Below are 102,222 nucleotides of genomic sequence, written 5' to 3'. Positions count from 1 at the left end.
ATCTCCCAAACACATCCTGCCTGGAGCCACCAAGTTGAATCGAGCTGATGTTAAAAATTACACATTCTTAGACATCACTAGTTTGTTTAGGAGACCACCTGGGAACCCCATCCTATCCTCCAAGTCAAGGCTAGGAGGATTCCAGAAAGACAATTTCCCTCTGGACTTCTTGCCATTGCAGATACAAAAGATAGGGCAAAGAGTCACTTGCCTAAAATCTAAATCTCAGTAAGTGTACAAATGTGTCTCTAACTGCAGGAACTGCCACTGTGAATTTGCAAAATAAAGGGGAGAGGCAGTTTTGTGTGCCTGTGTGGTCTCACAGCAGTAGAAACTCTACCATTCCAGCAAAAACTAGTTCCTGAGCTCTGAGTCCTGGAAAGCTTGTTTTGCTTTCTTTACAAAGTCAAAGAAAGGGTCTGCATCGCTCAGGGCTCCAGAGGCAGCCTCACCCACAGAGGAAGTGTCAGCATGGTAGTTAGTTGTCGAGAGGAGGAATATTTTTTAAACACTTCTGCCCGTTGCAGTCAGAGCATGGGCGCAGATGGCTCTGCAGGAAGGTGCTTTCCAGCTGAAATAAGCTCTGGAGATCCAGCACCACTGATGTCTAACCCTCACCCAGCCTCACACACTAACCCCCTCAGCCCAGGCTGCTGCTACAGCTCCATCCTGCAATTAATCCTGTAGGTAGTTCCTGGTCCCACACACGACCTGCGGGATGAGTGGTGCTGCCTAGGCCTCGGCACATGCCACAGGGAAGCTGCATGGCCTATGGAAGCGGTCTGCAGGAGTGGTTCTCAACCTTTATTGATCTACAGATGCCTGTGTGTTTTCCCTTGGAAATGTAAACATCTGCATACCAAATTCAAGCCTCCAGATTTTAGTTACCTTAGAGACTCCTTAAATGTTGTCCAAGGACTGTGAGGTGAAGGCCAGTGTTTGGGAGGGATCCTCATGCAGAACCCAGCAGGAGAGCTGTAACTTCCGACCCTTGTTCTGTTACCTTTTTGCTGTTGAGGTACGTTCAGCTCTTCTCACTCTTTAACATTCTCAGTTCAGAGGTCCCTGAACTTTTAATTTCCTGTCTTCAGGAAACACGAGAGGTACCCACACTTTGTTCTCACAAACGGCAAATGATTCATCTGCAGCACTTGGCCCCGAGGGGGTTAATTAGCTTTACAAATGAAAGAGGATGGCAAAGGCCACAAATTATAACTGTGTTCATGTTTCAGAAACATGCCCTACTTCAGCAGCAAAACTAGGCGTAGACTCTAGTTCTTTGGTGTCACGATTTCTTTTCTTGCAGTTTTTTTCCATTCATTACACAGACACTACATGAAATCGAAATGTTTGTTGGACCAAGTTACTACATCTCTCTAGTACTTTGGTGTTCTACTATACAGAAACAAGAAACCATGCACACAAATTTAATCTGTTGTACCTGAAAGGACGATTGAACAGGTACCTATCTTGTAGTTAAGGAAGTGTACAGAGCAATTTCATTCTATGTTCTGAAACTGCACTAGTAAACTTGGGCAGCTTTCAGGCACATTACCTGCAAAATATCAGAAGAAAATCCTAAACATGATATATATCCTTTAGTTGATATAAAGATGATAAAATAATCAATAAAAATATAGAAGACAGACAGAATCTCATAATTATATTCTATATTAGGAAGAAAGTTGGATGATGTAGACACATCCATGAGGTAATGAAATATTACCTATTGCCAATGAGATTTAGGAAGATGTTTAGTTCTACCCATTAAATAAAACATCCTAGAAGTTGCATAGCTAGAAACTGACAATCAGTAATTTGAAAAGAATTATCTGGCAAGCAGATGGAAGCAATGGGCTTTCTTTTCCAAACAACTTTGAAGTTCTGAATGTGTTCCAGACCAGCCAATACTTTTACTTAAAAAGTATTTGCAAAGCAAGTGGGCTCATCCAGGTTGCTGTAAAGCAGTTGACTAACACTGATGTGGCGAAATCACAGTGGCATTGACAGGGCCTGCACTCAGCTAAGGAAAGGGACATATTGTTGTTTTAATTTGAAGGAAAAGACCTAATTAAAAGAACTGGCTATCTTTGTATGGCAGTCTAAGTTTGGTAGCTGAAGATAGCCATCTAGGCCTAATGCAGCAAGACTTTAACTGAACACTACGCAGCTGGGTCGCTGAAAGGGAAAAGAAAGGCAACAGATAAGAACTACATGATGGAGCCAAGCCTTACTGTGAGACACCTCAGCCAGCTCAATTTAATTCAGCTGTTTGGAAAGATGAATACAGTGACTTGATCGTGGTCTGTAATTTGTTACACAAGAAGAAAGACTTCTTATAGCAGAAGACTTTAATGTACTCAACAAAGGCATAGCAAGACCCTATGGATTAAAATAAAAAAAAAAAGTAGTAATATAGAGTGGCAGTTTCAATGGCAGTGATAACTAACAAAAAAACTGTAATAAGGGACATGGTTGATTAACCATAAGGCTTTCAATTATAAAAGTCTTAAATCTTTCTTGAAGATTTAACTGAATTATAGACCAGCAATACTATCATTAGTCACGGCTGAGATTCTGTTACTGTTTGTGGGTGACTTTTCTAAATGATTCCAGCCTACATGATGTTTCCTTTTAAAGCAATGATAATTTGTAAAATTCAACTAAGAACAGAAAATCAGCTTGGAAAAGGACAAGAAGAAAAAGTGCTATTGCCTTTCAGCAAAGATACAAGATGCAACCTAATACAGAACTCCAGAATCATTGTCAAGTCTTCTTGGGTACAAACATACAGAAACAAATGGATTGGCAGCACAATGAAAATGCAGGGTCAAAGAATTCATGGAGCTGAAGAAGGACCATGGGATCTTGTTAAGAGAATATTCCACTCTTGTGAGTGGGAGGTAAATAACTGAACCGTTGTTGGCTTGAGTGCACAAAGCTGCAGACTGCCGAACCTCAGGCTTCATCTCAAGAGGGAAGAATTTTGCACAAGTTGATACATTTTGTGTCTCGCAGGTAGCAACTGCACTTTTTAAACCATCTGGGGCACTTTCAATATATTAAACAACCATGGGAATCCAAAGAGGAAGACCTAATCCAAACTCAAGTAAGTGACAGAGATAATGAGGGTAAGGTATCTTCAATTATTTCCACATCAGCAACAGGACTGGGTAAACAGGGAAATTCTCATTGATAAGGAAAAAAAGGAGGCCCAGAATAAAGTGGCATTTCTGAAGCTCAATGGGAAAGTCCCTTAGTAAGAAATAATTCGTTTCTTCCTGGACAACAGTAAAAGCTACAGGCTCAGCAGCAAACTGCACAAACACGAACAGTAACACCTTTGAAATGACTGGTAACAGGAATTGTACAGCCTCAAATACAAATGGATGCCCATGCTAGGTATCAGCTTCCAAGAAGGGAAAGGGTAGCAGACATCAGAAAACACCACCTCAAACCAGGGACCAGGAAAGGCGTTTTCAAGCACCTTGAACATATAAAATGAAAAATCATTGCAAAGAATTTTAACTTGTGAACCATTCCCCGGGGAATTCAACCAGTCAGCAAGGTATTACTCTGACTTTTAAAGCCTTCCCAGTTTAATTCAAGACACTAAACCAAACCAAGTCATTTTTCAGACTTCAAGATGATGCATTCAAGAGAGAGAACACCTAGAGTGAAGCTGGCAGTTTTGTCCTGTCCATGTGGAACACAGACAGGCAGAGGAGAGCCACAAGTAGTAACAAACCTGTGCTGAGTCTGATAACTTCCAAGGGGAGCAAAACTATCAACAGAGCTGTCCATGGGAAAAAAAGAAAGAAGGCAGAGGAATATGAATTAAACTCTCCTGTAAGAAGAACATAACGGAAAAGGTGAAGGCCAGACAGCAACCAACACAAATTAGACACAACAAAAATAGAGAAAATTTTCAAGAAAAGCTTTACCACTAGAAAAACTAGTGGTAAGAGGAAAGGAATATTTTGCTCTTTCATTGCTTTCAATCACAAAATAAAGAAAGAAATCTTACTAATAGTACTGATCTATGCTAGATAAAAATGGTGAAAATGCTAGTGACATGGAACAGGAGAAACCACTCAAGAAATACTTCAAATTCCATCTGAAGAAAGGAACAGAATGTAGCAGTCATATGAAAATAAAAACTTCTATCTAGTACCATAGTATCAAAGTAGGTGAGACAACACCTGCAAGGGATGTGTATTTTGAAATCATTAAAGAAACAGGAGGCCTGAAAGAGTTTAATAACTAGCTCTCTAGCCCAGGGATTCTGATATTTAAATTAAACTTGGAATATTAGACAATTACCTTAATGCACTCATGACAATACTCCCAAAAGGCAAATTAAATTACTCAATGACAAATTAATGGAAAAACTATAGAGATGAAGAATTAGGGAATGAAAAAATAAAACCTATAACACAAAGCTTTTACAAAATACAGATTCTGTAGTTAAAAAAAAAAAAAAAAGAAAAAACCCAAACCCTAATTTCATTCTTAGATGACATCATTATACATTTGGTTTAACAAAGGGGACTGCATAGGTGCAACATACTTAAATTTTTATAAGGCATTGACCTAGCACCATAAGTTAGAAAGATAAACTGTACATAATCAAATACTAAGAGGATTAAGAAATGCTCAGCCTGCAAGTCTCAAAAAAAAAGCTAATGAGAAGATGCACTCAATGCTTTTCAAGTTAGCAAGATGCAATATTGCATTTCAACCTGGATCTGAAAGTAAAAATAACAACTGATACAGTCTGGGGGTGACAGAGCAATGAAAGCTGTGAGTAACCTGGTCCATCAGCCAGCCAGGCCCATTCACACAGGCTGGACTTGGACACAGCCCCATGTGAAGCCCCCAGGAAACAAGAACCCAGAGCATTCCCGTAGAGAAGGGAAAACACTATCATGGAAAGCCGAGACTTTGGATGATCAGCCTCGACCAGACAAGCAGCCACTGTGAGCTCCTCTATCATGCTGTGAGAAGAGGGAAAATGCAGTCCTCTGCAGACTTAAGGCAAAGAGCCAGGGGGACCTCACCCATGGCACTGGGGCTTCAACACTCAATTCCAAAATGAATTTGTTCATAAGATAATGAAAAATTTGACGAAATGTAGAAAGAAAAGAATAATTCATGGACCTGAAGAAATCCCTTATAGTGGAAGATTTACAGAGTTCTATCTGTTTACCTTGTCAAAAAGTGAATTGAGAAGAGACATTAGAGTGTTTAAATGCAAGTCTGGGGGGGAAAGTCCCATTTAGGCTCTCTGAATCAGAGAGATGAATGTTTCCAGAACTAGGAACCAGAAACCAAAGCAAAGAGAAATCTGGCTTAAATATTTAAACAGTGAAAACATGAAGCCCTTGCAGCAGGCTACCAATGGATTTTGTGTCCCAGTGCCTCAAAATCAAGCCAATGCATTTTGTCAACACAGTTTCAATACTCATCAGTTCTTGGCTACTCTCAGTACAGGCTAAATGGATTGAAATGTCACCTGTGAAATGCAGGAGTCAAACCAGACAGCTCCTTCTAGCCTAGCCTGTGCACCTACCAAGCACTCCACCTGTTTGCAGCCAACCCTGGTGACTAAACCAGAGAAAAGGTTTCTGCCACAGGCTCCCCAGGTGCAGAGCTCCTCGCTGTCCTTGTGCAAAGCGCAAAGTGCCAAAGGCAGGGACGTGCTGCCCTCGTCCCTGCCCACACGGCCCCTCCAGAGTCAGGGCAGCCAGAGGCTCCTGCAGGGCTCAGCTGCAGGGGGAAGGAACACACGTCACAGGGGCAGGCTGCTCGCAGCAGCACCTTCAAGGAGCCTTTTACACCAATTTATTTCTATACAGGGTAGTTAAAAAAAATAAAATAGAAGCCCCTATTGGTTGTTCATACAGAAGTCTGGGATTCTATAGGCTTTGGGTGAGTGACTGATTTAAAAACCCAACAACACATGCTTTTTCCCTTGCCTTCTCATTCTCTTCCAAGTCAGCCTCCATGATCCAAAGAAACTAATAAGTAACACACAAGACTAGCAGTCATGTGGACCAATTAAAAAAAAAAAAAAAGAGGAAGGAGAATTGAAGACGAAGAGAAAGGGAAAAACAAACGAAGATTGAAAATAAAAATTCGCCAGGATAATGCGTTTTATAAACACAGAGATAGAAACAGTTACAGCAAGGACAGAGCGGGCCAGGGGTGGGGAATAGATATTTATATATATATATATATATAAATTCAAGGGGCCTTCAGTTTATTCTTGTTGGCTCCCCCTTCTCATTAGATTGGTCTCTCTGTGGGGATCTTCATCCCCTTCTCTCCACTGTCCACCTTTTGGGGATTCTCTCCCATGACTAGGGTCCAGAAGAGGCCACCACTGCCATGTGAGTCCAGCCCGTCTTGGCAAGAGGGAGCCTGGGAGAGCACTCTGGCAAGAGATGAGCAGGAGAAGCTAGCCTTTCCCTGCTTCCTGCCAGCCCCTTGAAAAGATTGGTCTATTCCTCCTCCTCCTCCTCCTCTTTCCCTTTGGGAAACTGGGGGCAGGACAGGTATGTGAGTGTCAGAACTGCTGTCATTCCGCCTTTCAGGAAAGGAAGTAGAGAGAAGGGTGATGATTATTTTGGCAGTCTCTTACCCTCCCTCCAGGTGCTTTTTGGTTTGTTGTTGATGCCTGCAGGCTTTTCTGAGGAGGGGAAAAGCAGGAGGGAGAGGAGGAGGAGTACAAGCTGCTAGGATATCATCCACAACAGGCAGGAAGGGCAATGAGCAGGAACCCACATTCCTACGGGGCCATTGTGCTGCTCAGACAGCTGTGAGAGAGAGGCAGCAGCCAGTTCAGACAGACTCCTCTCTACTGCTCTCCACTAGGGGAGGAGAAAGAATGCAATACTCCACAGCCCTTAGGCAGTGTAGGCACCTGTCCATCCCAGAGAACATGCCTCACCTCTCCCCCCTCCACTGGTCTCACCTTCCACTGGGGAGAAGGTTTCTCCCATCCAGTCCTTGGGGCAGGACGAGCGACCCCTCCTCCCTTTCACAAGCAGGAGAGACAGGAATGGATATTTCTCTCTTAGACACTCAAGGCAATCCTCAAAGAACCCCATCCAGCTGTGAACCATGCCACATTCTTCTGTGGCCTGCTAAAAACACGTGTCCAAACCCCCGTATATACAAGGGCCATCTCTCCATCCCATCCACCACGCGTGTCACAACACGCAACCCCGCTTCGTACGCATCCTACAGTGAGAGAGAAGGCAAAACAGGGGCCTTTCTTTGGGTTTCAAAGGAGGGGCTCTTGCATGAGGAAGTGATCCCAGCACAGGAAAGGGGCTCTTGCACAAGGAAGCATCCTCCTACCAGGCAGGCTGTTGCACAGAAGGAGCACCCCCTTGAGACAGGCTGTTGTGCAAGGGGCTGCCATGAACAGGGTTACACAGCCAGAAGAGGCTGCTGCAGGAGGAGAGGCCGGAAACTGTTGCACGAGGAGGGCCGCTGCACAAGCGGTGCCCCTGGCACAGGCTATGCACAAGAGGCGTTCTGCTCCCTGGGTTGAGGTCTCTCTAGGAGCTGGAGAGGTGCTCCACTTGGATGGCGCTGGTGCTGACAGTGAGGCAGATGTCCTTGTGATGCTCTGAAGTCTTGTAAGGAGTCAGGTCAAAGGAGCACTGGGGGGGAGGGTTGGGTTGGTTAGTGTCTCCAGAAGGGCCCCCTGCTGCCCCCCCGCCCTGCGGCTGGAAGTGCTGCTGCTGCTGCGAGGCCTGGGCTTGTGCCTGAACCACCTGCTGCTGTGGGTCAGGGATGTTGTGTTTCCGCATGTGCTTCATCAGGTACGTCTCCTGCAACGGGAGGGAGCGCGTCAGAGGAGGGAACGATGCTCCAAGAGCCAAAGCCAATAAGGAGGGACACAGCAACTCAGGGGACTGCTCCCATTGGATCTACAGAAGCTGCTCCTGGGAAGCTGACCGCTTCTGTAGCCCCAGGGCAGCAAGCACTCACCGAGGTGTAGGCCCGGCTGCAGATGGAGCAGGTGTAGACCTTGGCGTGTTTCACCGTGTGCGTAGCCAGGTGCACCTCCAGCGAGGCAGCATCCGTGTACGCACGGTGGCAGTTGTGGCACTTGAAAGGTTTGTCTTTGTTGTGCTGCCGTCTGTGGGACTGGGGGGTGGCAGCAGCAGGTAGGAAAGAGAAAGCAAGCATGAGGAAGGAAGCAAGTATTAGTACTGGAGATGGCTTCACCTCAAACACCCCGTTACAGCCAGGCCCCAAGCTCCCGGCTGCTCAGGAAGGTAAACCTGGCTCCTAGCATAGGGACAGAACTTGTCCCTCCAGCCCACCACACCCTCCCCACACACGCCCTTCCCTCTCATGCATACTAGGCATTTGAAGAGCAGAGACTCTTAATGCTTCACAACCCCCATATTCCCAGTTTCCATGCAACTCTCAGTCTTTTCCTGGTCTCTCCTTTTCTGCCCCTCTATACATCTGCTCCCTGCATCTAATACCTTCAGGGCAGGATTGGCTTTAACTGCTTGCAGGTGTTTACGGCTCTTTGCTCTTTGGCACACTCTACAGTCCCCCTCCTCCAGGGTACTGCAACAGGACACACCACCTCTGCTTCCTATATCCCTACCCTTACACCCTCCATTTCATTGTAAAACAAACAAAAAACCCACCCAGATACCCAGACTTTATTGGGTGTAACATTTCACAAAAGTCTTGCCCCAGCTAAGTTAGAAAACTGCAAAACAGATGGGGGGAACTTCACTAAGGTCTCACCGCTTTCAAGTCAAGTTAATTTTTCAGGATGCAACCATTTATGTGACTTCTTTGGGCCACTAGTGCCACAAGTCAGGAATCTCTTCCCTGCCCAGGGCTTCAATAGCTTTCTGCATTCTTTTACTCTCCTCCCATCTGCCCCACTTCCTCCACCTCCTCTACAACTGGAACCCTTGCCAACCCCTGCCGGCAAGCAGGACACACCCAGCCCCTTACCTGCAAGTTGGAAAGCTGGGTGAAAGCCTTTTCACACCCAGGGTGAGCACATTTGTAGGGTCGGTCCCCGGTGTGGATACTGTTGAGGAGGAAGAGCACAAACAGGAGGCAGTGAGCAGGCAGACAGGGCAGACTGCCAGGGCCTGCTGCTGTGTGAAGGGGATGATGTTGCCTCCAGATGCTGTTCTAGCTGGACAAAGAGAGCTCTGCCCAGCTCCCATGTCCAGTTAGAAGTTGAAGACAGGCAATCAAGCAGATTTCAGAGTGACTAGGATTGAGGAGCAAGAGCTTAGGAACGCCTGGACAGCTCAGCATGTGAGCTACCTAAAAATGGGAAGGGGTCTGGAGGTCCAGGCTCCCTGCTCCAAACTCAGGAGTCCTAAATGACCAAAAGAAATCTGTTCTCTTCCTTCCACAGTACAAGAAAGCAGCTCTGTTCCTTCCAGGATAGACACACCAACACTTTTCCTTTTAAGTAACAGGCTGAGTTTACCTACAGTATTAACCTGTCCCTGTCCCCCTGCAATGCCAGGAGCAGCTTCCACACACTCAGTCCAACCCCCGTGGTGCCAGGCCGGGATCGCCTACAGCCAATGCCTCTCTCTCTATGGCTCTCTCTCTGTGCCGCCCGCGGTGCAAGACCAAGGATCCCCAGGGACAGCACGTGCCCACCTCAGCCCTGACGTGGTCAGTGTCTCCTGCGCAGCCTCCACTCCGTCCACTCAGGTGGCTCACCTCCTTCTGGGGGTGCAGCCGGCCGCATTCCCCGCCCGCCCCCCGCATGCTTGGCGCGCGTGCTCCAGAGGTGCATGCCGGCAGCGCGGGGGGACCAGGGCCAGGCCCCCAGCCTCCTCTGGCCCTTACCGTGTGTGCTGCTGCAGGTGGGAGAGCTGGCGGAAGGCCTTCTGGCAGTAGCGGCAGGTGTAGGGCTTGGCCCCCGAGTGGATGCGGAGGTGCTGGGCCAGGTAGGATGTGTTGGCGAAGCTCTTGGAGCAGTGAGGACACTTGTGCGGCTTGACAATCGCCGTGTGGAGCTTGGAGTGGATCCTGCCGAAGAGGAGGAGGAGCAGCAGCAGTTGGACATGACCGCCATCTGGCTAGTGCTGATGGAATGAGGGCACAAAGGGGGTGGGACAGCACCACGCTATCTGCTACGTGAAGGAACTCCGACCACAGCATGAGCTCTCTTGGTCTCAAACTGTGCTCCCCTTGGATTCAAGAGACCATGGTCTGTCTGCACCGGGGGAGGATCCAGAGAGAGCAACTATAGAGCTTCGACTGAGGGGCATTGGCAGAGCTGTGTGTGGGAAGCCTGTGGCTGAAACAGCAGGGGGGGCTGCAAGCCTGGACTTGAGATGTTTGGCAGAACTATGCTGGGGTGACAGGGAACAGTCCTCCTATGCCCGCTCTACTCTCACACTGGCACAACCAGCCCTGGCTCCTGTCAGAAAGCGTCACTCTGCTGCCGGCGCCTCTCCGGCGGAGCAGCGCTAACCTGAGCGCGCCCAGCCCCTCACAGCCGGGCACCAGGCTCACGCATCCGGTACCGCTACCGCCGCTCTGCCGCGCGCACGACCTGAGCAGCCTGCCACAACCAGCCAGGTCTGCCCAGGCAGCCGCCCACGGAGGTGCTCACAGCATGCTGGGATGACGGCAACATGCAGTGCAGAGGGCCCCAGCCTCCTCCGGCCCTTACCGTGTGTGCTGCTGCAGGTGGGAGAGCTGGCGGAAGGCCTTCTGGCAGTAGCTGCACGTGTAGGGCTTGGCCCCTGAGTGGATACGAATGTGCTGGGCCAGGTAGGAGCTGTTGGCGAAGCTCTTGGAGCAGTGAGGACACTTGTGTGGCTTTGTCTCCGTATGGGACTTGGAGTGGATCTGCATCTCCGACTTGGAGTAGAAGGTCAGCGAACACATCCGGCACCTGGGACCGGGACGAGGGGAAGAGACAGGGTCACACGGGGATAAGCCCCAATATGGATCAACTCTAACCGGATGGGATCTTCCACACTGAGTGAAGTAGGGGCATTTTCCCACTATGTGGTACTGGGGAGGTTTCACCTGGGACACTGCTTGGCTATGAGTGGTTCAGTCCCAGGGGAACAAATTTAAGCTGGGAACTGGTGTAACAGAACAAATACTTCACAGCCAGACAAGTGAAGGTGTTGGAAGAAACCAACTGGCTTGCAAGAGAGGTGGGGCAGCACTCTGAAAATTTTCCAACAGCAATCCTAAGGGGATAGGAATAATTCCCAGACAAAACCCCCACTTTGTTAATCTATGATTTATTTCAGTCAAAAAAAAACTTGGAAAACCTGGAAATCCCAGGTTATAGCTTGTATTAGAAGTTAATTCCATGTGCTGTGAAGTCTGTGAGAGCAGAAATGGCCAAATCCACTTAACTCTGCTCCCATTTCTGGAGAAGATGCTCAAATATTTAGGATACAAAATGCTGAGAATAACAGCAGTGCTGCTTTCCTAGTGGGTCTCGCAAAGATGCTCTGGATATCAAATGTGGTATTTCATTGGTCTAGTGGGCTTTCATCATTTCAGTCTTACTGATGTGATGCAAAATGTTTTGTCTGGGCGTTTGGATCCATCTGTTCCCATAACGATCAGAAATGTATTTGTTAACACACAGACTCTCTGAACAAGAAGAAGCAGTTGGCATCGCTCTGCTACGGATGCTGCTGTTAAAAACTGTTCCTCCACTACAACACCAGGCTGTTAAGAGAAGCTCGTACTGTTTTACAGTTCAAGATGGTAAAAGCTTTTGTGGTTGTTAATTTGACAGAGAGATAGAAGCTGCATCCAAGTTCTTTCTTCCATTTCTTCCCCACCCCTGCTGTGTGTCAAACAAGGGGCAGAGTAAAGGTTTATCTGAATTTAGGTTTTTCATTTACATTAAAGACAAAATAGAATCTCCACATGTAACTTCCAGGGTCACATATGAGAGAAGACATGCCAGCCAGAGGAAGGCTGGTTAACATGAATTCAACGTTCACAGTGGTTTTGTCTGGGAATTTCTTGAGTTTTATAGTATTTACAAAACTGCTCAGCAACAAAAGTCTCTGCAGGTATTACAAGCCACAGAGCTGATCCTGCTCTTCCCCATATCCATCTCCTCTCAGGAGGATACTTCATTACATCTACTGTTGTGACTCTGTTGGAGCCAGAAGCTTTATGATGTGTGCAGTCTGATTAGGGTATGTCATGTAAGCAGTATTTATCCAGCACCTACCTTCACTTCCACAGGCCCTTCTGAGCCACAGCTTGATTCCCAGCCATTTAGCTGGAAGCCATGCCTCCCTCGCAAGCACTCTAACACACACCTGTCATAACATTTCCCTCCTCTCCACCTTTGCTCTTTTACATTCATTATCATCTCTTAACAGTTGTTCCCACGTGTCCTACCTTCATCTTTCTCTTAATCCATTTTAATTGCAAGCCCTAACAGAACATGCAAACTAAGTACACATCCTTACACAAATCCCTCCTCAATACACACACACGCCCCAATCCCTGCTGGAATCAACAAAGAGAAGCAATTTGATTGTTTATCCCTACATCAACTAAAGATATAAGGAATAAAAAGGTACATCAGCATCATCTTTTTTTAAAAAAAGTAGCTCTTGGTTTATAAACCAAACAATCTCAAGTTGCACAGTTTGTTCCAGACTTCCTGGAATGCTAGACTTGAATAGAGCATATATATTCTGCATTAATCAAGTCATACTTACATGATGAGGACTGTGGGACTGTGTACCCTTGAAACGTTAGAAATAACTCTGAGGTGAACACTGAACTGAAAAATACATTTGAGTTGCGAAGTCCAGTTCCCTGCTACCGCAAGCAATTACAGCATAATCCCATGCTTGACTTTTAGCAAGCTCCTTCTCAGCAGATGCTGACTTCCATTACTCTCAATTGAATCCCGTTCCACAGCATTGGCCCTCTGATAAGGAACCATTCAATTGAGAACAAGCTCCCAGTGGGATGCTGTGCTAACATGGCTCACCAAAACAAAGGGGAATAGCAGGTATCCTTTTTGTATACAGGAGGGGAATGACTGTTCTTGCCAACAGCATGTCTAATTCTGTAGTCAATGTCCTCAACAATTATTGAAAAACCCACACAGGCTCAGCAAACTTAAAGAATGATGGCATGTGGAAAATTGGCTTTGCAGGAAAGATTCACTGACTCCAGTTGATCTAGGTTTGGAGTAAAGCTTAAAAGATAACTTGGTCAACAGCCAAATAAATCTACGAAGGGAGAAAAATATCAATTACTAGGGGCTTATTTTATGAACAAGTCAGATATAACGAGGAACAACAACTGACATGAGAAGTGGAAAAAAGAGGAAACAGGCCTTCTCCAGCCATGAGAATAATGCATCTTTGGAACAAGGCTTGGAGGCTACAATATGGTCTCAATCACTTGGCCCCTAAAATCAGAATCCAGATACCTTTCTGAGAGAAATACTCTTCTAAGGGTTCTGCTCTAGTTAAAAGAGAATGCTGGGCACTAATCTTTTCTGTGCTGTACACGGGACTCTATATTTTAAAGAGTCTATTCTGCTCTGAAAAATTAATGAACTTTACCGTGCCATCAAGTGCAAGTAGTCCCATGCATTAAATCTATAGTGCCATAAAGCCATCAACTTTATCTTCCATAAGTCCTGTGCACCCTTTCCTTTACTTATTTGCTTTGCCAGGTATCTGCCTTCAGGTCAGAAATTCTCTAAAATAAACTTTAATGAAGAGAAACAGACTGCATGTCCTTTTCTATTTTCAAACTAAAATTATAAAGAAGTTTTCAAAATATCAGTGGCACTTGCATGACAATGATAAACCTGATTATTAGCCAAAACAGGCCTCAACAACAATAACAGAACCCCCCCAAAACTTTACCCTCCCCAAAACCCCCAAAATCAAAACAAAACCCTCAAATGAACAAACCAACCAATGCCTGTTGTCTGAATTTAGCAGCTATAGACATTCTGATATTGTTTTTCAAACAACATTTAGAATTAAAATCTTGCAAGAACTCATTTTCTAATCATCTAATTAGCATCAACCCTGAGAGAGCAAGAATGTTATGCAGCATTAACAAATTCATGAGCCTTATGAGTTAAAAAAAGCCCTGGAATATAACAGAAAGCTGCATTTCAGAATTTTATATTGTGTGGTATCAGGCTTTTTCATGGGAACAAATGATCCATTTAATTAAGGGCTTTGCATTCTGCTTCAGACAACATCAAATATTAAAGGGGAAGATGCAATCAGCCCTCTAGTGGGCAAATATGGATTAAAAAAAATGTTAAATCTATATGGATAATGAGAATATCCCATCTGACACTAGCAGCATTTCAGTGTTCTACTTCAGTGAAATTCTGGCTGGGGAGAGGAAAAATAGGGAGTGCTCCTTGCTAAGCATGAATGAAACACTATATGGAATAATTGATTTCTACCCCCCCTCTGTTTAATATCCATTTTTAATAGTCTCCCCACTGTGCTTCTAAACTACCCCTCCTTTGGCTGCATTCTTTCTGACAGCAAGAAACAGAAATGACTGCAGCATTCCCATTGATGGTGTGACACAACATCCCCTGCAGCTCCTTGTTATGGCTCTGAAAATTCAGACAGCCTTGGAGAAAATATCCTTAATAAAACAGAGGTTCATATCAACAGTTAAATTAGCACTCAGCCATATGCCAGAGATCAAAAGTAACCCCTTCCAATGTTTACAATGCTTTCTTTTTTTATAGGAAATAAAGACATTCAAAAAATGTTCATGTTACACAAAGACACTCTCAAAAATCATGAAATGCCAGCAAAAGGTGGATGTACAATTCTAATTCTACTCCCATATGAAAGTCACCACACTGAGTCATAAAGAAAATGATGCCTATAGCAACCAGACTACAACTCTGTGGCACACAGTGCTGTATATTTTTCCACTTTTCATGGAATGTTCCGCCTCATTCATCAGATGCTGTTAGGAGATAAAATGCCATCTGAAATACCAGCTCATAGTAAAATTTGCCCAACGTGGATTAACAGCCTTTTTCAATCAAGTGCTTAATTAATCAGTATCACAGTTGTGAAAACTATGTAAGCTTTATATGGCTCTGAGAATTCGAATTCCTAGTATCTACTGAGAGTGGTCTTACAAGCTAATTGAGTCCTTGCTCCTTCTCTTAGGCTACATATACAAGTCAGACCATCAGTAAAACTAAAAATCAAACCAGGATAGTCTGAAGTTAGACTAGATGATAAGTTTAGGCTGTCAGAGTCAGCAGTTCATTTAAAAAGGAAGGAAATGTCCTGCCTTTGCAATGCAGAGTTAATGAAGTAACTAATGCAAGCATAGCACAATAATGGATGCACAGTTCATGATAAATGCTTGACCCTCACATTGCCCCATTTTTTAAGTGTTACTGTGAAACACAGTGAGAGAGACGTACCCACTAATTCCAAGTGGCCAAACTGATAGCTGTGACCTCTTATTAATATTTTGTAAGAGGAGGGGAAAGGAGACAAAACTAACATCCAAGATACACAGGTACACTTGGGCAACACCCAAATAAAGCCAGTGAGTACAAAGATGCCAAATGAAGGCATAGGAATTGTATCTCTGCTTCCACACTGGCACACCCAGCATCAGCTCCTATTCCCAAGCCAATGCTGTGCTTCCACGGCACAGTTTACACTACTGGAGTGTGTAACAAATCTATCAGCTATGCTCAGAGATCTTGGTCAACTTACTTCCACAGTCCTTCTGTCACCTGGTGGCTTGGTAAGGCTGCAGAAAAGCATACTCTCATATACTGGCAAGGCAAAGAACAGTTCAACATGCTCTCATAATATGGCACTTTCCCAGTTCCCAGATTTGAGGGCATTCCTGCATTTTGTCCATTTTTCCAAATGACCCTAAAAATACCTGACCCAGAATTTTGTGGTATTTCAGCATACTTCACAAATTCCCTGTGTTCTTTTAATGACTCAATCATTTATGCTTTCAACAGTTGCACCTTAAATGTTTTCTGTCGCAGTCTTGCATTGGGAGCTTTCATGATGTCACTTAATTCCTAAAAGTCTTTTCCACAGTCATTGCTTTCCAGGATACCATTCCTCCATATTCCTTATCTTTAGACCAGAGACATTCAATAGTCCAACAAAACACTTCTGTCTGATAATGTTTGCCATTGCGTCCAAACATCTGGACCTCAGTCCCTGGCTGCTGGAGACATCATGCTGTCCCAAAAGGCTAAGTCTTCCATGGGACTGTATTAAAATATATTTTGTCTGAACAATTAACAACCACATAAAGATCCCATTTCTTTACAGCTACCCACCAGCATTGTTTTTATCTTTAGATTATCAGCCGTGACTTTCTGTTAACCTCCAAATCATTGAACATAAGGCCTAAGACACTGTTCACCAATTTTTGAAATCAGTCACCATTAGCATAAAAGACCAACAAAACAATAAAACACAATAATGTGCTTCCCACTATAGTGATAACATGCAACAGCTAAAATTAAAAGAATACAAAAGGCCCATTAAAAAGCACTAGGAAATTTGGAAACATCAGGATTAAGGTCAGCCATGTCACCATAATTTGGCTCTGCAATGCAGGTGCGTTCTGATACAGCTTTATTGACTGTTTCCACAGAACTGCACTCTTATTATGTTGCACAGACAGATACTGAACAAGCAAGCATTCAGCTTTTTATATCACCACTCTGGACAGCCTTAAGCCTCATCCAATTCCAACATGCAATTCCAACCTCGTGAAGCAGATCACTCATCTCCTGTACCCACCACAGAAATATCAGTGCTCCATAAGTACTCATCTATCTCCACAATGTCCCTGGTTTATGTTTTGTAAGGGAAGGGAATCACAAAAGACCCAGTGAAACCCAGTAAGAGACATACCTACTAATTCCAAGTGGCCAAACTGATATCTGTGACCTGTTTTTTTCCTTTAAAGGAAAATTCCTATTACATACATTCATATCACTGCTCCTATAGATTTCTGTGCTACTCCAGTGAGCTGCAACACTTCTGCAAAGCAGAACAGGGTCTGACCTATAACAGAGGAGTGTTCAATGATACTTGAGACTATGGTTTTGGGAACACCCAATGTCAATTATTTCAGGGTAACTCTCTATGGTCATTTGTAGCCTGAGACAAATGCAAATCCACTGAAGATTCAACCTAACTCATACTTGCACACACTTCAAGGCAAGATTATCTGTAAGGCTGCAGGATACCACAGCAATCTGTGGCAGAGGAAAGTGTAATCAACAGTTCTTCATACTAGCAAATGCCTTCCCCAGATCATCCCCCTCAATTCCACAATCCCATGTCAATGCATTTTATTTTCTTTTCAGAGAATATTCCTTTCAGGTTGAGCAAACATGCAGGTCTCTGACAGGCTATCATGCACCAATAACTAATCAAGGATGGTATCAAAGCGCATTGACTCAATAGGGCCAAATTAAGGTGTAATCAGATAAGAGGGACAAAATACAGTTTTAAAGTTCCCTCTCTCCCAAGCTGAAACTGTGACTGTCCTCCTCATTCCCTTGCACACACTCATCCATTGACAAGTAAGATGCCAAAATTAGAATTTGTGACTGCAGAACTTCTCCTGTCAATTCCTTCTGTTCGGCACTATGAGGAACTGCCAAGGGAAACCACATGCATGCACACACTCACAGTTACATCTCAGCAGAAGGGAGAGAACTTACCATAACACAGAGTTTTACCTCATTATACTCTCAGGCATGTGGCCAGTCAAATTGTCATTTTCTAAGCTCCAAGCACTGCATTTATATACAAAGCAAGGATTATGTGTACAAACTGCATGTGCGTATGTAAATGTGCATGTGCAACAGTATTCCTTGGAGCTCTGAGATCATAAGACAATGCCAGCCAGTCTGGAAAAGGGGTAAGGATCTTAAAAATCAAGACGAGTCTCAAAAATATGCAGCTGAGGAAAGAAGAGAGACTCTCTTGGAGTCCTCTGCTGAGGGAAAGGCTAATAAGCTCACCCTTGATTAGACATCAGAGAATCCACACAGGAGAGAGCCGCTGGAAACCAGGCATCATTAGTTCCGCTGCTCACGGAACCACTTGTTAAAAAAAGCAAACAGAAATTCCAACGTGTGGCATCACACTGACACCCACGTTGGTCATCAGCAACCTTAAAATCCATTGCACAGACCTCTGCCACTGCAGCTAAGATGATAAATGACAGGAACAATACTTTCTCACCTTTTTCTAGCCTAAGAGGAAGATGAGGTTCTTTGCCAGAGGAGGTCACATTCTTATGCTGACATCAAAGCCATGGCAAAATTTAGAAACACTGGGTTTAATATTTCTAGGCTTTGGAGGGAATGTGGTCAACCTTTCTGCCTGACACTTCAAACTTAATTCCCCTTTTGCCCTTAGCCTTCCAGCCCAGAACAATCCCCTCTCCTGCACCAAGGCCCAGACCCAAGCTCTTTACCCACATGCCCCAGCCTCTTGATCCTCTACTGCAAGGGCACGTTGCTACTTCATTCCCACAGTTACCTAACACTTATCTCCTCTTGCTCGTGTTTCTGTTTGTCTGTCCACATCCCATACTCTTGTCCCTCTCTGTTCTGCAAGTTCTGGGTACCTCATTTACCAGCACCTAGCAGGTCTGGTTCCTTCCTCCACCCCTCAGTCTTGGCTGCTTATAGCTTATTCTTGTGCTAGCTCTCCCCTCTCTCCCTTGCAAAGAGGCTCCCCATCACATCCTCTGCTGCATTCCCTAGTTTTTAGGCTCTTGTCTTTTCTCTCCTCCTTTCTGATTCTCATCTCTACCCAGTTCCCAGATTTCCTCAGCAGAAACAGCTCCAGTCCCTGCCCATGCCTCATTCTCATCCCTACCACATTTGAACCAAGCAGTGTCTTCTCACACCTTGCTATTGTGTCCATCAGAGAGGGAGGTTACTGTCCACACTGGGCACTAGAGACCCCTTCTGAAGCAGAAGGAGGAGCAGCTGTGCCTGAAGGAAAAGCATGTTTGGCCCTTCAGTGCAACTCTAGAAGATGCTTAGAACTGCAGAAAGAGTAGATATATAGTCCAGCCTCACACAGAAACTGAGAGAAGTTAGGCTGTATTTGTCTCCTCTGTGGAGATGGACTGTCTGCTGAGTGCCTGGAGTGGTGCAAGCCTCAAGAAGCCTCAAAGAGAATATTTCCTTCACATATTTCCACCTGCAAACTATAAATCATCTCAGAGCATGCTTAACAGATTTTTTCCAAGCTTAAAACTGGCCAAATTCAACAATAAAAAAAGACATGTGTGACTTACTAAACTCATAGCCACCACATTACAAATTGATTCAAAACTATGGGAAGTTCACTAAACAGTAATGCTAAATCCAAACAGGCTTAAAACAAGACATGTCTGAGAAGATACCCACATGCTGTATTCAAACCACCATTGTGCTCTTCATTGTGTCATAATTTGCTCTCTAATGAGGGTCTCCATCCAGCTTCCTCACCTTCTGCAGCTCCGTTCACTAAGGATTCTGTACACTTTTGCACCTTGGACTCATCTCTGAATTTTCCTATGTCCCTCAGCTGCTTATTGTCTCCCAGCTTCCCTGCTGTGAAAGTAAGGAAAACCCAAAACCAGAAGTGGAGAAGACAGAGCTTGTTGATTACACTATGACATGAGGCCCTTCTCAAGCCAACAACCTTTCTGCTGGTATCTGAGGCTCCAGAGCACAGTCTGCAAAATATTCCAGATTATAAACTGGTATTCATCCTGGATTTTACTTAGTACCAGAGCCTAGCAGTGTCTATCCAGAGCTCTCTTCCTCTTACAAAGAAACTGCTTAGAGAACTGTCAAGACAAAGAGAATTGATGATCTGGCCCAGAGCAGCTGAATCACCTTATCAGTCTTGTCCACTGATCACATCACACCACAGACTTCTAAAAGTGCACAGGTACAGGCACCACACCAGGACTAAAAAACAATCCTACTGTATCCAGGACTTGTTTGCTACCTTTTCCTCAGCACTATTTAAAGCACTGGGAAGAAGCCATGTGCTCCACATTGCCATCATCTTTCTAGAAAGACTCTTGATGCTGATAGCATTTTCCAAAGAAAAAGCAAATTATACAAAGATGTCAGGGAAGGTTAACAAAGAGCTGACGATGAATCCAGACAAGACTGAAGTGACATTACTCATGAAAGAAAATGCTTCACAGGACTGAGTTAGATGCTGTCCCCTGCAGGAGCAAGCATTCTTCCAGCAGCACAATGCAAAGCACCAAGGACTCTACCAGAGGAATCCTAAGGACAGACGATTGCCATCATTAGCAAAAGCTTCACACCTTTTCTTACAAAAAAAACCCCCTAGTCATAGAGATTCTTCCACCACTTTCACAGCAGCCTACTAATTCACTTCTAGAGATGATACAGCAGGAAACAGTTGCTATTTGCTGGAGCAGGCATCTCTACGTTTAGTAGAGAATGGGATGAGCTGCAGTACATGTATCAAGGTTTATGCTCCAACACCTCCCACATCTGCCTGGCTGTGCTCCTCACTCAAGGCCTTACTCTGTCTTTATCACCACACTAGGAGTCAGAAATTACAAATATTAGCCACCTGCCCAGACACTCATGACAAGAGAGCTCACAGAGCTCAAAAACAAAGCTTAAAAAGAATAATTAAATTTGACAAAATAATCCCAAGATTTAGGAATTGGATATTAAAAAAAAACCAACAAAACACACTGATCGATGTAGTACAACTCCTTCCAGGAATCTGAGTACATTATTCTCAGTGTCTCATCATGGGAATCAGTGAAATCATACAAACGTAGTCATATGAATGCCAAAACCAAATCCTCCTCCAGCCTGAGAAAGAAGCAGGAGTAGAGGAACCTCACCCACAGTCTTAATTTAGCTAGCATATGTCTGCACACTGTAGTGACGGGAACTACTGAAATCATCCTCTAGAATACAGAAGGATCCCAGCATTCCTCAAAGTTTTAACTTGTGAGTCTATTCATATGCATATTATAGAGAAACGATTTTACTATGTTGCACAAAGGTCTTCTCTCCCACAGCTCCAAGAGAAGATAGTGCTTTCCTTGATTTTTCCAACAATCATTTTTAGTCCCAAACTTGCACATGGGATGCATCATCCAAGAGCAGATCTCAAGGAGGGCAGAAGTACTCCCTCCTGAAGCACCACTATTGGGGGTCTTCAATAAATCTCAATTTAGCTCTCTCACACCTAAGCACTGCTCAGAGGAAGGCCTACTTAGGGTGGGAGCTGGTGAAAGACATATCACACTCAGATTAAACATAAAGAAATCTTAAACATTAAGAAATTACATGTGCCCACATACATACTCATCTGTTTTTTCCCTGCAAAGGCTTTTTCATGAGCTGTTATGCAGACTATGTGTGTTCATAAAGTTTCTGCTGAGTCACTCCACCTGGTCTTGGGCATTTTTTTCCAAACTTACAAGTAAACAAGGAGCTATAATTAAAGCCCTGGTTCAGCTTTAATTCTAGTGTTCACTGCCAATTGTGTCCCCTGTAAATACATATTTAACAACCTAATTAGCAACCCAGACTGTAAGCAGCTTGAGTAGTGTGGATCTGTGGCTATGGCCCAAAATAAATGGTGGGATTACAAATAGCAAGCTACCTAACACTCCCACCCTTCCTCACCATACGCTGATTATATTTTCAAAGCGGAAGAACTGGGACATTGGCTAAGATAAAAAGGCTGATCCAAGCTCTGCTTTTGTACCCATTTAACTGTGTTAATTAAAAAAAAAAATGTAAACATTAAAAAAACGCTATAGTTAAAAGTGAAAAAATGCCTGGGGTGTGCACACAGATTTTATATAGATGCCTTCCCATTCCAAAAGCATAATTCCAGAAGGGTAACTAAATCTGAACCAAAACAAAGAACATCTAGGATGATAAAAGGAAAACTGTTTGATATGGGATCCTAGGCACATTATAGGCAAGTGAGAAGACCTAGGGACCATCTCCTATTTCTGTTTCAATTTGGCTACTACTTTGCCTCTTATTTATCTTAATCATTAACCAGAAACACCTATCACTGAATCACCCCAAAGTGCTCCTGCTTCCTGCCTAAGACAGACCATCACATTTACTGCCTACCACTTTCTCCTCTGTCTGGTTCCCACCTTTTCTAAAACACCCACACTGCTTATCCTCTGGTTCAAGTATTCCCTCCTACCTTATATCTCCCCTCCCCATCACTCATAAACTCAAGCCACATCCCTCCAAACTCAGAAACCCAACCTCAGGGCTCAGAACTCTCCTCCTTCTTATCTGACACACTTAGGGCTCAGAAACACCCTTAATATTTAATTCAGAATTACATTTTTTTCCTTGTTTTGTTTGGAGTGCTGCAATAGAAGGAGATCACATGGGGCAATACACACAGGAGCAGACACTACCACCACAGTTCACTTTCTGCTCTGTGTGTCTCCAGTTTGCAGTCTTTACACTGGAGAGACTGGAGCTCTAAGTGAGGAGCACCCAGCTATAGCAGGGCTCTCAGCTACACCAGAAGTGCTCCAGCTGCACCAGCCAGCACTGCACTCTGCAGTACACCAGCCATACTACCTGGCTGGGCCAGCAAGGATGTAGTTAAGTCTCCATAACATCCTGGTCATTAACTAACCTAGTAACATTAACAACTCTATATTCAGGAAATCAAAATTGTCCACTGAAAGGAAATCCTCAGTTTTGGGTCAACCCATCAGCTTGTAAATATTCCTGACCAGAAAGAAAAATCAACTCTTTCTGCAGCTCAAAGATTCTCTACTCAGGGACTCTCTAGGTAAGAGGCATAGATCTCTTCCTCCCCATGTAACCCTCTGAAGGGTTACACTCCCACCCCATGCAATGTTACAGTCAAGGTTTAACTCCACTCCCCACCTGTATGTCTTGCCATCCTTGTGCTGGTCCTCATCATCCTCGTTTGTCAGCACAAAGGGGTCGCTCATCTCTGGCAGCCCCGACTCCTGCAATCGTTTCTTCTTGCGGCCCCGGGGCGGTTTGGGGGCGACTCCCCCAGCCCCCGCACCTTCAGCGAGGGTGGTTGTCCCTTTCTTGGACAGGTCTGGCACCACCTGCAGGGCTGCCTGGGAGCCAGGGGGTAGCGCAGAGACAATCATGGGAGCTGAGATGGGAAAGGTCTGGGCAGAGGCGGCTGTGGTCACCAGAGAACCTGACGGGGAAGTTATCACCAGACCAGGACCTGCAAACAAAGGAAGGTGGAGGAAGTCAGTTATTACATCTCCAATTATGCCCAACCTCCTTATCCCACAGAAGCACCTACTTTTGACTACAACACAAACAGAAGGGTAGCTTCCCTTCCCACAGCATTCCCAGTCTCCCCTGCTGGAAGTCAAACTTCCAAAAAGAGGGTGGATGTATGGAGTGCCTAGAGATTCACAGTGAAACCACACCAAGGCAGTCCACACCATCAGTAAGACTAGGAATAATCTACAGGCCAGTAAGGATTCTCCAGGACCTCGTATTTCCCCATCCCACGGTCCCCTCTGTACACTGCTGAAGCCTTTGGAGTGCCCCACCTGCTGTCATGAGCCCAGCAGACTGCACTGGTACCACGGTGATGTTCTGAGTCACGGGGGCTTGGCTGTGTGGTGTCAGCTGCTCCGGCTTGGTGTCCGAGTCCATGGAGATCCCAGTGGGCAGCGCCACAGAGGTGGGCACTGTCAGCAGGGCAGGGTAGTGGGGGGGAGCCAGGCTGCAGCCCTTCTCTGTGGGCAATAGCTGCTCCTTCATCTTGTTAATGAACATGGTGTTCTCAATCTAAACGGGGGGAGGACAGGTCTTAGCATACCCTGGCACAGCTTTGCCCAGCATTTGGCTGAGCAAGAAATGCAACAGAAACACTCATTGTGCAACATGCATTGTAAACTCCTGAACATAACAGGCTGGGAGATCGTACCTGTCCCGAGACGGTGGGCACTGCTGGCCAGAAGTACGGAGAGGAGTTGAAATGAGATTCTTCCATCCTAGCTGGGCACAGGGGGAAGAAGAAGGGGGAAGGGAAGAGGAATGGAGGATAAGGAAGACAGACACACAAACACACACAAAAAAACCATTAAACTCAAAGAGACTCCAATATGGAACTGACTCAGTATAACGCTGTGACAGTTCCTTAATCTCCCCTGTCTTTCTTGAGCAATTTCTCCCCCCTTTTGAGCTATCTGCCCAAATTAAAAAATTATTTTCAGGGGAAAAAGGTGCTTGTTATTCCCATGGGCTTGGGTCCATCTGAAATGCCCCTTGCCCAGTAGTCCGCCATGCAAAACACAGGACTGACTAGAAACCCACATCCAAATTTTCCCAATTATCATCCACCCAAGTACATGGCATAAATGAAGTCTGTGCATGTGCAAGTAGGCAAATACAGATGAAAACTGTTTTTCACCATCACAGACGGTCTGACCCCACAGGCAGTGAAAATGCTGGACCTTGCCTGTCCCTCCACCCCAGCTCAACACTAAGCACCCAGATGCAGCAAAGGGACATTAGCATTATGTTACACAGGAAGAAAGACAGGCAGAGAGAGGGAAACAGACTTGCCCAAGATAACAGACAGCCACAGCAGACCAAGAAGTCAAACTCAGGGCTCCTAACTTCCTGCTGCTACCCCAGCCCCACTCTTGAAAGAAACACAGAAATATCATTCAATAATCCTGCTCTCCTCCAATGAGACTAAGCAGTAGGAAAAGAACCTGATTCCCCTGCTCCCGAGATACCCGATTTCCAAGCAAGATCATGTCATGGCTCTCCATTGCCCATTCTCTTCCCATCTTTGGGACAAAATTCTGTAGGAATCTGTCCCCAGCCAAGTGCCCACTGCTCCATCTCAACTCTCCCTGCATTCAGAGGACGAGTTAGACACCAAAAGAGAGTCTCCTGAGCACAGAGGTATAATCTCTTTGGGAACACCTGACTGAAGAAACACTTTCCTTTCTAATCCTTACATTCCTTTGTGTAATACCAGTAGCAGACAAAGTTTGTTACACTTCCAAAAACACTACTCAAAACCTAAAGAAATTAACAAAACAATATTTTCTGAAAACAGATACATCTATTCTGAAACAAATATGGCAAAAGTGGTAGGTAAAAACTATGCTCAGAATACATTTGGCAGAGAGCACAACCACTGTAGGTTTTTTATGCAGCTACCTGCAAACTGTCCTACTCATATTTCTGTTATGGTCTAATAATTGAAGAATATTGCTTCTGAAGGGTCTATCTCAGTCCTCAGGGGAGCTCAGAGGGATGCCCCCAGTAGCATGAAACACATTACAGAAGTATATCAAGACAGAATAAATACATGTGGAATTGCTGTGTGTGAGCCAAAATGCAAAGATAATTTTCCTCTATGTGGAGAAGCAGTATTTAAATGAACCAAATTACCCGATAATTTTGCTTTTATGAATTGCTCATGCAACAGCAAGGCCAAGTACTACTGCCTCACTCACTCACTGCAAATCAACCAATAAACACACTTAAGGATAAATTATTTACCTTACGTTGGTGGCATGCAGTCAGACTGCTCACTGCCTGACTGAATTACTCTGGATTTGCAACGCTGTGATTCAATCAGAGGCTGATGGGGCAAGACTCTTACCTTCCTTCCTCTGCTTTCTTTTCTGAGCCAAATTAATTATTAAGTACACTGCCCACAGCACAGCCCTTTGCATGTAACGCTTAATTACATGACTTTTTTCTTCCACAGGATGGGCACACAGGAGGAGATAACACATCCTTGGCAATTGAGCACCACCTGAATAAGAGTGGTATTTTGTTTGGAATTTCCAAGTTTGAGGTTTTTTGCTTGGTTTTTGTTTTGTTTTTAAAATAAATAAGCAGTTATTTGCTTAGCTTCCACATCAAAAACACCAAAGTGAACCTGACTGCCCAAAACCACAAAGTCTCATATAATAATAATAATAATCAGATGCATTTTCCGGAGAAACTTTGTAGTTGTCCAAGACTCCCTTGGATGCAACTGCAAACTTCAGGAGTTAAACAGAAAGATGCCAATTTAAGCAAAAAAAACTCACAACAGCTTTCTTATTTCAAGAGAACAAGTAATAAAAGGCAAGTCCATTTCCAGATTCCAAAATCCAGACTAGCAGAGGCCATGGCACGCAGTGGCTGCTTGTCTCCATCTTGTCTTGCACCAGAACTTCGGAGAGAATCTAACTTTTGTTTGCTCAGCTTACAGTGTGTGCAAGTCAAACACGGCTTTTACTGATCCTTCAAAGGATGGCTACAGTGATTTCATTAGACTCCCTCAGAATCCACCTCCCCATCCAAAAATCTCAATGCTTGGCCGTATTATCTACCAGGCCTCAAACTTCTGGCTTGAAAGGCTGAAGTGTGATGGAGTTATAAGAATGTGGAGGAAAAGGAGAAATGGTGTAAAAGTTGAAGCTTTCATGCAATTTCACTAGCAAGCCAGTCTTCCAAAGGCAGAAAACAAAGGTAAGATTCCTCCACCAACCTACTGGCCTAGTACCCAGAGCTGTCCCTCCCCTACCCCATTTTTAGGCTAAAAGGGTATTTTGAAAACATGCACCCCTATTGGCAGCCCCCACTGAGACGCTGCTCACACTTACTTTACCAGAACTCTGCTCGTAACCCTTCCAATTGCTCTATAACTACCAGACATGGGCTGGAGCTTCAACCCTGTACCACAGCACGTTCCCACTGCAGGGCCTTCATCATCCCAGCTTCCACAAACAGGCCAGAGATGGAACCTTCTTCCTATTCACCAGTCTAGTATCAGACAGATGTCAACGTACCCTCCTGATGTAAACCAAAAACACTTTCTGTGTACACACCACAAATGTACATACACCAAATAAACAACCGAGTGCACCAGAGAACTCACAAGGGACAAGGGATCTGGAGTTTAGATCTCACAGAATCACATACTTAACGTGCTGCATTTATACTTCTTGGCAGCTCAGCACTTTCATCATAAACAGACAGATAAAAGCACGTGCAAGTACACGGTGAGATACGGGCTGTGTTTCTGGAAGGCACAGTCAAGGTTGGATGTGCAGGCATTTATTCAGAGGTTGACTTTCAAAACAGGTTTCTTTATTCTCCAGATGCCTGGCTTTTATTTCCCATTCGGCACGGAGTTTGCAGTCAACAAAAGGCCCTGAGAGCAATGTTTGGGAACAATTTAGACTGTTGTTTTATGTCCGCCCAAGATCTTTGTTCAATGACAAGGAGCTTTTAGGCTTAATTGCTGCAAAATACTAAGGATGCGGAAAGCCACGCATGCTGTTACAAGAAAAGCAAAAATGCTTCCCTGGTAATCATAAACAAGAGAAAGTTCAAACGCTGTTACACCTTTAGAATAAGCGCATTTGAACACACATCAGGAATATTCCAAATGTACCGGACAAAGTCCTGGATCCCAAACCCGCAGACTACAGACACAACTTTGGTGCCGTTCCCCGACACTTGTGCAGCCTCCACCCCGACCGGGCGAGCCTCTGTTGGAACAGGTGCCTGGCAGCGGGCATACCCTGCGCCCCAGCTCCTTCCAGGCGCTCAATCCCTGCTCCCGCTCCCTGCAGCCCAAACGCCCTCCCGGCCCCAGCTCCGGGACCCGCGGCCCGTCCCATCTCCCATCTCCTCCCAGCCCGCGGCAGCCTCCGGCTGAGGGGCGGGGGTCACTCACGCAGCTCCGGGAGCTCCTTACCCCTCTCACTCTCCCTCCTCTTGCATTTCTCCTCCTTCCAGGGCCGGCTCTGCAAATAAACCGCCTGGGTTACCGGGGCGCCCGGGGCCCCGCATGGCAGCGGCCGGCGCTCCGCGGGGCCCGCGGGCCGGGGCACCCCGGCCATAGCGGGGCAGGCGCTCCCCGTGGGGTCCGGACGCGCCTCCCCCCGCGGCGGCCGAGGGCGGGGCCGGCCCGGAGCGCAGCTCCCCCGTGGCGGAGCCCCCGACGCCGGGACAGACGGGCGGGCGGACAGACAGACAGACAGCCCGCCCTCCTCCATTTCCGCTTCCAGATCGCCCCGGCCCCGGAAGTCCCGCTGCCCGGCCCCCCGCCTGCGGTCCCGCCGCCCCGCACATTACCGGGCTCCCCCCCAGCGGCGGCCCCGGCCCGGCTCCGGCGGCGGCGGCCTCCTCACCGGAAAGACAGCGGGGAGGAGCTTCCGGGTCAGGGGGCGGGCCGCGTCTCGGCGCTTCCGGGTCGCCGAGAGGAGCGGAACAGCGTCATCAGCGGTTTCGCTTGAAAACGGGGCGGCGGAGCGGCGGCGGCGGTCCGGGGGAGGCTGCCCGGGCTGGGGGCGCCGGTGTGGTGGCCGCGGCCGGAGCGGGGATCGGGCGCGCGCGCTTACCGGAAGCGCGGAGAGCGCCGGCGCGCGGGGCAGCCCAGGCTGGCGGAAGGGCGGAAGTGCCTGTGGCGGGCGGGGGGCGGGCGGGCGCGCGGCGTCCCCGAGCCCGGCCGGCAGGGCCGCTTCCGGCCTCGCGGCGTCACGTGATGCGGGCGAGCGAAGGGGGGGAGAGGCGGTCGCCCTCATGAATATTCATGAGCCACCGTGAATGGGTAATTCGGCCGCCGCCGCTGCCTCTGGCTCGGCGCGGGATGGGGCTGCTCCAGAGGAGTTTTCCCGAGCGCTGTGCCTGCCAGCGCCTGGGACGGTCCCGGCCCGCCACGATGATCCAGGGGAGTTGTCTCAAAGTTTGGCTGCCAGCGCCTGGGATGGTCCCAGCCCGCGCTGGCTCGAGCTTTTCCTGGCACGCTGCTAAACGTGTTTGTCTTGCTGAGCCAACAGAAAGGACTTCCCGCCAGCTGGCCTTGTGCCAGAATGGGCAAACCGGACCATCTCACTGCCTGCCGGGAGCAGGAGGGCAGGGCCGGGCGCGGAGGGCAGCAGGGTAACCCTGTCCCGCGGCTCCGTGTGACCTTCCCCAGACACCGATTGTCCTTGCGTGTGTAACCGTGCGCACCTGACCCCGGCGGGGGCTGCAGCTCACCCTCGTTCCAGTTCTGAGCACTCCCTCACAGCCTCAGCCCACCCAAGCTCCGTCTGGCAGCCTCCCGCTGCCTCCCGTGCGCTGGCGCTGCCGCGCTGCGGGAGGAGCAGTGGGCGCTCGGTGCCCCGAGCCTGGGGCACGGCCCGGCTGCTGCTGCGGGACACAGCTCGGAGCCGCTCCGGCACTCCGCTATCCCGGCCGGCTGGGCGGCCCCACAGCGCACTGCAGACACCCCAGCAAATCACCGAGCCGCGCTGGTGCTGCTCTGCTCCGCTCCGGACACTCGAGGATAAGACAGGCTTCGCTCCGCTACTCTGGCGCTGGGCCCACCTCCAGGTCAGGCTGGGTTACCTCCCTCACCTGTGGGGCTGCGCCTTTGGCTGAGCTGCTTCCAGTGCTCTGACTTGACAGAAACCTCCGGTTTTAATTGTTGCGTGAGTTTTCTGCCAGCTTGGCATGCTGGAACAGCTTTTCCGAGCCAGCATGAGTAAGAGGGTGGGACCAGGGAGAGCACAAGCACAGCAGCCAGCGGTTAGATCTGTTCGGGCGATCGTGGAACCGCAGCATCCGGCGCAGGGGCACAGGGAAACCTGCCCGCGGCTCCGGCCACAGCGCCTGCCCGTCCCCAGAACCTGCTGGGCTCTCGGTCATCGCAGGCGGCACCAAACTTCCCACCGGGAGGAGTCAGGGTTAGCTCTGCGTTCTTCAGCAGGAGTCACGCGAAGGCAATTGTTGATTTATTTAAATAAAAGGAGTTGGCAGCCTAATCAGTTTGGAAATTAATTTCCTTGTTAATTTGGGGGTTTTGACTTGCTCATGAATATTCACAAATGCTCGTCTTGTTGTGGTTTTTTTTTTCCTCTCCTCTATGTAATTTATTTTTGTGATTGTCAGATCACCTCTGAAGGTGACATTTCCCTCCTCGTTCTGCAACGCAGCAAATGTATTCAATCTTATGCCTTGGAAGAGGAGCTCCATCCTGGCACTGACATCTCTTTTACTTCTCTCTTCTTTGCCAGTGTCCTTCCTCCCTGCATGCTGCCTAGGAAGAAACAGGAGTGAATCTCCTCGAAGAGGGCTGGCCTGGACTTGATAACGGGGAGTGCTTGTCAGAATGCCCTACACCTGGCAAGGGAAAGTGTCACTTGAGGATTGGGACAAAGTGGTTAATTTTTCTTAAGGTGCCTGGAGTTTTCTTCTCCCCCTCCCACCCCGCACTGCCGAGCACCCTTCAGCAGCACGTGAGGCAGCGTGACTAACATCTGCCACAGACACTTGATTTGTCTTATCTCCTTCCCTTCGAAGGAGGCAAAGTCAGAGAAACACGGGTGTGTGTCTCTGGAGAGTACAGCTGATCTCCTTACCTTCTTTCCCAGCTCTCTGTTCTCTCCCTTTACTTATGCTGGCAGCTCTTGCTCCTTTCCACACCAGGGAAGAGCATCCTGGTTGCCACCACGAGTTTCTCCTGGTGAGACATGCCTGTGTCCTACATGTGTGTGTGTGTTTAGGGCTTCTAGGATTTCATAACTCTGGCAGGCTGGGCTCAGCTGAGGAGCGTGGTGAATAAAAAAGCCTGTGTAAAACCACTGGTGCTGGGGCAGGAGGAGGAGTGTGGCGTGAAGAGGTGCCCTCCTTATGCTGTGCTCATGCACAGAGACAGGCTTGGCTGAGAGCTGGCCCCACAGCAAGTAACGTGATGTGTGTAGTGGAGACGCCCAGGCCAGTCTCCAGACCAGCTCATTCCTTTAGAAAGGCCAGATTTGGTACAGCCTCCCTCTATCCAACTTGCTGGGATCTGTGCGAGGAGGGCTGGCCAGGCTGTGCCAGCCCAGGCTGGGAGCTGGGCGGGGGCTGACAGAGAGGTTCACAACTCTGCAGCAAGGAAATAAGGCAACAGCAATGCCAAGTGGCTGCAGGAGGTAGCAGAGCCCTGGAGCAGGTGGTAGGTGGAGGTTAGTGGGGCCTCCCTCCTGGGAGCAGAGTCATGTGAATAACACAGCCGGGTTCCCACCTCCTGCTGAGGGCACCAGCTCCTGACAAGCTCAGAAAAGAAAATGTGTGGAGAAAGCCAGCCGGTTACCACGACAATTGCGCGCTCACAACCTTTGTAACAACTTCTGCTGTGCAGCTTTGGCCCGGGAGGGTGGCAAACACACACCTCCACGCTGGCTGCCTGTTCCATCTCCCATCCTTGTTGCCTCCTCCACAATCACATCTGACTGTCACGTTCCCACCTCAGCACTTTCCTTCTTTATCTACTCTCCTGATTTCTCCAGTTCTCTCTTTTTTCACCACCCCAACACAACGCGCACACCCCTGGCCCTTCAGTTGTGATTACAGACCATCCTCCCGTGGTGCCACTGTACTCTCTTGTGCCTGAGCACCTTTTGTTTGCTGTCTGGGTGTAAACTGCACTGCTCACCATGGCTGGCCCGGTAACATAGGTGGTATTCTGTGTTATAGGATCCTGCTGGGCTGGCTCCTAGGGCTGGTAAACCTGGCCTAATGAGGCCTCATGGCATCATTAAGCTGGTTTAAGTGGTACCTGAATTTGTTGGGGGTACTGACCAGTAGGCAGAGATGGACAGATAGACTTGGAAGGTGTGATGATGTAGTGACACACATTTTAAGGATGGCGGCTGTTCATTCTCACCCAAATTTTTAGCTGATTGTAGGACAATATTTGGTTTATTCTGCAGCTGGTATTTTAATCTTGAGAGTACATTTCTCAGCAAGGCGTGTTGTCCTCACTCTTTTCAGGGAACTGACATCTCTTTGGCAATCGGCTGATTAAATCCCCTGGCAGCACACAGCAGAGAGCATTTCAGCACGTCATTCTTGCTCGGGTTTTTTTTTTTTTTTTTTTTTGTTGGTTCATTGTTTTTTATTTTTTCTCCTGCTGCATGGAAATAGATTCCATTTTCCCCTGCTTGGTAACTTTTCTGCTTAGTGTTGTTTAAGCTTTTAGAAATACACAGTAATGGAGAGTATGGAGAGTTACAGATGCGTGTTATCCTGCACATGCTTGGTTGCTTGAATCATTTCATTATAGTGGCATCTTGCTCTGTTAAGGGCAAAGGAGCAGAAACCACACACCTGGGATACACTCTGGAATTTGAAGCACATGCAGCAACAATGCAATCCTTTTTCAGTGAAAAAAGTAAGTTTCTCTGGAACCGGAAGAAACTGCCAGGACTGGGAACTTGGAGGTGGGTCTCTGTTGGGCAGAAATGTAACAACCTGTGATTGGATCAACCTTGGCTCCAGGCTGAGTTCATTTGGCCACTGTAGTGTAGTAAGGGCAGTTAGTTACTGAAACTTCTGGCCAATGTGCCACGAATACAAATCTCATAATTTCGAAGGAGGAAAAAGTATTACTCATTAGATGTGTCAGGACAGCAAGAATGGCTGAGCACCTTCAGCACAGGACAAAAATCACGGTTACATCAGAAGTGCCTGAGAGGGTCCCTCTTGAGTGGGCACAGCCAAAGCCTGCTCCAGTAGGGTGATAAGTTCTCTGTGGCAATAACCTCTGTATTTTATTAGATCCCCACAAAAGTTATCAAGAAGCATTTTAAACGTGATTCAGCAGCGAGCCCTTCAAGCAATGAAGGTCCCCTAGGCTGCATTAGCAAAGGTGTAGTCAGCAGATCAAGGGAAATTATTATTCCCACCCACCTGAGAGATGTGAGGCCCCACCTGAAGATCACACCCCAGCTGCAGCATGGCCAGAAAAAGGCCCCCACGGTGGAGGGTAGAGCACACAATGCACAAGGAGAAGGCTGGGGGAGCTGGGTTTGTTAAACAGGGAAGACCGAGGGGGTGTCTAGTTGCTGTCTGCTCCTACCTAAAGGAAAGCTGTAGACAAGGGGAAGCCAGACTCTTCAGCAAACACGGATCAAGAAACAAGGGACAGATGTTGAGACAAAGAAATTCTAAACATGTGTAAGAAAAAATGTCTTCCCCTTGACAGCAATTCAGTAGGGGAAGATGTGCCTTAAAAGACTGGGATATCTCCATCCTTGGCGATGTTTGGAAGTTGTGTGAGCAAGGCACTAAGCAAGCTGACCTAGCTTTGGAGTTATCCTGCTATAAGCAGGGAATTGGACGAGAGACTTCTAGAAATCCCTTCTCACCTGACTTTTTGTGTGGGTCAGTGTTTTTGTGCTGCTGATCTGCCAAGAGCCAATGTTCAGTGTCTTCACAATGCTGGGAGCCAGAAGGTCAGTATGCTTGTTTGGCCCCGTGGAAATGCATCTGTGCTGACAGCAGCATTAGCATCTGTAAAGCCTTTCTGCACGAATGTCTCTTCTCCAGCTGGCTCACCACCCTCTGTAGCACAACTTGTCCCATTTTATACTACAGATGAATCTCCTAACAGCAAGATCTGGTTGGTTTGGGGGTGACTCCGTAAGCTGTGACACCCATGTTTTTCTGAACAGCAGCAATCGCTGAAATGTCATTTAAAACTATATTGCAACATGTAAGAGTTCCCTCCCTACACAAAACCCTCGCCCCTTCAGAACCAGAGAGGCTTTAATAACTGGTTTAAATGCTTGGTTTAGGTGTCTGCATGTTGCTTTGCAGTCAGAGAATCTGTGATGAGTTTCAGGGGATTTCTGTTCCCTTTCAGAAGTTAAACAGCCACTTCTCAGCCCCCCTCTTTTTGAGAAACTTGCCTCTGTGATAGGCTAAACTGTGGCTTTCAGCTCACCAGGAGAGCAGAGGGGTGGGTGCTCGGCTGATGCACTCCTCACACCACCTTCAGTGCTCACCACAGTGCTGCTAAAACACCTCTGGGTCTTTACAGCTGCCTCCTGTCATTTCTCAATAAGAAGGATGATGCTGAAAAAGGTGGGAGAAGAAGATAGAAGAAAGGGTGGAGAACAGTAACTTGATGTATTAAGGCAAAAGCAAACCTTGAGAAGCTCTGTAAAAAGCAAGACTTGAGCTCACCATCTCACCTTGATATTTGTGTTTTTTTGGTTTGTTTTTTTTTTCAAAGCTGTCTGAGGAAGCAGCAGTTTTGGGAGCAAAGATTTGCAGCATATCCATCAACTTCAGAGTAAGCATGTCAGGCCTGGGAAAAAGGAGCTATATTTCAGGAAGAGAGAAAACAAAGTACTCTGGGCAGCTGCAAACCCATTAGTCTAGTCTCAACAGAGTATAAGGTTAAGAACAAATTACAGAAGGAAAACAGAATTAAAGCTACAGCAGTAAGTGGAAAATGGAATCAAATACAAAATGGGTTTATCAACAAAAGCACAGTGTGCCCTTAACTTGATCCTTTTCTTTACCTCCTTTCCCTTACCTGGGTGAAAAAAGAAATTGGTAAATCTAATCTAGTTGGATTTCAGTAGGTCATTTGTTGCAGTAAGGGCTGGAAGGCAGCTAGATAAGCTGAAGTGAAAGGAATTAGTAGCAGAATTTTAGGTGGGTAAAATGCCGGGGAGAGGCAGATGATGTGTGGAGTCAAAAGGGAACTGCCACCATGGAGGAATGTCACTGGCCTTGGGAATAATTCTCCTTGCAGTAATGGCTCTAGCTCAGCAAAAAGCAGCATGAAAAGGAAGTTTGCTGATTAAATGCATTTAGGAGAATTACTCACAGTCTGAAGCAGAGAAGTGCGAGGTCCTGTTCTTTGCTCCTGCTAACAGGAATGTCTTTTACACACAGAGATTCGCTGGTTAGAAATGACAGAGGAAGAGACAGATCTGGGTGCATTCATCATTCACGAGGTGATTATGAAGCCCCGATGTGACGTGATCACAAAGACAACAGCCTTAAAGAGATCATTACGTTAATCTTATTTAGGATGCTGTATACAATTTGTCAGTCGTATTCAGAAGTGGGCTCGGGGCTGGCAGCAGTGTGGGGGAGCTGGAATAACAGAGTCTGTCTCTGTGCCTACCCTTGCTCTCCATATGAGTGGACATGGAGCCTTCCTTAGCTTAGCAAAAGGCTGGAATGGATGAATTTAGCTCTAAAAACCCATTTTATACACAGGGATGTGGGCAGTGAAATAAGCCATTATAGAAGGGAAGGTGTTCAGCCATGATTTAGTTGGGCAGTCCTTTTCTCTTCTGAGTTTGGCTCTTTTTAAGGCTGTGCAGATTTACCTCTCCCTGCAATTTGCTGTGCTTCCTTGGCAGGCAGAGCAGGTTAGCACGACAAGCACAGCATTGTAAGAAAAGATGTGCTGAACACAGACCCACAAGCCCACATTTTTCTGCTCCATCCCCCCAAAGAGTTTTTCCTTGAAGGGTAAGAGATCAGTCCAAAGTCTTGTGCTCTTTATGCAGGTGACTTCTTGGTGCTTCTACCACACAATGCCTGCTCCCATAAGCTCTCTCAGAAAGGAAGTTTAAAACCCAGCATCTCAGAAAAGGCTCTGTTCTTTGGAGAAATACACAAAAGCCAGTCTGAAGTAAATGTGCTACATGCCCCTGCAGCAGAACTGAAAGGGTTTCATTGTGCTGGTTTTCACGTTGGAGAAAGAGTGGTAGGTCTTGAACCTGGTTTACACCTGGATGGGATTAGTGCTGATCTAACACTTGACTGAGGGTGGGGGGTTGCAGTAAGTATAGCTTGCTGCAGCTTGCTTCTGACAATGATTTCTGAGGTTTATTTAATTTAATTGGGGGAAATGAAATTGGGACGAGACCTCAGGCAATCATGTAATTCAGCCTCCTGACCCGACGACAAGATTAAGTAAGCACAACTCATTCCTGACAGATATTTGTTGAACCTGTTCTCAGCAGCCTACAATGACAAGGCTCCCTGGCCAATCTAGTCCAGCATTTTATTGCTCGATAGTTAAAAAGCTTTTTCTACCACACAGCTTAAGCTCTCAGTGATGAAAATGAATCTACCGATTTCCACAGCCCCGTTGAAAAATGCCTTTCCACCCTGACACTGCAATCTCCCCAAACCAGCTGTATATACTTTTTGGCAATTGTGTGCATCTTTTTTGGAAATTCCAACTGTGGTTTTTTTCCCCACTGTTTGTGCTTTTCACTCTATCAAAAGCTTTGGAGTCAAGACGTATCACATCTACTACACCCCCCAGCCCGCCACTGCAGTTACCCTGTCAGACAGCGAGATTAGATGGGCTTAATGTGATCTTCCTGATGAATTGAAGTTGGAGGGTTTTTTCAGGTTTGAAGTGCCCATCGGAGGGGAAGCTAATTCATACGTGCAGCTGCTGCCTGACAGGGATGAGAAAGAGGCTGGGGTGGAGGGGCTGGGGGCTGTGGCCAGCTGAAGGGGAAGGAGGCAATTCCAGCCAGGACAAGTAGTCTGCTGTTTGGTTTCTAGGGATAACAGAGTCTGCCAGGAGCCCCTTGGGTAAGCACCGCAAAGTGTGGAAGGACGGTCTGCTACAAGTGTTTTCACAGAGTGTAACATCAGTGATGCACCAAGTCTGTGCACCGTGAACCCCTCTGGAATTCATTATGGACTAAAACATGCTGAGAGGTTTTCAGAGTTAACAGGCTTGGGCTGCATCACTCTGGGTGGCTTTTTAGGTTTCAGCAGCGCTTGCGCCTTTATTGTATCCCAGAGTTTTCACAGCATCTGGAGCAGATCCCTCTGGGCAAGGCTCCCAAGCTTCAGGTAAACATCATGTTCAGGGAAGTACTTTTTTAGATGTGTTTACAACATCAGTGGGGAGAACTCACCAGCTGCCTTGCTTCCTCTCACTGTAGTGCAGACAGCTTATCTCCCAGGGTTACTTCATTGTCCTCCTTGTGCTGTAGTTCACAAAGAGCTAAGCTCAGCAGCAGCAGTGTTAGCTAGTCACAGCACATCTTGCAAACTTGCCACTGTTTCTCCCCCATATCACACACCTGGACACTCCTTTCTCCCCAGCAGGCAAGGCACACAGCCATATGGCAGGAGGGAACAGCTCCTGATGAGAAGCAGAGCCAGTTGCTGAGTTTCCCTGTCCATCGTGTCCCTTTCTCCCATACCAGCTTCATCCTTCCCTCATTCCACCTCTTTCTAGGATGGGGAAGTCATTCTGTCCTTGTTAGAGGCTAAGCCTGCCATCTGCTGAAGACATGACTGTATTTGTGCCAGAGTTCTCAGCCATGGGACACAGGGCAGGCTGGGGAGCTGCAGTTCTGTCACACAGCTGCTGCAGTTTTAGCCAGATTCAGCTACTGCTGCCTGAGGCAAAGCCAGGCACAGCTTGGGGTGGCACTTATCAGAGACCATTCCATTAAGTGGTTTCACAGAATCACTGAGTGGCTGAGGTTGAAAGGGAGCTCTGGAGGTCATCTGGTCCAGCCTGCCCCTGCTGAGGAATCACCCAGAGGGTCTCCATGAGCAGCAGTCAATGCTGGGTACAGGCCTCCTGCTAGACTTTGTGCCCCTGCTCACCCTCTGTGTCTGGTCATTCAGCCAGGTTTCAGCCACCTCACAGTTTGCTCATCCAGCCCATACATCAGCAACCTGTCTGTGAGCACTTTGTGGGAGACAGTGTCAAAGGCTCTGTTGAAGGTGAGGCATTTTATCATAGAAGGTTATCAAGTTGGTCAAACATGACTTCCCCTGCATGAATTCGTGCTGACTATTCCTGATGATTTTCTTGTCACTCACATGCCTGGAAATGATTTCCAGGATTACCCTGTTCCATCATCTTCTCAGGGACCAAGGTGAAGCTGACTGACCCTGGATCCTCCTTCTTGCCCTTCTTGAAGACAGGAGAGATGTTTCCTTTCCCCAGGTGTCAGGTACTTCTCGCAGGTGCTATGACCAATCCAGAGTTATCGAGAGTGGCCTTGCAATGACTTCTGCTGGCTCACTCAGCACTTGTGGGTGAACCCCATCAGGATTTGATGCATTTCTTCTGTTTCAGAGGCAAGCAGATCCAACTGCCTGTATCCATAAGCGTGTTCTGCCTGTTTGACAGAGCACTGTCCTTTTCTCATTTTGTACTCTCCATCCTTATGTTCCTCACACTCCACAGAGCTGTCTGCTTTCTGGGTACTTTTCCACTATTCAAGCTGAGTGCACAAGAGTTGCAAACTTGTTCCTAGGCCCTCTTACTAGACCCAAAAGCTCCTGGATTATTTATTGTTTCTCCACATGGAAACTTCTCTAGACAGGGCTTTAGGGAGTCCAGCTGTGGCCAGGTGTTCTGCCCGGAGGAATGTGGGACCCAAGGGCACATGTTTCCTGCCTGGTGTCTCACTGGAAGCAGCAAGTCCTTGGATCAGGGCAGGTGAGTCCAGAGATGCAGCAAGTAGCGTTCTGCAGGTTCAAGTGCTTCCTTCCCACTCAGCTGGCTGAGCTCCTCCTCCCAGACAGGCTGGCATAATGATCTCCACATCCTCAGGGCAGTTCTCAGTCTCACCTAGATACTCAAGAGTTCCTAGAAAATCTTTTGCATCATTGCTGGGCCTCATTTTAGCAAGGATGCTTGTGTTTTCTAGGAACTCTCTCAGCACCACGGTCACCTGGGGCTTCATTTCCTCCAGCCTTGCAGGCAGAGTGAGCATCTGTTGCAGAAGCCTTGGCTCTGTCTGAGGAGCAGCTGCCACCTGAAAAATCACTCTTTGCTCCTTCCCTGTCTCCTTTTTCTGGAGTGGAGCCCTCCAGGCCTGCCAGCTGACAGCCCTTTGCTCCCCCCAGATCAGCTTCCATTTCCTGCACATCCTTGCTATGGCAAGAGTGGGCAGCTGTCCTTTTGGGTCAGCAAGAAGGCAGGTACTGCACACACTACAGATACAAAAAACTTCAGAAAGTAGAGAATAAATTTGAGAAATGCTACTTGCTCCCCTAAAACTTCTGGAGATAGGAGCCCAGCACAATGCTTGGCTGCACAGAAGGATGCTGAGCAGCCTGTCTAGGGCAGGATTTGTGGCTGTCCTTCATGTTGAACTTCCTATAAGTCACTCTTTAGAAAATACGTACCCAGCAGCCAACACTGTAAGAAAATTTGTTTTAAACATTAGCAGTTTCTAAAGTACTAATGTTTTAATGCAGTGAGAAAGGTGAGCTGGAAATGGCAGCAGCATGGGTAACAGGGTAGTGGTGTACAGAGGGAGTTCCTCTGGCCATTCTTTGCTTCTGTGCTTGAAACTTATGCAATCACCATGTATTAAAAATTCCTAAATTTTCAGCCCTGGCTCTTGTACACTGTACAGCTCTATAGCTGTGCTGGCAATCCTGGTCTGAATTCCCTTAATGTGGAGCCTGGGATGGGGCTGAAGCTCGTGGCATCCTCCTAGCATCCTTCACCTTAGACACAGCAGCCTCTGTGGTAGAAACAGCATGACTGCAACTGCACAAAAGGGCAAACAGCCCAATGCTGCCAAACATCACGGGAGCCCTCCCCAGCTGTGGTTGTGCCAGACCTGCTGGGCTAGCTCAGCTTGCTGCTGGAGATGGCTTTCCCCCACCGCAGAGACTCTGCAGTGCAGTGGGTCAGGACCTCAGTGAGCACTGCTGTGCTCTTCCCAAAGCACTGGTGCCACACAGCTGCATTTTTATGAGCTGTCGCTTGCCAGAAAGTTGCTGTCTTCGGTGTTGATGCAGAGTGGAGTGCCTGGTGAAATCTTTACCCCAGGACGTCCTAATCACACGTAATCTCCTTCTGTCCTTGAAAGCGGTGCACTGAAAGAACCCGGTACCCCATGGGCAGAAACACTTTGCCTTTCATCTCAGAGCTGGCAGCCAAAATCCCCACCCTGCCTGCCCCCAAAGGACTGGCTCTCCCCTCCTTCCTCCCCCCCTCTGGTCCCAGGTAACGCTCCCACTGATCATCACAGAACACTTTCTACCTGACGCAGTAAATGCAGACAGAGAGCTCACAGTCCCTCTGGCAGCTGCCAGCTCAGAAGGTGCACAAGTAAGGTTGCCTGGGCATGTACTTTAGCTCTAAATGCCCTGTTTTTCCACAAGTTTGCGTTTTGATGAACATAATGTTCTGGGAATGAATGAGCTATCACCAAGCAACATTAACTCTGTGTTAACAAAGGGTTTTGACATTGAATTTAAGCCTGAGGACAATGCTGGCACAAGAATGAGTTATCACAGGCTGGGCCATGGGTACACTGAGGATGGAAATTAGAAGGAGCTTCCCACCTGCCAATGCAAGGATCTGGAACAGCCTTTCAACAGCAGCAGTGAGGCCAGGAGATGACTTGTTGTGGGACTGGAAGTCTCTGAGCAAGAGGATGCAGTGGGGCTGCCTGCCTCAGGGCAGGAGATCTGTGCCAGTCCTCTCTTCTTATGCAATTGCAGGACATTTTCATAACGACTTTGCCCTCAAAGCAGCTCAAGCCAAGCTGGGTGCCTGGGGCTTGCCTGGAAGTGGGGCTGTGGGATGGTGTCCTGGGGATACTGCAGAGTGCTGTAGGGCTGTAATTACCCAGGGAGTGAGGATGTGCATCCTCCTGCCTCCAGCGTGCAGAGAACTAAGCACAGAAATTGGAGGGGACAGTCTGTGACAGGCAGGCCCAAGACCAATTGCTTCAAGTGATGGCTGGGTGTCTCACAGATCTGAGGGGATTTCTGATGAGCAGAAGAGGGCTCCTCCACACTGCAGCCCAGGGGAGAGTGAGCTGGACACTCAGGGGCTTTGAGGCCAGCTCCCCCACTGGCTCAGTGCCCAGCCAGGGTACTGATTAATGGCCAGAGTCCATCCATCACCCTTTCAGAGTGTGCAGTCACTTGAATGAGACCACCTTGGCACAGGATGGGAAAAGGGGACGAGAGAAGGGGATGCCCCAGGAGCACCTGTCAAGGGGAAAGCTGACAGCAGCTCTCCCAGGGCAGCTGCAGGCTGGGTGCTGCAGTGAAGCAGCTGCACCTGCCTGGGAGCACCGCCTGCCTCACTCCTCTCTGCTGCCAGCCCTGGACACCAGCAGCCCTGGGATGTGGCCCACAGCTCCAGCCACCCCTGCCTCCCAGCACCCACCTGCACTCAACTGCCCAGCACAGAAATCCTTGCATGAAACACTTCACTCCAGATTCCAGTGGATTATCTGAGCCGGGGATAAAACGGGAGTTACGGGAAACTCAGTGGTTGACTGTCTCTGTTCTGTTCTTTAACAGATGATTAAGGCCTTGCCAGAGTGAGGTCTACATCATTCCTCAGTGATGAAGGTTAGGGGTTTCAAGCCTAGCTGCTGACTCATAACCAAGAAGAGGAGAAAAGGGAAAATTAGCATGAAGAATGTTGCTGAAATGGCTTGAATGTTGTTCAGAGATTAGCATAGAAAATATATTGCTGCCTGTGTTATGGCTGGTGTGTTTAGTAGATGTTCTTAATGGAATCTGATCTTTTCAAAAACATGGAACCCCTGTGTGTAGAGCATTTGCCTTATATCTGCAGACCCACTGCCAGAAGGGGCAGATTGTTAACAAGCTTCTCCAGAAAGCACCTTAATTCCTGATGTTGTAACACCAGTGCTTTGTTCTAAGCCTAGATGCCTTTGGATACCTTGGTGAGCTGTTGAACCACTGGATAGCATGTCCTTGTGCAGAGTCTAGCCTGGCTCTGCAGGGATTAAAATTTGCTCCCCATGAGTACATGTCTGCAGACCCTTCTGGGACATGAGTTTGGTGCTCCAGCTTCCCCACTAAATACTCCGTTTCTGGCTGCACTAACTGGCAAACTCAGCAGAGGCCTGGAGCATGACCTTCATCTAAGCTGTGTCACCTCCAGTGCACGTTGCTTCTGGATCAAGGCTGAGGCAGGCGGGGGAGGCTCAGGCTGCTGCTCCTGAGATAACTGGAAGGATCAGGGGAGCTGGGTGAGTGCTCAGTCTAAACAATGGCTTCAGAGTCAGGGCTGTGATCATACTCAAATTAATTTCAAATATGCACAGTAACACAAGAAGCAATTTGCATAAGACGTCACATGGAGTTGCATACAATTTCGCATATTTAAACGAAGTACAATAAAGCACAGCTCGGGCGGGTGTGTGAAATCATCTGTGCAGTGAACCGTGCACAGAAACGACGTACAATTATCACCAAAGAAGAAAACAAATGGCAGCAACCACCCAGGATGCAAAGTGAGCTCAGAAGTTGTGAAACACCACAGCTTCTTCCTTCATCCACCATCCTGATAGATGCTTGGAGTCAGGCTATCACGCACTTCTTTTCCAGCAGGCCCTTCTGGTGCAGAGGATGGTGCTCGCTGTTTCATACCACTACTCACTCCTTCCTTCACATTTGAGTCCTTGGCTTCAGCTTTGCTAAGCACTTTCTTCATGCATCATTCTTTCTGGGCTTTCCAGTGCATAGATTTCCAAGTGTGAAGGACTCCTCCCTCACCAGGCACTGCTCCAGGTGGTACTGTCCTTGCTCTTTAGTGGTAAAGGCCAGAGGCCAAAAGACTGGCTCTGGGAGCAGAAGGGCAGACTCTGACAGCCTTATTTTTGGTGGTTTCAGAGCTGTGGTTGTTCAGAGCACGATCTCTATGGCTTAGTTCTGGGTACCTCTGTAGGTCACATGAAGTGGACTCCATCTCAGCTCCTGGAAAATGATGGCCAGACAACTAACATAGATAAGGAAGCAAGAAGAGGGAACAGAATCCCTTAAGTGGGAATGTGTCATCCTGTGGAGCAAACATCAGAGGGCTTAGACCTTTAAACCTGCAAAAGACTTTTCAGGGACTTTCGGCCCCTGACCTACATTTTGTGACAGTGCTGCATCTCTCACACAGGGGTTGGGTCAGCACTGTAGCAGTGAGGCTGAGCTCTGAGGCTGACCCATGAGCATGTGCTTTCCCTTCCCTTCCCTCCCCAGGAGGCAGGCAGGCAGGGGAGGATTCAACTGCTGCTCCTGAAACAGCTGGAAGGATCAGGAGAGCTGGGTAAATGCTAAGGCTAAGTTGGGGCTTCAGTGTTGGCAGCACCCTGGTGTCCCTGTGAGCTCCCAGAGCCCTGCTTCATTCACCTTGTCTTCATTTACCCAGGGCTTTCAGTGCCCCCTAGCTCTACATTTCTATTCTGATCCCTGCTTTGACCCTACTTCTCCTTCCAGCCCCATCATTTAATCCTAGCCACAATTTCTGCTTCTGCCCACTCTCTCCTCCCCCTGCCTTTTCCTGTCCTCCTTCATATTCCTGCTCCTTCATACCTCTCTTTAGGCCTTTGCTTGACAGCCTCAGCTCCCTATATTTTAGTTAGGCAATTTGTTCCTCTCTGCAGGACTGCCTGAGTAGGAACAAAGAACTGTCACCAAAACCACCAAAAGAGGCAGTGTTATGCTTAGTCACCCTTTTGTCCCAGCTCTCCTCTAACTTGCAGGTACAAGGGGAAAAATCTGTCTCTTCCCCATATCCTGCACTCAGAATTACTGCACTGGATAGGGAGCTACAGGTAAGCTGGCCAATGTGAGTAGATACAAGAAACCCACACTTATCCAGGACAGTATTTCTGGTCTTCAGTTTTGTCATGGAGGCCCTGATGCTGGATATAAGAGAAATCTCATTATAAAGGAACCTCTTAGGGCTCCTGCTGTGTATCCAGCCAACGCAGGGTGCACAGAGCATTGGATCTCATTTGTGTGATGTTTGTGTGATTTGTATAATATGTCACGTAAGAATTGGCCAAGCAGAAAAAAAGGCATAGGAGAGAAACCACTTCAGGCTTAGATAACTCATCCTGGTATTGCCAAATGTGTCTGAATCCACATAATAAGACCAACACAAACATCCACTGTAGGTGTATTTAACCACTGCATTCATGTTTTGGTTAATGAACTCATTCAGGCAAAACTGTGTCCTAGCCTAGCTAGACTGACTCCCCTGACACTAGCAGAGGACACCCACCACTGACAGCCCCTTGGTTTGGGAAGAGCTCTGAAAGCTCCTGCAGTCTGTGTCACTTTACCAAGGCTTAGAGAGCACCCGAGAGAATCACGATGTCTGTGGTTCTGGTGCATCCTTTCATAGTTAAACTAACAAGGAAACCAACTGGCTCCCTAGCCAGGCTATGCTGTAACTCAGATTTGACCAGTGCATGCTGTAGGCATCACACCATGTTCCTCTGATAGAAAACAAGTCACCCCAGGCTTGTTTACTTGCTTGTTTGTTGAACCCTTGTGGTATGTCCAGCTGTCGACAAAGTCTGAGCTTCAAACTAGACTGGCTGCCCTGGAGCATCTGCTCTCCTGCCACTGGAGCGCTAACTAGGAGCCACAGAGAGGCAGGACAGGGCCCTGGAGCAGGAACCGGCATTTGCTTCCCTGCCAGATCCCTTGTGAGGATTGATCAGAGGCTGAAGATGGTTTTGCTTGCATTCTGGTCACTCCCAGAGAAAGCTGGGCTTTGGATCAATGTGGACTGCGTCACTGAATGGCCTATTATTCACTGAGCGCAATGTGCACTCAGAGACACAGCAGCCCTCAATAAAGATTCAATTCTGCCTCTGAGGATCAAAGCAGGAATGAACCAAGGGACCTACTCAACTCTTTTACATGATGCTGAAATGAGAGATTGCTTGTTTCAGGGCGACTCTTTATGGCAGTTTCAAGTTGTGCATTTCTCCTAATTAAATGGCCATCCACACAGGCAGGTCCCTTTAGTAGAGTGCTGAGCTACCTGTGACTGAAGCTCTCCATTCGCCCTGCACAAAGGCTCACACTTGAGTTAGCACAGCTTCTCCACGCTGCCTTGCCTGCTCCACACCCTTCTCGAGGAGCACAGGGATGCCCACAGCTCCACAGGTGTTTTCCCACCACTCCCCTCATGCCCACGCAGTGTTGGGATGGCTCTCTCACAAGGTGTGCTGCAAAGGAGCACTAAGGAATGACATCCAGCAGCACAGGCTTGGAGAGGGGGGCAGAGCCAGAGCACATGGGCTCCTAACTTCCAGCCACAACTCTGGAGAAGGTCCTTGAGCAGGGGAGGTAAGCAAGTGTTGTTGGTTGCTGCCACATCCCTGCAATACAGACTCTTCCAGCTGACAAATGCCTGATTTTTTTCCCCCCCATAATGGGATAATTTATAGCAGGTTATAGAAGGCATTCAGCTGGAGGGAATCCCAGATTTTGGAGATGATTTCAAAATGTTTTTCTGAACTACTCTCTTTCCCAGGAAATCACAGCAGTCAGCAACACCTCATGCTTTGTTTTTGGCCACTCATTAGGGTGATTTTTATGTGTCTTGAAGTCATTGTACAGGTTTTGTATGTTCTTCTTTGATTTAAATGATGGCATTCATTCCTCCCATCTCTGCTGTCCTCATTCAGAATGCAACTCCCAGTGCTAGCTCCCTGCTGGAGAACAGGATGTGGGGGAGATGCTAGGGAAGGAGGCAAGGCTGCAGACAGGAAAGGAATGGAGATGCTGGAAAAGGAGTTAGGGCTGGGACCAGACTGGAAGGGTGGGAAGTCAACATGGACAGGAGGATAGGAGTGATGTAGTGGGGAGTGGTGATGGGAGGGGAGGGGACCAGACCAGGGAGTCAGTGTTTCAGGAAGCCAGAAGAATAAGGGGCAGCTTGTGGAGCTTCTCCAGTGAGTCAGAGAGTGAGTCCTGGTGAAAAAGGGTGTGTTTGGCTGAGTGCCTGCAGCCCCAGCCTGTGCAGAGAGGGCACCAAAGGAGAAGCACCTGATGACAGAGAGAAGTCAGCAGGAAGGGCTGAAGCTCTGGCTGGAAGCAGATGAGGTTTGTGCAAAACATCTCAGTGCACTGATGAGTACATGAGTGCAATTTCAGCGCAATGAGAACCCATCACCACCTCTGTCAAGTCTCTCCAGCTTGCCCAGCCCCAAAGCTGTTGACTGGAGAGGATCTTCCACCTAAAGAACAGGGGTGAAAGTCTCTGCCCTCCCACACTCAGCACAGGGGCAGAAGAGGGGCTGTCCAGCCTCTTGTGTGCCTGTACACTGGGACAGCCACCACAGGAGTGTGTCTGCTCTCTTATGGGCCTGGGGCCACCACCAACCACAGAGATCCTATCCAGGGTGCAGGGTGCCACGTGGAGGGGCCTGGCCCTGCAGCAGGAAGGGTCCTTCCAGTGGGCAGAAACCCCAGAGTGCCAGGCCAGGTCTGGTCTGTGAAGCCTGCTCCTTCCTCCAACAGTAAAGCAGAGGATCAGGGTCCTCCAGTGCCCAAAGGATTCAGACAGGGCAGAGTGAGCAGGGGATGGGAACCATCCCCATCCCCAGCAGTCTTCCAGCCATTGCCAGGGAGCAGCCCTTTGGAGCAGCCATCAAGGCTGGAGCGCCCCAGCCCCGATTGCCGCTGGAAGTGGAGGAGTTGCAGGAGACAAGGATGCTTAATTACAGAGCAGCCCTGGAAACCAGCAGCGGCAGCAGCAGCAGCAGCACTGTGGCCAGGAGGGGAGGCAGCAGGGCTGTAAATAGAAATTGCGGAGGCAGCCGCGGGGAACAGAGTGAGGGAGGCTTGTGTGCCTGCAGGGCTGCATGTCCCTCCCTTCCCCTCGGCTGCTGTCACCTCGCCCGGACACCCGGGCCCCCAGCGGGACCAGCAGCCCCAGGCCGTGCCTGGGAGGCAGCAGCTCCGCAGGCAGGACAGCTGCTTGGGGTGGGAGTGAAGAAGGGCTCCTCCTCCACCAGGCACCACCTCCCATGGAAATGCCTGACATTGGCCAAAGGGCCCCCTCAGTCGGCAAAGAGACCGAGGGAAGATGGACGCGGGGCCAAGTTGCCCCCTCTACTCCCAAGAAGAGAATGTGGGATGCCAGCAGTGTGAGCCCCCATCCCGATGGGATCTGCCCAGGGTGCACCTCTCATCCCGCCCTGGCTTTTCCAGTGTGGCATGAAAGAGGTCTGCTTTCAATATTTTGCAAAGTTTTATTTAAAAATGTTGAAACTAACATCCCACAAGATTTGAATATTTCACCACAAGGAGAAGAGAAATCCTACAAAAATATATATCACAGCGCACAAGGGCAGGGGAGGGGAAGAGCGAGACTGAGCAGAGGAGCAGGAGGAGGCTGGAGGGGAGGATGGGAGCTGGGGCAGAACGAGACCGAGTGGCAAAGGGACAACAAGAGAGGAGCAGGGAAAGTGAAACAGTAGGAAGGGAGAGAGAACCAGGAGGGAGACCATGGTACAGGACAAGAGTGGGAAGAGGGAAAACAGTGGGAGAGGGAAAACAACAGGAAAAGAGGAGTAGAGAGCCAGCAGTTGGTGAAGGGAGGGGACCTCTCTCTATGGTCCTGCCAGGGTAGGGCCAGGACTACAGTGGGACATTAGCAGGGATGCAGCTGGGGAGCTGGAGTTTGACCCAGGACTTTTGTGCTGCAGGTCTCAGCTCTAAGGCTGTGCCACAGATGTGGTTTGTCAGAGTGAAAAACAAAACAGTTTAATTTAGAACAGTCTCAAGGTGGTCCTGTTTGAGAACTTGCAGGGAATGAACAAACCACTCCTTTCCAAGCATTTTTCTTCATCGGGAAGTGGAGTGGGAAATGAAGGGACCAGATTTGCAAGGGCACTTGGGTGCCATTGAGGAAGAGGTAGATAGCCCTCTCTGAATTTTGGGATGCTTGGCTGGATGTTAGCCCCTGGAAAGTGACTGGAGGAGAGGTGTGGAAACACACACTAGAGGTCTGCTCCCCTGCCTACCAATTGCAACCAACCAGATGGGAAAGCCCAAGCAGGATTTGACCTTGTGGTCATACCACTCTCTTGGGTAAAGAGAAGGCGACTCTAGTTCCTGCTTCAAAGCAGGAACTTCCCTCCCTTCCACTGTGCTCACAGAGAGACCACCCTTGTGTTCAAAAAAACCAAGGCTCTGCAGGAGCTCAGCAGAGACACAGTCACTTCATCTTACTTGGCCCACCTGAATGTCCCCTTTCAATAGCATAGAAATGTTGGGCAGAATTAGCCCAAGACTATGAACACTTCCAGTTGGTTTCCCTGCACACTTTTCTCTCTAATGGAAAGAAAAAACTTTCTGTTCCTAATGGAAAGGAAAAAAAATCTTTCTCCTCCATTAATGTAGAAGACAGGGAAACCTGATGGGCTGTGACTAAGAAGGTGCTGTCCTCTGCCCTGGCTTGGTACTGTCAACCCATCCATGTGCACATCCTACAAAATATTACCCTGGGCCAGGGTAAAGACCTCAGGCATGCTCTGGCTCCAGTCTGTGTAGAAGATGGTTTATAAGGCTCCAGTCATGGGGAAAACAGATCCAGTGAGATTATTTATTAACTGGAAGAAGCTTGTGTGTCCACATGTGTTCTGAGTGTTTTGTTCCAGGGACAAAGCATAGCAATGAATGCTTGGGCAGAACAATGAAGTAGTTTCCCTATATCTAACCTGTTTTGTGTGAGAATTGAATGACTATCATAAAAACATATTTGGCTAGGAAAATTGTTCTTACAAAAGGTGTTCATTATACCCAAGCCTCTGTTGTTGTAAGAGTTTTCTCTACACAGCTTCACCAGCTTTCCCCTTACCACAGTATCCACGAAAGGTTTCTCTCCCTGGAGATACTTTTACCAAAACCAGAGACATGTAAAAGGGGGAGGAAAAAAACCCAAACCACCAAAATCTGATTTGTTTACAGAATTTACAAAAGCCTTCCCAGGAGAGCACAGGACTTCCCCACATCAAGTGTTGGAAAATGTTCTCACTATGCCTCCTGTGGTCCCCTGACACTTTCTTACAAACCTTCTCTCCATGCAGCATGTGGAAAGTCCAAGGACAGCCATTGAAGTGGAAGAGTCTAAACTCTGGCCTTGTTTCAACAAATGCTGTTGATCAAAGAACAATCTAATTAATCTGGTCTGGAAAATTACTTAAACCAGTTCAAGGTATTGCAAATTGCCAGCAATCAGCAGTGCAGCCTCCTGCAGATGTCCTTCCCCAGCAGGGACGTGCCAGGGAGAGGGGGAACAGCAATGAATGGGGCAGCGAGCAGGAACTGCCACCTGGTCCTTCCAGATCCATCTGCAGCTTAAAGTCCAGTCCACCCAAGCCTTGCATGGATCCTGAATAAGAACAGGCTCAGTAACAGATCAATCTACGGTAAAGCACTAATATCCCCTGCTGTAAGCACAGAATCAACCTGTGCTTAGACTAGAGATCTCCAGAGTCCTTTTCCACCTACATCTTTCAGCCACTCTGTGCTTTTAATAAGCCAGTAATTTTATTTGACCTGTCATTTTCTCCAAATCTCTACTGTTTTTGGGAAGCTTATTGTAATTTACACTCTGATTTAAATGCCCTTCACAGTGAGTCAGATGGGACCCGAGAACACCTAATGGTTCAGCTGGGTAAACGGGCAGAACCAGGCCTCTTATGAAATTCCCTGTGCTTTGTCCTATAAAGAACAGGCTTTTTATGCAGAGATAAAGGATGAAAGGCTGCTTCCCTCTCTCCAAGATCACTTTTGTCAGAGACCTTGTATAGTGCATTAAGGCCTTCAAATTGTGGGTGATTTTCCTGCATCTGGCCACATCAGTCCAGCAGCTAAAGGTGTTTGTACACTGTAGGGGCAGCCTTATCTAAATGTGCATCTTTTCACCTCAGTGGTTGTCAGTGTGGGGTTTTGATTGATTTGAAGTTGTCCATAAAAGCTAAGAGGAACTATTGTCATTAAGCTGAAATTTGCCATCTCACACGTCCTCAAAGTGACACCCATGTGTCCATGCCTAGGAAGAGGTGGAGATGCATGGATCTTGCTCACACAGATAAGTGACAGTGTGGCTGCCAGCCCCACAGACCACCAGGGCCCTGAAGGACATGTGCAGGCAACCAATTTGGACAGATGACTTGTGCCATTGCTTTCAGTTTTTAACCAGCTGGAGGACTGAATGAAGCTTCATCTGGGAGCCCAGATACGCCTCTGTCATGCCCTTGGTGAGCACTGCCTCGTGGGTTTCCAGTCACCTTGGACCCCAGGAGAGACCTAGTAGCAGTACATGGCAACCCTTCCAATGTTCCCAAGATCAACTCTAAACTGCTCTTGGTCATCCCAGGTGCAGAGTCCTGGCTGCTGCCTTGCTGCCTGTGCCAGGAGTATCCGAAAGCAAATCTCTTCCTGAGCCCAGCAAAATTCAAGTTCCTCATGCCCAGCAATGTCTGCATTCCATGCTTTAGCTGTGTGCAGGACACTTGCTAAGAAACACGGTGAGCAGAGGGCTTCACCTCGGATTTTCTGGAAAGCCTCATCACAGACTGGTATTATTCAGAAAAACCTTACTGAAGGAGGCTGAAGAAGTGCAGAGGGACAGCAAGGAGGCTTTCAAAGATCAAAACATTTGGAAAGCTAAAGGAATAATTTTCAACTTTAACTGGCAAGAGATGTGGCATGGGGGTGGGAACTGAGGGGAAAAACTGTGGACGGAGAGAAGAAGAAAGATACAAGCTGAAGAGAAAAAAACCCAAAGGAGTGTTAGGCAGAAAGAAACTGGAAAGATGTGAAAATCTTCCATCTAGGGGGAAGATAATGTTTCCTTCAAGGGAATGGGTTGTTGAGAGGGCCCACGTGCTCTGTGAGCCTCTTCTGCCCAAGCTTCACCCACCCTTGGGACTCTCAGGAGGGCCAAGGTCTCAGGAACAGATGAAGTTGCCACCATCCGAGTCACCTGGCGGGCAATCCTGCAGCCACTGAACTCCAGACATTCACTGCAAAGCACACGACATGAGAAGGGACACACGGAGGGTGAGGGCCCACGGGGACAGGGGTACGCCTTTCCACCTTGCCTACCCCCGATGTCAGGCATGCACTGGTGAGAGAGTCATGGAGATCCAAGTGTGTCTGTGCACATATGCTAGAAGAGGGGCTGGGGAGGTCAAGATTTCACACCACCACCAGCTGTCTTCCCTCCCACCATTCTGCTCTCTCATCACCCTGTCCCACGTGGGCAGGGTGGGTCCCCAGCAGGAGGCTAGGGAGGCCCAGCTCATCCATTTGCCCAGGCACATCCCGGTGGGGTTAGTTAATAAAGGTGGTGGTGGTGGTGGGCCGTGGCACAAGGAGGTTGCTTTTTTTCCTGGGGCAGCAGAGGCGGGGAGAGTCCGCGCTTGCCAGCGGTGACAGAGGGTGGGGGAGCCAGCTCAGCCTCTCCCAGGAGTGTCACAGGTTCACCAGTGGGATTCTGGGGGAAAGAGGGAATTGGAAATTAATGAGTGCTTAAACTGCCCCAACACTCCCCGCCACCCACTAGCCAACATCACCTTTGCCATGACTCAGTGTCCCCCTGTCTCCTGCCAGCCCCTCCTGCCCCAGCTCACTGGCCACTCACCGGTTGAGCTGGAATGCTGCATTCTTCCCGTGGCCACCCAGTTTCTCTGCACCCTCCTGGCCCTGCCTGGACTCCTCCGTCTCAGGTGTGGGGGTCAGGGGGTCGCCGTAGGGCCCCAGGATGCTGACAGTGGTGGGGGAGAGGTCTGTGAGGGGCTGCTGGCTCTCCTGCTGCCTCCCACTGCTCTGCTGCCCCGAGTGACGCCGGCGCTTCTGATTTCGGTCCCAGCTTTGGAGAGAACAAGGGGTGAGGTAAAGAGACAAGCCTCAGCCCTTGATGACAGAGAGGTTTGTGGGATGGACCCCCCTACACTCAGCATTAGAGCCCAGCGTGGCCGAGTGCCAAACCTTGCAAGGGATTGCAGCACCAGATCTGCACCACTGGGACAAATGGGTCCCAAGCCCACAGTCTTCCTGTGGACACCGGCCCAGTGAGAGCCTCCATTGGCCTTAACCCCACTCACCAGAACTTGAATATGATTCCAGTGGCAACCAGGACAATGATTATGGAGATGGTGATGGTGACGTACAGCTGGGGGTCCACACCTGCGAGACAGAGGAGTGGGGCTTGTGATGGCCGCTCCCTCGGATCCCCAGGGAGCAGCAGGGCAAGGGAGGTCCTCAATGAGTTTTGCAGAAGGAGCTGCTCCTGCAGGGGACTGGGAGTGAGAGAAGCAGAGTACAGGTTTACCTTCCCCCCGGGGCCCGAACAGGAAGGGTCGCAGGGTGGCCGGGGTCTCGCGCAGGTTGAGCCCCGCGTTGTGCAGGAGTGAGTGGGAGTTGGGCTGCGCCGTCGCCATCCCGTGCGGCGAGACGAAGGTGTATCCCAGCGGCGGGAAGCCCGGGTTGGCTGAGTTTGTGTCCCCTCCGTCCTCATCCGACACCGTGGGACCCCACACGATGGCCCAGGGGTACTGGGAGGAGGGCATGCCGTCCTCGAAGCCCGAGGGCGTGGCGGGCCGGGCGCCCGCGGCCTGGCGCCTCAGCCGCACCACGTGCCGCAGCTCCGCTCCCCGCGCGGGCAGCGCCCGCTGGCGCGGCACGGCCGAGCGGGAATCCGAGCCGGAATCCGAGCGGGAATCCCGCTCCGGCTGTGAGGTCCTTTCCCAGATGCAAATGGACCGTGGGGCCGAGGGGCTGCGGCGGGTGCAAAGAGGCCGAGGGGCTGCGGGGCCCCGAGAGCGAAGAGACCATGTGCCAGGAGGAGGGACGGCCAAGACGACGAGGAGGAGATGCCACAGCTGCAGGGAGTGGATGCGGGAGAGGAGTGGAGGCATCCTGCTGCGGGGCAGGGGGAAGAAGAAGAGAGCCTGATCTAAACGTTCCTCCTTTGAAAGGCCAAGCAGCCGGGAGCAGGCCATCACCCACACTCCTGTTTTCTTCCCGCCTCACCTGCCAGTGTGGGAAGCTGTGAACCTACCAGGCACTGGGCTCCATCTCAGATGCAACAGTGTCTTTGCTCAGTCAGGATCTTGTCTCATCTTCTTCACTGGGAACCAAAAGGGAGGGCTGTCAGCGTCCCCCCACGCAGTGGTGACGGCTCTCTCCTTGCAGGCAGTGTGTGCCACCCCAGGTGAGCTCCCGGCTGGCAGGATAAGGGGAGTCCATGCACACAGGCATGCACCCTCTCCTGCTCCCATGCCCCCCATGCACGGAGGTGCATGGTCCCCATCCCCATGCCAGGTCCCCCCAGAAACACATGCCTTAGCGTATGCTCCCAAAAGCAGGGAGCGATCTCCGGAGCACACGTGCCCAGGCACATGCGCAGCTTCCCCGGGGACTCTCCTGTCTTAGGGCCGAGAGGGGGATTCAGCATCTTTGTTTGCTTATCGCTGGAACAAGTTGGAATCTTAATTCCTGTGTTTATTTATAGTGTGGAGTGTGTAATCCATTTATTAAAAAAGAGCCTCTTCATTGTGTGCCAGAGCGAGGGAGCGAGAAGGGAAGCATGGGAGTGGTAAACCAAGACGACTGAGAAAGAGTGAATCAGCGAGAAAAAGTCCAGCCTCACTAAAGAATTTAAGAGAAAAAATATGCCTATCAAATATTTAGTATTTACTTTCCTCTTAGCTAACATGAAATTACCTTCCCACACTCCTTGTCTTAATGTCCTCTGCGCTGTCCCATCCCTGTCTTTCTCCCCTATTCCTCCCTTTTCTCTCCCTCCTCCCACGGCTGAGCAACACAAGCACGGAGTGAGGTCAGGTCCTCTCAGCCGGATTTCTGCCCTGGACGCTCAGCACCGTCCGGAATCAGCCCGGTGTCGGCACTGCTGCCCTTGCTGCTCCCGCCCCTTCCCTTGGCCGGGCACAGCGCCGTGCCGGCCCTTCCCCGGTGAGCTCTTGTGTGCCTGACCCCGCATCCTCTCTGCAACCGCACGCACAGGACGAAAAAAAAACATGCGAGATGTTCAGCCTGCTCTTTCATCGTGGAAAGGAGAGCATGAATGCCGACAGCCCACGGTCATGCCCTCCTGTGGCTGTCGGGATGGAGAAACAGGCATGCTTGGCTGAGGGAGTCAATGCAGAGGCCAAGCCTGTCCCTCCAGCCCTGAGCCAGCTGCACCTCCCAGCTTCCAAAGGGTTACTGCCATCCGCCCCGGCTCACCCCATGCCCTGAACAAAACCTGCAGCCCCTCCTGCGTGGGAGGCTTCCTCTTCCTAAGGGAAGAGCCCAGTGCTTGCTGTGATGTACACCTGAGAGGAAGGGCCAGGAGGAAGGGCACCCAAGACTAAGTAGCTGTCTAGCTCCTGCTGCATTAACCGGCGATATTTTTAGTTTCCTTCTGTTAAATATTTAAACAAAGTTCACAGAAAAAAAAAGAATTGTTGGCTAATGTGCCCTGCCCCTCCCTCCGGGGCAAGATCCGTCTCTGGAGGGATCCTGAGATGAAGATGAGGAGAAAAGAGCAGCTATTCTCAGCATTTCTTTGTTCTTTGCTCCTGAACCTCTAAGCCTTGGAGGGGACTCAGTATTAAGATGCAGCTCTGCAGAGAGGCAGCAGAATGGAGCAAGTTTCTTCTGAACCCAGATACTGGCGAGATCTTGGCCATCTGGATTATGATCACGATGCCGTGGAAGATCATGTCTGGCAACAGAAATCCATGACAGAATTTATTTTGGACTTTGAAAGGGAAGGAATTCCAAGCATGGAGGACCTCCTTGTGTGAATCCCCAGGCTGGAGGGGACACAAGTTGCAGGAGAGGTTTAAAGATGGCTTAGAGTGCCTGGGGCCATGCCTGGGACTCACCACAGGACATCAGTTCCCTGGGATGAAGAGCCTGCCCTGGTTGTGGCACAGCTCAAGTCTTTGGGGCAGGGGCCTGTTTTGCATCGGGAAGCAGGAGATGTGGGGCTGGGCAGTGCCATCCCAGCAGGGGTGACCTTCTCCAGGTGCAGGCAGACCTCAGTGCCAGTCCCACAGGGAAGTGTGGCACAGTAGTGGTGCACCTATAAGCTCTAGCACTCCTCCTAACAGATGGCTCTACCCTCAGAAATGTGCCTGGGGATAGGAATGCTGGGGTTGCTGCACTCTCCTCGCTCTCCTCGCTTGTTGAGAGATCTCATAATGGAGACATCGCTGTTCTTCTAAGCTGAGATCGTGAGCTCCAGCAATGACAGCCCAGTCTATGGACTTCCAGGGTTGAAAACTTGGGAATTAGATACCCTACAGAGCCAAATCCTGGATGGCTTTCACACATGGTTGTCTCAATTTCAGGCCTGTGGAGCAGATAACGTATGGAATGAGCTGAGGAGGGCTGAGCCCCAGCACTGACTGCCACATGATGCCAGGGAGGGGACAGCCCATACATGGGGGTGCAAGCCTCACACTGGACACACTGCTGTGCATGGGTTCTGCTGCCTAGAGTGAAGAGCTGGTGATTCCCAATGTCCCCACCCCAGAGGTGGCTCCAGATGAGTGCAGGGATGATACAAAGTTGGTTGGTCTCCATCCACACGTTCTGGTTTCTTAATGAGGTCGTGGCCAAAGACTGTGTCCTGCACCCTGGACTGATTGTGGAGGAGCTGGGAGCAGGACAGAGGTGTCTCCCATGCCATGGAGGGTGTGGGAGCAAAGCAATGTTTCAGGCGAAAATACCAGGCAGTGCAGGCTGGATTCTAGCATGCTTGGAGCATTTATGTTTGAAATGGAGCATGGATGTCCCTGTGGATTATTGACTAAAAGGCAGACAAAGAATGTCTGGGGCACTCTGCGGTCAGCCACCGGCAGCTGGATTGTGTCCTGGGCACTGACCCTGCTGTGTTGGACAGCAAGAGTAACACATGCCCTTCGTTCAGTTCTGGATGCAGCTCCCTGTGTGGATCCTGAATAAACTGGTAGACCTTCAGAGCAGAGGAGGGGATGCCAGTGCTCTCACTACCTGGGAGTATAAATCCCACCTTATACCATTCAAGAAGCCTTTGTGTGCCAGAGCAGAGAGATTGAATTTCTGCACCAGTACCTCATGGCAAGGCTCTTGCTTTCATATGTGTTTCCCAGGTCTAATGTCAATAAAACTGGACAGGGCTACTCCCAGAATCTGAACAGGAAAGCTGTATACTTTCACTCTAGGTACAGAGCCTTCATCTCAGCGTTCCGGTCCTGTGATGCACAGATGACAGAGTGTGAATGACAAAGCTATTTCCCCGGGGCACTTCATTGAGCTCAGTTTGTGAATCTTGGTGCTTGAAAGCAGTGAGTAAGAATTACACTGTTCTTTGCTGCTGAATATGGACCCCACCATCACTCCAGACTGGGGCTAATCTGCTAGGAGCTGCTCTCATGCAATTGCAGGATGGAAGCGTGAATCCTGCTGCCATTCCCCACACCCATCTGTGCTTCCTCCCTCTTTGTGAGTCTCCTGCAGCATGGACCGGCCACAGCTGGGACATGAGAGAGCAGATCTCAGTAGGCATGTCCCAAAGCATACACAGCAGTTCACTAAGGAGGGGCTGGGAATTTACATCCTACCTAATGGCTAGGAGCAGAGCCTGCTGCACTCCTGCTCAGAGCAGGGAGCTCTGAATAAACCCTGAATGTGACACCCTGAGCTCAGGAGTTCAGATACTACTATGCCCCAGGAAAGCCCTAGGATTCGCTTATTCCTTCTCCGTGTTCAGGATTCTTGTACACCTTAATGCCATAGAGAAATCCTATCCAAATAAAAAAGGCATCACAGGAATAAAAGAACCAAGGTGCCAAAGAACCGTGTGCTGTAGCTCCCTCGCATCAAGTGCAATCTGTAACCTTCTGTTACAAAATGCTGAAGTTTGACAAATTCAAATGAGGAACAATACTATTAATAAAGAGGGTCACACACCAGCACAATTCACCTAAGCAGGTGGTGTGTTCCCTACTGCCTGCAGCCTTTGCCTGGCTCTATTCCTAAAAGAGATGCTACAGTTCAATCAGAAGTTATGGGCTTGGCGCAGGAAATTAAATTGGTGAAATTCTCTGGCCTGTGCTCTGCTGTAGGTCAGTCTCGATGATCAAAATGGTCCCTCTGGCCTTAAAATCTGAGAATCTCACAGCTTTCTCGATGCCTGGCCGAGATCAGCTCTGACTGGAGAGCAGTTGGATGAAGCCAAGCGCACACAAGCCGCGTTAGTGAGGAGCGGGTAGAGGCTCTTTCCATCCGGGGATGGGAAAAGAGTTGCACCCGATTCTGTCTGGCTCAGCTGGCAGATGATGATCTATCTGTATTTTTGTAACATCTAGAGCTTGACTGCTGTGATACTGTGCCTCTAGGAATGAAGCTGTCTGCTCTCAGAGCGCTCCAGCTAGTTCAGAATGCAGCAGTCTGTTTGCTCGGCGACTCGAGCTGCCGGGAATGCATCACCGTGCCCCTCTGCACCCCACATCGCCTCGCCTTTGAGCACAGAGTCCGGTTCAAGGTCTCCAAACCAGCATTCAAAGCCCAGCATGGGACAGGCCCCAGCGACCTAAGCAATCAATCACCCCTCCTTATGCAGCGATGACCTCACATGACGGATATATTCCACTGGAACAATGAAATTGCCAACCAGTTTGGGGAGAGGGGGAAGGGATGGAAGAAGGGTAAAGAGGCTCATGACCCTGAAAAATGGAACATTCACAAGAGCTGGGCCAAGATTATGAAACTTATGCTGGCTGGAATAACGCTCACCATTAGCAACCCCGCAGCACCGAGAGCTTCATGCAAATCCTTGCTTTGCCCAGCTCCCCCACTGCAACGATTCCACTCAAAATAGTGATGAAAAAATCAAAACAAACCTGAGGAGGACCCAGCCCTCCTTACAGAGAAGGAATGCTCGGTTGGCTGTCATTTTTTAATCTCCCAGCCAGCACCAAGGGCTGTGGTGACAGCTACTGATAGGAGTCTGTGATCTGGGACCACGGAACCTAGCAGCTCTCTCCAAGCACTGAGGAGAGCGAGTTCAGGCACTGGCAGTGAGACCCCCCCCACACTGCGTGATGCCCTGGGCACACCACACCTGTCTTTTTCTCAGTGGCCATGAACACCCTGGAGTTCCTGGTCCAAGAGGCAGAGATGCGGTCATTCCTGGTCTGGCAGCAGGAAGCAGGAGCCCCGGTGTTGGTGGAAAGGGGTTATGTATATGCCCTGCTGGATTTGGCTGGGTGGGGACAGGGAAAGGGAGGAATCCCAGAGCAGATGACCCAGGGAGACAATTCTGCTGTACTCGAAGGAGTTTTGGCAGCTGGGACTGTGAATCCGAATGCTGGTGGTGGAGATGCCAAGCCCATCCAGGGAAAGAGTTGCTGCTATGCATGGGGCTGGGGGCAGCACCTCCCAGAGCTGGCTGAATTTGGGGGCTGGCAGCTGGAATGCAGTGCCTCACGTCAGGCTGATGTCTGAGGCTGAGAGGGCTGGTGGCAGCACCCAGGAGGATCCAGCAGGATCCCGGAGGGGCTGACACTGCTCGCCCTGAGTCAGTGCAGGTCCTGCAGCGTTCAGTGACTTGCTGATAGGAATTCCCGTGCCAGGCTGCCAGGGTGAGCTCTTATGGGCTGGGAATGGCGATCCTAGGCTGGGACAGAACGCTGGGCTGGAAGGGTGATGCTGCATTTGGGTGTTTTCATAACGAGGGAATGGGCGTGTGAAGCCCATCAATGGTCCTCTGAGCTCAAGTCTCCCTGCATTTGGGAACTGTGAGTGTGGCCCCATTCCAAGCAGCACTCTAGGATGCCGGTCCCCTGCCATCTAGTGCCTGCCTGCAATACATGTCATGAGTCTGACAATCTTCTGCCTCCCAGTTTCCTACTGTTCCCGGGTATCCAAGTGCTCCAAGTGCTGAGTCTCCACATCTGAATTGCTCTCTCTTGCATGCTGCACCCTTGGCCAGGCAGGAGGTGGGATTGACCCCTCTGTTTTCTTTCTCCAGCTGCGCCAATTTGGCTGAAGTAGCCTTCCTCAGCGCAGGCTCCAGTGCTCCAGCACAACAGGTCTGTGATGGAGCCCGGAGCTGGAGGGTAAGAGGCAGCGATCCCTCGGCTGTGCCCCCTCCCTCCCGGCACCTCAGGCATCCCCTGCCCCCGACTAAAAGAGGAGGAAAAGGAGGGGGGAGGAAGGAGACAGCCGGCTGTAAGGAGACAGAGCACCTAGATCGGGAAAGGGGAAAGAAAAAGGGGGAGAAAGGACACAGGGAAGGAGACGGGGAGAGATGACTTGGAGACGGGCATGCAGCCCCCCTCCCCCCCGCCCCTGCAGCCCCGTCCCCACTCTGTCCCCCAAGCCCGGGCCGAGAGGATGAACTTACCTTGCGGGGAGACGAGTGGGGCGCAGCCGGGGCGGCGGAGCACAGGGCTGGGGGAGCACAGCTGCTGCTGCCCGTGCTTCTCATGGCCAGGACGAAGGAAGGAGAGGAGGAGGAGGAGGAGGAAGAGGAGGAGGAGGAGGAAGGTTTGCTGAGGCTGAGCCTTGGCTGAGGGAGAGGGAGCGAGAGATGCCTTGAAATAAACAGCTGCCGAGGACTGGTCCAGCCCCTCTTTCTCCGTCTCTGTCTCTCTCGCTCGCTGCCTCCCGTTAACCCCATGGCTGCTGGCACGGGCGCGCCCGGCACCGTGGCCCCGCTGCAGCCCGCGGGGGGCGCCGGGGCGGCCGGGCAGGGCACGGCCGGGCGGGGGCAGCGCGTCCCGCGGCCCGGAGCCCCCTGCCCCGGCGGCCAAGGCTCCTCCCGCTCCCTGCCCGCCCCGCCGCGCTCCCGCAGCCCCGCTCCCTGCCCGCCGGACCTGCCCCCCGCCGCCTCCCCGCCGCTGCCCGCCCGGCTCGGCTCCGCTCGGCTCCGCTCCGCTCGGCTCCGCTCCCCCGGCTCGTCGGTTATTTCGGGATCTTCACAGGAAGCGATTAGGTTGCCATGGAGAGAGGTGTCTCCAAGGGACCCGTCGCTCCAGCTCGCTCCGGCGAATGCCACCCCCGGACCGGTCCGTCCTTGGGGGCGGAGGCCCCCCGGGATCCCCCCTCCCCCGGGCCGCCCCCCGGGGCTCATCCCCGCCGGCCCTCGCCTTTCCGCCCCGCAGCAGTGCCCTCGGGGACATGCCACCCCTCGGTCCCGCCCCCCGTCCCCCGTCCCCGCATCCATCATCCCCGGGCTGCGGGCCCCCGGGCCCCCGTGGCCGCCGCGGTACCGGGCGGGGGGGGGGAGGCAGCAGACGCACGGGTGGCCCCGGCGAGGCGCACCCCCGGCGGGGCAGGCGGCGAGGTTCGGTCGAGCCTCACGGGCAGAGCCCCTGGGACACATGGGTGAGGTAGGGGCGATGGGGAAGCGGGGGGGAGGAGGGGGATCCTTCCAAGGTGTGTTTTACCCGCTGAGGGATCACCCGGCTCTTTTGAGCGCGTCCCCAAGCGCGTTTCTGCCAGGGATCGATGAGATGCGTCTGGAAATGGTAGGGATGTGACAGCAAAATTAAAGAAAGAAGCTGATGTGCCTTTGAGGGGCCGAGTGTTTCACAGGGAACATCTCCCTCCACCATCAAGAACCAAACAGAAAGCTCAGACCAAATCAGAAGGGAGCAGCTGAGCAACCAACGGGCGAGAGAAGAAAGTCAATGACAGAGAGACAGTTTCCACTCCAGGGCCTGAAATATGAGGAAGCAAGACAGTAATTTCCTCAGATCCTCAAAAACAATCAAACTTTTCATCATAAAGCGATGAGGAAAGACTGTGACTGACCCTGGGAAAAAAAAAATACGAGAACGAAATAATAGAGACAGCACTGAGCTGTGAAGCAACCTGCCACTGCATGAGGGATGGAAGCAGGTGACAAATGGACACAAAGTACCAAGCCTGAGCACGGCAGGATGGCCAGAACAGGTTGTGCCAACTTTGGACACATATCTGAAGGGTCTGAGTCAGTTCTTCACTAGGCTTCCTGCGAGCTCCTGTGCCAATGAACCAGGCTGCTCCGAGCTTTCCATGACAGGATATTTGAGTCTTGTGTGTGAATTTGTGAGCATGTTTAGGAGAGTCAACAGGTTTCACATGTTTGGGAGTGATGTCGGTCTGTTTGGAGGATCAGCATCAGGATGGGGTTGTGTTAAGGCTTGTTGTCACCAGGAGGTCGTGGTGTGGGAGGAGGGCAGCGGTGTCACAGCCGAGGTTTGTGTCAGATGCAGCCCTGTGTGTCACCAGGCTGCACACCCCCTGCCTTTTGTCCCTTTCATGTACATGGGGCTTCCTGTCAGAGATTATCCAGGCTCCTGTCACACTCCAGCCTTCTCATCTCCAGCTCTCCCAGGACTTGTACAAATCATCTGCACAAACCTTGCTCAGTGATCCCTCACTGTCTCATTCCAAGAAACCCCCTGTGCAGACATGGTGGAGCAGCACAAGTCAGCGCTCAGCTTGTCTCGCTCTCCGTGCTTCTCTCCCTGCTTTCTCACCTGGAAGTAGCAGAAGGTAGAAAGCTCTGGAAGGGGCTACATCAGGCACACAGGCTCTCTCTGACCTTTTCAAATCCTGACGAATGTGTTTAGTATAATTGGGAAGCACAAAACAGAAGAGAAATTTCAAACAGGGAAAGGTCAGCTAAAGGGTGAAAATCCAAATGACGCAAACACTGAAAATCCCCCTGAAGAGTAAAACTACAGAAGGCAGCAAAAGGAGTCAGAAATATGAGAGAGGACAAAGAGCAGGATTTTTTTAGGGACCAAGGAAACCTTGGTAGATGTGGTGGGGGGAGTCAGGAAAGCTGTCGAGATGATGGGAACAGAGAGCTCAAGGGCTGATGTCACTTGTGCCTCACTCTTACGTGGTATAAATGGAATGGCTTGTTTGGTTTCCTTTTCAAAGGAAAGCTAATGTAAAATTACATGGAAATTTGAGGGGAGAGATGGAATCAGGTGTTACTAGCTGTTATTTCTGTCTGGCAGTGATCACGTACAGATCATTTACACCCAGGAGTCCTGAGCCCAGGCAGGCCACTGATGCTGGTTTTCCTTATGTTTCTTAAGGGAAGAGACACCCATGTTGTTGCCTTGCTACCTGCAGAATCCTGTCTGTCTGTCTGTCTGTCTGTTAGTTGCCATGGATTTGACAAAATGACGAGATTCTAGAAGGTAAATGAGCTCCAACAAATTGTATGAAAACCAGCAGCCTGACAGAGGAAGGAGACGCTTCCAATGCCTGTGCTGGAACAGAGCCTGTAACCATGCTGCTGGGCAAAGCCCCACAGGTCAGAGCAGCCCATCCAGCAGGCCAAAAGAATTAAGCAGAAAATGTTGGGAAAGCTGTGTCATTTTAGAAATGTAACAAAGAGCTCTGAGCTATGTAAAAAAGCTATGTAATGTTAGAGAGTGGTGGGGGAGCCCAGTGATGTAGACTGTAGAAGAAATTGCCCCTCACAGATGTGGCAAGCCATGGGAGGGGTTTCATCAAGAGACCCCTGCTGAAGGTATGGTAGTGGAAAGTACAGAACATAAAGGAAAAAAGTCCACAGAGAACCCAGTTTCCTCTGCCCTACTGCTCACCAAACAAGGGGTTAATAAGCTTTGGAATATCAGAGACATCCCAGAAGACTGGAAGAGAACTGTGCCCTGTGAATATTTGTAAAGAGCAAACAGAAGACCTGAAAAATTCTAGGCAAAGCAACAAAGAGCTGATATGAGATTCTCCAGTTAATGCCAATCAGCCTGGTTTGGAGGAAACTAATCTTGCTGCATAAACTTGTTTTGTTCGTGTCAGTCTTTGATGTGACTACAGGTTTGCTTGGGAAAGGTGATGGCTCAGATCTATCCAGGCTTCTGGAAGTGTTAATTTCCCAAAGCATGCTGATAAGAAAAAAAAGCGTTATGCAACATTAACAGAGCAGGAGGTTAAGTGAGCTGGTTAACTCCATTTAACGCCCTGTAAACACAAAGGAGGTCATCCCTGGAAGCCCACCATTGAGTGGCAGTGTTTCTCATGTGGATGCCCAGGAATGAGTCCCGGGTCAGGTATGACTCACCATTTTATTCAGTGCTTGGTGAGCAGATATAGTTCATTCTGACACAATTTACTGAGGGCACAAATATTGTTAGAGTCTTAAAAATAATGAGGATAGGACCAGGACAGAGTGACCTGCCCCTTTCAGTAAGGTGGTCATTCTCATAAAACTTCTTATAAGACTGTTGAGAGCAAATTGTACAGCCACAAACAGGAAAAAAAAAATGCCCATGTCTACAGGGAACAACTTCCAGTTCTGGTGCTCTGAAAAATATGTGGGGATTGTAACAGGCAGAAAACTGAACACAGAATCAGTGGTCCAGGCTGCTGGAATGAGTCTGAAGTGATTCCTGTCTGTGTAAGGACAGAAGTGAGGATGGCAGCAAGGAGACGATTAAACCTCTCTCTCTCTCTCTGTCTGAGTAAGACAGTTTTCATGCTGGAAAACTGTTCAGTGCTTTATGCTCCATATTTTAAAAATAACTTTGAATCAAAGGTGATCTGAAGGCTGGAGATCTCAGTAATTTAAAGAGGTCAACCTGTTTAATATATCAAAAAGCAGAACAAGACATGACTTGCTTGCAGTATCACTCCTTTCCTGGAGAAAAGTCTACCAAATATTCTGGCAGAGAATAACAAGAGCCAGTCACTGGAGAGTGATTAATCACAGAAACAAACTACCTAGTGAAGTGCAGGATCCTCTCTCTTCTGGAGTCTTTGAATCACAACCGGAGGCCTGTCTGGAAGACAGTTCCTGGTCTGCAGAATCCTGAGGGCTGTGAGAGCAGATCAGAGGAAGAATTATCATGCAGCTACCCTCAAGCAGCTGATACTGGGCTGATTTTAAGTGTAACCCCTGTGTGCATTCGCCCAGTACAAACTAAAGGGTTAAAAGCCTTCTGTATCATGTTGGTATCCAAGAGAGTCATGCCAGCCTCCCTTGTCCTTACAGTGTTTTTGTCTCAGAGTCTGTGTTACACACAGTTGTGAAAAATCGTCTCATGAGATGTGACTCTGCTATGTTTGGAGAGGGACTGGTGAAAAAAAATGTCTTCAGCATTTTGACAAGTTATTTGGATTCTGTGGTGGTGAAGAAAGGAAGAACCCAGAATGAGCCCGTACAGCTCTACAGCTTTAAAGTGGGACAGGGAGCAGAGAGGAAAGAAAGTGGATCTGTAGCACAAAGAGATTGGAGGTTTCTTTCTGTAAAGATCAGAGCGAGATCAGAAGAGAGGGATGATGCTAGGGGGTGGTTACAGCTAGGATCAGAAATCCCAAACATTCCGAAATAACAACACAGAACGTCTCCATGTCACAAGATTTATCTTAAAATTATGAAATGTCGTACAGACTTGCTTTCATCTGCACTCTTCGCCTCCTACTTTCGGCTCTTTTGGTTACATGAAAATCACATTTCACAGTTTCCCTGTGACCATAAAGATAGGTGTTTGCTTTGTGAGGAAAGCAAAAGCACAGAAGTTACTGCCTCTAGGAGGCTGGGATTTAATTTCAACACCCAGCACTCCAATCTAGGGATGAGGCCAAAGTTTTGCTAAGTTGTGGAGATGTTACCCGTGACTTTTGCACTCATGAAGACGATGACCTTCTCATTTGGAGAGCACAGGATCTGAGTCACTTAAAGGACCTTCTGGTCTTTGCCCTTGATGCAGGATAAAAAAGAAGCAGACAAAAATATGGGGACCCAGCACACAGGCCATAGCAATTGGGGCCAAAGTGGAGGAGGAGACAGAGAGAGCATCATGTAATCTAGGATGCTCAGGCTGCCAGGCTTTATCTAACTAATAATGAAAGGCAGCAAGCGTGTCAGAGAGTGTGAGAGAAACAGATCGATAGAGAGATAAAACTGAGATGGAAGGAGCTGGCAAGGGGGTGGAGAAGAGAGTAATAAAACACTACAAATCAGCAGGGTTACGTTTGAACCTGATTTGAATGCACCCTGCACTGGTGTAAGTGAAGACAGCAGGTGTGAGGCTACGGTGAATCAAGGCTAAATACAGAAACAGGGAGGGAAAAGCAGGGAGGAGATGGTGCCCTTGTCAATATTGCCCTGTAACCTGCCTTCACAGCTCTCAGCCAACATTACCTGCCCTGCCTCTCCTTTCATCCTGCTGCATGGAGAAGCCAAATATTGCTGGCTCTGAGAATACAGATAGACTTTCCTGCTTCCCTGGGTCATCATGATCTTCCTGAAGAAATGCCTGTTGGGTAAAATGTGTCTTGGTCCCATTTTACCGACTGGAGCATAGGAAATGCTCCTTACTGCTCTGTTCATTGAGGACCTAGGGTAGCTTCCAACAATGCCCTGAGCCACTGGGTGTGAGGCACTTTCCTAGGAGAGCTCATTTACTGTGCCCATGCTCAGTTACCAGTGGAAGATGATCAGAGAAGTTTCTTTGCTCAGGTTCAGATTTTTGAGGTAAAGGAGACTGCGACATCTCAAAGCTAAAATGGTCAGATAAATGAAAATGGTTCACATAAATGAAAATGTGCCCTACAAGAGCAGGACTGAAGGTTTTTGGGTGCCCTCCCCTCTCAGGGCACACATTTGCTTCTCTGGCCCAGCACTCAGACCTGTTTTGCTCCTTATGCCTGGAATTAGTTTAAAGGGATGTCCACATAATCTTCATGGCACGGGCATTAATGTTACAGGTTCAGTTTTTCACACTGACCATGGCTCTCCTCACTGTTCCCTCCTTCTGTCAGTAGCCTCATTGAGGAGGAGACCAAACACTAAAGGAGCCTTAGGGACTGAAGAGGATGACCCTGAGCTGTACAAATGAGCTTGGGAGACAACGATCCAACTCCCCAAGGCAGCCATGGGTTATGTTTTCTAGCTCTGAAATTGTGTTTGGAGCAGAACTGTACCCCAAAGGAGCCTTCTCCATGACTCAGCCACAGCAGCTGGGTGACAAGAACTAGAGTCAAAGCAAGAGAAGAGAGTTGTTGATACTGGCAAGTAAAACCTTAACAAACGTAGACTTTACCCAGATGAAGACTTCAAGATGTTACATTTATTTCAAGATGTTGCACTTACAGAAGTCTGGCAAAGCACAAGTCAACTGCCTTTAATATGTGCTAAACTGATCCAGCTGAAGCCCAAATCTCTTGCTGGCAATCATGTGCTGGAGTGCAAACTTGCCCTGATGGCTCTAAGATTTTAACATCTTAAACCCATGCTACGTGCATAGACTGTATCGGGCTCCCATCAATTTGTAGCCTCTTTTTCTTTCATGGAAAATCATTGTGGGTTTCTGAAGGAGCCAGCCATGAGGAAATTGGTGATGCACTGGAAACTCTTGGCCAAACAGCTTAATACTGCTTATTGAAATGCACGCTGACTGCACTCCTCCCAGTCCCCTCACAACTCACCTCTGCCCACTGTGTGATTTATACAAGATGAGAAGAGCTCTGAAGGTGTGGGTGTTTTTTTCCCCAGATGACCCCCAGTCTCTATTCTCTCTCACCTGGCACAGGGAAGCGTGCCCTTAGCAATGACCGCATTGCTGTAACTCATACACCCACCAAGAGGTACTTAAGGTGCACTAGAAACATTTCTATCCTTGTGGAGCGTTTAAACTATCTTTTTATGGCCATACCCTGCCTGCATCAGGGATGCATTTCTTGACAAGTGCGATGGTTAATGATTCAGCAGATAGTAAAGTCATTTTTTTGGTAAAAATTAATGCAGTAGAGGAGGGGAGGCATGCAGGGATTTAAGAAATGCACAGCTTAAATACATAAGTATGGTGATTTGCAACATAAGATTTTTTACATTTACATATCCCCAAAATAGTGAGATCTTAATGGTGTGAAAGCAAAAACGAGAGCAATGTGTGGGCACACACAAGGTATTCCATGCACCTCTTTTAATTCTGGTGTGGTGCTTATAGAATAGATCATTGAGATGTGAAAAACACCGTGCCATATAGTAGTGCATCTGTTTTCTCACCAGTTATTTCAACATTAATCATAGAATCACAGAATGGTTTGGGTTGGAAGGGACCTTAAAAATCATCTTGTTCCAACACCCCTGCTGGAGGCAGGGAGGTGTGCTATTAGACCACGCTGCTCAGAGCACCATCAATCCTGGCCTTGAACATTTCCAGGTGTAGGGATGAAGAGCAGATATTCACCAGACTGGCAAGACCCATAAATACATGGATGTTCATCTGGCATTGATTGCCTTGTTGGGACACATCCCACTGGGGGAGTTTCGACAGAGGATGGGTCATGAAAAATAAGAGAGCAGTGAGCAGACGCTGCTGGTGAGCAGGGCAGGGCATGAGAACAGTGCAGAAAGGAGCTGAGGGCTGGCTGGTGCCTGGGACCAGCAGGGCCAAAGCTGGGGACCAGCCGGTGGCCGCTGTGTGCCCAGGCAGACCGCAGCCTGTGCTGGCCCGGGGACATGAACGCTGCCATGGCAGGGTGACAAGGGAGACTGGGAGTGGCCCGGGCCGGCCGGGAATGGCCCGGGCTAGCCGGAGGATGCGGCGGAGGAACGAGGCGCCGCCGCGGCCGGCAGCGCTCAGCCCCGCCAGCGGGGGGCGCCCTGGCGGCGGGACTGCGCCGCCGCGCGGCGCCCGGCCCGGCCAATGGGGAAGCGGCGGGGGCGGGACAAGACGCCGGCTCCGCCAATGGGCGGTGGGTGCGCGTCACACGCGGAAGCGGCCGCCGTGCGCCGGCGGTGTGGGGCGGCTGCGCGGGGCCGGCCGGGAGCGGCCGGGCCGGGGCTGTGGGGGGCGAGCGAGCGGCCGGGCGGGCCGGGCCGGGCCCCGCCATGGCGGCCGAGGGCAAGGTGACGGGGCAGAGCCAGGAGCAGTTCCTGCTGCTGGCCAAGGCGGCCCGCGGCGCCGCGCTCGCCAGCCTGATCCACCAGGTGCTGGAGGCCCCGGGCATCTACGTGTTCGGGGAGCTGCTGGACATGCCCGCCGTCCGCGAGGTGAGAGCCGCCCGCCCCGCGGCCCCGCCGGGCCCGGCCCGGCCCTGCCCGCGGCCCGGCGGCGCCGCCTGACCCTGTGTCCCCGCAGCTGGCCGACAGCGAGTTCTCCCCCGTGTTCCGCCTCCTCACCATCTTCGCCTATGGCACCTACGCGGATTACCTGGGTGAGGCCGGGCCCCGAGCCCCCCGGCCCGGGGGTGGGGATCCCGCGGGGCGGGAAACGCGCGGGGAGCCGGGGCGCAGGGGCCTCCCTCCCCCGGCAGCACCCCCGTGCAGCTAGGGCTGAGCCACCGGCCCGACACACGCCCGGTTGTGCTTTGGGCTCCAGATTAGCGGGGTACCTGGCGGAGATTGACGCTGCCATTTGCCACCTGGCAAAGAGCATCCTGACAGAGGCGTTTGTGAGGGGCTGGGGAGAGACTTGGATATCCATTGGGATGGGCAGACCCGCATAAATAACCATGGGACAGCTCGAAAGGCTGAGTTGAGGGTGGCAGGAAGAAAGGCTGCCCAGAAAAGGTCTTTTGAGCTGAGAATTGATGGGGATGGCTTGGCAAGATGAAGCACCACTTGGGGGATTGGTGTGCAGACGTCTTAAGAGACGGGTGTGGTACAGATGCTTCTGTGCAGAACTGGGAAACGAGGCATAAATTCTAATATCCCATTCTTTCCCCTGACGACAGCTGAAGCAGCAAACCTCCCTCCCTTGACAGAGGCCCAGAAGAACAAACTGAGGCACCTGTCAGTCGTCACTCTGGCTGCCAAGATCAAGGTAGTGGCCCTGTTTTTCCTGAATTCTCCTCCCACTGGGATTGTCTGGTGCTAGTTACCATCATGTTTCCACAGTGCATCCCCTACTCAGTGCTGCTGGAGCAGTTGCAGCTGAAGAATGTGCGGCAGCTGGAGGACCTGGTGATTGAGGCTGTGTATGCAGATGTGCTGCGAGGGAGCTTGGATCAACGGAACCAGCGCCTGGAGGTGGATTACAGCATTGGGAGGGACATCCGGAGGGAGGAGCTTAGCACCATCACCCGCACATTGCAGGAGTGGTGAGGAGGAAGCCCCCAGTACTAACACCCCAAAAAGATTGCAGGAGTAGCCGGTGGCTTCCCTGGATCATTTGTGTGTTGCTAAGGGTGGGTGGCGTTGGGAGGTGACCTACTCGATCCCCTTTCCCATACTCCAATGGAAAGTAATTTTCCAAAAATAATTCCCTGTTTGTGTCTGGAGAGCTGATGGGGACGCAGCAGCCTTTGCACAGCGCTGGCTGCTGGCAGGAGGCTTCCTGAGTGTTTATCTGTAGTTCTTAACCCAGCATGGCTTTGTTACCTGTCCCCCTCCCAGATAATGACATAATTCCTGCGTTATTACATCAGACTCCTGCCCCTGTATCTTCCCTGCCTGGCATAGCTGTCACTTCCCAGTGTTTTTGGAGTTGAAATCTGCTGTCTGTCACATTTGTGTCTGTGCCATGCCAATTCCCTGGCCTGTTCAGTGGTGTGTCTCCTCTCCAGGTGCCAGGGCTGCGAGGTTGTGCTGTCGGGCATTGAGGAGCAGGTCAGCCGGGCCAACCAGCACAAGGAGCAGCAGCTGGCCCTGAAGCAGCAGATCGAGAGCGAGGTGAGTGCCTGCAGCAGGGAGCAGCCAAAGGCCCCTGCCTTAAAATAGCTAGAGCCACTATGCTGTGGTTGTTACAGTCTTTGCTGAAGTGAGGCATTGCCTTCTCCCCAGGCCAGACCCCCCAAGGACTTGTGCCTGAAGAAGAGTCCTAAATCAGCTTAATACTCCTCTGCAGTGCAGGGGCCTGGACAGATGTTGGCTCTTTTGCTTGATGGGAGCTTGCAGCTCTTAGCTCCAGGGCTTCCTTTAAAAAGAAATTAAAAAAAAAATCAGAGGGCAACTAAAAAAATCCATAGCCAAAAAATCTCCAGCTTTGGGAAACCCATTGGCTCTTGCTTTGCTGCTGTTGCAGGTGGCAAACCTGAAGAAGACCATTAAAGTGACGACAGCAGCCGCTGCAGCAGCCACGTCCCAGGACCCAGAGCAGCACCTCACGGAGCTCCGGGAGCCGGCCCCTGGCACCAACCAGCGCCAGGCGAGCAAGAAAACCTCCAAAGCCAAGGGGTGAGCAGTGTGTGGGGGAACATCAGTGCACTTTTTTCTCTGTGCACTTAGGAAGGAAGTGAGATATGAACCACTTTGAACTTTTATTTTTCTTTTTTTTTCCCTGTGCCCGCAGGCTCCGGGGCAGCACGAAGATTTGGTCTAAGTCAAACTAGCTGGATCTCTCTTCACAACTGGGAGGGTGAGAGGAAGAGATTTGGGGGATGGAGGGGTAGCAGGGTTCCCAAGTGTGATGCTTCTGAGCTCTTCTCCGAGATCCATCTTGCCACCTAACTCTCTTGCATGTTTGTTCTCTTTTCTTTCTCCTTTCCCGACCTTGCAGGCAGCGTCTCCCTCCTTTTCATCGCAGCATTTCACACTCTGAGCTTCAGGTTGTACGCATTACTGTTTCCCCAACCGCTCAAGCCCCCGTCGCCACGGCCACGTGTTTCTCTCTTTCTCTCTCCCTGTCTTTTGACAGGCCAATTTCAGGAGCCATAAAGGTGTGAAAGTCACCTTGGCACCCCCAGGGCATCAAAAAGCTTGGGAAGAGGGTGCTGGTGCGCAGCAGTTGTTCTGGCTCCATGAGACCCCCTGGGATACTTTGCTCCAGGACACTGTCTTTGATTGTTTAATCTTTGTTTTGCTAGGTGGGAGGGTAGTTTTTGAAGGGATTCTTTTAAAAAATATATAAATATATTATAAATATATAGAAAACAATAAAAATATAGATCTATGGACATATCTATACAAACCTGCGCTCCTGTGGGTGGCATCTCTTTGCATTGTACACCAGTTCTTGAGGTTCCAAAATAAGTTGTGACATTAAGAGCCTTTGTCCCATTTTGGGGTGGAATATCCTCTCAAAGGTTCCCTTCTCAAAGGTAGTATCTCTGTTGGGATGAGAGTCCATAAAACAGAAATGAATCATAAATCTTATTTAAAGTGTTCCTTGTGTGGTTGATTTTCCTCTAGACTCTTCAAAAGGTGATTTTCAGGTAGTCTCAGAGGAAAGTGCAGAGACTGAAGAAAAAGTCCTTATTTGTGTCAATACTGTGTGTCTTGTGATCCCGGGACTTGCCTGACAGGTGGAGGTAACAGAGTCAATGCCCACATGTGTGAGTTCTCACAGGATAGATGCTGCACAAGCTGTTCTCGGGTGGTGGTGATGTCTGGTTGGAAAAAAAAAATCCAAATCAGTGAAAGTGACTCCTGTGAGATGCCCAGGAAAAAACCTAACTCAGATTCTTCAAAGGATGCCTCCTCGGGGCTGGCTTGGAGCCGAGTCAGACGGGTGTCAGTGTCACACTGCCTCTCCATGACATGTAGCTGATGTAAATGTAAATTGACACCATGACTCCCACCCCCGCTTGGTTCTGTGCCTTGTGCCAAGACTAAAATTTGATTCCCTGAACCTGTGTTCCTGTGTGTGAGCAAACCATGGAAAAAAATAATCCAGTGAAGGGAAACTGGAAGTTTTGTCTCTATGGGGCCTTGTTGGGTTCACTGGCTGGGGTGGGTTTTCTCCTGGGTCAGCTCCCTGTGCAGACAGGTGAGAGCTGGAGCCAAGGCAATGTAGGTGTGAAGGGGAGGGGGGTGAGTCTGTGCCTGTTTCGGTGGTAACAAGGTGCCATCTCAGATCTCAAACCCCACAAAATGCAGGTTCAATGCAATATCCCTGCTTTGCTAATTCCAGGCTGCTGTAATACAGCCCTGACTGTCAGTGGGAAAGCCCTGTCACCCAAAGCCATCAACTCCTAAAACTTCCCAGCAGCTTTGTTTGCTCCTCTGTGTGTGGTCGCAGGGCTGGGCATACCAGCTGGCTCTGGTGGGGACAGGATATGCCAGCTCTCCTGGGGTGATGGCTCTCACTGGCTGGCGTCTCCCAAGAGCTCAGGCAGCCCCACACCTTCCCCCCTTCTGTTGCACGAGGCATTGAGCACCTTGGCTGTAGTTGCCTGGCCCAGAAGTGCCAAGTGGGAGAGTTTTGGTACGAAGTTGTCCAGATGGGAGACACAGATCTGACTGCTGGAGCACATGAGGGGATAGCTGGGCCTGGGTTGTGTATGCCCACCTAGAGAGGCCTAACGAATTTGGGAGTCTCCCTGATGAATCCTGTACTCCATAAATTGTTGGGAGGGATTGTGACAAAGCTTCCAGCTTTTGTTTAAATCACCTGAGCCTTTTTCCTTCTGCATCACATCACCTTCATCTGTCTCTGTCAGGGAGCAGAGGCACGGCACTCGCTGCGTTTGTGATTGTCTGCAGGAACAAAAATGTCCATATGTATCGGATCTTCAGCTCCCTGGGAAGGGCTGCTCTGGAGCTGAGGAGATACTGTCAAGCACCTGCCAGATGTCTGGCACCTCGCACCCTTTGAAGGATTTGCTGCTTGCAAAGCCATTGGGGTGTGATGAGAATGGGCTTGGATGGAGCTGAGCAGCCGGACACAGCACGTGTCCTAACAGCCACTGGCTGGCGTCCAGCGGGAGCTGGGCTGGAGCAGTGTCACCTCCAGGGAGAGCTGAAGTTACCGGTACTGCAGGAGGATATTTGTGTCCCACAAGAAACTGCTGCTCAGGAGGAGCAGCTGTAACAGCTCCTTGCCCCGAGTGTCTCATCTCCTCTCTGGTCTGTTGGGCTTTGCTATCTTTAACCAAACTGTGGCTTTTAGACACAAAGGTTCTGTTTCAATGCCCTGAATCCAGTTTAAATCCAGGCTGCAGAGCCCAGGAGTGGAGTTGGAAGGCAACACTGAGAGTTGCAGGCTGGTTGTGTGTGAAGCGCTCGTGTGACGCCCTGTACAGCAAAGGCCGGGCAGAGCAGTGCCTGAGCTCTGTGCCACTCACTGCCATCAGCCTTGGGAGCACCAATTCCCACGTGGGTGGCAGCAGCCAGTGTGTGGACCAGCGTGGGACTGGTGGGGCTCACCACTCCAGGCTGTACTGAAGCCCCAGACTTGGATCCTCACGGCTCAGTCCCAGCTGGCACAAGCCTGGCTCTGTCCTTGTGCCATAACTTTGTTGTTTGACAGCCATGGCCTCCCCACCATGTCCCAAGGGTCAGTTCATCCTCTGGGAGCAGCATTTGCCATATACTGGCTTTGCTCCCCCTTCCCGTTTGCCTGTATCCCCCTCTCAAGGCTGGCTGTGTTATGGATTTTAGGAGAGTTTGAGATTAAACACAGCTCTGAAAGTCTTCCATTTTGTTTACTTTTCAAAGGAAGCACCTTTTAAGACCTCCATTAAGAAAAGGAAACCTGGAGGTAGCACATAAGATTACTTCAGACCTTTGGTAGGACTGAAAAATAAATGAGAGGGTTGCAGTGCAGAATGAAAGTATTGCTATAAATTGCCTTGCTGGATGGCAAACAGAGGGCAGGAGCAGGTTTGCCTTTGCCCTTCACCTGAAAACCACAGGTTCTGTTTTTCTGCTCGCTTCAGCCGTGACTCTGAATTTCAGTTGGAGAAGATGTGAAGATTAATTAATTAGTTAACATTTATAAATCACTTTGAAGATGGCAAGAGCGAGGTAAGTACTGAGCATTATAAGTTTTCATTTTAAAATGTCTTTATGTTTTAACCCATTTTTTTCCAAAGAAAAGACCTGAGTAGAGAAGAACAGAAATATCTGGACACATTAAGCCCTGCAAAGGAATCAGGTTTAGGGGGCTGTAGAAGAGGGTACAGAGAAATGTCCATCCCAAAATGAGGAGCAGGAGATCTGCCATCCCCAGCACAGAAAGTCTAACAGCTCTTGCACAGTGATTCATTGCAAACCCTCTTTGAGTACCTGCATGGGGCTTTTGCATGGGTTCAGAAAAGGGAGGAGGTAGGAGAGGACCTGAACTGCTCTATCACTGATGTCCAACTTTTGGCAGCCACCTCCAGCTGCCCCGTGGCAAGAGGTAACCAGGGATTGGTGTTAATGTTGGTAATTATTGCATTCTTGGAATACAATTTCCTCTGGGGAGCTTGCTGCTCCTCTTCTTGAAGGTGGTGAAGGTGCTGGGCAGCTGCTGCCAGCAGCTTGGCTTCTGCAGCAGTGCCCAGCCCTACCTGGAGGGTGGGGAGAAGTGTCACAGCTGGGCAGACACCCTGCAGGACTTCTCTAAGGTACTCCCCATCCTGCACTGCTCTGGCCGAGGTACCTCTGGAGTTAGAGATGGTTCTTGTGGGCTCAGAAGGAGTCAATATTTTCTTTACTGGGGTTGCTGAGGCTGCCCTTGCCTCTGTTCTCCAGAGGAGACCTTTGGCAGGGTGCTTTGTTCCCTGAAGAATGATGGGCTGGTGTGGGCTCAAGTACTGTTACACATTACCAAGCCTCCTTTGCACCACTGGCACTGGCTGGGGGGCACGTCTCTGGATGGACAGCAGGTTTTCCCCCAGGCCTGTCTGGGGCAGCAGGGAGGATGGCAGCCCTGCCCAGCAGCAGGACACGTGCCCACCACCTGCATCCATCCTCCTGTGAGCTCCTGGTGCCAGCTAGGAGTGGTGCTGCAGAGGCCGTGGCCATGCCAGCCAGATGGCATCTGCTGGTCTGCAGGGTGATCATACATCTGTGTGGTCCCCAGAGCTCCATGCAGGGATGGGATGCCTTGCCTCTCCTCCACCAGGGTGCTCCCCTGAAGACCCTTTGTGCCAGGTGGGTGCCCACAGTCTGGGCTGTGGGGAGAGCTGGCACAGGTGATGTGTGTCCCCCTCTGCTGCCTGTGGGGCTGTACCTTTGTACAAAGACCTCCCTAACAGCAGCCACTGAGGGCTGTGCCTGCTGCTTGCCACAGCTGAGCCATCCCTCCTGGGATGGGGCCCTGCCTCTGCAAGATTCTGAGGCAGAGCAAGGTAGAGTAGTCAGAAGAATCTCACAGCTCATGTCAGCTGCTGCAAATGTGTCTCTCAGATCTCTGACATCCTTCTTGTCTCCTTTGTATGCCCTGGAATAGCTGCTCATTTTCCATCTGTGACCCCTTTCCCTTTTTGCCATCCTCTCCATGGGAGCCTGTCTGTGTTCCCACCTGCAGGGCTCTTCTTTCCTCATCCCTTTTCCTAGTACTAGTCACTGCTTAACTGAAATACCTCATATGAAAACCACCTGTTTTCTCTGCTGGTTCCACAGGCACCCCATCTTTTGGGTGCTTTTCTCTCATCTTCTGCAGTTTTCCTGGAGCACCCCTCTTGATCCAGTGTGGAACTAGGCTGGACTATTGTCCGGCTCCTCTGCTGGTGGCAGGCTCTTCTCCTGCCAAGGAAAGGAGTTCATTTGCAAAAATTCTTTGTGCAGTGTGCAATTATATTCCTGTTGTGATGAATTCAATAGGCAGCAAAATGTCAGCTGGATTCGAGAGCTGTGACCCTTTTACAGTAGCAAGAATGTTCAGAATTCCTGTAGCACTTGTGCACATGTTAAAAACTGCCTTGCACCCTCCTGTTCTGAGGATGAGTAAAGCCCCAGCCCCTTCAGATCAGGAGAAAATGTTTCTGGGGAGGCTTTGCCTGTATCTGCCTCTGAAGCATTTAGCATTGGTTTCAGGATGTGGGAAGATGGATGATCTCTTTGGTGGGAGCAAATGCAAGGAGGCTCCTGGTGACCGAGTGTGATCTCTCACCATTGTGGTCTCACAATCCCTTGCAAAATCTTCTCAGGTGCCAATCCCAAACTGGGAAATTTTATAGTCCCCAGTGGTGCCCTTGGCAGGCTGCCCCAGAACCCTACTGCTGTAGTAGTTTAAAGTTTTTTAATTTCCAGCTTAAGTGAATTCACAGCTAGTTGATATTCTCTTGTGCCTGTGCCAGCCTGGCTCTAGCTGAAGCTGTTCTTCCTCCCTGGTGTTTATTTCCCTTGAGGACAGACTTCACTTTGCTTAACTAACCAAATCAGCCCCCTCATGCACTGTGAGCTCTCCTTACTCTCTTACTTGCTCTTCAAATAGAGTGCAAAAGTGCTCTCTTACCTGCACTTTAATTTAGGCTTTCTTGGCTAGAAATGAGCACAGTTCTCTTCCACAGGTGGAGTGTGATCAGCACCTCTCACAGGCACAGTAACACACACCTATAGCTACCAGAAATGCCTCCTGGATTGCATGTCTTCTCCTCTGGTCATCCAGAGTCTTTCTTCTTTTCTGATGGTTATAATCAAAGAAGTTCCATTTTATAGCCAAAATCTTGATTTTAGGCCCTATGGTCCTTTCCCCTTTCACTCTGTGCTACAAACTTTAGCCCTTTTGCTGTTACTGACACCTTCAAGGCCACCTATGTCCTCCTATGTGATACCCTCATCCAATCTGGCAATGTTGCTGGGTTTTATTTATTTACTCAAGCATTTATTCTTTTGCAATCTTTGTTCTCCTTTTCTGTCATTAGTAAGGGATGGAAATGGTTAGGCTAGTGTCTAATCTCCCAGCTTACCTCTGGACATTACATCACCAGCAGTTGGAGACAGGTAGTGTCTGTTCTATTTCCCTTCCTTTTATTACCTTTTCCCCCCACGCTAAGTTTGTATTAAGTGCCCTCAGGATTTAAAAAGCCATCCAGATGTGAGGAGATGGTGGAAGTAATAATAACCAAAGTGAAGTTTCCCCATGGAAACAGTTTTTGAAGTGTTGTCTTTAAAAAGGAAAATTCCCAGGAGGGAAAAAAAATCCTAGTTACATTTAAGACAGGGCTGAAATATAAAATCAAGTCCATTTTTTAGAGTGTTATGGAAAGTAAAAAAATACTGCAAATCAAACAAGTCAGTTTTAAGTTATACACTGGATTGAGGTCTATTTTAAATCCTTTTGTTCTCCAGCACTGGAGCCTGTAGGATTTTACATTCCAGCTCCATGGCAGTGCCTGTTTGTTTCCTGAGCAAACCATTGTGCCCAGAGAGACGTCTGTTTCCTGCAGCTCTTTGTGGTCCCACCTGCTTTGAAGCCCTTGTCAAGTCAAGAGGTCTCTTTTTGCCCTTCCCACCTTTCCCTTCAGTCTAGCCCTGTGCCAGTCTGTTTCCCTCTCCTACTCACAGATTTTTGAAGCCCAAAGGGACTGGTATAATCCCATTGCTTGGCTTCTCAAGTGGCCAAGAATTCCCTCGCCCTGTTCCTGTGCCCACTCCCCAAATTCTTTTTGGGGTTTGGAGTAAGGGGAGCTGGGAAACAGAGGTGTGCTCTACTGCTCTGACAAGGTCTGCATTCATTCCCAGTTCCATGGTGAGGTCGCTGCAGGTTTCCTGCTGGGCTGAAGAGCCCTCTGCTGTCAGAAACCTCGTTACCGTTTAGGTAATGCCAGCCTGTGCTCCAGTGGAGTGAACTCAGACACAGGAGTTCAGTTCACGTTAACCTGTAGTGCTGGGCAGTGTTTCCAGAATTCAAGTCATCCTTGTTTCACCCTTCTTGAGTCTTCTTTGGTTTCATTTTTAGTGTCCAATACCCAGATTTCCCACAACTGGTTCACTACTCTGATATACCAAATTGATCAGAGGGATGGAGCACCTCTCCTATAAAGAAAGGCTGAGAAAATTAAAGAGAATTTGAATTGTTCAATCTGGAGAAGAGAAGGTTTTGGGGTGACCTAATTGCAGCTTTCCAGTACCTGAAGGGATCCTACAAGAAAGATGAAGAAAGACTATTTACAAGGCATGTAGTGACAGGAGAAGGGGGATGGCTTCAAAGTGAAAGAGAGCATGTTTGTGCTGGATATGGGGATGAAATCCTTCACTGTGACGATGGTGAGGCACTGGCACAGGTTGCCCAGAGAAGCTGTGGATGCTCCATCCCTGGCAGTGTCCAAGGCCAGGTTGGATGGAGCTCTAAGCCACCTGTTCTAGAGGAAGGTGTCCCTGCCCATGGCAGGGGGGCTGGAAATGGATGATCTTTAAGGTCCCCTCCAACCCAAACCATTCTGTGATTCTTCAGAGGGGAGAATTTTTACCTCTGTGCTTGGTGAACACATGCTAATGCATCCCAGTGTAACCCATCTGCACAGAGAAAGAATTATGCAAGTACCATTCATTTCCTTGGTTGTCTTCCAATCCCAATTCCTTTTGGAGTTCTCCATCTTGAAAGAGCACAGACTATGTTTATGTCCCTGGGTGAATGTCTTTTCTGCATTCAGTGCAGCCAAAAATACCTACTGTTTATAAATAAACACACCAATAGTTACTGACTGTTCAGTACATCTCATCTTTTTCCAACATTTATTACTTTCATTGTTCTTTGGATCCTCTGAAAGCTTCATCAGCACTGGTTTAATACCTTCTTTCAGATCATTAATCAAGTTACTAATGAGCATTAGTTTCACAACAACATCCTACTGGAAATAATTTCATATTCTACACTCTCTTTTCCCCCTCATTACTTGAAATCTATCAGTGAACTAAAATTTATAATATTGGCCTTTTTGTTGTTTTAATAATTACTAACTTGTTTTACTTCAGAACACAGTCTTGTGTGGCCAGATAAAATTCCTTGTGCTGTTGCAACCTCTGACTCTGAGTTGCTGTAGTGCCTTTGTTAACCCAACCCATAATTTAATCAGAAATTATCACAGTTTTTGGACAGGAATAATTTTGAGAAGTGAGATCACATATTATAAACACTGAAACATAAATGCTTATTTTTTAATTTAATGTATTTTGCATCTCATCTTGATTTAATGTCAGTTTGCCTGGTTTACAGGTGTGGGTATAATCTAATTTTTTATTTACAAGTATTGACACCAGGTTAACTTTCCCAGACTTCTTTCTCCCCAGTATTCTACAATTCCCCCAGTATTTTACAATACCTCAAAAAGTACAGTGAAAGATGCACAGAACTTCAGGGCTACCCACAAAAACATGTAAGGACAAAGTTTCCACTAGCCCTAATGGGTTTTATTTTCAAGATATATTTTCAATTATGGAAAACTGAATATACAACAACAAAACCACCTAAGTTTCTGGTTTATTTGTGTGTAGCTAGTGCATTCTCATCCAAGGTTATACTATCCATCTTCCCATTAGTGTTTCCAGCCTATTTTCACCTCATTCTACCCACCTCCCCTTCCCTCTGTCTCACTTCAGGTGTCCTGCTGAGGAAGATGCAGTAGTACCACTGAACTGCCCCGATTTGGTGCTTCAATTCATCCAATTTGGAGGTGACAGCTATGGGAGAAGGAGCAAGAAGGGATTTTGTCTCCCTTGGATGGATAAGGATGACTTGGAACCACGTCCTGCCCATCTGAAAGAAATACTGTTTGATTTTTGTGTTGAGAACATCCAGCCTTCTCTTTCTCCAGCTTGCTGGCACAGGTGTCAGAGATATTGCAGAAATGGAAGAGTCTCATCCCAGCCTTTCCTGTGCCCTGATACAGGAGGTAGATTGTTTTTAAGGGCAAAACATTTCACTTGAAACTGTAACTCATAGGAAAAAAGTAACTTCAGGTAGGTATGTTCCCTCCTTTGGAGAAAACCCTCCTGCTTTCTGAAGCCAGAAGTGCAGGTACCATGTCAGCCTGGAACAGGCAAAGGGCTCACCCTCTCAATATACTTCCCCTACTTCTGGTTTGGGATCTCTAAAACTCTCCCCTGGGCTCCTGCCTTAACACAAAGTTCTCCTCTCACTGAAGCTCTTTCCCATATTCCCAGACCACCAGTGCCCTGCTGGCCCTGGAGGAGGCTGAGACCTTGGGAATGACTGTGCAGCACTCAGCAAGGCTCAGCAGCCAGGTAATCACCCTCCCACTGCCGAGTGGAAGAGCATGCAAGGGTCCTACCTAAATCTGTAATCAGGACAGCACCCAACAGGGAGCAAAGGCTGAATCCAGATAAAGGGATTTGGGATTAGATCAAGATTAGGAAATCCATGCCCAAAGAGGAATGGATCCTCACGATCAAAGGTCAATGTTAATCCCCACCACCACCATGGCCACCTTCCTGTTGTTGTAGACAGGTAGAAGAATTATAAAAGAAAGGCCTCATAAAATCAAGCCTGCTCTGTTAAATTAATAGCTAGCCTGTAATTTCTTCTAAGTGCAGCTAAGTAATTTGCAAGTTCCCATGTGAAAACAATCTTGGTATGAGAGCTCGTTAACACAACAACTTATTCTTGAGTGAAAAACAACTAGCACCTGCATAAACAATAAGATCTGTCTCATGAGAATCAGGAGAAAAAATATGTAAAGTAACTATAAAGTTTGATAGACATGCAAAATACCATGTACTGACCAATGAACTAAATGTGAATGTATTCTCCACCACTAAGATCTGACACACTGCCTCCTGATAATCCTATAAAATATGACCTATACAATAAATCCATATAAAATATGACCTATACAATAAAGATTTGGCTTTTCTGCATGAAGAAATGGAGTCCTCTCTGCTTATTAATGCAACATCTGTTCTCCATCTCAGACATCACCTCAAAACCTGGCCAGGATCCGGCAGCTGGTTACTGCCACCATCTCCATCCTGTGAGCACCTTTCTGAGCTCAGCTGGTTCTTCACGGGATCAAAGCACCAGGTGCCACATCTTGCACTGGCTCAAGAGTGCCAGAGATGAGGGCTGCTGTTGTTGCAGTCCCTTCTTTCACAATCTGGTAACCCCAAAATGACTTCCACAAAACCTCTCCCAAGCCCTGCTTTTTTCTGTGTAGCTGCTCCTTCAGCCTTGCTCTCTTCAGGGCTTGCTTTGACTGTGACACCTCCAGAAAGTCACTCCACTGCCAGGGACAGCAGGCTGCTGTCTTTGAAATCCCTTCCAAACCAAACTATTCAATGACTCCTACTGGGGTTTCCCATGGGACAAAACGGCACGGGGAAGTGGGCTCCAGGCATGGCTCTGTTCTGCACTTCCTTGAAGGGTGGGACACTGCAAACTCTGCCCTGAGCTTCCAGAGGATGCTTCATCCTTTTCTCAGGGCAGGACAGTCAGGCCCCAGCAAGGTGAGTCTCTGTTAGTGACCACATGTACAACAGAGGGACACACCGCAAGATTGCAGCACACCACTTCCAAGTGTAAGTCATTAATTGATTTCCTGCCTTCTGTTCCAAATAAACTGATGAAAAGGTTTGTGTAAGAGTGTGTGCCAGTGCACAAAACTGGCTAAGAACCCAGGAGACCTTCCCTGGTCCTATATTCCTCATGCCTCTCAATTTTCACCTAATATTGAAGAAGTTAAGGAAAGGTCATTCATACCGTCAGCCAGGGTTGCAGTGATATAATAAGAAAATAATGGAAATATTCCTTGTCTGTGCAGGAAGCCCAGAGGCCCAATTCAGGGCTGCACAGCTTACCAGGCAGCAAGAAAGACCAACCAATTTCCCTTGAGTGCACAGCAAAACTACATCAATTAGAGGGCATTTTTTTGCAAATGGTGAGTTCTTGGGTCTTCTTTCACAATTTCCATATTGAGCATCATCTCACTCTGTGACTACATGGGAAGGCTGTTAGGCTATTTTCTATAAGAAAAAGCCTGAGAATTTCACACCAAGTTTCTCCTCAGCAATTTTCCAAGGATGTGAAAGAGGTTCCTTAATTCCACAGCAGGCACAGTTAGGTCAGCTGAAGGTAAAGACTGATCCACCAATTCTTTACAGTTTGTTTCTTTATTCAGTAAACATCTAGTTACAAGTTTCACAAATTAAAAAAGTGGGGGAGCTGACTGAAGAGGGGTCAGGGGGCCCACAGGCTGATCCAGCTTTTGTTCTGCTCCTCCCTTCTCCAATGCACACATCCTTCTGCTTCTCCACAGATGCACCAAGGAGCAGCAGGGGAATCGAAGCCTCTGTCCCGGTGAGGGGACTGACAGGAGGTTCGAGCAGAATTCCCTCATATTCCTTTCACAGGGGACTAAACACAAACTTCAGAACCAGCCCAACCCAGCACAGAAAGAGTGGAAAGGATGGAAGAGGCAAGGTGGCAGCTCCTCATGCCCAGCACTACTGGCAGAAAGAACAGAGCCAAGGGACAGCAGAGAGGGAATGGGCAATTAATGTGTTCCTTGCACATCAGTGAGATTCCCCATGCCCCACTGCAGCACCCAAATGGGGTGAAATAGAGCAATGCAGAAGATTAGTTGCTTTGTTTCAATTCTTAAGTGGGAGGGAGGTTAATACTAAATTTGAGGAGGGTCCAAGTGGTGCTTTGAAGGGGCTTCAGAGTTTCACTGTCTGTACCTGGGAGGAAAGGGAATAGAAGACATAAACATAATAAGTGGTGCCTAGAAAGCAGAAGACAGATAAAGACATGTTTAAACCTGATGTGTAGACATCAAAAAAGGGGAAAATGTCCCTTTTCAAGCACTAGTTCACATCCTAGTGAGCCCTATTCAAAGCACAGGAGAGCAGACACCTGCACTTACTTATATTTCAAACTGGATGGACAGCAAATGGTCTCTAAGTTCTATACAATGACAATATAAACACTCCACAGACTGCAATCCTACATCACATCACACTATTCCAGTCATCAGTTAAGGCTGACACCACAGGTCTTTTGTTCATGACAAAGCTAACTTAAACAGCTTCCATCTTCTCCACATTCACACCTTCCCCTGCTCTCTCAAAGCGGGAAAATCCCTTTGCAACTGAAACTTCAAAATAATGAAAGATTAGGGCAAAGAAAAAAAAAAAATAACCCTATGGCTGTAAGAGGCAACCACACAGCAGAAGACAAGGAGGGAACTTGTTAAGACTTACAAGAGCGCGTAGGCAGGTTTGGGGGTGGCCACGCCGCACCCCCCACCAGGTCTGCTCCGAGTTCACCAGTCGTACCGGCGGGACTGTCTGGAGGGAGAATCCTCGGGGCCCTGGATGGCCAGACGAGTCCCTTCGGCCCGCCGGCCGCCGCTGCTGTCGTGGCGCCGGTAATCCAGGCCCCGCTGCGGCCGGAACCGCGACGTCTCTCGCCGCCATTCGTCGTCAAACGCGGCCGCATCACCTGCCAGGGACACACCAGGCTCAGGGGGGGAGGCAGCACCCGGCTTGGCTGGCAGGAGGAGGAGGACACGGGCACTACTCACTTTCGTCCATGTTGATGTAGTCCTGCCTCTCCTCCTGGTCGCCTGTGCGGTGGTTCCGCGAGCGCTGCATGATGTGGGCCCTCTCCCTGATGTGGTGTCCGATGGACATCTGCTCCAAGCCACTGTCCGAGTCCCTTACGGTTCGTCTTGTCTCACGGATCTGGGGGCAGGTTCCCATGTAGAATCAGCATTTTCATTCCTTCTCCCGGCCCCCTAAGGCACCCTGATTCCTGCCTCCAGTATTTCAGGCAATTTGCACTGCCACCCCTCCCAGGATGTCAGACACAACGTTACAAAGAGGGAAGAATGGATTCCCCACTGCCAGCTCTTCCCATTTCCTCCCAGGGGCCCTTGGCACGGTTCAGTGAGTCACAAGAGCACAATGTGCTCCTTGAACTGCAGCTGACTGAGGAGCCAAAGTGCTGTAGGTGGCCACCCACAAAGCCACCAAACGAAGCCTCCCTCTCAGAGCAAAGCCAGCAGCCTCCTCCTTACCCCGCCAGGTGCTGAACGCATCTCTGAGGTCTCCTGATAGACCTTGGGTCCATCCCCCAGGTTGGAATAAGAGATGACAGTTGAGGAGGTAAATGTCTGGCAGTTAGCACCATTTGTCATATGCTCCTGCAAGAAGGAATGGGGAATGGTGGAAAGAAGGGATGAGAGGGAAGAAGAGATGGCATTTAGTTCCTGCTCTACAACGAAGTAAGAAGTTACAATAGGATGAACATAATCCCCATGGGTCTCTTTTTCTGGAGAATACACCTTCCTGTTAAATTAATACTTATTTCTTGCTAAACATCTCCACCCACACACTTCCTTCCTCACCCCTCTCCTCTCCCTGCACTCAGGAACAAGCTCTGTCACTGACTCCCAGTGATGAAGCAAAGCTTATAGCCTTGGCAGGTGTGGCTCAGTCCATCCCAAGCAGCACAGTAAGATAAGAGATGGGATGGCAGAAGCATCCTCAGCACTCCCCTCAATACAGAACGGGTCATGGAGGGTTCTTACCATGTTTCCAATCATGTCGTTCATCATCCCAAACATATCTATAAAGCCACCCGCCTGATAAAAAGGAAAAGAGAGCACAAGAGTAGTCAGTCTGGGAAGAGACATGGGGAAAGAACAACAAACTGTCTGCAAAAGAACCTGCTGCCTAAGAAGAAGAACCTTGATTTTTTTTTTTCACATTCTTTCAGTAGCACAGAAAACAAAACCAAAACAGAATTTAGGGTTGTTGCTCTCTCCATTCTCTCAAGTTGCATTGCCCATGTTCTGGCAAAGGCTGTTCTTTTAGTTTGGATCCAACTGCCAATGCACTGGGGTTTGTGAGCTTGGGGACTCAGCAAAGTTAGGAGAAGAAATCTCAGCATGTGCACTAACAGTGATCATAAGAAAATTTCCACTGATTGTTTTCTTTCTAGCATAACAACAAATTTGCTTACTTTGCCTTACAAACACCTGCCTTTTCCATCCTGTAAACCTGAATGCTGCAGTAACACCCTGGGCCAGCAGGTCTCACAGGTTAATTGTGCAATATGTAAACAAAATTACAATGTCAGCTCAAACTTGCTGATTTCTTTTTTTTTTTGTTTCCTCGAGTAGCCTCTTGTTCTCGTTTCCAGCAGAGCAGTACTCACACACAATGTTATTATGCTTTGAAGTCTATGTGTTTGTAGTCTTATTAATCCTCCTCTGAGCTACAAAAATTCCGGGACACTGGAGTCTCTTTCATTGAGGCAATTGTGCAGAGCAAGACAGCTCTGAAGCTGCTGGATCTGGAATAACCTATTTCCACTGTGTTATTTCGGAGGAAGACGGAGATCAGCACGCTCCAAGTGCGGTGCTCTCACGTACACACAGCCATTCTCATTCCAGCCCTGTTCACCTGAAGAATTCTGCTGGCTTCTCCAGCCTCCTCCACTGGCAAAGGAGGTGCAATAATCCCCTCTGCCTACTGATGGCCAAGTCCTTTCCTCACATCCTCACAGCTCCTCCATTACCTCCAGATCTGCAGCTTCTTTTCAGACATATGAGGTTATTAAGGGACTACCTGCTCTTCCCAGATATTAACTGTCCCAATTCCCATGAAATATTGTACTATAACAGCTTTATGACTTTTCTCTGGTCAAGGTGCAAATACAACCTCCCCATACACACAGAGCTCACAGACAGGATTAAAACATTAGAGGGGAAACAAGGTAAAGGCCTGAAGTAATAAAACAACTCAATGAGAGATCCAGGAGAAACCAGATGCTTCCAGTTTCAGTTCAATACCTTCTTCCCTATTCCATTACCATAAATCTAAAGCTCATCCTGGTCTCCTCAGACATTCCCATCCTCCCTACCTGCTAGGATAGCTGGTCATGCTCACAGATGGCTACATTTTAGCACTGGTTGCACACAGCGCTGATGAATCTCAGTATGGAGCCACTACTTGGAAAGCCTCTAATCTGACCCAGAAAAACAGAAAACTTACCATGCCGAGCATCCCAAAGGGTGAAACAGCTCCTGCCTGCCAGGAGAACAGAAAAACAGAACAGAGAATGACTTTGCAGCAGCCAAACACTAGATCCCCATCAGAACACAGTAATCCTTCTCAGAAACAGAACTGGGAACTCTCAGGCTCTACAAACAGCTCAAAAAAAGCACCCTACAGATTCCTGGGGGTTCGAGCCATATCACCCATAATGAACCAGACACGAGGTGATGCTCCTAAATTTCTCCCCATTGTATGAATTCACATCCTTGATAAACAACATATATTTATTCCCTTCCTCCCGTCCAACCTAGAACACAGTTGCATTCAACACCTTAATACAGGTGGAACAAAGAGGAGGACCAGAACACCACTGCCTAGGAGATTTAGGCAGTGATAAAACCACCGGTGTGGAGGAGAGGGGGTGCCCAGCCCAGGAAGGGTGGGAGACAGAAACAGAGATGAGTGTGAGAGATTCTGGGCTGCACTCAGCCCCTGTGTTACCTGCATCCTGCGGCCAGCCTGGCGAGCGCCAGGGGTGGTGCCGTCGGTGATGCCAAGGAGCGGCCCGAACCCGAAACTCCCGGACAGCATGCGGTTCATGTGCTGCCGGTGCATGGCAAAAGGATCCCTTTGGGAGAGGTGCAGAGAACAAGGGTCAGGACAAAGCCCCATCTAATCCGCTCCTCCCAGCTCTGTGTTATTCTTACACAACCACGCGTCCCTTCCCAAGCTGAAAATTCAGAATCCTGAGACGTCTGTGTTGTCCATGGTGATTACTGGGGCTGGAAGGGATCTCTGGATCCCATCATATTTCTTGTGAGAGAAGGTTTCATAGCACAGAAGCCCTCTCAGGTACTAATTTCTGTCTGCTCAGAAGCAGGTTGGTGTCCTGCTTCAGTACTGCTCTGGAACTGAGTGTGGCCAAGGCCACTCCAGAACCTCACTGCTCTAACACCTTTTGTAGGGAGGTGCACAAAGACCTGCCTGGCTACACTTAATGGATCAGGGAGCAGGAGATCCTGCATATCATCCTCTCACCCCTCCATGTACACAGTCACAAACACTGGACTGCATGGCCTGACACCCCTCTGCCCCCCCCAGGGTTTGAGACCACATACAGCTTTTCCAGATTTGAGGGAGAAAGGGGACAACGACTGGGATCCCAAACTGGTTTTCCCTTCTTTTGCAGCCTCCACTTTGAGGGCTGCACACACTCACACAGGTTGGTGAAGCAAGAGGAGGAAAAGGAGGGTAAGGATAAAGAGTCACAGAATGGGGTGGCCACAATAAGAAACTTCTAGGAAATACCATAGCTTTTTTCCTGCACATCCTGGAGCCTGCAATTATCCCTCTTCAGCATTAATAGCCCAGGCTATTCCTGAGATGACAGAAGGACCCACTACTTAAAACCAATACTTTTCTGTCTCTACTGGAAATGCTTCCCATAATAAAAGCTAGACTCATACCTGCCATGTTAATGAGACCACGCTGTCATTCGGTGAGTAACTGGGACATCAAAGTCTCCTCTCCTGCTAATCTCCTCAAAGCTCATAAAATTCTGGCTTACTATTGATGTCATAAGCAAAAAATTGACTATTCTTCTACATACATAAATTTCACCAAATTTCTAGTAGTGTCTTGTCTAACATAATCAAATTCTTCCTGTACTACAGTCTATTCCTTATCCACTTTGGCAAGGGTTGCCAACTTAGTGTCACTGCCAAAATTTATCAATAGCATCCAATTTCTGTACTGAGGATGGAAACAAAAACATTCAGTGAAAGGAATCCCAGGAAGAGTTCTTGGGACCTTTGTTAGATTTCAATACTCGTGTTTCAAAACTACTCGTTGTTTTCTCTTTACTTTGTTCCTCACAACTTGACAACTGTTTCAGCAGCCTTCTCCAGCTCCATTAATGACTTCCTGTGCAGAACAGCAACAAACACTGGACAGAGCAACAGATTTTATCTATCTCAACTGCAACCCTACTTTGCATAATGAAAAAAAAAATCCTTGCGCAAAGAAAAAGATTAGTTATTATTCCAGCCCTCTCTTCCTCTCAGACAGCTGCGATGCCTTTTGGCCTACTTTATTGCGCTTCGCTCCAAGACCACGCTCCAATATCGCAGGAACGAGACGGACGCGACCCCTGTTCCTCGCGGCGCTGTCCCTCCGGAGGATGTGCGTGTTTGTGCCCAGCCAGCCGCGCCGCCGCGGCGCTCCCGGGGCCCGCCCGGCCTCTGCCCGCCCGGTGGGACGCGGGGGCAGCGCATGCCTCCCCGGGGACCATCCGTGCCGCAGCCCTCCCTCCCGCTCCCCCCGCAGGATGCCCGCCCCGACTCACATGGCAAACATGGGGTCCTCCGGCTCGCCATCCCTCATCAGCCGGAACATGCTTCCCTCGCTCGGGGGCGGCCTCTGCGGAGGGGACAGGGCGGTGAGCGCAGCCGGCCTGAGGGCGGGCAGGGGCGGAGCGCCGGAACCGGCCCCCGCCCCGCCCCGCCCCGCCCCGCTAGCCCGGGCAGGTGATGGCAGCGCTCCCCCCCGCCCCCGCTCCCGGCCCGCCCGTACCTCGCCGTGCCTGCCGGTGTCGGCGGTCCCGGTTCGGCGCAGCCCGAGCCCCCGGGCCGCTCACGCCTCCGCGCCCATCGCGCCCCGGACCGCGCTGCCCCCGCCCCGCCTGCGCCGCGCATGCGCGCCCGCCCCGGGGCGGGCGCGGGCGGGGCGGGGCCGCCGGCACAGCGTCCCCTGGCGGCCCCCGCGGGCAGCGCCCCCGGGCCGCAGCTCCTGCCGGGCAGCCCGGGAATGGGAATGGGAACGGGAACGGGAATGGGTGGTGACAGAGGTACCGGGCAGGCCCCATCGCTCGCACAGCTTCCCCAGCAGGGGCAGCGCGGGGGCAGGCACTGATCCCTTCTCTCGGCGGACCAGTGACAGGACTCGTGGGAATGGCCTGAAGCTGTGTAAGGGGAGGTCTAGGCTGGATATCAGGCAAAGGTTTTCACCCAGGGAGTAGCTGGGCACTGGAACGGGCTCCCCAGGAAAGTAGCCACAGCACCAAGCCTGACAGAGTTCAAGATGTGTTTGGACAGCATGCTCAGGCACATGGTGTGACCCTTGGTAATGGTCCTGTGCAGGGCCAGGAGCTGGACTCCAGGATCCTGATGGGTCCCTTCCAACTCAGAATATTCTGTGATTCTGTAGTAACCCCTGTGGCTCGTGGCCAGCTGGTTCCCAGCCAGAGTCCACAGCGTTGCCCGGCTGCTGCAGAGGCAGCACTTATCATCCAGGCTTCCTGCACGGCATGGGCATGTAGGAGGCACCCACAGAGCTGCTGGGCCGCGCTGAGCACATGGACAGCGAGTGCACGCAGTGCTCTGCTGGTGGAAGCAGGCAGGATACTTTGTGAGCCAGCTATGGGTCTTCACTGATCCTGGACAGCCACTGGGAATCACAGGCAAAGAGTAGGTATTTGTGTGTACCCACAACAGTGGTGGGGAATCCCCAGAAAGCAGGGGGATGACACCTCTGTCACCATGTCTGGGGAATGCTGGCTGCCTTCAGCCCCACTGGATTACAGGGAAGGGAGCAGTGACTCATCCCAGCTCCAGCCCAGGGCACGCTTCCTCAGTGCTGCTTCTGTTGACTCTTGCATCCGGCCCACCGTGTGCAGGAGCCAGGCTGGACCCATGCCAGAGGACTGGAAATAGCAGGTTGCAAGAAGTGGTTGAGAAATTGAGCTTCTGAGCTGTGGCAGGAGCCATGTCCTTGGATTTTGGAGTCTGACAGAGGAAAATGACCCAGTAGCATGGTTCACGTGTGGAATGCATAGAGGACTTGGCAACACTTCTTGCTCCAGCAGGTCTCAGAACTGCTTGGTATTGAGAAAGAAACCTCTCACGGGAGGGCCCCTGCCTTTGTGCATGCAGAAGGCTCTTCAGAAGTCCCTTCTGTGCACAGTAATTGCATTCTGCAGAGGCTGAAACCAAAACATCCACAATAGGGGAACTGTCGGCAGCACAATGGTGCAGGATCATGAGGTGGACACAAGTCCTATGGGCAGGGCACGGGTTAAGCAGGGCCAAACCTCTTGGAGGGAGGTTGTTCACAAGTGAGCTGCTGAAACAGCTCCTGTCACCAGCTCAGAGCTCATCCGTGAGTGCTGAAGTTCACACAAAGCCCTTGTTGGCGCTGCCTCAACCTCTCTGATGCTACTTCTGCAAACCTGAACCATCCTTCAGAGACCTCCAGTCTGGAAAGCCTTTCCTGTCTGGTGTGTTTTCCTTTTGCTCTGAGGTGCTCTTGGTGTTTGATTGGAGTGTGGAGTTGACCTCCAGTGTCAGGATGCAAAGGGAGGTAAAGATCTTCTAGGGCAGAATGTAAACATCTCTTTCGGTTTTCTTTTTTTTCTTTCTTTCTTCTTTTCCCCAGATCTGGGATAAAATAAATTGCTGTCCCCTGGATACCAGTGATCCTCCCACTCCTGCAATGTCCCAGAGATGGTAGGGCTCTCTCAGTTTTTCCAAATTAAAGGTCAGGCATTGCTGCCTTCAAACACAGAGGGGAAAGGAACAGAAAAGAGTCTGGAACAAACACTGCTCTGCAGATCCCTTTTCTGTCCCTAATGCTGCTCCTCTGCAAGTGCAACCCAAGGGCTGGGTTTGTGAGACTGGGGGCTGAGGCTGTGCCTCTCCCTGGGTATTTCTGCAGCCTTACAGGCACTCCTTACCCCTGATGGACACCTTACCAAAGGCTGCATTTCCGGGGCCATTGCCAGTTCAGCAAACCTCGAGGGAGCCTTGCTTGCAGAGAGTTACGCTGGTGGCAAACGCTGCGCGAAACCCTGGAAGGAGGAATTAGAACGGCAACCTTTTCGTGGAATGTGGACAAGGTCTGAGGAATGCAGGATCTGCGGCTGCAGTGTTCCTAGGAAAGGTTTCTGCCCAGCACTCACCGCGTTATGCCCGATGTGCTCCAAGGGGATGGCCATTGGGATGTGAAAGAGAAGCAAGGCTCCCATCTTGCTCCTCTCGCACTCTCCATTCAGGCCGCTCCTCTTTTCACCGTGAATCAAAACCATTATGTCTCTCCGCTTCCTTTCTCTCTCTTCTTCCCCTTGGAGCTGCCCAGGTTGTGCTGGGGGCGGGGGAAGGGCAGGAGGCGAGCGAAGGGCAGAGCGGGAAGCGATGAACGCCGCCGCTGCCCCCGCCCCGCCTCGCCCGCCCGCGGCCCCCCCGGCGGCACGGCCGGCCCGGAAAGCGAACCGAGCGTCATCCCGAGTGGGGAAGGCAAATAAAGGCAGGGTGGGACACCGAGCCTTGTACCTGCTGCCGGCACGGACCCAGCATTTGGGCCGGGAAGGCAGAAACAGCTGCGGGGGCCCCGTGGCCGCCTGAAGACAAAGAAATCCTCGTTAGCAGGAGCCAGAGCTGCCCACAGCCACCTCCTCATTGGCTCCCTTCGTCTGTGCCTCTTACGTAATCCTCACCCAACAAGCAACTCTGACCTCAATGAAGGGCACCCTGAGTGAAGGACAGCTCTGATTTGATCCTCAAATGTGAAAATTCGTATTTGGGAGGCTGCAGCCAGCTTGTGGTGGCTGCAGCTTGCGATTACTTTCAGAATATTTTGCTCGTGTTAAGAGTGTGTCTGTCACACTGTGAGCGAGAACCACGACCTCCATCTGTGCTGCGTTAGCAAAGAGAGGCTCACAAAAAATCACGATTGAAAACATCCCTCCTCTTTCTAGTCTTCTGACAGGCTGTGTCACCCCTCGTCATTCCCTTCTCCTCCTTTTACTTCTTCTCCTTGTGTTACCTACCTACCCTGTTTCCCAGCCCTCCTGCAGGGCTTATTTAAATATGCTGCCTCTCAGGAAGCCATTTCCCAATGAAAAGTTGGCCCGTGGTTGAATTCTTGGGTATTTCCCCTTAAATTCGGTATAGGGCATCGTGAAAGAAGAACAAAGCAGATTATCTACCGGGATTTTTAATGGACACAGTACAGCAAGATGAACAGCGTGGGTTAAATACATAAATGCATTCAAACACATTCCCTCTGCACACTGAGATTTTGCTACTTTTGCTGTGAGTGAAAGGACAGATATTTTGTATTCAGGTAAATCTAAGAAAATTTAATGCAAATTCACATCCTCCTGCTCTTTTGTTATTCAGCAAACAGTTTGGAAGTGGTTTGGAACCACTTAGGAGTTAGCTCAGTAAATATAATTCTTAAAATACCCAGTTATTGTGTTTTGCTTTTGCTCAGAAAATGGCTCGCAGTTAGGTAGTTCAGCCTTCAAAATAAACACAAAAGTCACCATCCTGTCTGCCCCCATCAGAACACAGTGACATGACTAGCAAGGTAATAGACCAAAATGCATAAATAATTGCTTCTAGGTGCATTCACCCCGCATTTGCTGGGAGCAGAAGAATAGATACCACGCATGAAAGCCCAAACACATCTCAGCCACGTGCTCACGTATGATGGCACACGCTGGCGAGCTCAGTGCACGCCTCAGTAGAAAAGTACCATGCTTTCCACACTCACAGCAATAAGAGAATGTAACAGAGGGAAAGTATCCCCTCCATACCCAAACAGGTATGTACTGCACCTAAACACATGCGCACACCCACATAAACACCAAGCACAAACAGGGTACAGCACCGAAATTGTGACACTGGACGGAGAAAATGACATTCCCATTGTTGTCTGTGCTGCAGGCAGACACGGACAGTGTCTGTTCCACACAATGATCTGTCATGTAACTTCTGCACCTCCCTCATTTTGTCTAAGGATCTCAGTCCCCGAAAAGGATGGAATATATTCTGCTGAGCTGGCAAAGCAACTACAGACAAAGACTAGAGAACACACTGAGCAGGGACTGGCATCTGCAGAGTGCACAATGAGTGTACTTGCGTTTGCAACAAAGGGGAGAGCACAGATGGGAGAGAGGAGCAGAGGAAAGCTGCAGATCGATCTGGCAGGCGAAATGCAGAGTGGCACAGATCAGGTGGAGGAGCAGGAGCCACAGGGAAGAGCTAGGTGAGACAGTCAGTGGATACCCTCAGGGCTTGAGGGAAGCAGCTGCACACTAGAAGCCCAGGGAATCTCACCACCGGGATCCAAAGGGCAGGAAGAGTCAGAATGCAGAAACAGGCAAGAATTTCACAAAGAAGAATTTCACGTTGGATTTAAGGGGGAAAGCATAGTTGATACAACCATGCAGGGCAAAATGGGACATGAGAAAAACAAAGGAGAGGATGTGAGATGAATTTTGTACATAAGATACAGGATGTTACAAAGAGAAGCCAGGGAGAGGGCCATGGGAAGAGTGCTGCCAAGAACACAGGTAGGAGACAAATACCAAGAAGCAGCGGGTGAGGGAAAAATTGCAAAGGGGATGGGGTGGGGAGCATGGAAGGGACAATGTGAGGTTGCAGACTGCAGGTGCTGGGGAGGAAAGGAGAGCTCGCTGCTGCCATGCCAGCTTGCAGTGCTGACCCCACAGTTCCATCCCACAGGTTGCTGGAAACAAGCTCCCCTTGCACAAACAGGTGTTTGTCTGTTTGCATCCGTGGGTGCGCAGTCTGTGTCAACACGGAGCTTTGGGCACGGGAACATCTCTGAACATAATCCTTTGCTTTCTCCCCTCTAGGATGTTGTGTCAAGGCCTGTTTGTGCATTAATGTGAAGATGTCTTTGCCAAGGGATATGTGTCAATGCAATTTTGTGTGTTCAGTGGTTGAGTGTGTAAAGGAAAAGGATCCTGGAAAAAAAATCCTGGATCGGTGAGGAAAACAGCAGAGCAATGAACCACACACCTTGTGACAAACAGAAGCAGAGAGGAACAACATCTGGCCACTATATGGATTATTTGGGGTCCTATTTCTAGGTGTATATCTAGAAATTAAGATTTTCTTCATGCAAAAGAGAAGGATGAAAAAGGGGTACTTGAGCCAAACCAGGGCTGGAATGCTGATAGCAGCTAGACCTGAGAAATTGGCCAGATGGGTTTTGTGAAACAGTAGGGGGAAAAAAATTAGTTCATGCATTTTCATAATTTGGTTTATTTTGGTACTAGTCTAGATGTGTGTGTGTCTAGAGTTACAGGACTGTTTTTGGGGCAGACACTCTGTGCTGTGTGTAGCCGGGAAGAACGTCAATTAGTCAGATCATGAGAGAAGCAGCTGTAGCTGTGGAGGAGACAAGATGGCAAGGTGGGGACCTTCTACCTCCCTGTCACACAGATCACAATTTATCCAATCTCTTTCATACTTTCCTTCAGGAGATATGTACTCAGTGTGCTGTGTTCCAGGAATACCAATGGCTTTTGCTGTTAAATGCTCTAACTGAGACACATTCGATTAAACTCAAGAGCATCAGCTCTAAATCCTGACTTTGCACAGAGGCTGAGTTTGCATCTGGAGGACAAGAAGGGCTTGTGCACCTCAATACATTTTCCAACCAGATGGGTTAATAACCTTGCCTTGCACCTGTGAGAATGACTGTGTACATGCGTATGTGAAAAATGCGTATTTAATGATTGGCTTTTCGCAAATATTAAAATGAATATTATATGTGTTGTGTTAGAAAGTAATGCTGTATTAATTCTCTTAAGTAGTGTGTTAAATATAGTTTTAGGCTATTAAAAATGTTAAAATAGAAACTATGCTATGTAAGATACTTTTTTTTGTAAAGAAAGGACTCACACTGAGATAGCAGCCACAGGACACCTAAATCTTTCAGAGAAAAAGAATTTATTGCCCTCTTATCAGAAGAAACGAACTTCTTCCTGCCTCGAAGGCACTGTTAGGATTTAGAGGAAGAAGTTGACCATGACCAGACAGAATCCCGTATTTGAATGGAATTTATGCATCATGTATGAGGTGTATGAATATGCAACAGGCTATTGTTTTTAAGGGTTAATCCTCTGTTAACGTGTGTCGTGCTGCCCAGAAAAAGGTACCCGGAGTACCCGGACGTCCGTAACTCTTTGTCTCTATTGTCTCATATTGTCCTAATTCAAATTGTCCAAATTATTATTACTCTAATTGTATTGCTATTTTTATAACCATTTAATTACTATTAAACTTTTAAAAACAAGTGATTGGCATTTTTCACACGTACATCTGTACACGCTCAGTTCTGTATGTAGGTAGGCCTGCAAATTTGTGCAGATTTATTTTCTTTTTTCTTTTGTATGAGCCTGTGACGAAGAGCGGGACAATATAAACCCTCTGGGAAAGGTGAAGGGAATTTAGTCATCCCAGTCTGTTCAAGCTGATAACCAAAGGCCTGAAGAGCGGCTACAGGAACATCTGTTTCATTAGCAACAAATCCCTGCAGTTTCAAGTCACCACCTGCGGTTCCCCAGGAAGACCTTTGGCTAAAGAGAGACCCGGAGTCGGGAGATGATCCTTCCCAGCCCGGAGAGAGGCCCCGGCAGAATGTCTGCCGGACTCCGGGCCCGAGGCGGGCGGCAGGGGTCAGTGTAGTCCGCCGTGCGCTGCCCGGCCGGTGCCCGGGAGCGGGAGGTCAGTGCCGGGCGCGGCAGAGCCGAGCCCACCGGGACAATTCCCGCGCCCTCGCGCGCCTTCCGCTGCCCCACGTGCCAGCGGCCCCTCCCGCCTCGCACTGCGCCAAAGGGCCCCGCACCCCCGCCCCACTGCCCGCCGCCCCAGCCAATAGGAAACCTGTTGCCAGGCAGACAGCTCATTTGAATGGCCCAATCAGGCGTCCCGGCCCCAGCCCCTCCTTATATGGGGACCGGGGGATGCGATCGCTAATCCGCCCCCCCGCCGCCGCCGGCTGCCCCGCCCACTCCCTCCGCGAAGCACCACCCACCCCTGCCCGAGGCCCCGCCCACTCCCTCCGCCGCGCGCAGAGCGCGGGAAAAGCGCCCGGCGCTGGGCGGGCAGGCGGGGGGGAGAAGGGGAGGGGCGGGAGGAGCCCCGCCGCCGGGAGCGCTTCCAGCGGAGGAAGGGCGGGCAGCTGGAGTGGAAAATTCCAGGCAGGAGGCCGCGTGTCGCCAGCGCTGCCCTCCCACACGGCCCCGCAGCGCCGCTTCTCGCCTCCCCCGGATTCCTCCTGGAGAGCCAGCCAGCCTGTACGGGCGGCTCCCCGGGCGTGCTGCAGGCAGAGGGCTCGGCTCCCTTCCCCTCCCCGGACACTTCCCGTCGGAGCCGCAGCACCGCGGAGCGGAGCGGGGCTTTCGGCTGGCCTCGACGGGGCCGTGCGGCGCCTTGCGGGGACCCGCGGTGCGCCCCCGCTGCCGGGCGGCCGCAGCTGAGCGCACATTGTTCTAGCGGCCCGTCCCTCTCCCCTCCCTCCTCCGCCTCCCGTCCCTCTCTCCTCCCTCCCCAGGTCCCTCCTTCCCTCGTCACCGGCGCTGTATAAATCCCCTGCCCCGGCGGATCCCCCCACCGCGGGAGACCCTGGTACTTTGGCCCCCGGGGCGGGATCCTGCCGCCGTCTGCGGACCGCTGGGACTTTGTCGCTGACCCCTTCTCGCTCTCGCCCTCCCTCCCTCGCACAGTTCCCACCGGCCTCTTCCCTTCGCAACCAGGGGACCAGGATGTCGGAAAAACGCGTTGAGGAGGCACCGGCGGAGCTGAGCGCTAAGGTGAGACACCTCCCTCCCCTCCCGCTCCCCTCTTCCCACCCTCGCAATCGGCGGCGCTCCCGACGGGAGGGGAGGGGAGGGAGCGGGCTCGGCGGGGGTGGCGGGGGGGGGGGGGGGGGGGGGGGCGCGAGGGCTCCGTGAGGTGCCCTGGCGGCGGGGGGCGCGCGCGGCCCCTTCGCGCGCGCCGCCCGGCCAATGGGGGGCGGGGGCGGGGCGGGGGGGGGGCCCCGAGGGCCCTCGCGCCCCCCGCCCCGCCCCCGCCCCCCATTGGCCGGGCGGCGCGAGCGCGCGCTGGGTTCGGCTCCGCTCGGCTGCGATCGGAGCGGGGTCGGCGGGAGGGAAGGGGGGGGCGGCGGGAAGCGGTGTCACGGCGGAGCAGGGGGAAAGTTGTGTGGACACAAAGCAAAGCGCGGGCCCTCGGGTGGCGGGGAAAGGAGGAGGGAGGGGTGGAATGGACAGATGGAGAGAGAGAGGTCCGGAAACGCCTCGATCCTACGGGCAAGGTTGCCTTTTTTTTTTTTTTTTTTTTTTGGTAATAAATCGTTAAAACTCTTCCGTGCCACTTCTGGTTTCCACACGCGTGTGCGGGCTAAAAGTAGCTGTGACGCGCGTTCGCTGTGCTGTTTTCCTTTGTCAGGCGGGCGGATTTAACGCCTAATATGTCTTCTCCTCGCCCGCTATGCCGCCTCTCCTCCGAGCCTTCTTTGTCTAGGCATCCCCGTCCTTTATTCTTTTATTGCCGCTGACCGCCGGAATGTTGTTGGTTTTCCCTCCCCCCTTCCCCCCCGCACCTCGTTTCATATCTAGGAAAGGAAAGAAAAGAAGGAAAAACTCGAAGAGAAAGCAGTCCACAAAGAAAAGAAGAAGGAGATAGTAGAGGTGAGGCTCTTCTGAGGGACGGATTTGGTGACGTCGGGGAGGTTTTTGTGCTCGCTGTGGGTTGCAAATAGGAAGGGAATATGGGAGATGAAGAAAGAGAGCAGGCAAAGAGAGATCCAGCATAAGAGGTAGAGTGAGCTCTTGGATAATTGTGGAGAATGGGCCTTGAAGGACTTGGTGTAGTCAGCACAGCCCATGGGGGAGAAAAAAGGTCAAAGAAGGGAATGGAGCACAAGTGGGAGAATGTGGCACGGGAGATGTGGTCCTGCGCCCACTGGGGTATCCCAAGGTGCACAAGGAGCATGTGTTGGACAAGGTGAGGGGAGGAGCAGTGAGGAAAGGCACAGATTGATGGAGGTCGGGAGGGATCTGGAAGCAGATGTACCATGAGCCTCGGCTAAGTCATTAGCCTGTAATCAGAGGGATGCTGTGGTTGTTGGGAGGGATGGCAGCAGCTCATCGGGATGTAAGACAAGGAGCTTCGTGTTGTTGGGGATGGACTGGAAGGATTGGCTTTGTGAAGGAAGGCTGGTTGGGAGGAGTGTACAGCAAGGGTGGTGGGAATAACGGTGTCAGAGCAACAATGCACTCAAATGCATACCTGGAGTGGCTGGAGCTCTGGAACTTGTTGTGCTTGTAGCAAAGAGCACGTGGAAATGTCATCCTGGCACCAGTTTCTGCTCTGACCAGTTTGTTTCATTCAGGATGAGGAGAACGGAGCTGACGAGGATGATGAAGAGAATCCTGATGATGTGGATGAAGAAGAAGGTGGTGATGAGGATGAAGGTAGGGAAAATTGAAGGAATAGGAGGCTGCAGAGGAATAGAGGATTGTGGAGGGAAATTCTCTCTCTGATCCCTCTTGACTGTGAGATTACATTCCCTTAAATGCTGCTTCAGTTTAACCCTGATTTTCCTTTCTTGCTTGTGCTTAGAAGCAGATGAGAATGGGCAGGAGCAGGATGGCCACGCAGAGAAACGATCTGCAGAGGAGGAGGAGGTGAGCAGTAGTGTGAGAATAATGGAGGGGAGAGGGAATGGGGCTACTTGCTGTTTGTTGAGCAAATCCATGTGGATGCTGCTGCTGAGAATCTCAGATAGGCTTCGGGTCTCACTGCTTCAGGAGCAGATGGGTAAACAAATCTGATGTGGTGAGGGGATTGTAAATCATTGGTGGATGCTCCTTGTAGGATCCAGGTCCTTGCACCAGCAGTTGTGGTGCTGAGAAAGTGAGAGAGTCAAGGTGCTGGAGGTTGCGCTTGGCATTGACCTCTGAACTACCTGTGTCTTCTGGGCTTCAGGCCGGGAGGTGGACTTGTAAGGGTGTGGTGACTGAAGGGTCTGGTCTTCCACATTAAGGGCAGACCCTGAGGTCTGTCTGGAGTGGTGTGAGCCTCGGCTTCTTACACCTCCTGGAAGTAACAGCATGGGCATGGTGTCCCTCTGGATGGAACTGTCCACATCTTAACCACAACCAACAGAACAGCTGTGTCAGGCACTCCAGGGTGCTTTAGAGGGGAGTGGATTTGGGGTGGGCCTAACAGAGATTTCCATATGGAGGAAAGAGCAGCAGTTAACAATTCTGTGGAGAAATTATGTACCTTGGGGTGCTGACTGTTTGATGGTAACTCCTTCTTTTTCCTCTCTGTGGCTGATGCAGGATGAAGTGGATCCAAAGAGACAGAAGACAGAAAACGGCTCTTCAGCTTGAATCCTCCCCTCCCATCTCCCCTGTTCCGTCCATCTCTCTTCCTCCATTCCAGCCTGTGCTTGCACTGCCCGTTAGCCTCTGGCTTCACACAATCTCAGATGAGGAAAGATTAGAAATGCTCTCAGACGGGGAAGACAGCAGTTCCCTTCTCACCCAAAGACCTGGCCTGTCCATGGTATCATTCCCCAGCTGAATTATCCCTGTCCCTGCATCCCTTCACTGCACCCCGCTTCCCGGTGCTCCTCTTCCCTCAAGAATCTCATGGTTTCCTGGGCACACAACCTCGCCAGGCGCTTCACGTGGCAAAGCCCCTCCCATCCCCTTGTCACCTGTCCCCTTGTCACCTGCCCGCCTGTTTTTGTCACTGGTGTGAGATTCTTGAGAGCTCCCGCCCCCCCCCCGGCCCTGCTGCCAGAGCTCCTCCCTGAGCCAGGAGGTGCAGGCACAGATCTCATGGTGCATTCCCCAGCCCCAGGCCTCTTCTCATCCTGCAGCTTTCCCGCTGAACCCTGAGAGACAAAGAATATTACAAGCAAATAATGGTTGTATTAAGCGACACACGGAGACAGGATTTATTTTAAGCTTTTCTTTTTTTTTTCCAAGTTTACATGACAGCAAGCTGGCCCTCGTGAATTTTTCGGAAGATAAGGGTTGCTTTTATATATGAATTTCATCTGAGCTGTGTATTTTTTTAATTTGGAGGCTTTTTTAAAACAAATCAAGAGAGACACAATTGGGGACCAAACTTTGATTTCCATTTTTTCCCTTCAGATTTTTCTTGTGACCATTTTTTGTAAATTAAAGGCAGTATAGCCACAGCGTTTTCTATGGCACAGACATCACGAGGATGATAGATATAAATATATATATTGTTTTCAACAAGCACTGTAAATAAAAGCGTTTAAAAATGTTTCAAACCGCTGGTGTGCATGGCTGTGCGTTCACATCCTGCAGGGCTCGGTGGGAGTTGTGGGCAGAGGGGGTGGCCAGCCCGGCAGTGGGTGGAGAGGGGAGCCAGAGGGTGATCAAGGGGCGTGTGTTGGGTGTTTAGGGGCCCCTTGTTGGGGCCACAGCGAGGGCACGGCACAAACGCAGGACGAGGCTCCGGGGCTGTCCTGAGTCTCTTGAAAGTGCTGCTGGGCAGAAGGGGTTTGGGAAGGGAAGCAGGCTGTGGCTGCTGGCTGTAGGCCGGCCCTGCTGCCCGTGGCCCCTGCCCTGGCGGCCTCCAGGCGTGACTCACCCGGCTCCAGCCGCAGCGGCCGGGAGCGCTCCGAGAGGCGGCAGCTTCGCTTTTGTCCCACCGCCTGCCTTGGGGAGAGCTGTCAAGCGTTTGTCTTTTTATCTGAGCAGACCTTTAAAGCTGCCGTTCGTGTTTCTTCTCTTTGAACCCGCGCTTTGGCAGCCGCGCAAGGAGCCACCGGGAGCTGTAAATAATCCCAACTTTTGTGTCGGCGTCAGCGGCTTTGTGCTGCTCCGGCTGCGGCGGCGGGTCGCCTCTGGGAGCGACAACACTCGCTCGTCTCCAGAGCGGCAGAGCATCCGCGCCATTCTCTCCCGGTGCGGGGCTGGGCAGAGGGGCAGAGCTGCTGCCAAGCTCCGCTGCCCGGGGGGTCACCCTGCATCCCGCAGCCCGCTCCCGGTGGAGCTGCCGGCCCTGGAGCCGCGGCCAGCGGGGGCTCCCTGCCCCGGGAGCGGCGGTCCGAGAGCAGCTCCAGCCCGGGAGTGACCCGCACCGCCCCTGCCTGCTCCCGCCGGGATCCTTGGGCTGCTCCAGCCCGGGAGAGACCCGCACCGCCCCTGCCTGCTCCCGCCGGGATCCGTGGGCTGCTCCAGCCCAGGAGGGACCCGCACCGCCTGGTATCCATGGGCTGCTCCAGCCCCTGCGTACCTCGGATCCGCCCTGGTGCCATTTGGTATGCCCAGCGTCCTTCCATTAAAAAAAAAATTACAGATTCTAGTCTCTGCTCCAGATTTGGGCAAGTCCTCAGGACTTCCCCAAACTTTCTGCTTGGTAGCCAGCTTTTACTGCTCAGTGCTGAAGCCGAATTATCAGTGGGTGATAGCATCTCTGCACAGGCAGATTAGAGTTTTCATACTTCCTCCCCACCACCCGTGCAGCGCCTGGCTGGGGGTAGTGAAAAATGTGCTTGCTAATGAGAAGTTATGGAAGCATAATTCCATCTCTGCTTCCTATATGGATGCAACAGCAGTACCACTGGCTCTATCCAGGCAGTCATCCAGAAGGAAGTGGGGCAGCAGCTTATTGTTAGACCAGCACTAGCAATGTGAGCAGCCACCCTTCCTTTCCTCTGAGGGAAATACTGCAGGACAGAGGGAAGTGACAAAGGGCTGCCAGGCAGCTTCTCCATGTCTCTATGGGCCCCTTGGCTCCCCAGTTTCTACTATTTCTTCCGCCTAACTCATTTTTATTGAACACCTTTGTCATCGTCTGTGGATAGTTAGAAGATACAGCTAGAGATACAGAAATAGAAAAATATCTGCTTTGGGTTTTTTTCATGTTGGTGACCTGCAGGGCATCATCTCTGACTTGAGGTGAGGGCTACAGATAACACAGTAGAAAATCACTCAGTTTGTTCCTTTCCTGTAGATCTGCAAAGATCCATGCTGAATCCAGTAGTATTTTGGCTGACAGAGTGAGCCCAGCAAACAGTGGCACAGGTTTCCAGTAAGAGTTGAGGATGCAGGGCTTTGCACTGTGCCTCATTTCCAGCCTGCCTGTGTGCTTGGTTTGTGTCCGAGCCTGCAGGTTTATCCATCTTTCAGCCTGATTCTTCTCCCACAATGAGATCAGTCGTGTGGTGCTGGTGTCAGCAGGGTAAGAACAAAGCCTGTGTTCACCAGTGATTCCTCAGAAATTATGAAGCCTTTTCGGGGCCTTATTCGCCTTCCTCGTCCCTGTGCTAATTCTCCGCTCATTTCATTTAATTCCTGTGGCCATCTGTTAACCTCATCAGCTGGGGGCAGAACTCCCTCAGCTGTCCCCTCCTTGCTTCCCATGGAACCTGCTGCGAGCTCACAGCAGATCTGCTCCTGCCAGCCAAGCAGCGCCGGAGATTTCCTTCTTCCTCCTCCTCCTCCTCCTCCTCCAGGTCTGCTTGCTTTGAGGGAATTGTGGAGGTGTCGCTGTCGTGCTCTTGCAGGCTCTGCTAACTTCCCTCTAGACTGACAATTTCTGCTTCTGATGGCCCTTTGGTGTGGTCTGGAAAAGCAAACGCTGGCACCAGTGCAGAGAGCAGGTAGAGCCCCCTGTGGGGAGGTCTTAGCTGGGTCCCTGTCCTAGCTTGGATGAGTGAGTGAATCCCTTGCTCCTCAGCAGGGGTCACTGGACAGGTGGGACCTGGGCCCACCAGAGTGATGAGCAAACCTCCTGAGGGCTGCTATGGTTGTGAAAGGGGTGCCAAACCTATGGGGACAGCTCTGGCTGCTGCAGATGACCAACAATGCTGCCTTGTTGGGTGAATAAAACCAGCTGTAGCTCTGGAATCAGCTCTGATGTGACCAAGAGAGTTGGGGATCTTGAGACGTCCCTTTCCACCTACCAATTTCTGTGATACATGAAGAAATAGAGGCCTGCCATTGAAAATGTGAGCTGAGTCTGAAGATATTTTGAAGTGCTGAGCCCAGAAATAAATGCTCTTTGTATCTTATAGCTATCACCTGCTCATTTCCCCTTAGGCAAATGATCCTCTCTGCCCAGCTTCTTTGTCTTTCACACCAGTTTTATCTCTACAGATGATACAAGAGTGGAATAATCAAAACCATCACACG

The 102,222-nt window shown here is 49.8% G+C and overlaps 5 protein-coding genes and 1 long non-coding RNA gene across 19 annotated transcripts; 3 read left to right on the top strand and 3 right to left on the bottom strand.

The window, feature by feature from the left end:
- Positions 1 to 6,124: 6,124 nt before the first annotated feature.
- Positions 6,125 to 28,378, bottom strand: ZNF384 (zinc finger protein 384). Of its 10 annotated transcripts, none has more exons than XM_071433167.1 (12): positions 28,193 to 28,326; positions 27,813 to 27,861; positions 27,032 to 27,263; positions 26,713 to 26,902; positions 24,021 to 24,091; positions 23,641 to 23,881; positions 22,982 to 23,303; positions 10,697 to 10,921; positions 9,865 to 10,047; positions 9,001 to 9,079; positions 8,005 to 8,163; positions 6,125 to 7,844 (listed from the first exon to the last, which is right to left on the bottom strand). In XM_071433167.1, the coding sequence occupies exons 5-12, from the start codon at positions 24,084 to 24,086 to the stop codon at positions 7,569 to 7,571; spliced, it is 1,551 nt and encodes a 516-aa protein (XP_071289268.1). In that variant the 5' UTR covers positions 24,087 to 24,091; positions 26,713 to 26,902; positions 27,032 to 27,263; positions 27,813 to 27,861; positions 28,193 to 28,326; the 3' UTR covers positions 6,125 to 7,568. The 10 variants fall into 10 exon arrangements, with proteins under 10 accessions (XP_071289268.1, XP_071289263.1, XP_071289271.1 ...); XM_071433162.1 differs by having other exon boundaries at positions 24,021 to 24,087; XM_071433170.1 differs by lacking the exon at positions 9,865 to 10,047 and having other exon boundaries at positions 24,021 to 24,087.
- An 18,480-nt stretch (positions 28,379 to 46,858) lies between these two features.
- On the bottom strand, positions 46,859 to 59,724 carry PIANP (PILR alpha associated neural protein). 5 transcript variants are annotated; one of them, XM_071433159.1, is made up of 7 exons: positions 59,512 to 59,724; positions 59,040 to 59,204; positions 52,673 to 52,769; positions 51,972 to 52,561; positions 51,745 to 51,826; positions 51,282 to 51,509; positions 46,859 to 51,134 (listed from the first exon to the last, which is right to left on the bottom strand). In XM_071433159.1, exons 4-7 carry the CDS (start codon positions 52,555 to 52,557, stop codon positions 51,113 to 51,115), a joined length of 918 nt encoding a protein of 305 aa, XP_071289260.1. In that variant the 5' UTR covers positions 52,558 to 52,561; positions 52,673 to 52,769; positions 59,040 to 59,204; positions 59,512 to 59,724; the 3' UTR covers positions 46,859 to 51,112. The 5 variants fall into 5 exon arrangements, with proteins under 5 accessions (XP_071289260.1, XP_071289261.1, XP_071289259.1 ...); XM_071433160.1 differs by having other exon boundaries at positions 51,972 to 52,558; XM_071433158.1 differs by having other exon boundaries at positions 51,972 to 52,558; positions 52,701 to 52,769.
- Positions 59,725 to 67,362: 7,638 nt separating this feature from the next.
- On the top strand, positions 67,363 to 70,712 carry COPS7A (COP9 signalosome subunit 7A). The gene is made up of 8 exons (XM_071433154.1): positions 67,363 to 67,661; positions 67,750 to 67,825; positions 68,345 to 68,433; positions 68,508 to 68,710; positions 69,176 to 69,281; positions 69,634 to 69,785; positions 69,901 to 69,966; positions 70,108 to 70,712. Exons 1-7 carry the CDS (start codon positions 67,500 to 67,502, stop codon positions 69,938 to 69,940), a joined length of 828 nt encoding a protein of 275 aa, XP_071289255.1. The 5' UTR covers positions 67,363 to 67,499; the 3' UTR covers positions 69,941 to 69,966; positions 70,108 to 70,712.
- Positions 70,713 to 78,367: 7,655 nt separating this feature from the next.
- Positions 78,368 to 80,086, top strand: LOC139592840 (uncharacterized). The gene is made up of 2 exons (XR_011680127.1): positions 78,368 to 79,160; positions 79,365 to 80,086. It is a non-coding gene; the product is annotated as an uncharacterized lncRNA (long non-coding RNA).
- A 1,221-nt stretch (positions 80,087 to 81,307) lies between these two features.
- MLF2 (myeloid leukemia factor 2) lies at positions 81,308 to 87,946 on the bottom strand. The gene is made up of 9 exons (XM_071433153.1): positions 87,792 to 87,946; positions 87,565 to 87,638; positions 85,722 to 85,848; positions 85,218 to 85,253; positions 83,750 to 83,803; positions 83,237 to 83,362; positions 82,742 to 82,901; positions 82,419 to 82,659; positions 81,308 to 81,896 (listed from the first exon to the last, which is right to left on the bottom strand). Exons 2-8 carry the CDS (start codon positions 87,612 to 87,614, stop codon positions 82,481 to 82,483), a joined length of 732 nt encoding a protein of 243 aa, XP_071289254.1. The 5' UTR covers positions 87,615 to 87,638; positions 87,792 to 87,946; the 3' UTR covers positions 81,308 to 81,896; positions 82,419 to 82,480.
- A 7,276-nt stretch (positions 87,947 to 95,222) lies between these two features.
- PTMS (parathymosin) lies at positions 95,223 to 98,435 on the top strand. The gene is made up of 5 exons (XM_071433152.1): positions 95,223 to 95,844; positions 96,652 to 96,723; positions 97,428 to 97,509; positions 97,658 to 97,722; positions 98,383 to 98,435. Exons 1-5 carry the CDS (start codon positions 95,797 to 95,799, stop codon positions 98,431 to 98,433), a joined length of 318 nt encoding a protein of 105 aa, XP_071289253.1. The 5' UTR covers positions 95,223 to 95,796; the 3' UTR covers positions 98,434 to 98,435.
- The last annotated feature ends 3,787 nt before the right edge of the window (positions 98,436 to 102,222 follow it).

The sequence above is a fragment of the Agelaius tricolor genome, unplaced genomic scaffold (genome assembly GCF_023055355.1).
Source record: "Agelaius tricolor isolate 1412-34295 unplaced genomic scaffold, bAgeTri1.0.p SCAF_9, whole genome shotgun sequence".
Taxonomy (NCBI): Eukaryota; Metazoa; Chordata; class Aves; order Passeriformes; family Icteridae; genus Agelaius; species Agelaius tricolor.
This window is presented reverse-complemented; position numbering and strand designations above follow the sequence as displayed.

What these genes read in the sequence shown, in the direction of transcription:
- PIANP (XM_071433156.1), bottom strand. An exon ending in GTTCGGGCCCCGGGGGGAAG is followed by an intron (nt 51,827 to 51,971) that starts GTAAACCTGTAC and finishes TCTGTCTCGCAG; the next exon opens with GTGTGGACCCCCAGCTGTAC. An exon ending in GCAGCATTCCAGCTCAACCG is followed by an intron (nt 51,135 to 51,281) that starts GTGAGTGGCCAG and finishes TCTTTCCCCCAG; the next exon opens with AATCCCACTGGTGAACCTGT.
- PTMS (XM_071433152.1), top strand. Translation starts at nt 95,797, where the DNA reads ATGTCGGAAAAACGCGTTGAGGAGGCACCGGCGGAGCTGAGCGCTAAG. An exon ending in AGAAGAAGGAGATAGTAGAG is followed by an intron (nt 96,724 to 97,427) that starts GTGAGGCTCTTC and finishes TGTTTCATTCAG; the next exon opens with GATGAGGAGAACGGAGCTGA. An exon ending in GATCTGCAGAGGAGGAGGAG is followed by an intron (nt 97,723 to 98,382) that starts GTGAGCAGTAGT and finishes TGGCTGATGCAG; the next exon opens with GATGAAGTGGATCCAAAGAG.
- ZNF384 (XM_071433162.1), bottom strand. Translation starts at nt 26,765, where the DNA reads ATGTCTGGTAGTTATAGAGCAATTGGAAGGGTTACGAGCAGAGTTCTG. An exon ending in TGCCCACCGTCTCGGGACAG is followed by an intron (nt 23,882 to 24,020) that starts GTACGATCTCCC and finishes CCCCCCGTTTAG; the next exon opens with ATTGAGAACACCATGTTCAT. An exon ending in CACCTGCAGCAGCACACACG is followed by an intron (nt 9,080 to 9,864) that starts GTAAGGGCCAGA and finishes CCTCCTCAACAG; the next exon opens with TATCCACACCGGGGACCGAC.
- MLF2 (XM_071433153.1), bottom strand. Translation starts at nt 87,614, where the DNA reads ATGTTCCGGCTGATGAGGGATGGCGAGCCGGAGGACCCCATGTTTGCC. An exon ending in AGGCTGGCCGCAGGATGCAG is followed by an intron (nt 85,254 to 85,721) that starts GTAACACAGGGG and finishes TTCTCCTGGCAG; the next exon opens with GCAGGAGCTGTTTCACCCTT. An exon ending in ACGACATGATTGGAAACATG is followed by an intron (nt 83,363 to 83,749) that starts GTAAGAACCCTC and finishes TCCTTCTTGCAG; the next exon opens with GAGCATATGACAAATGGTGC.
- COPS7A (XM_071433154.1), top strand. Translation starts at nt 67,500, where the DNA reads ATGGCGGCCGAGGGCAAGGTGACGGGGCAGAGCCAGGAGCAGTTCCTG. An exon ending in CACCTACGCGGATTACCTGG is followed by an intron (nt 67,826 to 68,344) that starts GTGAGGCCGGGC and finishes CCCTGACGACAG; the next exon opens with CTGAAGCAGCAAACCTCCCT. An exon ending in CTCTGGCTGCCAAGATCAAG is followed by an intron (nt 68,434 to 68,507) that starts GTAGTGGCCCTG and finishes ATGTTTCCACAG; the next exon opens with TGCATCCCCTACTCAGTGCT.